A 118,260-nucleotide genomic window follows, 5' to 3' on the forward strand; every position below is an offset into this window, starting at 1 on the left:
AACTGTTAACTCTTCTCAAAAGCTTTACAATGTGTAGCCTTCCATGCTGCTAGGTGAGAAGGGATGAGGTCTGTAACTGAGAAATGGTCTAGTTCATAAGTTGCAGAGTGGTAACCCTGTGTAGTGGTCAGCGGATAATTGCAGTATCTTTAAGAAGCCAGTGGCAAAGCAAAGAAATATATTAAGATATCGTTAGGGGGTCCAGATGATTGGTATGGTTTGTGTGGAGATGATATGTGCTTAAGAGTATTCAAAGAGATTTAACCCCAGCAGAAATGAAAGTTCATTACCTCCCCTTTGCCAAGGATCTTTACTAATAACATAATGGATTCAAGTGATTCAGTGCGGCAAATGGAAGCACTTTACTAGAACGGAGTTAAAAGAACAAAAGTGTGCTCGCTTAACATTCACGAAACTATACAAATGGGAGAATTCATGAGAGATGCAGGGTTGTCAAAATGAGCCGGCAACCGGTTCTATCACTGGCTACTTTAAGGTTTTTGCCACCTGTAAATTATTAAAAAGAAGCGAAAAAAAGTTGTAAAATAGAAAAAGGAAAAGAAATTGTTTTCACCATGATCTACATGTTCTTTTTTGTGAAGCACCTTATCTACCTGGGAAACACATATCCCTAGTGATATGTGTTCCCCCACCTAGGAAACATGTATCCCTAGTGATATGTGTTTCCCTACTCGTGAAACCAATTTCCCTAGTGATATGCGTTCCTCTAACTGGGAAACACACATCCCTAGTAATATGTGTTCCCCTACCTGGGAAACACATATCCCTAGTGATATGTGTTCCCCTACCTGGGAAACAGATATCCCTAATGATATCTGTTTCCCCACCTGGCAAACACATATCCCTAGTGATAATGTGTTCCCCTACTCGGGAAACACATATCACTAGTGATATGTGTTCCCCCACCTGGGAAACACATATCCCTAGTGATATGTGTTTCCCTACTCGTGAAACCCATTTCCCTAGTGGTATGCATTCCTCTCCCAGGGAAACACATATCCTTAGTGTGATATGTGTTCCCCTACCTGGGAAACACATATCCCCGGTGATATGTGTTCCTCTACCTGGGAAATACGTATTCCTAGTGATATATGTTCCCCTACCTGGAAAACACGTTTCCCTAGTGATATATGTTCCCCTACCTGAGAAACACATATCCCTAGTGATATGTGTTCCCCCACCTTGAAACACATATCCCTAGTGATTTTGTTCCCCCACCTGGGAAACAGAGGATGCTATCAACTGTGCCATGCATTTTTCTGAAGCCACGTTGTTCAGCTTTCAAAATTCCTTTTTGAACCATGTAGTTGTACAGTCGATTGATGAAAAGATCTTGCCTAGCGCAGAGAGTAAAGTGATACCTTGGTAATTTTCGACTTTGGATCAATCATCCTTCTTATGAATAGGTACAATGAGGCCAAAACTCCAAAGAGCAGGGTATTTGCCGGTAAGATTCAATTAAATAAATTTACTAAATGCCCTTTAACGGCTTCCTTTCTGATTCTTATTACTTCCTTTAATATATTATCGATACCTGGAGATTTGTTTGCCTTCAGTTTGTTAATTGCAGCTTCGAACTCTTCATCAGTTACTGGATAATCAATTGGGCCTTCCACTCTTTTGTTACTGTGGCTTTCCATATTCGTCTCCAGTTCTAGGATATTATTGAGAGGGGTTGCATTCTGTTGCTAAGAGTATTTATAAAACTGTTCCGTACTCACTACTTCAGCTCCATGTGTTTTTCTTTTTCCTAAGTTAAAGATTTTTCCTACATGTATTTGTCGCCACGTCTCTTTGGAATTCTGCATATCGATATTAGACATGCCTTTGCGGATAGACTCCCATTTCTTCCGTCTACAAGTTTGTTTGAACCTCTTCTTTTTGTCTCACAGTAGTTGTCTCAGTTCTGAATTATTAATGTTATGAGAAATTTTCTCCCAAAGGGATTGCAAGTTTTCTTTTTCTGTTCCGCATTCCTGATCGAACCATTTTATTTGTGATTTGCATTTAATTTTGCTGCCTCTCGCTTTCCATCCAGCTTCTTTGCATACTTCCATCAAAGTTTCACTTACTAATTCAGACGCAGTATCGATGCTATCATGTTTGACAGCTGCTGCTTACCTGGATTGAACTGTTTATATCAATAGTGATATGTCTTCCCCTACCGGCCCCGCCGGGAAACACATGCCGGCTACTTTCTGTCATTCTCCTGCTACCTAAAATCTTTTTGACAACCCTGTGTAAGAGAAATAAAATGTGCAAGCTGGGAAGCTAAAATAATAAACTTTTAGGTTTTCTAGTTAGCTTTCAATTCCAAGTAGAGTATGTATGTAAACAGTTGAAAATAAGGAAAAGGAATAGATAAATGAATTAATTAATTAAATTAATAAAGGATACACTGAATGAAAATATGGGAAACTCTTGTTTGGCCTGGGTCTAGGTGCGCAAAAGGGCAAATAAAATGTTCAAATACTTGCACCCTTGGTCCCTTCCAGAACCTTTTTCCTTTTTCTTACTTTCTCAGTTTGCAACTGTTCCTCTGTCAGGTTTTTCAGTGTATTTTGATCAAAGGACTGTTCTTGTTGCTTTCTTCTGGTGCTTACATGTACATTGTTTCATAGGCCAGGCTTGTAGGATTAACAGGCGATTGTTAATGTTGTATTTCATTCTCTCTCGTCATTAATTGTATATTTAAATGCAGCTAGCGCTGTTTCCAGGTGCTAAGTCTAAAAGACCTTAACCCATTCGCCCCTGAACCGCCCGTGCAGATCCAGGTCCTTTCTACCCATTGTGACGTCATCAGTTTTAACCATCAAAGACAACTTTCTTCACTAACTTGTGCAGAGTGAAGAGATCTTTCAAACCATACCAGAATGAGCACAATTCAGTCAAGGACACCGGAGAAACAAGCAAAAAACCACTTGACATTGACCTGAAAATCTCCATGAAAATCTTGTTCCATTACCCACCTACCTTTCCTTTCGCCTAATCCTAAGATCCTAAAAGCTTCCCTAAAAACTCTTCCCACCAAAATCAAGCCTACTAAATGCCCAGCAAGAGCAAAAAAAAAAGAGGCAAGAAAAGCAAAAAAAAAAGGGAGGAGAGAAAGCGAAAAGTAAAAGTCAAGACTGCTGTGTCACTTTTAAACTCAAAAACTATGTCGAAATTTTGCTTTCTGCGCATGCCCGAACTTCGCAAGTTGATATTTTGCATCTGGATCAGAAGGCCGCGAAGTGTTCGACCTGTAAACCAGTTTGTGGTAAGTTTTAGCTCTTTATAGCACGACAGTGACCAGAAAACCACTCGACTAGCTTCAAAACGCGTTTTTCAGCAAAATCTCCAGGAGCGAATGGGTTAAAGTCGACAGCACATGCTCCCGTTCCTGAGAATGTCCACCTTTACCTTTCCTTGAATAAGTAAGAGACCAAGCAAACATCATGGAACAGCACTATCTCTTGCCAAAATTCTTTCATTCAAATACTTTTGTGAGTTGTATCTTCTTAAGTAAGTGAAGCGAGCACACTTGCATTTTCACTGTAAATTGCTTTCTATTACCACGCCAAATCACATGAATCCTTAACTTTCTTTGTGAAAAGATTTCGGGAAAGTAAAGGTAGTTCCAGCTAGAGTAAAATCTCCTTTTTGGTGGCGCTCAGGCACGCAACAACTCAAAGTAAACCATATCGATCGACTCAATTGCTAAGATGAGCAGTCAAAACAAAACTCTTGAGGCCTCACTATCCTCCCTTTCGCACAACTAGAGTAGACCTGAGACGGCCGAGAGGTCTGCCATATAATTTGCATTCGGTGTATTGAGTAACTGAATAACAGAAAACAAAAACAAAGAGCACACAAACCCACCCATCCCCACCCACCCCTCAGCCAAATCCACTCATCCCCACCCACCCCTCAGCAGAAAAGGAAAAAGGTCAAGTTTTTACCAGAGATTACCACAAATGAAGTGGAATTACCTGTAATGTGACTATCCAGAGATAAGCAAGATGGAATTGCACAGGACATGTGTGTGATTTAGTAGTATCATTCTACAACATTCTCAGATCGATGGCTAACTTTCCAGATCTGGTTCTTTGTCTTACATAATCTACCAGGCAATTCTAAAACTGCCCATCCTCCCTCCCTCGGCATTTGACTGGAGTTTTGCTCCACACAATGGATAATTTGACCCAAAATAAGAAATGCCCAGTCAGGCATTTGACTTTTATGTCAAAATTCTGGTCAGCGTTGCAAGCAAAAAGATTTTGTAATTCTATCTGCATTCAGCATGTGCAGCGCATTGCTGCAATATTCAATGTTTGTTGGAGCATTTGAGAGCCTTTTAAAAAGCCTGTTAAATGTGGGATTTCTGGAAATGAAAAATTTTAATGAACAAACCACTGTAAGACAGCTTTCTGAGACTTTAGATATTTCGGCTGTGTTTAGTAGGATGTTTACATTTGAATAAGCAGTTTGACGCATGGGAAAATTATTGAATGGTCGCTTGGTGGAGGATTTGACGCTTTCTGATGCACTAGCCGGTGAGGCATTTGACCAAGTACCTTGCCAACATACTGGGGAATTTAACTAAAAAAAAATTTAAAATGTATTGAAAATGCCCAGGGGTTGATGGGAAGTTTTGGAATTGACTGGTACATAATATAACCGAAACTCGTTTTACATCACTGATGAAGTTTGTGCGATTCGAACGAAAAAAAAATTGTTTCAAACTGTTTTCCCCTGAATTTTGAAATCATTTGTTAAATGTCTTTTCCTATTTAACTGTGTTTAAGCAAGGCACATTTATAATGTAAAATCTGAATTTCTGAAAACGTATGTTCTGTCACTGCTTGCCTTGATGGTTAACAGTTCCTGTATTTGACAAGGTAGTAGATTCATCTTTTTTTGAACACATAAGAATATAGATATTTCCTTACGACTCCTGTTGGCAAGAAAACGGAACTCATCTAGCATGGGGTGACCCTATTTGGTGGAATGGCGGACTGATGGAATGACGGAACAGAATGACGGAATACAATAATGTAAAATCTGAATTTCTGAAAACGTATGTTCTGTCACTGCTTGCCTTGATGGTTAACAGTTCCTGTATTTGACAAGGTAGTAGATTCATCTTTTTTTGAACACATAAGAATATAGATATTTCCTTACGTCTCCTGTTGGCAAGAAAACGGAACTCGTCTAGCATGGGGTGACCCTATTCAGTGGAATAGCGGACTGACGGAATGACGGGACAAAATGACGGAATACACAGAATATTCTAAAACACGGAATATACGGAATACTATTAAACACAGAATTTACAGGACATTCTGTATTTGATTTGAACTGGACTGACAAAAAAGCAGAGGCAAAGAATACACAGTTGTTGTAAAATCATGTTAAAAATTCAATTTTCGCACTGTCGTATACTACAGACCTTTAATATGACGGTTTCAAAAGCCACCTGGACGGGAAAAGGTTCTTGTATGGGAATCTAATGTCAGATGATTTTCATAAAACGGCTGTTCTGAAAACAAAAAAAGATTTGTAAACTTAAGCTTCACAGAAAAGGATTGTACTAACAATAAATGGGGACCGAACTTGTGCCTAAATTTGTGTGGTCACTTGTTTTAGATTTGCCAGACATTTGTCTGCAATTTTTCATGGGAAATTTAAGTCGAAATTTACTTGATGAGCTTACTTAAACGTGGGTTGTAAAATGCGCAACACCCTTTTCAACTCGTTAAAAGGTCTATTCTCTTTTTTGTAGTAAAAAAAGTGATTGATCACTATTTTCAGTCTTATTTTGACCGAAAACAAATAAAGAAAAAAAATCACATTTTTTGACCAAAAGCATGGGTTGACCCCTTTGGAAAAATACGATTTTTGGGACTGTGAAAGTCTGAATTTTCTATGGCCATAAAAGGTTTCTTTGTTACGTAAAACATTATTAAACATTATTTCTAGTCTTATTTTGACCGAAAACAAATAAAGAAAAAAAATACCTTTTTTTGACCAAAAGCGTGGGTTGACCCCTTTGGAAGAATGCAATTTTGGAGACTTTAAAAGATTGAATTTTGTAGGGCCTATAAAAGTTTCTTTTCTTTCATAGAACATTACTAAACATTATTTGTAGTCTTATTTTGACCGAAACAAAACGAAGAAAAAAATTGTATTTTTTGACCAAAATCACAGGTTAACCCTTTAGAAAAATTTAATTTTTAGGACTTTGACAAATTTTTTATAGCAAAAAAACGGGGTAATTTTTATTATCTAAAAATTCCTTAAACATTATTTCTTGTCTCATTTTAAAATTGTGGGTTAACCCCTTTAGAAATATGCGATTTTTGGCACGCTGAAGAATTATCTTTTTTACAGTGTAAAAAGGTTTCTTCATTATCTAGAATGTCATTAAACATTATTTCTAGTCTAGTTTTAAACCAAAACAATTAAAGAAAAAAATTATATTTTTGACCAAAATCGTGGGTTAACCCCTTTGGAAGAACGCAAGTTTTGGGACTTACAAAAATTGACTTTGCTATAGTCAAAGAAGGTTTCTTTTTTGTCTAGATAATCATTCAACATTTTTTCCAGTCTTACTTTGACCAAAGACAACAAAAAAAAATTTCGCATTTTTGGACTAAAATTATTGGAGAAAATGCGATTTTGGGGAATTTGAATTATTGGCAAAAAAGGTTTTTTTTTCTATCTAGAACATTACAATGTATTAAACAGGGCTTGAAATTAACAAAATTCTCAGGTCGCCTTTTCGCGACAACCTGGAGAAATATAGTCACCAGATGCAAATTTTTAGTCACCAGTTTGTATAGTGTAAATGATGCAGCTCAGGGCTTGTGATATTTCACACAGTCGCAAAGCTGTGACATTCAAGTAAATCTGCGAAATTCACAAACACATGCAAAATACTGCGAAATACGCCGATTCAGGAAAAAACCGGAAGTTGCATGGAAGCCAGGCCTAAGGGCCCTCATACTCAAAATGGCGACATAACAACAAGATTCTTGTAACCAAAATAAGACAAGTGCTGCACCCACATAAAATAATCGAAGGAAAATCGGCCGGACCTCACCTTTATACCAAAAAAGTTTCATCAGATCCTAAATCAAGTAGAAGATGGGAAAAAGGAATATTGTTGTTCAGAGCATTTTGTACCAAACAATTACAGAATTAGTCTTGCTGGACATAGAAAGGCCGACTTAAAAACAGGAGGCATCCCTTACTGTTTCTCCTTGGTCTTCAGGCTAATCAAATGTTAAAGAATAACGGGGACATAAGGAAAAGTATCCCATGAGAAAAAAAAAGGTCAGAAGAATCGTCATTGAGCAATAAAGTACAAGTTGTTAATTTATGGGTCTTCGAGCGATCGAACAATATTTGCTGAAGTAAAACGTTTAGAAGTAGAAATCCTTAAAAAATAACTTCCTAAAGCAATGAAGAAGGAGTAACTTTTCACATTTAGTCTGGAACGTGTTTTGTAAAACCCAGATGATATTCACTTAGTCTGCACTGGGTTTCAAGATCATGAAACTTTACTTTACTTATAGTGTTTTGGAAGTATTATAGAACCAAGCGTTTCCCATCTAACTTATTATATAGCAGTGTGAGAGATGCTACTCGAGTGAATACTGACGAAGTTTTCCATTCATAAATACACCCACCTTTTGCAAAAAATCCACTTTTCAGCATAAAACAACCAAATCTGTCTATTTCATGTAAAATCAGGTGAAAAAGATGGTAAAAGGCCATATTTAGGTTTTTTGATTAACCCATTCGCCCCTGAACCGCCCGTGCAGATCAAGGTCCTTTCTACTCTTCGTGACGTCATCAGTTTTAACCATCAAGGACAACTTTCTTCGCTAACTTGTGCAGAGTGAAGAGATCTTTCAAACCATACCAGAATGAGCACAATTCAGTCAAGGACACCGGAGAAAGAAGCAAAAAAACCACGAGACATTGACCCGAAAATCTCCATGAAAATCTTGTTTCATTACCCACCTACCTTTCCTTTCACCTATTCCTAAGATCCTAAAAGCTTTCCTAAAAACTCTTCCCACCAAATTGAAGCCTACTAAATGCCCAGCAAGAGAAAAAAAAAATGAGGCAAGAAAAGCGAAAAAAGAAGGGAGGAGAGAAAGCGAAAAGTAAAAGTCAAGACTGCTGTGTCACTTTTAACCCCAAAAACTATGTCGAAATTTTGCTTTCTGCGCATGCCCGAACTTCGCAAGCTGATATTTTGCGTCTGGATCAGAAGGCTGCGAAGTGTACGACCTGTAAACCGGTTTGTGGTAAGTCTTAGCCCTTTATAGCACGACAGTGACCAGAAAACCACTCGACTAGCTTCAAAACTAGCCTGAAATTCATCCGATTGCTTCGAGTCGTTTTCTCCTCTCAACAACGTCTGAATCGACCGGCCGTTAATGCCGTCCAGTGACGTCACTCACTACCCGAAAACCGGGTAGTGATTTTGATTGGTTGATTGTCTAAACATTCGCATAATTATGTATAATTATGAAAAATTTTAGCGGGATTGTCGCTTGACATTCAGCGGATCGCATCCCTGGCATTCTTTCGTTTAGTTCAAACATTTCGATAAGCTTTATCTTTACCTTAAACAGCAAAATTGCCCTTGTCTTCGAAACTGAAATGCTAAATTGAACTGCGAATGAAGAATCATTGCGGAGAGTCGATAGGTTTTTCATAGAGCCGCTTTGTGGTTTCGGCGGCCGGTGATTTTGTTTACGCGAAGTTTTCTGAGATCAATGTTATAATTCGACCTTCTTGCTATTTTTACCGTCAAGTGTAATGATTCTGTTAGCTTTTCTTTCTTGTCTCCTTGTTTTTTCCTTCGTTAAGGACCAAATAGCTTCTTTTCAATTAAAGCAAATCATTGTGTTTTTGAACTATAAAGTGTTCCGTGTGTGTGTTTATTTCATTGCGTGATTGCGACCGAGTTTGATTATAGAATTTAGTACAACCGGTTCAGAGTTGTACTGCATGCAGTTGATAGTTTGAACGTTAAACATGAATTACAATCGAAAAAAATAAAGCAGTACTGTATCATGCAGACATTTCCAAACGATATTTCTCGGTTTGCCACTTGAAAATCGTGTTTCACTTTTTGCATGAATTAAAGCAAAGGTCAAGGAGTAGTGACGTCACTGGACGGCATTAACGGCCGGTCGATTCAGACGTTACTGAGGGAGTAATAACGACTCGAAGAAATCGGATGAAATTCAGGCTACTTCAAAACGCGTTTTTCGGCAAAATCTCCAGGAGCGAATGGGTTAAGAAACATGTGACTTTATCAACAGGAAAACATTAAGGGTTCTGGTAAGTTTCTTCTCGTGAAAGTTCACTTTATCCTGTGGAAACGTTCAATGTAACGATTCAATCCTTACTTGTAATCGATCTTTTTGGTGTACAGCTGGTGAAGGCAAGGTAACGCGAGTTCCTTAATTTACGTCATATGATGTCATATGCGAGCCTGCTAGTTTACGTGATCAGCGGGGTGGATGTACCACAAAAATGTAGACATCAAAAATTTGCAAAAAAATCGCGTTTGAGTTTTGTTTAAATCGCAAAATATTTTCACAGAGATTACTCTAATAAGGTATAGTTTCAGAAAAGAAAAGAAAAAAATTTAGGTGATGGACACTTAAACAGTCTTGGGACTGTTCTGTTATTGCCACTTTGTGATCAGGCAAGTTTGGACCTCACCGATCAAAAATTCCTGGATCCGCCCCTGATATTTCCTTACATCTTCTTTTGGCAAGAAAAGATAACTCTCCCAGCATGGAGACTGAACAAAAGGTAAAAACTATTCCAAAGATAGATAGTCTTACACGTGTATCCGAGGCTCTGTAGTGGCAGCATTATTTTTATCAAGGAAAGCATAACAAGGGCCATGGTCGTGGCGAAATGCTAAGATTTAACTGACCTCTGATAAGTTAACTTCGGCCGCCAACTTTCACGCGTGGTGTTGTATTTCCCGCCACCGTCCAATATCTGTTCAAAACAAATTACATTATCGCATTATTTGAAACTCACAACATCAAACAAAATACTTTCAACAAGTTCAGCAATAAATTCCGTGTATAGTTCTTACCTTTTACAGTTGTACAAAAGCCGAGCATCAGTAAACGATACGTTACAAAACCTCGAAAATAAAGTGAATCACATGCTCGGCTGCTCAGCGCTTTAGCTGGGGTGCACATGACCACATGAGATCGAGGCAAATAAGATCCTAGTCCTTAGGCCCTCTTAGCTCCTGCAATGGCTGGTAGCAGTAGTCTGGGCCGGACCAAGGCCGGACCTCCTTGGTAGCAACAGCCAACTTGAGTTGAGTGCCGATTCTGCAGATTGCTGTCGTCTCCCCGAACAGGAAATTTGCGCTAGACAAAGTAAGAAGCAATTGATTTGAAAATGATTTTTCTTAACTCATTTCAACCTCAACTTCAACTTCAACTTTGTTCAATAAAAACATTTTCTCGCCTCATGTAAGGGAATGCTGGAAATTTTTTCTTGTGGAATCTGGAATCTTGGGCTTTGGAATCCGGAATACAGCTCAAAGGATCAGGAATCCCACTAACGATTGGAATCCAGAATTCACGTTCCACTCACAAAGGCTGGAATCCAGTACCTGGAATCCGTAATCCGTGGTTTGGAATCCGGAATCCAACACTGTCTTATATACCCTTACATGTGGCGACATTTTCACTGTGAAGAGAATTGCACTTAGCCTCGTTTTGAAAGTGAGACCTTACCGAAATTGACGTCAGCGGACTAATCAATAGAAAATGTTTTAAAAAAGAGAGACAAGCTATGAGTTGCTCGCACAATTTATTTTGCATTGAAACAAGTCACTTTTATTTAAGCAATAGACCACACTTTCTATGAGTTTACCGGCGTGATAACCCACGCGGGATGTTGGGAGAACACGAGAAAACCTTGAAAGTCACGAACCGTCTGTACCCTTCCCATGGTCCCTTGCGGTTCATCACCAGTCACTCGCGTTTCGCGCTCGCCTCTGCCATGCCAAAAAACGAAGTGCCTGAGGAGGAGGCTGCAACAAATGGGTATTTTCCTAAGGGGTTAACCCATGGTTTTGGTAAAAAAATCCAACATTTTTTCATTTTTTCTTTTTGAGTAAAACAGGCCTAGAAATAAAAAAAAAATGTGTTTTACGATATTCTAGAACGAAAAAACGCCTTTCTAGGCTATAAAAACAACAAGTTCAAAAAGTCGAAAAATTGAGATTTTTCCAAAGAGGTTAACCCATGGTTTTGGTCCAAAAATGGCCATTTTTCCAACGTTTTTCTTAGGCAATATAAGCCAGGAAAATGTGTTTTACGATATAGGCTATAAGCTATGGTTTAGAAAGAAAAGAAGGTTTTTATGATGATAAAAATGTCAAGTTTGTAAAGTCCAAAACATGGGGATTTTTCAAAGGGCTTAACCCTAGCTTTCGGTCAAAAAATCCAAAATTTTTTCTCGTTTATTTTTTTGAAAAAAACAGACTTAGAAATAATGTTGACCTATCGTCTGAAGAGAAACGAAGCCTTTCAGAACAGTAAAAATGTCAATTTTGTAAGGTCCAAAAAATGTGTATTTTCCAAAGGGGTTAACCCATGGTTCTGGCCAAAATTTCGAAAATTTTTTCTCGTTTGTTTTTGAGTAAAAAAGGCTTAGAAATAATCTTAAGCTATAGTCTATAAAGAAAAAGAGCTTTTCATGACGATAAAAGTGCGAATTTACTAAAGTCCAAAAAATGGGTATTTTCCTAAGGAGTTAACCAATGTTTTTGGTAAAAAAAATAAAAATTTTTTTTAGTTTCTTTTTGTGTAAAAAAGGCCTAGAACTAAAAAGGAAAATGTGTTTTACGATATTCTAGAACGAAAAAACGCCTTTCTAGGCTATAAAAACAAGAAGTTCAAAAAGTCGAAAAATTAAGATTTTTCCAAAGAGGTTAACCCATGGTTTTGGTCCAAAAATGGCCATTTTTACAACCTATTTTTTTAGGCAGTATAGGCCAGGAAAATGTGTTTTACCATACTCTAGAACGAAAAAACGCCTTTCTAGGCTATAAAAACAAGAAGTTCAAAAAGTCGAAAAATTAAGATTTTTCCAAAGAGGTTAACCCATGGTTTTGGTCCAAAAATGGCCATTTTTACAACTTTTTTTTAGGCAGTATAGGCCAGGAAAATGTGTTTTACGATATAGGCTATAAGCTATGGTTTAGAAAGAAAAGAAGGTTTTTATGATGATAAAAATGTCAAGTTTGTAAAGTCCAAAAAATGGGTATTTTTCAAAGGGGTTAACCCAAGGTTTCGGTCAAAAAATCCAAAATTTTTTCTCGTTTGTTTTTGAGTAAAATGGGCTTGGAAATAATGTTAAGCTATGGGCTAGAAATAAAAATGCTTTTCATGACGATAAAAGTGTGAATTTCTTTAAGTCCAAAAAATGCGTGTTTTCCAAAGGGGTTAACCCATGGTTTTTTTGCAAAAAAAATCCAAAATTTTTTCTTGTCTCTTTTTCAGTAAAATAGGCTTAGAAATAATGTTAAATTCTAGTCTAGAGAGAAACTAAGCCTTTTAGAACAGTAAAAATGTTAAATTTGGAAAGTCCAAAAAATGGGTATTTTCCATAGGGTTTAACCCATGGTTTCGGCCAAAAACTCCAAAATTTTTTCCAGGTTATTTTTCCGTAAAATTGTTCTAAAAATAATGTTAAGCTATGTTTTACAAAGAAAAGAAGCTTTTTATGATGATAAAAATGTAAACTTTGTAAAGTCCGAAAAAAATGGGTATTTTCCAAAGGAAAAGTATTTTCCGTCAAAAAATCCAAAATTTTTGCTATTGTCTTTTTTTTTAAAAGTAGACTTAGAAATAATGTTAAGCTTTGGTCTAAAGAGAAACAAAGCCTTACAGAACAGTAAAAATTTCAATTTTGTAAAGTCCAAAAAATGGTTTTTTTTTAAAGGGGTTAACGCATCGTTTCGGTCAAAAAATCCAAAATTTTTGCTAGCTTGTTTTTTAGTACAATAAGCCTAGAAATAATGTTAAGCTCTAGTCTGGAAAGAAAAGAAGCTTTTCATGATGATAAAAATGTCAATTTTGCTAAGTCCAAAAAATGGTTATTTTACAAAGGGTTAACCCATAGTTTCGGTCAAAAAGTCCAAAAATTTTTTCTAGTTTGCTTTTGAGTAAAATTGGCCTTGAAATTATGTTAAGCTATGGTCTTGAAAGAAAAGAAGCTTTTTAGGACGATAAAAATGTCAATTTTGTAATGTCCAAAAATGGGTATTTTCCAAAGGGGTTTACCCATCCATGGTTTCGGTCAAAAAGTCCAAACATTTTTCTAGTTTGTTTTTTAGTAAAATAGTTCTAGAGCTAATGTTAAGCTATGGTCTAGAAAGAAAAGAAGCTTTTCAAGACGATAAAAATGTCTTTCGTAAAGGCCAAAATTGGGTATTTTCCAATGAGGTCAAACCATAGTTTCCGGCAAAAAAAAACAAGATTTTTTTCTAGTTTGATTCTGAGTAAAGCAGGCGTTGAAGTATTGTCTAGTGATGTTCTAGCTAGGAAACAAGCTTTTCAGATGTGTTAACATATGGTTAACATTTAACATTCATTTTGAACGTGAACATAGATCAGTGACTGATGACTTTTGAATTGGTAAATTTTAATTAGAGTGTTTGGTAGAAAAAATTTATCGCAATAAATGACTATTTCATATCTCTGAATTATTGTTTGGAAATGGTTGGTACATATCCTGTTGTATATACAAAGGCCTATATATCTACATACTGCTTTTACATCTGATTTGAGAATTTAAAACACAGTGAGCAAAGCGCACTGGTTAAGTGGGGCTTCTGGGTACTAGAATAACTTAAGAATTTTATGGACAAATCCTGCACAAACCTGCAAAAGTGCTGTGCAGTCTTCACACCAAGTCTATGCCTCCTCAACTACTTATGCAACAAATATTGTGGAACTGTTTCATTTTTCATAGAGCGAAGCTTTCCATAACTCTTTAATATGTGTTTTTAAAGGTATTTAATTCGAAGTCAAAATTCCATTTCATTTTAAATGCTGTAAGGAAATTTGACTTGAAAGTGGTACTTTAAGGGGTTACTTTGAACTGTCGCATCACAGGATTTGAGTTTAGATGTAAAGTTTTCCAGGCCAGTACCGAGGCTTAAAAGAGAGTTTTCTGGATTGGTTTCAGTGCACATGTCAGAGTTTTGAAGGAGATGCAATCATCCTCGCGGTCTCCTCTTCATTCTCCGCGCAGCTTTTCTACCAAGCCTTTGTGCTCGTAAATGCTTCCACCGGTCACGAAGGCTTCTGAAAAGCTCACGCGTGAGATACGTAAAAGTATGGCATAAATGAGTGGCCTGCAAAACACGATTATACAAAATAAACTATCCACAGTCAATTTTTAACTGGCCAGCAGTCAGCGTATCATGACACACCCATCAAGGGCACGTTAAATGATATTCGAGTGACGTCACTGTCATCGTCATCTTGTATCCCCAGTTCTCCTCTTCTTCCGGTCTTTCGTAGCAAGTGAGAGTATCCCTGTGGTTGCTCACGTGATTGGGTGCGGCGGTTGTCCTTAGGGAACTGGTGTCTCAGATGAACATTTTCCACGTGAAAGTTTTCTGGTAGCAATTGTTTTGGTTTTGGGGTCACGTGACGTAAGTAGCCGCGTTTCTCAGCAGGAAGTTTGTAGTCTGGTGGGGGGATGTAAGGCTGAAAAAGAATCATAGAATCATAAAAAGTGTTGAAGTATATTGAGTTTTACTCTTCATCAGTAGAAATATAACACCATGAAACTGGAACTAAGACGGTTGAATTAAACATTTGTTACTTTCACTATCATACTACGGTGTTGGAAGTAACCAAACATCTTTATCTTGACGAGTGAACCAATATAAATGACCTTCTTATTTCAGTCAACAGATCAAATGAACCATTACCCCATCCTAACGAAAGTTCAATCATAAGATGAAGACACTAGTGAAATTACTGCCACTCCATTCTCTTCTGCTTTCAAGGTACTCAGATACTTACCAACTGCGACGAAGGATCTAATTTAACAGGTATCGTCGCTTTTTCAGGTTTAACTGGCCCGTCATCCTTTTGAGCAGCCAAAGCCAGTTTAACCAGATCAGCCTGGTTTTGAGGTTCCCTTTGTTTGGATGGAACTGGTTTTGGAGATAAAATGGTTGCTGCTGGAGGCTTGTGTGGGATTTCCTCTGTTACTATTTTTGGTTTCCACTCGCTGCTGTTTTTCTTTTTTAACACAGGCTTTGGTTGTTGTGGTTTTTCTTGATTCTCAAAAAAATTCCTACGAGCAATGGAACATTATTGTATTAATAGATCTTCAGTGCAGTTTTATGACCATTAATTTATACATATCTTTGTTTTTTTTGTACCTGGCCTTTGCTACTGAAGGTGTTGCTTTTTCCTCGCCTCCTTCAGAATTTCTCACTTCATCTGTATTTCCTTCAACAATAGATAACATTTCTCGAATACGGCGTTCTTGATCTAAAAAAGGCAATGCAGCAGCAAAAGATTTCTTCAGTGAAAAAAAATTGGTGGTCATCGATCCATCGATCGGCTTTTCCATATATTTAACAATTATGAAATCAACGGGTGTCTCAATGACATGTTTCTGTTGGTAAAGAGGTCGAGCCCTATTAGGCACCATTCAAGTAGTTTTGGACAACTTTCTTCAGATGTAGCCTATGAAAAGCAAGAACGCGTCCGTTTTTAAACAAAACTAGAAAGGTTTGACCACGGAAACGTTTTTTTTTGTCTTTTTTTGAGGTTCTAAATAGATCAAGCCGTATAAAACTGAAAAGTAGCCTCCCCGCAGACGTCCTTTGGGGTTCGTGGGGGAGAAATGAATGCGTGACAAACGAACCCCAAAGGACGTCTGCGGGGAGGCTAACTGAAAAGGTGTCCGTTTAAAATGCTGACTGAGAGACTGCTTATCTGAAGTTATATTTCAGGTAATTAGATTCTAATATCAACACTTTACCTTTCGATTCTTTTTTCAGTCTGTCAGCGTCCTACAAATGTAAACAACAGTGTCAGAATATGTTAAAATGTTCAGAGTTGTACTGTTTTTACTGTTACTGTTTTTACTGTGTAGGAGTGATGCGTGACATGGGAAGATACATTGAGGAACATGGGAAGAGTGTTGTGTGACGCGCCATATACTGGCCGCTGCGAAAGATCATCCTTTGGTTGCGGAGAATTCTTTATGTTCTTAGCAAAATGAGGATAAAGCTTACTGTGAAATGTTTTAAGTACGTTTCGTCGCCGGCGGACCAGATTTCCTTCCTGTGAAATAAAATTATAGATCAGTGTTAAAAGAGAGCCAAACAATAAAACACTACATCGACCATTCAGAGCTCCTAACCAGATTCCGGACAAATTTTACGTCATCAATAAGGAATTGCTGTCGCTGAGGCGCAGACATCCCTCCTGACGAAACGTCCCAAATGGCGAGGAGCGACGACAGACGGCTGTTTTGCAAGCTAATACAGTCTATGGTGATATTTTTTTTTTCTGAAAGGAGGACAGGATACATGACAACTGCCCCTGACCTCGGATTCGAGTCGTTATAATTTAAATCACTGATTGGAACCCGCGCAAACATGAAAAGCAGATCTGAAGAGACCTTGTTTTAAGGACAAGAAAAGAGGCCCTGGAAAGTGAGAGAAAAAATAATATATCTACAGACCTGTAGCTGCGGTCTTTGCGAGGTGAAACTCTACTGTGTATCTCAGCTAAAACAATCTCTCCTAAAGAAGGGTAACAATGTGTTAGCGAGCTAGAGACCCCGGTGTCTGACATTTAAACAAAAAACCTTAAATTTGCAGTACTTTTGCATGGCACCATTTATTTTTCAATATCTTACAAAATTAAATTGGGGATTCTTGAAAACTGATGGGGCACACTTTTGAGAGAAAAGACTTAAAAGATGGAGGGCGGGGACAGGAGAAGAGGGGACGGGACTTGAGAGTTTCTGAGTTAGCGGCCGTGCTGAGCTCTTATGTGAATATCTCCAGATATTACGTTTATTCAGTTCAAGAAATCGTCCATGTTTCGAGATCGTGTGATCGCAGGTTTCGTGCACTTCGCGTTAGTATTCTCGATGATATTCTATATATTAGCCTCAATTGCAAGCTAGTCTTAGTTCACAATCGATCACCCGAACTTGGTTTTTTACGTTACTACTCGTTGTTTCTACAGGGTGAACCCCCTAGGTCAACCTCATTCATAGCGTGCCCCCTTCCCTACCCCTATGGAATGGAAATCTTTCCTTTACGGAGCAAAAATCCCCCCTCCACCAGAAAATCGCATGTAGTAAAGATACTAGAGAACTATAGAAAAGCGTTTCTGAGCAATGCACGTCCACCAGAAGTGAGGTCATTTTAAAAAACCTTGAGGCTACCTAATTTGTATTGGTAACGTCAAGGTTTTGTATTGCTTAGAGTCTTCACTCTGATATAGAGACGATTTGCCCAACAATTTGGGAAAAACCACCGCGCAGAAAAAATCCACTTCCGGTTGACGCCTTTGCATGATGAGGTCATTATTAAGCTGATTTAGCAACAAAACGGGAACGTCAGTTCACGACGGCGTGCGCAAATCAAACAACTGGCCAATGGCAGAGCGGCAAATTTAGCAACGGAAGTCGTGTTTAGTCCTTTCCGCGCGCTTTCCCGTCGAAAACTGACGTTCTCGTCCTGTTGAAAAATCTGCCTATTAACTTACTGGGACGAACTTCAAAGCTGCTCACAGCAGCGGGAACTTCATTAGCAGGTTGTGTGTCCTTTTGTAGTTGTCCTTTCTGAAGGGAAGTAGGAAGTACTTGTACTCTGGTTGATTGATTCTGTTTTAACCAGAAGGGCAGGTTACAAGAATACAGTGAAAAAGCGTTGCACCTCTTTAGCTAGAACCTCGTTTGAAAACCGACTTAACTCGGCTCCATTCTACCCGTGTGTGTATTGTCAGTTGGCAGTAATAAACGCTCGTTTTCTGATTGATGGCTATGAATTGCTGAAAGTCTCTATGTCATTGAATTTATGACCTTGTACTTGCCTACCGTTATAGACACTGACAACGTCAATATCGAGAAAGAAAAAGTGTGAGGAAGATGAAGGAACTTAAAATTTGGCCATTTTTATAATATCAAGAATCAAAAGTGCATCCCTTACCTGAGTTGGTTCATCAGACGTCTGATACTGATGTGACTTGGTGTGTTCTAACAACTCATGCCATGACGAGTTCACCTAAGAACAACAAAACCACGGTCAACCAATATAAGCCAAATGCTGACAATTATTGAGCACATGAACATCATCCTTAACAGACATGTACCAACCTCCCAGAGACAAACATGTTTTAATCTAACGCAGATGGGTGTGACCCCAAACTGTAAATCATTTAGGATTTCTTGAGAACTCAATTAAACGTGTCCGTGTGTACCAGATAGAATTTGAAAGTGGACATGTTGGAGTTGTGGGGAGTGGGAAATCGGAGTACCCAGAATACACGCCAGGATTTGAACCCGGGCTACACTGGTGAGAGGTGAGTGCTGTCATCACTGCGCCATCCTTATTACCCTCGACGCATAGTCCTCGTTGATCATGTTAATGACAAGTTTAAATGATAAACAATAGATATACATTACAGGGTTGTAAAAATACACCGGCAACCGGCACTATCACCGGCTACTTTAAGAATTTTTGCCGCCTGTAAATTCTTGGAAAGAAGCCGAAAAAGTGGACCATTGAAACAGTTGTACAAAAAAAACAAAAATAAATTGTTTTAATCATGATCTATATATTCTTTTTTGTGAAGCACCTTATCTCTCTGGGAAACACATATTCATAAGGATACGTGTTCCCCCACATGAGAAACACGTATCCCTAGTGATATGTGTTCCCCCACCTGAGAAACACGTATCCCTAGTGATATGTGTTCCCCCACCTGGAAAACACGTATCCCTAGTGATATGTGTTCCCCTACCTGGGAAACACATATCCCTAGTGATATGTGTTCCCCCACCTGGAAAACACATATCCCTAGTGATATGTGTTCCCCCACCTGGGAAACAAATATCCCTAGTGATCTGTGTTCCCCTAGCTGGGAAACACATATCCCTAGTGATATGTGTTCCGCACCTGGCAAACACGTCACCCTAGTGATATGCATTCCCCCACCTGGGAAACACGTATCCCTAGTGATATGTGTTTCCCCACCTTGGAAACACATATCCCTAGTGATATGTGTTCCCCTACCTGGGAAACACGTATCCCTAGTGATATGTGTTCCTCCACCTGGAAAACACATATCCCTAGTGATATGTGTTCCCCTATCTGGGAAACACATATCCCTAGTGATATGTGTTCCCCCACCTGGGAAACACGTATCCCTAGTGATATGTGTTCAACTACCTGGGAAACACGTATCCCTAGTGATATGTGTTCCCCCACCTGGGAAACACATATCCCTAGTGATATGTGTTCCCCTACCTGGGAAACATGTATCCCTAGTTATCTGTGTTCCCCCACCTGGGAAACACATATCCCTAGTGATATGTGTTCCCCTAGCTGGGAAACACGTCTCCCCAGTGATATGTGTTCCCCTACCGGGGAAACACATATCCCTAGTGATATGTGTTCGCCCACATGGGATGCACGTATCCCTAGTGATATGTGTTTCCCCACCTGGGAAACACGTATCCCTAGTGATATGTGTTCCTCCACTTGGGAAACACATATCCCTAGTAATATGTGTTCCCCTACCTGGGAAACACGTATCTCTAGTGATATGTGTTCCCCAAACTGGGAAACACGTATCCATAGTGATATGTGTTTCCCCACCTGGGGAACACATATCCCTAGTGATATGTGTTCCCCTACCTGGGAAACACATATCCCTAGTGATATGTGTTCCCCTACCTGGGAAACACATATCCCTAGTGATATGTGTTCCCCTACCGGGGAAACACATATCCCTAGTGATATGTGTTCCCCCACCTAGGAAGCACGTATCCCTAGTGATATGTGTTTCCCCACCTGGGAAACACGTATCCCTAGTGATATGTGTTCCTCCACTTGGGAAACACATATCCCTAGTAATATGTGTTCCCCTACCTGGGAAACACATATCCCTAGTGATATGTGTTCCCCCAACTGGGAAACACGTATCCCTAGTGATATCTGTTCCCCCACCTGGGAAACACATATCCCTAGTGATATGTGTTCCCCAACCTGGGAAACACATATCACTAGTGATATGTGTTTCCCTAGCTGGGAAACACGTATCCCCAGTGATATGTGTTCCCCTACCGGGGAAACACATATCCCTAGTGATATGTGTTCCCCCACCTGGGAAACACGTATCCCTAGTGATATGTGTTCCTCCACTTGGGAAACACATATCCCTAGTGATATGTGTTCCCCCACCTGGGAAACACATATCCCTAGTGATATGTGTTCCCCCACCTAGGAAACACGTATCCCTAGTGATATGTGTTCCCCTACTTGGGAAACACATATCCCTAGTGATATGTGTTCCCCTACCTGGGAAACACATATCCCTAGTGATATGTGTTCCCCAACCTGGGAAACACATATCCCTAGTGATATGTGTTCCCCTACCTGGCAAACACATATCCCTAGTGATATGTGTTCCCCCACCTGGGAAACATATATCCCTAGTAATATGTGTTCCCCCACCTGGGAAACACGTATCCCTAGTGATATGTGTTCCCCCACCTGGAAAACACGTATCCCTAGTGATATGTGTTCCCCTACCTGGGAAACACATATCCCTAGTGATATGTGTTCCCCCACCTGGAAAACACATATCCCTAGTGATATGTGTTCCCCCACCTGGGAAACAAATATCCCTAGTGATCTGTGTTCCCCTAGCTGGGAAACACATATCCCTAGTGATATGTGTCCCGCACCTGGCAAACACGTCACCCTAGTGATATGCATTCCCCCACCTGGGAAACACGTATCCCTAGTGATATGTGTTCCTCCACTTGGGAAACACATATCCCTAGTAATATGTGTTCCCCTACCTGGGAAACACATATCCCTAGTGATATGTGTTCCCCCAACTGGGAAACACGTATCCCTAGTGATATCTGTTCCCCCACCTGGGAAACACATATCCCTAGTGATATGTGTTCCCCAACCTGGGAAACACATATCCCTAGTGATATGTGTTTCCCTAGCTGGGAAACACGTATCCCCAGTGATATGTGTTCCCCTACCGGGGAAACACATATCCCTAGTGATATGTGTTCCCCCACCTGGGAAACACGTATCCCTAGTGATATGTGTTCCTCCACTTGGGAAACACATATCCCTAGTGATATGTGTTCCCCTACCTGGGAAACACGTATCCCTAGTGATATGTGTTCCCCCACCTGGGAAACTCATATCCCTAGTGATATGTGTTCCCCCACCTAGGAAACACGTATCCCTAGTGATATGTGTTCCCCTACCTGGGAAACACATATCCCTAGTGATATGTGTTCCCCAACCTGGGAAACACATATCCCTAGTGATATGTGTTTCCCCACCTGGGAAACATATATCCCTAGTAATATGTGTTCCCCACCTGGGAAACACGTATCCCTAGTGATATGTGTTCCCCCACCTGGCAAACACATACTCCTAGTGATATGTGATCCCCTACCTGGGAAACACGTATCCCTAGTGATATCTGTTCCCCCACCTGGGAAACACGTATCCATAGTGATATGTGTTCCCCCACCTGGGAAACACATACTCCTAGTGATATGTGTTCCCCTACCTGGGAAACACATATCCCTACTGATATGTGTTCCCCCACCTGGGAAACATATATCCCTAGTGATATGTGTTCCCCCACCTGGGAAACAGATACTCCTAGTGATATGTGTTCCCCTACCTGGGAAACACGTAACCCTAGTGATATCTGTTCCCCCACCTGGGAAACACGTATCCCTAGTGATATGTGTTCCCCCACCTGGGAAACACATATCCCTAGTGATGTGTGTTCCCCTACCGGGGAAAGACATATCCCTACTGATATGTGTTCCCCTACCTGGGAAACACGTATCCCTAGTGATATCTGTTCCCCCACCTGGCAAACACGTATCCATAGTGATATGTGTTCCCCCACCTGGGAAACACATACTCCTAGTGATATGTGTTTCCCCACCTGGGAAACACATATCCCTAGTGATGTGTGTTCCCCTACCGGGGAAACTCATATCCCTACTGATATGTGTTCCCCTACCTGGGAAACACGTATCCCTAGTGATATGTGTTCCCCCACCTGGGAAACACGTATCCCTAGTGATATGTGTTCCCCCACCTGGGAAACAGATACTCCTAGTGATATGTGTTCCCCTACATGGGAAACACGTATCCCTAGTGATATGTGTTCCCCCACCTGGGAAACATATATCCCTAGTGATATGTGTTCCCCCACCTGGGAAACACGTATCCATAGTGATATGTGTTCCCCCACCTGGGAAACACATACTCCTAGTGATATGTGTTCCCCCACCTGGGAAACACATATCCCTAGTGATGTGTGTTCCCCTACCGGGGAAAGACATATCCCTACTGATATGTGTTCCCCTACCTGGGAAACACGTATCCCTAGTGATATCTGTTCCCCCACCTGGCAAACACGTATCCATAGTGATATGTGTTCCCCCACCTGGGAAACACATACTCCTAGTGATATGTGTTCCCCCACCTGGGAAACACATATCCCTAGTGATGTGTGTTCCCTTACCTGGGAAACACATATCCCTAGTGATATGTGTTCCCCAACCTGGGAAACACATATCCCTAGTGATATGTGTTCCCCTACCTGGGAAACACGTATCCCTAGTGATATGTGTTCCCCACCTGGGAAACACATATCCCTAGTGATATATGTTCCCCCACCTGGCAAACACGTATCCCTAGTAATATGTGTTCCCCCACCTGGCAAACACATACTCCTAGTGATATGTGTTCCCCTACCTGGGAAACACGTATCCCTAGTGATATGTGTTCCCCCACCTGGGAAACACATACTCCTAGTGATATGTGTTCCCCTACCTGGGAAACACGTATCCCTAGTGATATGTGTTCCCCTACCGGGGAAACACATATCCCTAGTGATGTGTGTTCCCCTACCGGGGAAACACATATCCCTAGTGATATGTGTTCCCCTACCTGGCAAACACGTATCCCTAGTGATATGTGTTCCCCCACCTGGGAAACACGTATCCCTAGTGATATGTGTTACCCCACCTGGGAAACACATACTCCTAGTGATATGTGTTCCCCTACCTGGGAAACACGTATCCATAGTGATATGTGTTCCCCCACCTGGGAAACAGATACTCCTAGTGATATGTGTTCCCCTACCTGGGAAACACGTATCCCTAGTGATATGTGTTCCCCCACCTGGGAAACATATATCCCTAGTGATATGTGTTCCCCCACCTGGGAAACACGTATCCATAGTGATATGTGTTCCCCCACCTGGGAAACACATACTCCTAGTGATATGTGTTCCCCCACCTGGGAAACACATATCCCTAGTGATATGTGTTCCCCTACCTGGGAAACACGTATCCCTAGTGATATGTGTTCCCCCACCTGGGAAACACGTATCCCTAGTGATATGTGTTCCCCCACCTGGGAAACAGATACTCCTAGTGATATGTGTTCCCCTACCTGGGAAACACGTATCCCTAGTGATATGTGTTCCCCCACCTGGGAAACATATATCCCTAGTGATATGTGTTCCCCCACCTGGGAAACACGTATCCATAGTGATATGTGTTCCCCCACCTGGGAAACACATACTCCTAGTGATATGTGTTCCCCCACCTGGGAAACACATATCCCTAGTGATGTGTGTTCCCCTACCGGGGAAACACATATCCCTACTGATCTGTGTTCCCCTACCTGGGAAACACGTATCCCTAGTGATATGTGTTCCCCTACCTGGGAAACACATATCCCTAGTGATATGTGTTCCCCAACCTGGGAAACACATATCCCTAGTGATATGTGTTCCCCTACCTGGGAAACACGTATCCCTAGTGATAGGTGTTCCCCACCTGGGAAACACATATCCCTAGTGATATGTGTTCCCCCACCTGGGAAACACATACTCCTAGTGATATGTGTTCCCCCACCTGGGAAACACATATCCCTAGTGATGTGTGTTCCCCTACCGGGGAAACACATATCCCTAGTGATATGTGTTCCCCTACCTGGGAAACACATATCCCTAGTGATATGTGTTCCCCAACCTGGGAAACACATATCCCTAGTGATATGTGTTCCCCTACCTGGGAAACACGTATCCCTAGTGATAGGTGTTCCCCACCTGGGAAACACATATCCCTAGTGATATGTGTTCCCCCACCTGGCAAACACGTATCCCTAGTAATTTGTGTTCCCCCACCTGGCAAACACATACTCCTAGTGATATGTGTTCCCCTACCTAGGAAACACGTATCCCTAGTGATATGTGTTCCCCCACCTGGGAAACACATACTCCTAGTGATATGTGTTCCCCTACCTGGGAAACACGTATCCCTAGTGATATGTGTTCCCCTACCGGGGAAACACATATCCCTAGTGATGTGTGTTCCCCTACCTGGGAAACACGTATCCCTAGTGATATGTGTTCCCCCACCTGGGAAACACATATCCCTAGTAATATGTGTTCCCCTACCTGGCAAACACGTATCCGTAGTGATACGTGTTCCCCCACCTGGGAAACACGTATCCCTAGTGATATGTGTTCCCCCACCTGGGAAACACATATCCCTAGTCATATGTGTTCCCCCACCTGGGAAACACGTATCCATAGTGATATGTGTTCCCCTACCTGGGAAACACATATCCCTAGTAATATGTGTTCCCCCAACCTGGGAAAGACATATCCCTAGTGATATGTGTTCCCCTACCTGGGAAACACGTATCCCTAGTGATATGTGTTCCCCCACCTGGGAAACACATATCCCTAGTCATATGTGTTCCCCCACCTGGGAAACACGTATCCATAGTGATATGTGTTCCCCTACCTGGGAAACACATATCCCTAGTAATATGTGTTCCTCCAACCTGGGAAACACATATCCCTAGTGATATGTGTTCCCCTACCTGGGAAACACGTATCCCTAGTGATATGTGTTCCTACACCTAGGAAACACATATCCCTAGTGATAGGGAGGTAGGGTTAGGGGTAGAGTTGGAGGGGGTCGGATCGGTGCTGCCCACCTGTTGAATGAAGTAAATCATTTGTGTTTCTTGTTGTGAAGCAAGTGCTTCCTCTTCTTGTCTTGTTAAAATGTTTTGTTTGGCTGCTGGCCAGAAATCTTCCCGTTGGTACCGTCTCCCTTCTACAAAAGAGAAAACATAACTTAGAATGAACTTTAAGAGAAAAGGCAGCAACGAAAATACAAAGTAAACAAACCTCTGATAACGATACGATTCATTTTGAGATCCACCTGTAAAATGTAAAGAGATAGAATAGTGACGGTTATAAATCAAAACTCTTGGAATACTATTCTATAATAAGAGTCATGTACCTTAAAGGCTCCTGCAAACGGATGCAACATTGTTGGCCAACAACTCTAAACATGTAGCGTCCGTTTGCAACCATGTTGTTGGGAGTTTTTGTAAGATAACAGCACAAACTCGTTACTTTTGGACAAAGATAAAACAAAACTACACAGCTAATTCAAAAAACACAACTCGTACATTTTTGTGTCCTTTTTGTGCTCTCAGCATTGAATCTGATGATTCTTCGACCTTAAAACAAGAAAAAGAATACGTCAATTGTGTTTATACAACCTTTCATCGTTCTTGACAAAAAATAAGTTAACAACAACAACAATAAACTTTATTAATAATCAGATAATACAACAGAAGCACTGCCCGAAGCTGACAAGGCTATTCGAGGCGAGACAGTGAAATTAATAAGATAGGTCGAGAATAATGAAAATTTTTAAGGTAGAATAATAATTAATAAGGTAGGCGGAGAAACGTTTCTTGCCTGCTGTAAAAAGTAAATCATTTTTGTTTCCATTTTCTCTGCCTTTAGCTTCAGCTTTGCAATATCCTGGCGTTCTTTGTAACCGCGATAAGCTGTAAAATTTTACAGGAACAAATATGACTTGTAAATAACATATTCTGTGCTAATTTCAGTGCTCAGTACAGCATTTGGGGACACAGAAACGGATTTAGGAAAGATGAGTGACAGTCATAAAACAAAGTGACAATGAAAATTGTGACATGTTCATGAACTCTCTGACTGACTCACAGGTCATGGAAGTTTATGACGTTAAATTACTTACTCGTCTGAAAGATCAGATCATATGTCTGAGAGAAAGATAAATTTAACGATTGACTGACAGACAGACATACTGACTGACCAACTGACAGCCAAGCTAACTGAAGATTGGCTAACTGGTCAACTTATTAATCACCACTATGGAGTCATAAAAAGTTAATTCTCTTACCAGACTGAATCATAAGAGCTGCTCCTTCTTTGGCTTCTGTTAAGAACAAAAAAAATGCAATAATTCAAAATACAACCGAGGAACTGACAGAAAGCAACGACGTCAAAAAAATGTAGTAAAAAAAAAATCGCGTGACACTAATTGTTATTTCCTTAGCTTCCTTATATCTTACTCTTTCTCTCCACTGACATTTTCTGTTCAGACAAATTTCGTCTGACGTTGTGTCCACGATAAGCTAAAAAATAAAAAGACAAAACGTGACTTCAACGAGCACGTCTGACTGAACAGATTCCCTTGTACAATGGTAGAACTATGTAACCATAACAAAACAACAAACTAACAAAAAGAAACGGAAAGTTATTTTCTATCTCTCACAGGATAAAATTACCTAAACAAGTTCGTGTTCTCATGTAGGTGACGGAAAATCTTTAACTTCAAACAAATTATTTCAGCCTGCTACCTTGTTTTCTCTCTACTTTGCTTTTTCTGATAACCTCACCTTATGAATGTAAATATAAAACTGCGAGGTATCTAGATCGTTCTGTTGTGACAAGGTATTTTTTCTTCCGCTATGCTCAAAGCCTTTCCGGAGTTACAGCTCATTTTAGACTTAGTAAAGTTCTTGTTTCCATAGCATTGTCCTTTTACTGGACTGCAGAAAGGTTTTCGCACACCGTTTGGATAGTGAAAGTCTGATATAGTTTGTCAGAGAATGACTGACTGTTTTGCCCTTGGTTCAGCCTCAATGCACTTGCCACTACGAATAATCCTTGACCAAAGAAGTAACATATATCAAGAAATTTTCTCATCAGTATCGGGTTTTCTCGCAACTGAATGCACTTCGTAAAAAAAATACCCATTAGGTCTACTGGGTAGGTCAGCATACCCAGTTAGCCCTCTTGACAAGCGAGACTCATTCGGAAGGGACGTGTTTCACGGACGAATTAACAAAAACAGTCTTTTCTTTTTAACTCTCAAAACTAGCAGCATAAAAGAAAAAGACCAAGAGGTACCATGTACATCTGCCGTTGGCCTTTCTCGTAGTTTTAAAGTTTCCACCAGATATAAATCTTCGATTATATTGTTCAAAACAAGCGAGTTTCGGATTACAAACTTGAGTCCGTAAAAAAGTCTTACGGTGTTTTTCTCCGACGATAAAATTTCTAGAAAACTCTGTATAAACAAAAAACTAGGGTAGTAAGATGTAGAAAACCTTATGTACTATGAGCAACATGAATGTTTCGTGCAACCTTGCCTAGCGGCAGAATGACGTCTGCTAGAATTTCATCTTTTTCTTTTTGACATTTAAACCACAACGTGTATATCACTGTATCTTAAGATACAACCTTTCGCGTGGCTATTCACTGTAAACTTCCTAAATGATCATTTTGACTGCTACTGTTTGGTTCAAGATACCTCTGAAAATTCAGCCTGGTTCGCGTTATTTTTGGTTTTTTGATTGATGTTTTTTTTTTTTTTGACTGACAAAAACCGCTTGTGATATATTCTTTCTGACCTATTCCCTTGCAAACAGCCACATTTATCTGTAATAACGTAGTATGCATTTACCTGCTTGAATGATTGCAGCACTCTTGTTCCTAAGATGACGCTGGCGTAAGTAACGTTTCCTTACAAGATATCCACGCACCACTGCAAAACAGACAGTTACCCACCGAGTCACCCGCAAATCAAATACATAATAGAGGTTTTCCTACTTAAACCTCAATGCACTGCATCTTAAATGATGATGATCGCGGAACTTCCACTTCGGGCGGATTATAGAGCTGCAGAAATTAGACGAGCCAATGAAAATACGAATAAAACTAGGTACGAAATACCCCGGGCAACCAATTATTTAAAATGTTCCACTCAATTACACGATAGAGCCGAATAAATTAAACGAGAGACTGCAATTTTTTTAAAAAAGGAAACACTAACCAACAAACAAATGGAAAAAGAACGAAAGTTCTTACCAGCCTGTATTTTGATAACACTCCTCGACTTTCTTTTCTGTTGAATGTGGAACCATTTTACCCACCACATGTACTTTCTTCGTTGAACAAGTCGGCGGTAAGCTGCCAAACATAAAATTGGCTTAAACTAAAAATATGGTAACAGGGCCCTGTAAATTAGGGCGCATTTTTTGTTACCTTCTTGTAGCACATGATAAGATTAAAGACTACTTAACTTAACTAACCATTCTTTAAAAAATATATTTTCCCGCCTCCTAGAAAAGATAAAAGTTACTGGTGATTTGACTCAAGGCTGGTTTCTCCGCAAGCGCTTAGCACTTACTTCATTCATGCTTTAACTCATTTGCCAGGTTGATTGTCCCAACTTTTCACTATCGCTTACCTCTTTGAATAACCAAGGCGGCTGATGTTCTCTCTTTCAATTCCAGCAGATACTGTTTTCGGGCGAGGTAACCGCGGGCGTCTGCAAAAAAACAACGCCACAAAATGTTTTATTGCTGACAAACATTCACACTCTGCCTGGGAATTTCATCCTGCATTCAAAATGCTACCACATGTACTTGGTCCATACTCTTATTACTGAGCAGTACAAAATGAGATATTCATTTGAACACCACCTGTGAGTGAAATCCTAAAGTTACACCAATAAATCGGAAAACAGAAAACGCATTTCGCTCATAACCTTCCGGGGCAACTTTGACGACAAAATTAAGTGAAAATTAGCTGCCCTAGGCCTCTTAGAGGAGGCGTGCAATACGAACTTTCCTCCGTTTATAGTCTGAGTGGTTAGAAATGTTCACTGGAAAAATTACACTTACATTTCTGAATAACAGTTGAAGCATAACGTCTTTTCATCTTTAATTTTTCAAACCTTCTTCGTACTATCCAGGCTCTGATGACTAAAGAAAAACAAATCTATCGTTAGACTGCACAGAGAGTAAAACTAGCAGCTGATTGTGTGTATGATATTTATTTTTATTAGTTCTTTATAAAGGGGAAGCAATCGGAAATTGTCCGAACTTTTAGTGGTCACCAGACTAGGTTTACAAAGGTACACTTGTTGATGCAAAGTTCCCATGTACAAGCTAGGGAAAGAAAATCTAAGATCTGTCAATACCCCTTATCTGCTTGAAGTTGAAGGCAATATGCACCGCCACTTCTTTTGCTATCCCTTGGATCAAGTAAACTAATGTGATCACTGGTGTGGTGACTTAATTAGGCTATGTTCATACTTACTGCAGCGCATCGGCACAAACTGGTCTAATATGTAACTATGGATACATAAATAATGTGTTCACATTATTGCCTGGTGAGCATCCTACTCTTGAAGTGTGAGCAATTGAGTGTGAACATACGTCGAAGCTAAATTAATTGATCAAACGGTTTATAACACATACCCTTCTGCAGAATGACGATCTTCCTTCGATACATTTCAAGACGATGAGCGAGTTCTTCTACGTGATAATACTTGAGAAAAACCTTGGTTCTTCCTATCAGCCAGTTCTTTAGCTTGCAGTGTTTTAAAATTACACGACAGGACGTAGCATCACTGTGGATTTTCTTGTAAAGAGGGTATACAAGCACTTGGTATCTGCGAGAAATAAAGATAAAAAACGATTAAGACATGTGTGACTTTGTCTATTGAGGGTGCAGGAATAGGCCGGTTCAAAGTTGCCTCAAGCCTCTGTTTCAAAGCGAGGCTAAGTGCGCAGCCATAGATATAAAAATGATTGTTTATTCTCATGCAGATAAAACTCATTTCCACAAGAAAAGGTTAGCTCTTAGCCTCGTTTTAAAGGTGACAGTTTCTAAAACTCGGAAATGGCCAATTTAGTTTGCCATAATGATATCAGAAACATACAATAGCCTGTTTCAAGCGTTTAGATTGTCGGGACAGCGCGCGCAAGGAGTCGGACTTCGCGCCACACTTCTATATCTCTTACGTGGAGCTGAACGCTTGGAACAGATTAACATGATAAGAATTAACTACCGCGTATCCTCAGTTAGTGGCTCATTGAAACTTTCCCCACCTTCCCCCTTTACATTCAGAAATAAACAAACCTTTTAACAAACTCCGCAAACGTTATTCTCTCCGAGTATCCCTGAAAACAAGTTAAAAAGATAACAATATTTAGACTGAGCAAGCTCAAAATCACTACGTAAATCTTGCGACTGACCAGCGGATGAAGCTCATGAAGGTCATCGCGTGTTAGAGAAGGCCTGCAGGTTGTACTAGTTAGCAACTACCAACTATGGTCCAGCCGGGGTCAATAGACACTCTATGCCGCATGCGTGTTATGAGAAACAAGCCCACATTTTGCGACACCACCACTGGTTTCCCCGCGAAATGACGTCTAGCAACGAGCGCAGAAATTCCATACTGATGACGCATCACTACTTAGATCTGGGTAGTGCTATAATTGGTTGTGCAGCGAGAGGAATTTTGCTTCAACCAATAGGAAGCACTACCCAGATCTGGGTAGTGACGCGTCATTAGTATGGAATTTCTGAAGCTGTTTCTCAGACGTCATTTCTCAGGGAAACCAGTGGTAGCGTCGTGAAAAGTCGGTTGTTTTCTAAGGCTAAAAACTCACGCTAAGTTGTGATGTATCTCACTGACCTGCCTACGGATTCTTGTCGTTTCCAGCACTCCTGTATATTTAAGCTGAGTCTGAACTTTTTCCTGGTCAAATTTACCAGGAATCATCTGCTCATTTGGTCGAATGCACCTTTAAAAAATAATTCGATTTTAAATGTGTCAAGGAGGTACACTGAGCGATCACACTTTTACGGCAGGGATTCACACAACTTACCTCACAAAATGAGATTCTGTCGAGAGTAACTTAGCCAAAAGATCTCGTAAAGAACACTACAGCCAGCAAAGGAGAAAAAAGACAGTTAAAGGAGGAACAAAGACCATTCAGAGAGAACCTTAAATCTTACACCAGTTCCTATAAGCTCACATCTCTTCTTAAAACGTCCTCTTGTTAACAACTTGTTCGTCCTCAAACGACTTTCTCGCTCAAACGCCGCGTGCGTGGTGTCATGGGATAGGTGCACTACACCCTTCCATGACATGCGCTCTCTACTTTCTGACAGAAAGTACTAAGCGCCTAGGAAAGAAGTAGCTGATAAGTAATTGGTTTCATTTCTGCGAGCTTATGCAAGACAACCTTACATTCATACTTACCCTGAAGTGAACAGAAACGGTTTGCTGCCATCTGGACGTTGAAGCAGAGGAGAAGGGAAGCTTGGTCTCTGGCAAACTCAACAGGCCATTGATTTTCTATAGGAAAAAAAGAAGTACTGTACTGTTTTCAGTTGTTAAACTGCTAACGTGGTAAAGACACAACATAAGATGCTCAATGATATCAGAATTTCACAAATCTAATGTACTCAATAGTAAAAACTGTACGACCGCTACATCAGTTATGGGTGGAAGCAACGGTACGTTCTTACACCACTTTCTAGTCAGTCAGAATAAAGCCAATACCGATGATAACGTGCTCGTAAGAGTAGTACTAAAATGCTAAGTTTTACCATCCAATGATTGACTGAATCGTTACCTACTGTAGAACAAATAACACGCATAACTCTAATCTACCTCTAATAACTCTGTACCTTGTCTTTCTCGATATTCGTCGCTGGAGGCTGAGAACTGTTCTTCTTCGTTGTCACCCCTGTACAGCAAACACATCACGATTAAATGCTACTTTTAACAAAGCTTGAACCATCAGAGAGATCAGAGATGATGTCATCATGGGGGATAGCAACATTTCTGGGAATACTTACAACAGTCAAAATTTTGAACAGCCCCGATCCCTAAACTCATCTTTCGAGTCATTAAAAATGCAAAACATACTGAAGCTTTGATAAATGAACAGTAAAATCAGTTTTGACGACTTTAAGCAAGATGTTTTGATAAGTATAAGACATTTTTGATGTGAAATCTCCGCGATATATAGTTACTAAAGGCAGTGGTTAAAAGTGTGATGTCAGATCCGAACTCGCCTAGGACGGCGGAGAAGGAGGCAAGTTAAAACTAGTTTTAGCCTCCGTTACTTTAGTTTCGCATACAAGACAATAAGTGACTCATAATCTGAGTGAGTAGCAGACAATCCGATTTATGTTTGCTATAAAGGCGAGCAGAGATTACAAGCGTGCTCGTTTGATTCTTACAACAGGGAAACAAGGCAAACTAGAAGAAGTGTTGTTAGTTCCACTGCAGATTTTCAACCAAGAACTCTGCTTATTGCTACTTTTCTGTTTCCATGCCGTCTTACCAAGACTCTTGCTCTTCCTAAGCACACCCCTAAGCCAGCTCTCCTTAGCTTTGTAGTCTGTTACGGCTTTGGTGGCTTCTGGGAAGGGCTTGTTCACCCTCCACCAATTGGGATTCAGTGTATGAGTGACATCATCATTTACGTGATGAGTAAGATCTGAGCCAGAGGGTGACAGAGAGAGAACACAATAACAGACTAAAGAAACAACTAGAACACAGATAAAAGAGTAGTGAAGAATAGTGAAGTGAAGCTTACTGCACAAGAACTCTGTTCAGAACGTCGAGGAAACAGCAAAAGTGAAATGCCAAGAAAAGGAGCTTAAGTGTCTCATGGGACTAAATCAGGGGAGCACAGTTAGGAGTGTCACGTGAGAAAAGGCTCAGAAGATTAGCAATCCTTTTAAGCAATATGGGTCATTTCCGAGTTCCAAAAGGAGGTTAAGAGAAAAAACCTTTCTTGTGAAAATGATTTTTTTGTGCATGAAAATAAAAAAAAATTTTCGTATCAATAGCTTTGCACATAACTTCGCTTTGAAACAGAGGCTTGAGGCAATTGAAACTAAGTTATTGGAGTTTGACTCGGCATTGTACCAATATACCACAGGCAAGCGTGAAAGAAAACTTTGCAAACGTTTGCATTTTACAAAACAACTGACCTGTTCTCGACAATGGATGCTGCATAAGAGTTCTTACAAGACGATTATCTGTTGACGAAAGCATAAACTATGAATGTACAGTTGTTTTTACACATGCAACGCGTTTGAGCCACCTGTGTAAGCAGGTTGCTGTCGAGGTCCCACACACGCTAACTGCTACGACATTAAATACACTATAGATGAAATGCAAAATACCCCTTAAGAAATGGTGAATCCGATTCTGTTAACTAGCGCGTTACGATTTATGCAGCTGACCCCTTATCAATCTGATTGTTTAAATCTGAAAAGGTACTTCATAGTACTTAAGTCAATGAAGCTATTGAAGTGAAAAGATACCAACCAGCGCTGCTTTTGGTGTTAGTTAATACTTTAGATACCTAAGTATTGTCCTTACCACTAGATCGAAGTACATGTATGATGTCGGTGGACAAAGTGTCGCGGTTCTTTGCTAGGAAGTTGGTTGCATTATATTTTACCTGGGAAGTGGGCAAACATGAATGATATGCAATGGTTAATAGGCCTGCACAGACCACAGTTCAGTGAACAATCGACTGAGAGAAGACAGGATAGAGATGGAAAAGAATACAACTTAATGGCTTGAGTGGTGTCACAGGAGGTTTGCACTGTATTCCTACCCATGATGCCGTGCACTCTCTTGTCTCCTTAATAACAGTGGAGCTTGGAGACGAGGTTGTACTCGGCCCTCACTTGGCACAGTGTTACCATTCCCATAACACCACACTCGCCATGTAAGATAAAAGCCAAGGTACATGTTACCCTGGAAACAAGGGGAGTGAATACAGTCGAAGAGCAATAGAAGAGGAAACAAAAGAAGCAATTAAAAGTAGCAAAGCCAGTACATACCCGTCCAGCATAGTGTACAATGACAAATGATGGATGCATGTCATTCTCTTTAGATCGCTCATAATGTGGACCCTCAATATTCTTGTGAAATTTCTCTGCAGATTATTGGATTAAGTGTGAATGTAACAACACTGGAAAAGACATAGTAATAAGGAAAGTGACAACGTAAAGAGGACTCGAATGATGAATTGAAACATTAATAACGTACCCACAAGAGTGAAGTCAGTTGCTTTGGGGAAGCGGCTTTCCTCATCTAGTAAAGCAAGTAGGCCGATGGGTTTCTAGCATGTTAACAAAACAACAGTTTAGAGTTAAGAACTGTAAAGCAAAAGAAAAGGCAATACTCGAACGCAGAAACGTTTTTAATTGCTTCGAAGACCCCTTTTCTCTCGAAATTTTACGAGTGTTTTAAAACAAGAAAAAAATCAATAATAATATTTACTTCTTGAGCTCAGCCTTACCATTTTGTTTTCCCTTCCCCCTCAGCATAAGAGCAAACTAAGAATTGTATTACATGAAAATAAGTCTGCTGTACCTGAAGAAACATATCCAGAACAGGTCTATTGTCGGTAAATACAACTTGCTCAATAGAAATTCCCTCAGAACGATACTCTTCCTAAATAAAACAAAAAACAACAGAATGGGTATTTTAATGGTGACAGCAGACACACTGTATGTACACCCCATTCGCCACTCAACTTTAGAAACAAGGAGGCAACTGGAGCCAAAATGGATCCCATAATTGTTTCTTGGATCATTGGGGACTGGGGATGCACAGATCAGCTATTAGCCACTTTTTCCCGCCCTACTAACAGTCCCAGAAGTCTTTGTGCAAGTGATGTTGCACTTTACAAATAAACAAAAGTACCGACTAGAATAATTTTCATTTACTTATAGTAGAATTTACGGCACAATAAGTAATAGGGCATCGTGGTAAAAACGGCACTTTAACCCAAGACTGCTGGACTTCAATTCCAGTGCCTTTATCATCAGAAATTATGAAGATTAAAAGGATCTAGCTAGAAACTAACATTTGGTCCAAGCACTCACCATTTCCCAAGAGAAGATTTGCTGGTTGAAGTAGTACTGGATCTGTTCATTTGCGATGTTTATACAAAGCTGTTCAAATGAATTGCGCTTGAAATTTTCAAAGCCAAAAATATCCAGAATCCCAATTCTGTAGTCATTCTCCCTGAAAGAAACTTTTTGTCTTAAACAACGCATAACACAGTTCACAAACACAAAGTTTTATCTGGTCATTCCTTACTCATCTCAACTGAAACACTTGCCATTAAAAACTGTTAAGAATTCCTAAAACTGTTCTCCTCTTTTCTTTGGCCAGAATTTGATATAGCTGGCCACACCCGCACTATAACATTTGAATACTTTCCAACACCTTTGGGGAAAATAGAAAATTTTGCTCTATGACTCGATTGCAAACTAGGTCTGTAATCAAGGCTAATGGGGGTAGACTTCCTTGTATTGTCCGTTTGTCTGAACTTAAGATGGTACTTGCAGTCATTACAGTTAATGAAAATATTACACTTGAAGAGTGTCTTCTACAGGACAGTATCTTCACTTCCGAATGTACGATCAGGTAAGGGAGAAGTTTTTTGATTAAACATACGATGTCAAACGTCTTTGGTCGATCCGCAGCAAAGCATTAATCCGGTGAACAATCCAGCTGAAGAGATTTCCATAGAGTGCCTAAAAAAAAAAGAACAGTTGAAAATCTGATGAATTTGGATTCAATTTGGGTGGAAAGATGCTTCAGCAAAATTTTACACAAAGAACCACAAGGAACACCCACCCAGTTAAATGCAAGATTAAGTTGAGGAAAATAACAAATAGCACATGATATACCTTGGCCATTCCATCACGGTAATCAACAGCTTGATCGACAGAATTGTTTCTCACTATAGTCTCACCTGAAATAACAAAGTCTAAACATTCACTTTCTAGGCTAGGACATGTACACTTCCTACCCAGCTGAGTGAATGAAGGCCAACATGCCTATGTCTGACACATCTCATTCTTCAAGCAGTACATAGCAAAAGATATATCAACTAGAGTACATAAATCCTTGATTAAGGGTGTGGAATACTCAATCAGTTATCTACTCTAGTCAGACATTCCATATCATTAACTACTGTAGTGGACAAGTTAACCAAAGAGGTAGGCGAATACACACATAGACTTATTCACTGGTTACTGGCTTGGCAGCTGGCTACTGAAATGAATGACGAGCTGCAGAAAAACCAATGAATACCTTACTGGTTTGCGAAACTGAAGTTTTGCTTTTTATTCTGTTGTGTTGTCTGTTCAGCTGCAGAACCACTACGCAGATACCTTCTTTTTTATGGGCTATAATGGACTAACGTGACTGTAAATTAGAGTAAATTTCTTCTGCTCATGTAACACTTTCATTCACAAGTAAACTTTTCCAGAAAATTAACGGTCAAACCTGAATTATAAAAAGGTGAAATAAAGGGTAGAAAATTCCAGGCGACTCTTGCTTGTTTTTTTTTTCCCTTACCTCTAGTTACGTTGCTGTTTGTGGTAAGTGCATCCCTTAGTTCTACTGCGTTAATGCTCAAAAGTGATGAAACTGAGAGAAAGTAATACAAATAAAAATCCTCCACCAAGGATAGTTTTATTTTCAAATTCAACATTTAGGCGAAGAATGAATAAGTAAGAATAACACATTAACATACTTTGCTTTTCAGTCAGTCGACGTTGAGAACAAAGAAGACCTTGACAATGCAGACACGCAAGCTGGTCATGTGAGAACTGAATTTTTTCTTTTTCTACCTAACATCTTACAAATCGACGATTCCCTTACAGTGGCATTTGACATGTCCAGTTACAAGGCCAGTTGGGGGAGGGTAATGATAAGGAGCTCTCCCCCGCCTCCATCTTCACTCATGGAGTCTTCAGCTTACTTGTATTTGCATAATTTTGATGTTGCCCCATGTAAGGGAATCCGGATTCCAGAATAAGGAAATGTTTTGCTTGTGGAATCGGGAATACAGCTCAAGGACACTGGACTCCCACTAACAATTGGAATCTGACAAAGACTGGAATCCAGTACCTAGATCCGAAATCCACAACATGGAATCCAGAATTTAAGACTGTCTTGGATTACCCTTACATACATGGGGCAAGATGTGGGCAGAGGTGAAGACTGATTCAAGAAAAAAATACATCTTTAAAGAATAGAAAATCTGGGTCCGGGGGTTTTTCAATAGCAAGGGTGAAGGAAAAATTTGAGTTATACAAACCTATACGCAGAGCTTGTGGATTGGTGACCATGCTTTTGTCACTAAGATGTGAAACTGACTCATCCTCAGTGAAATGAATATCTCCCAGGTGAATGATAGCAGCCAGAATGGAAAACAGCTGTGAAACTTCCTATAAAACAACACCCAAACTAAGTTGCCATGTATCAGATGTATTTCATTGATTTTCACTTTGACGCTGTTAGCTTAATTTGCATGAAAGAGGATTTCATGCAAATTGCCTATTTCATTTCTTTTTAATTTCCCAAGCCAAACTGTTTTGAATTTTGAATCATGATTTGCCAGCTGTCAATTTTTGCACACATGTTAACATCAATTTAATTTTTAAATGAGGATGGAAGATCCCTTTAATGTCTATGTTACAGGTCAAAATTATATCCAGGTTAAAATTTTGAACCTAGGTTGACTCTCAATTTGCTTTGTTTCCTAGCCCTAATTATTCATGAATTATTCAGGGTAGGAGACAAAGGAAATTGAGAAACAACTAACGTTCAAACACTTTAACCTGAATTTAATTTTGACCTGTAACATCTACAAAACATCCAGTGACAAGGAGTGATGAGTGGCAGCCATATTCCCAGGCTCTCATCCACTCTAAAACTCATTTTGTTTATTACATCGAACTCTGAAGGGAAAAAACAGTTTAAGTTAGTGGGAAATTCAGGTAATCGGGGTAAATTTCGGTGAAAATATTGTGATCAAGGGAAAGGAAATTTAGTTCAAGTTAGCGGGGATTTCGCGTTATCCAGGTTCGAGTTATTGAGGTTCTACTGCACAGTTAAGATCATAGTGTGTGTTAACATTGTTACACTTAACATAGTTTCAGTTACCTCATGACTGAAACCAATAACATCAAGACATCTTTGAACTTCCTCAAACTTACGTCTGTTACCCAGAGTACAAACCATATCCTGTAGAGTCTTGCCTCCTGACTGAAGGTAACTAAAGGTAACAGGTAATGAGATAGAAAAATGAGTGAAACTGCTTTACAACGTATGCTGGAAAACAGATCAAACAATTAATTTTAAGCACACACTTTCTGCAAAAGAAACTTGTTTCATCGCTTATAACATTAGTGTTTGTTGTAACCAGACCACAGAAGTATGTGTAGTAACGTTCTTGAGCATGAAGCATTCTTACAATGAAGAAAGAATAAACAGTGTGTATAAAAACCTTTGGCTTTACTGATTTTGTCATACACAAATGTAATCATACTTACTTGTGCTGTGCATAGAGCTTGAATGAATACTTCTCCAGTTTCTTGTTGTAAGCCAGTCCAGCAATCATGTAATAAAATATATGGAAATTCCTTTCACCCCTACAGATACAAAAACCAGGCAGAAACACTATAATTATCACTTCTTTATTTAGCTATTTATTTAACTTAGAAATGACAAGCTTTAAAAACAATCTTTAAAATTGTCAAACAAGTGACCGTGCACAAACAAATTGTAATAGCCATAATGGTAACCAAAAAAATATCTTCTTACTCACCAGTATCTATACATGCAGGTATCATAGAGATGACATGTGAGATGAGTTTTTTAACTCTAACTTATCATAACATTATTTACTGTTTATTCAATAAGTGACACTAACACAAAATATAAACTTACTGCGCTTGTGAAACAACTCTGGATTTCTCCAACAAATATTCTGAAAGCATCCCTTAAAAACACCAGACTAAGATTAGCTGAAAAGTGCATTTCAAATGTAACAGCATACTGACAGTTAATAGCTTCACTTGCGATATCTTGACCATCCTTTGTTAATGAATGACTTTACATGTAAGATTGACTAAGTATGGAACCTAAGGCCACAAAAATTGGGACAAAAACATTGATTATGTAACAAGATTCTCTCCTTACCTCCAGTGAGGGCACCATTTGGTGTAAAATGGAGTTCCAAGTATTTACCAAATCTGCTGGAGTTCTCATTGATTATAGTCTGTGCATTTCCCAAAGCTTCCATTAAGGGGTTCACCTGTCAATCAAAGAGTCCCAAAACACAGTTCCTTTCAGAGTAACAGAACTTTCCTATGACACTCTGAATTGTACTCCAAACTTTAGCTTGGGAAGCTAGGGGGAAGAGACCTTTTACATGATATCTGAATGGACAGAACAGAGTCAAATAGGCCAGAAAAAAATGCAATAAAAAAACATATCACTTGCTATATCTTTTTGCCCACCTGTAATATTTTTTCCTCCAATGTTCTGTTTCCAGCCTGTTATAAAAGAAAATATGATGGCAATTTATTATATGTCAGAGTAAAAGTTGAATGTGTAATTAATGTTGTCAAACCAAAGAGCTAATAAACACCAATATGAACACAAAAAATTGTTTAGAGTGACACTAACTCTACATAAAGATCTGAATACCAAACTGTCATGCTTTGATGACAAAAGAAAATTATTTGTTACACAAGCATGCATCAGTACACTGTACCTTTCCTAGTTCAGCCAAATGCCGCACTAGGTAGTCTGCAGATACTGTTTTTCCAGCTCCACTCTCTCCACTAATGAGACAGCACTGAAAAGGAACAACTTAATGTTGTCTCTATTTTCTCAGGCAAAACAGTTCAAATCTTTTAAAAAATTCCAAAGAAAAAGGAATGAAAATATGCTAATTTTGAAAGCCAATGCAAATAACACTACACTGGATAAAATGGTTCAAATATAAACTTTTATTTAAGCTACCTTTATATTTACATACGCAACAGCAACTTCATTCATATCAATCTATGAAATATTACAATGTTTTGAGCCCCAATAGTGTACATGCAGGTGTGAGCTGAGGCAGACACAAGAAGACAAGTTACATATAATGTTACAACTCAGTGACAGACAGAGCCTCTCCCAAAGATGACGTTTGGCTTACTCTTAATCTCATGCTTTTTATCGAACCTATACTCCAAAAAGAAAGTGTGTTCACAGTCTGCCACAACTCAAAATCTTTAAAATGCCACGTTTCCTCCTAATTTCTTACATGTACATGTGTTTCCTTACCTGTGGGTTTTTGTTGTGTACCATCGCCTGATGTGTCATGTCTGCTATCATGTAAATGTGAGGTGGTAAAGAACTCTTTTGAGAATTTTTGTATCTGTTTGCATGCTTTAGAAAGGAGAAAAAAAAGACCTGGGTGATGATGAGACAGAAACCATAACTATCTATTTTAATATTATTTTTGGTATAAGTAGAATATAACTCTGTTTGGAAGCCCAATGCTTAGATTAATGTACTTGGTCCACAAAAGTGTAACTGAAGATATTGTTCACGTCGAAAATTTAGGGACTTTTGGGGCCTACAACGTTTCTGTCCTTTCTTAGGCTTGAAACCCCTAAGTTCACAAGTTTGTCATAAAAATTATAAAAGTCACTATGACCTTTGCACTGACAAGCCTCAGCAATAGCATTGAACAAGGAGAACTCAGACTCACATTACATCTCTAACATACATGTAAGTAATACAAGGAAGAAATTCTGTGTATCAATTTGTGGCAGCATTTGGTAACATTTTGCATCTTGATAACTGCATGCAAACTCACCTCTGGGCCATACAAGTTCAATGTTTTCAGTGGATTAACAGCAATTAAAATGTCACCAATGTAGGTGTAGATTTGGTTAGCAAGATATCTTTCCAGGAGATGACTCAGTATAATATCCTGTGCCATAGAAAAGACAATCATCACTGAATGGTTATCAACCGCACCACGTTAAAGTTTTGTATGCGCTGCTCAATTCAAACCCAAAGGAAATAGTTTCATAAGATTTGCAGGGTGGAAGCATTTTGGAAGATTCATGCTACAAAATTCTGGGACATTTCAAGACCCAGTGCACCTTATATTCTAAGTAAAATTTCTCCCAAATATGGATTAATTTCAATCAAACAAGGTACCATTTACCAACATACCTCTGTAAGGCTTCCAAGCTCTGCTAAGTTGTCTACATGATGCATTTGATCGTTGCGCAGTGGATTTTTGTTTGGCACATGCAAAGGACTACAAAAAAATGAAAGATAGTTAACATTATCTTAATATTTTGATCCACATACACAAACACAAAATCTCAGCAATGATTTTTGTACCTAAATTAACATTGTCATGCAAAATATTTCAGTGAGTAACCTTGTTATTACTTTGGCCGAATCTACTACAAAAAGCACATACAAAGAGGAAATGCTCGGCAATAAAAGATAAAAATCAGTAAGATGATTTAGTTAATTTTCACATTAAGAGTTTTGGGAATTCTGTGTTTCTGTGTTCTTTCTTTATTTATTTTATTTAGGAAAAAAGCCTCTTTCACCCAAAATAATGAAAAAGCAAACTTTGTATATAATACATGTAAAGTTATACATTATGTATGCTAAAAATAGAACTTGCTTCAGCATAGAGTTTGGATTTTAAAGCATTTGATTGCAGTTATTTATTCTATTTTTACAAAAAAAATGATTTTCAAGAATTTGCTATCCATAAAAATAATTTAACCACCAACAATGATAAAGAGTACTATATATATATATATATATATATATAAATTATGTCACTGGTCATGGTTATGACACTTTCAATCAAACTTTCATTCACACAATATTATTATTCTTATACATCATGATAGTCAAGTGTGAGTAAACATCTGAGACTATATAAACAGCTCAACGAAAATCATAGAAAATATAATTACAAATTGTCAAAGGTGAAAAACAAATAAATTCAAGCTTTAAGCACTCATCTTAAAAAGTGTTTTAGAAGGGTAGTCATTTATTGTTAATAATTAATAAGTTTAACAGCATTATTTATGTTACACGAACCTCAGGATTTTGTCGTCCTTCTCCCTACTGGCTTCATCCATGATACCGTCTCTTCCTTCATACTGAAGTTCCATTAATGTCATCAACTTTCGGCGAAGCTGCAACATTTTTTGTCAATTAATTTACATTACACGTCATGCAACCTTTACTCAAGGTAGAATGTGTGTTTTATAAATCATTTCTTTGCATGACCATTATTACAATCTTCCACAGATATTGATTATGGATAAAGTGTTGCCAGCCACTACAAACATGATTCACCAACAAAAACAATCCACAACATAGGTGGCAATAGTTGCAAGTGGTTTTGCTTTCTTCTTGCCACCCCATTCTGTAGTTTGTAACACCTTCAAAGTAGTGTCTATATACATTAAATTATTCTCCTATGCTTGCAAATATTTTGTTAGAGATTCAATAACAATGATTTTCTATTTTCACTAAGACAATGATGTTTCATTCAAAATTGATGAAAAATACCACTCATATTTTTGACATAAGGCATTCACAAAGAACCTGGATTTGGTCAGAGATTAATCATGTCCATGATACTTATCTCTAAACAGAGAAGACCACTCAATCTGTTAACATTTTATGAAAAACTTGGGAGACCTTCTTTTGACCCCATCTCAGATGATAGTGACATGAGAGTGTTATTAGTGAGAGGTAAACTATTTATTTGTTAGTCATGGACAGTGTAGTAACTGAAAATACCATAAGGGATCACAATCATGATCCTCATCACTGTCATTATATTATTATTAATAATAATTTTTATCTATAACATAATTATCTTTTTATCATTATAATTATTATAACTACAGTTTTCTAGGAAGTGTTACTGGCTGATAGTTTTTTATAAGTACAATTCAAATAACAAAAACAAAAATAATAAAAAAAGCATTGACTTACAGTTTCTCTTTTTGATGCCATCCAACATACAAACATGTGCTTTAACATTTCACTTGCATGTGGTCGTGTCTCAAAATCTTTGACCAGGCACCTAAAAAAAAAAACAAGTATATTCCAAAACATACTTAAGTCTATCTTAAGAGCAGAAAAAGAAAACTTTGTTTGCATTCCCATAAAGGGGCTTCTAAAATTGTGCAATGCCATTATTGGGATGTATCGTTTGAAGATAAAAAGGAAATACAATATTATTACTCACTTAGCAATAAAATCTCTGTATTCATGAGACCACCTTTCTGGATTCTTCATGGAGGGAGGCTTGCTCCTGAAATTAAATTTGCATGTTCTTGTTAGATATTCTTTTAATTCTTTGGTACTTTTATCATTAGAATCCTACTCCACTGCTTGGTAGTTTGATCTCTCTTAAATTGTCTCATTGCAATTAAATGTGTAATGAAATACCGTAAGATATGAACTTGTGACCAGATGGATGGATGAAAAGATGGATGGACAGATGGATGAATGAATAAACTTGTAGAGAACTAACATTAAGCGGTATTTAAACTATGAGATAACTATGTAATAACAATGTAAAAGAAAATAAAATTTAGTGTGACACTGGACCTGCTTGATGGGAACTAAATAGGCCAGCAAGACTGATGAAACATATCTTTGTCCAAAATACATAGGAATGAAGTCTGACCTGGGAATTTTAAACAGAGCTCTCATTGGATGTTGATCTGAAAGCGGTGTGGCACCATCAGCAAGTTCAATTGCAGTTATACCCAGGGACCAAATGTCGCAACGAATATCATAACTGTAGTCTAGCTGCTGTTCACAGGCAATGACTTCTGGAGCCATCCAAAATGGTGTTCCCACTGATGAGTTACGTCGCATTAAGATGTTTGATAACTCTGCTGAAACACCTAATATCAAAGAAAAGATTAAGAAATTGTTTAACAAATAAGGATTGTTTAAACTTGTTACTTAAATCTATAAATATAAAACTGTATTTATTTGGTCATTTCTTTATGGCTTTAGTATTTTTTTAGGTTCTTTTAAAGACTAAACAAATGTTGGAGAGACTGCCTGAATAATTGACAACTGGCTAACTGACAGATAAAGAATGAACGTAATGGACTGGCTAACAATGCCTACCTAAATGTTCACTAAATATACCTTACATTTTGTACCTTAATCAAATTAATAACAATGTTATAACCAAACAGAATTCAGCACAAAGATTTGCAACATTTGAAAGATTCTGCACTATGCTTTTAGAGCAAAATTGATTATGGTAATATTAATATTTTTAACAACTGTACAATAAAAAATAATAATATGTAACATAACTGATTATACAAAAGTATCATATTAAAAAACACAGTTTACCTTTCTTGGTAAATTAATGTGCTTCAAATTGTCCTAATGAGTTTGAAAAATGAACACTGTTTGAACAAGATACCTCTACCTGTTTGAAGTCTTTGACGACATGACGACTTACCAAAATCAATTAATCTGATTTCTGCTGTGTTTGTTAGCATGACATTTGGACCTTTAATGTCTCTGTGCATAACATTGTGCCTGTGAAGATGTTCAATTCCCTACCGTACATGAAACAAAATAAACATGATGTATGCTGGTTCCATGGTTCAAAGATTATTTTTCTTTGTTTTTGGGTATATTGATTTATGTCTATGACAATGATATGGAACAAACAGAAATAAAATTTCAAACAAGGATAAAATTATTGGGCTTTGACATGGTTATGATTATAAAAGTAAAACTGACACTGCTGTCCCGAATGGTGTAGATTTCTCTAGAACATAATAGTTTTTCTTTCGCATGTTCAACTACCCGCATGTAAGGAGAACACATTTTGAAGCTCACAGAAATACCATTTAAATGGAACTAAAAAAATTTAAACAATAAACATTTTGTGTCTTTCTTTTTCATCAAAATCATAGCCAGTGCTGGGGTCAAAGACTGAAAAACTGAAACCTTTTGCAGTATTTACCTTTAGTGTTTCATAAAGGATGTAGGCAATAAGGTCTTCATCAAGGTATTTTCCTCTCTTTCTCAAGCTCTTCACAAGATTGGTTACTGATCCACCACAACAAAGCTTAAGCAAAACAGTTAATAAGAAAAAAAGACAGCTTTACAAATGTTGGTATTCCTGTGCTACAGTACATTTCTGCAGCTATTAAAAGGCTCCTCTGTTTATTACAAACAGAAGCTCTCATAAAAGGATGAGGGCTAGGGGGAGAAATAAACATTTTTCATTTTTTTATGAATATGTATTTTTTAATTGGAGAAGGGAGTGAGGTTATTTTCCCTGACATTATCTACTTGTCAACATTTTCTATTACCCTTGAATGTCACTTACCCTGTGTTACATTCAACGCCTATGCCCACGACCTATAAAACTTAACCCACCCCATCCTCATTAGTCAATATTTGTGCATTCCAATACCACCTGTTCGTTACTGCAGGAATATTTATCCCACCAGTATATTATAGATTTTCACTAATAAAATTTGTCATAAAAGTGCAAAATTATCACAGATTTTGTTGTCTTAATTTAACATGTTTCACGCATAAATATGACAAATATCTCCAACAAAAAAAGACTGTTTGCAAAATAAGGCAGTTCTGTTTTTAAATGCAAATAGGAATCACGTTTAATGTGTGATTTGTCAACTGGAGCATTATGTAAGTTTTCAATAATTTGCTGGAACTTTCCCAACAAAGAATGATATGAGATTTGTTACGTCAAATTTTACTTTCAGGTCGGCAAGGAAATGTTAAGTAAACTTAAAAAATGTATCACTTTTGAGGCAATTGCAATCAAAGTTAAGTAATTCACACACACTGACGATTCTCGGCAATTAAGAGCTTATTTTTACTCTACACTAATTGTAACAGTTGGGTTCGGGACATTTGTTTTGTCATTAGCGGGTTTATTTCATACCCAAAGAAGCTAAAATCGCTATTAAATGGCTAAAAAAATCATCGCAAGCGTAAGGGACAGACGTAAGCGACTATCAGTTTTAATATCTCACCTCCATAACGAGCCAGAGCTGATTATGTTTAGTGTCCACATTGATGAAAGCTCCATGAAAACCAGCTAAATTTGGATGCGTAGAATATCTTTTCAGAATCTCCAGCTCGGGTAGAACTTCTTCGATTTTCTCGTGGATAGAATCGATGACCTTCGCTGCAGCGATTTCTCCAGTAACCTTGTTCCTTGCCTTGTATACTTCACCATACGTTCCTTCGCCGATGCTTTCAACTAACTCCCAATCATCTGGCGTACTGAGCTCCTTTAGGCTGTCAGCCTTTTTTCCCATCATTGCTAGAAAAATTAAGACCATTGAAACTTGAAAACCGGCTTTGAGTTAGCCCTACACCATCGCTAAAATGTAATCTTACCATACAACTGTTCTTGCCGGCTGAACGAGAAACCAACCATGACTTTAGATTTAACAGCTAATAAAGAACACGATAGTTTCGTCTTTTCTTATTGTAGAAGACTGCATCTTCGAGATATCTTATCTCTTCTGAGCTATGCATGTGTGAATATGAACGCAGTTAGTTCTCTATTCTCCCGGGTCTGCATCATGCTTCACTAGCATGCAACACTACGCTTTCCTTGAGGCTATTTTTAAACAATAAAGAGGTGCAGTAGACCATGATATCTTCCATATTACGAATCGATTAATCTTAATCCATAATAAAACACCGTAATATCGAAGTAGTTGAACAACATTCACTGTAAAAATTCTCCGTTTCGCGGCACCTGGTTTGTAATTGACATTGGGACCCAGTCCCCTTGCCTGTCGGAAACACCGGACTCATTGCCAATTTTTTCTTTCGGCCTTTCAAAGTTCTCACTCTCTAATACTGTACACTTTTTCTTCATTCATTATATGGCCTGCGGTCAGACAAAAGGACTGGAACGTCATATAAACAGTCACTTACTAATACTGTACTATTAAACTGCAGCACACTTTGTATTAGCCTGCATGCAGACGATAACTAAACTCTGATTAGTTTAATGTCGTATCTACAATCAGTTATATTTCGGTATGTTTTATTGTTTGTACAGAAGAAATATTTCTGTAAACTTTTCAGTAAAGTCTCCAAAAATCCCTGTAGTCACAAGTCTTTTTAAATCTTCTAAGGCGCGTTTAAATGGAATTAGACTGGAATTTATTGACTCTAAAAATAACGCAATACAGGTAGAATCTGCCCGGGGGGAGGCCACTCCAACCAATATAAACTGTACTTAAAGTTCCGAAAGTAATGGGCCCCAGAAAAAAGCATTGAAAAAGGATGCCTTGAAGGGGTAACTAAATCTTTATTGGGGTTATTTTATCATGTTGTCTAGGTTAATATTATTGTGATATTATTCAGAAACTCGCTGATCTTAATCGGCTGTCAGTAGCCTGCGTAGCAGGCGTCGAAAGGGGTAGGGGATAGGGAAAAAGGGAAAAAGGCAAGCTTTTCTCCCTCCCCCTCTCCCTCCCCTTTTTGCGCCTGCCACGCAGGCTAGCTGTCAGTACGTAAGGCTCGCAGCATGGACTATATATGAACTCATTATCGGCGAATTTTGGAATAATTAAGGTACCAAAAAGCCAAATCACTTTTCGAAGAGTAAAAAAGTGAAAAAAGTCTTCAAGAATGTCAAGTCCATATACAAGTCACAGGAAAGATATCGTATATCCTTAACAGCAATTAAAACAGAAAATGCCGAAAAATCTCCTTACCATCAGCCAAGTTAAACGTCATATCCGTCCAATACTCCATTCTCAGCATGTAACGAGTGTTATCATTTGGTTTTTAAAAACCCATATCACTTCTTCTAACTCTTTTTCTTTACTTAAATTCACTTTTGGGGGCCACAACCGGCCACGACTAAAGTGAAAGCTCTCAAACACGCTAAAAACAGTCGAGTAACCTTGGCTGCCTTGATAAAGATGAAGCTTTGTTAATATTTTATGGAATTGCCGGTTATGTATATGACATGTTGGTGTATATTTCATTGACGTAAATAGCGTAAATAGCAAAAAAGGTGGGCAGTTTTAATCCCGTCTGTATGTTTTAATTGTCATCATTTTTATGTCTATCACTCAGTTTCTTTTGAAATACTGTGAGCAAAAAAACTTGAAATCAACTGACAAAACGAAATTCATTTTTTCCAAATTCATTACGGATGTTTCAACATGCACAATTTTTAACTCAGATGTGTTCTATAATGACAGCAAAGCTGTCAAATAAATGATACATGTCAAAGATGTCTCCACAAGTTGAAAGCGAAGTATCACTTACAGTTTCCTGGCTCTGCGGACTCGTAGCTAAACTTGGCTTTCTTTTGAGAAGAACGTTTCTTGCTTCCACGTTTAGGCATGATCACAATTGATGAAACAAAAAACAACTTTAAAAGAGCATCATTCAGCAATAACTTTGGGACAAGTGTGAGGATATTGGGATGGTTCTTCGTTTGAAGAAATTACAGCTTTGTTTAAAAGGAAAAAATGTACCGATTTGAACCTTACTGATCAGCATTTCATCACGATTTGTTTCATTCGATGAAGACTTTGATCGACTTTGAGACCGCGGTCACCACAGGGAATTAATTTTGGAAAGCTTTTCTGGAGAAAACAGTTATTCTAAATTATATTCCTCGGCCAATCATCGACTTCATTTTTCCAAACATAATTAATTATTTACTACGTTTAAGTGAGAAGATGGTTAAATTTAATAGTGTATTTAGTACACCTTCTGTTACCATAGAATTTCAAGTAAGCAGAGTCTATTGAATTAACAACGGAAGCACGTACTAAAGAAAAGTGACAATATGAACCTCTTGTAAACCTGGGAAAAAACTGAAGGAATTACACTTAAGTTTAAGAGCCAGATATCATAAGAAAATCATTAAACTTATATTTGAATAGACAAGAGAGCTAAAAAGATTTACTCCCCATCTAGAGATGAGATCAGTAAGCATTATAAATTATATTTAACTAAAATTTAAGCCATAAAAAAACTTATAAAAATTAATGTACGAGTAAAATTATCAAAAATATCACCTGTGGTCATATCCAGTCGGCAGAATAAGTGATAAATATAAACTAACGTCCTTAACTTTAAACCAAAACAACAATAAAAGGCAGTCATATGTGGCTACTGCTTTACTTTTTAAAGAAAATTGTGGTAAAAAAAGCAAATCTTAACAAAGAACATTTCAAAGAACAAAGAGATGAAATGAAAAAGGAATCCGACTTACTCGATCATTGAAGAGAGTTATATGTATGTAGATCCCTCAGAGCTGGCACAAGAAGTTGAAAATTTATATACTAGGACTAGACACGTCTTATTGGCAAGATATACTTACTTGAACAAGGTGCATTAAAACACAATATTTTTACAGGCACATGATATTGAACTGATACAACATCGTACTGGCACAAGATACTGAAAATTGACTCCCATGTGTCAATGCTCAGTCATGTTTGTCTTAAGTCAACCAAAAAGTGGTCGGATAAGGAAAACACAATTGACTAGATGCAAATGTGCCTGAGTATGAGTCAACAGGACCGTTATACCTATCAGATCAAGACACACAAAATGTTCATCTGCTTTACATTGTCATTTATTGTTGTATTGAGTTTGTTACAGACATTAGTAAATATATAACCTGTGTTACAGGGCAGGAGTACTGTTTTCGGCCTCTACTCAAGGTTTGCAAATGCGTTTGTGCCCGGAGGCGTATTTGGAGCCAATTATTTCTCAGGTTCGTTCTCCAGTTCCTTTTTCCAGGGTGTCCTACATATACATCATTTGGCCCATTGGGGTAATCCTCTGACCAGTACAAGAATTGCGCCCACACATGCATTTTGGCGAACCTCGTTAGCTGAAAATAAGAACCATGGTATTAAAAAGGAATTCGGTGAACCATGCTAAATCGTCTCCAATTGCGCTACTTTCTTGCCCTAACAACTGTATGATCTTACAGATTTATCAGACGACCAAAATTTGCATAATGAGCTTCGGGTAAATCAACGATGTTGGCCTTATGGCTTATCCCTTCCCACAATTCAGCTTGAACTTTTCAATTTCGGAGCGGACAGATCTAAGCCACTTCCTGTAGAACCAATTAAGTTACGCGAGTATATTTTTAACCTTTCGATACCAGGAAAGGCGATTCTACACTGGAAAAACAAGAGCATCACAAAATGAAGTAAATTAACTGCTTGTCAATAGCTTGTATTTCAATTCAAAAGCATCGGCCATCGCTGGCTTACTGGTAAGAACCATGACACATGCGAGAATAGCTGTTATTTAGAGGGAAACCAATAAAGTCAATAGGCCGGAATTATGAATATCCCAAACTACGCTTAACCATTTACATGGACTGTATAGACAACGGGAAATTGCTGTACAATCATGCACCAATATTCGGTAGATTGAATGCCAAACGAATCCTTGGTTTAAACCTTTAAATCTGTGGTACCGATGAGGAGAAATTGCTTGACAATTATAATGTTCAACATATTCTCCTTACCGTTTCCCACACATTTCCTATGGTACTGACGAGGAGAATTCGTTTTTTAATCAATACCTTTACTCTTGCTGATCATTTCTTTTCTTCTTACAATCCATATGTTTGACTGGGCAGAAATACCATAAAGAGACACAGAATGTTGGTCGCGCTTTGTGCTTGAAAAGTTAAAAACGTACCTCAACGTACACCACGTCCGCAAAAACACTGATCCAGATTGAATCGGTTGACTTCCTCTTGGGTGACAGCAAACGTCAAACTGTGCTCAGTCTCTAACTGCTCTTTCACGTAGTTCATATGAACAACGCGCCCGAGGACGCGATAGTTATCTGGAATTAAAGGTATTTGTTGAAAATCAGTGAAGGGCTCTCTCTCTTTATTGAAGAACGGTTCATGTCACGGCTCATTTTCACACGTATTTTAGATTTCTGTAATAGTTGAATTTTTGGAAACAAAGTTTCTTTTGACCTTCGGTTTTCAACTGACTTTTTACTGTTTTGAGGAAATGATGAACGCTGATGAAAGACTCTTCTTTGCTCTTGTTAAAAGACATTATATAAAAATACTCACTTTTGTCTATGTGAACCACAGAAGGAGTTTGAGTCCATTTCTTTTCAGGAATTGTTGGACTACCACTGTATTAAGCCTGGCCCAGTTGTACATTAGCACATCCTCCGGATACGGTAACAGCGGCTTTGGTTAGTCAGAGAGTCCGTCAGGGTTAGGTGAAAATAACAACACTTAAATAGAGTTTTAAAGGAAACCATATTTACTCCGGTGACTGTAACTCGTGATAACTAAGTACTAATGCTTAATTTTTAGAGCCAGGTAAACTTCTGCTTTGATATGAAAATATCATCATATTGTGGTGAAAAAGAAACCTATCCGGAACAGGAAAGGTTTTGTGCTTGGACTTAATTTAAGAGTAGTGCTTTTTTTCTCATACCTTTCACAGTGATTTGCAGTGCTGTCATAACGATGAAGATACCAGTACAAAACGCAGCCATATTCTTCTTGCAGGCCGTCTTTAGACAAAGCTTTCTGAAGCAAGAAGATGAAGTGGATCCGAAGAAACTTATATATCATACATAAAAAACGCGTTGGAAAAGTTTAAATGGTTGAGTTCGAGAGATTTTTAATCAGTGCTGAACGAAAACAAGCAAAACTACCGTAGACACCTGACAAGAAAAATAAGAGAAACATATCGTAGGTGACAAAAAAAGGCGATTAAAACGTTGCCTCGCCTCTGTAGTGATACCTTGAGATGAATGACTTCTTCCTTCTTTTCGCCCTTCAATTATTTCAATTTACCCCTGTTGATCGATAAGCTACCTCTGTTTTCATTTTAAACATTTACCATGAAAAGGGAAAACCCATCGCTTGTTACCGGTAGGGTCTAGAGAAAATTCTTAAAATCGCAGAATTTGGTCGCAGACGGTCCCGTTCTTGTTAATTACAGGGGAATCAGCATTATCTTACAAGGGTATTAGCACGATCTCCAAATTTTTGTGGCCGAAAACTTTACAGGTTAAAATTCATACTTCTGATTTGGCGATTACTGCAAAATGAACGGGAGACCTTTAACACGATACCTAACAAGTAGACCGTTTCTAGAACTCATCATTTATGTCCTTTTAGCAGACACTTAAAGCTCGCCATAAATGTTTTATGGTGCGTACTAAAAGGCTGTCTATGGAAAAAACAATAACCTTTGGCAGGTAAAGTTTTTGTGGCATTTTACAAAGAAGATTAGCCTGCTTGTATTCCTTGGGGAGTTTTGGTTTGATTTTTTAATATGTTGAAACAGAGTAATTGTCACATATAGTAGAAAAATGCGATTGTATTAACGGAGAAACAAAGCTCAATAATTATAAAAATCAAATTATAGGGGATATTTAAGCAATAGAACCCACGCGGGATGTTGGGAGATACAGGAGAAAAGCTTGTAAATCACGATCCGAAGGCGGGTGTTTTACAAGCTTTTCGAGTGTTCTCCCAACATCCCAAGTGGGTTATCCCGCCCGTAAACCCATAGAAGGTGTGGTCTATTGCTTTTATAAAATAACTTGAAGTTTTCTATGAGTTTTCCGGCACAATAAAACATAGGTTTTTAACCAATCAGAACGCGCGTACCATCTTAGTTATTTTATAAAGTTTGATAGTTCAAAATATATGAAATCTGCATGTTGACATTGAAAACATACCACACTCCTATACAAAATCACTGGTCAAAGATATATTAGCCGTGAAGAATGTCTACGTTTTTGCAATGGGAGCCTCGAACTGGCTAATTATATATATGAGGTTCGGTCAAAAAAGCCTTCAAAACTTCAAATTAACCACCAAGTACAATAAATTCTTGAACACTTAAAAAGGGTATTCACCTTGAGGCCTGTAATCTTTGCCAGAGCCTGTTGACTGTTTTGCCATCGACAGTAAAACAAACGTGACCCAACGCAGAGATTTGCTTAATATATCAAAACCAGACAATAAGCAAAGCGGAATATCTAGAATCTCATCCGGTGGCCCTTGTCTTTTTTGCCACGTCTGAAACTTGTGAAAAATATTTCATGGTGTTCGAACTGTCGTGTGTTCAATCGACATGAGAAAGTTTTGGTAAATTTTTAAAATGCTCGTATTCGTAGCAAAATTTCCATTTCCCGTTTATCTTTTAAATTAACAGAACATTGGGAGGGAAATTACAGCAAATGAAAGTACTTAACAAGAACTAGGCTGCAGCGGTTATTAAACCTTCAATGCTTAAATTTGTAAAAACAAAAGTGGTTTTAACTAATGTCCTTTTTCGCGGCAAGTCTCTATTAAGTGATTCTATTTAAGTTAATGGTATACTTAATGAAGGATATAGCTGGAGACCACAGCAAAAGAAGTAGTACATTGAAGGTGGCTGATGTTACAATATTAATCGTTTACAGAAGACTAACTCTTAATTTTTGTATACAGCAATGAAAAGAGTCATCTTTTGCTGATAAAGAAATGAATTCGCCTTGGACCAAACGCAATTTTCACTTCAGTGCGAATGGGCTTGCTTTCATCCAGTTTCAATGAAAAGTTCCTGAGAATCAACGCAGTCACAGCTTTCATTTCTACCACAGCAAATGGCTGCCCAGCACATCGTCTGCTTCCACCCCCAAAAGGAAGAAATGAAAAGGTGTGTACAGCCATCTTGTCCTCCCAGCGGGTAGGATCAAACACTTCCGGTTTATGCCACAAATTATCCAAATGGTGCAGGACATAGGTATCCAGAAACAAAACAGACCCTTTGGGGATGTGATATCCTTTTCAAAAATAACCAACAGAAAAAATAAACCATTATATTAATCTCTCAAATATTACACAATCATATCTCAGTCTTAGGAGTTGTCAAAAGATGACATGCAGTGTAAAATTTCAGTTGACAGCTTTCATCATCCTATTTGATTTATTTCCAAAGGTTAAAATAAACCTAGAATAACTAGTGCCTGAGAAAAATTCTTTTGCTTCCTTTTTCTGATTTGGAGGTAACATTATCAGACCTTACATAGCTGCTAAGCGCATGATCATTTTACAGGCTCAAGAAGCGGCCTAAAAATAATTTCCATAAAAAAATATACCCAGATGAGGTAAAAATAAGCATAACCTTTTTCTGAAAACACAGAAGCTTACCTCCCAACTCAGTATCTCCGACAGCTCCTCTACTAAAACCCGTTATAACAGGAATGAGCCTCTGCGATTCCTTTATGCAGTTTGTCACATATTTGAGATCTTTCTCCATCTCTGAGGTAATCAAATCAGAATCCCCAAGGACTCTGTCTACTTCTTCTTGAGCAATAGCCTGAACTTCAGGGTGCTTGGCTGGAAAGGAAACATGTAAAAAAGGGCAGGACTTTACAATGCAGTACAGATGCCAGTCTTAACATAATAAGCAATGAAATCAAAAAGTTACATCGCCAGTTAAGCTAGGATAGGCTTAAATTTAACTGGGAGTGTGGTTTTATAAGAGCTAAGATTTACTCATGCAGAATTAAAGCAGGTATTGCATACATACCATCAATGGGCTTTTTAAAGTCAAAATCAAGGAGACATAGTGATTATTAGTGATTGATATGGGTGAGTGATCCTATTTGAATCTTAGTATAAATGGTAGTTTGGGTTTTTTCAGTTTAGGTTGGTATAAATAAGTATTTGTCAGAAAAGCATCAGGTGAAGAAACTTAGGGGAGGGGGGCTAATAGATTATGTTGTTGGTAATTTTTTATCTCAGGTATTTTATATTTTTATTTGTTTCAACTTCATTTGACATTAGCACACATTAACATACCCAAAAACAACAAAAAAAAACCAAAAATTACCTGAGATAGAAAATAAAACTACAAAGAGCCCAAACATTAACTGCTCTATGATAGAAATGAATTTTCCATATTTAAACACAGTTTACAAATGAATAAAAAGCTTAAAAAACTAATTAAAATTTAGAAAAAGATCTAACCTTTTTATAGATATATTTTTCTCAAATAGGTTAGATCTTTTTCTAAATTTTACTTATTAGTTTTTAAGCTTTTTCATTCATTTGTATACGGTGTTTAACTTTTAGATACAGGACCACATCAACTCCTCTGTAATTTTATCGTGTTTAAATAAATGTTGTTGGTGTTGTTGTTGTTGTTTGACGTGAAGCATAATAGCTCATTTTACAGTTACAGATGAAAACGAGGATGAAGTAGACTTTACTTTGATACAACCACTCATGCTTTCTTATGTAAATCATATTGTTCTTTAGTTAACAAGTATTTTAAAGCATAATTTCTGTAAGCAAACCAAGGAGGTTTCTATCAAAACATGGTCAACCTCAGCCTCACACTCATTAGAAAGCTAGTGTACTAAACCCACAACTGTAAAATGGTCTATTGAGAGGTTAGCAGTACTCACCTAGATGGTATAAAACCCAACATAGCTGTGATGTAGTAGTTTCAAACCCAGCAAACAAAAATGCCAGGATCTCATCATGTACTTCCTGATCTGTCAGCCTATACTTTGACTCGGGGTCTCGTGCTCTCAATAACAAAGTCAACAAGTCCTTTTTATTATCACCATCCTCCTCGCACTGACGCTGTTTAATGATTTGCTTGACAAGGTTATCAAGGACTCTTTGGTGCTGATGGACATGAAATGCTTTAAAAGGATGCCTCCAGGACCAAAGTTTTGGAAATACTAAAAAAGCTATATCCCCAGCATGCCTCAGGAATGAATTCACAGCCTACAATGATAGAAAACGAAATTATATACAACACAGTTACACTGAAACATTTTCAGTCTCAGAGGATAATATTTACATATTGGATTTTTGCAGGACATTCCTCTGAATATTTTTCTAACAACTTACCTTATATATTAATTGTCAATAAACAGAAAAGAGAGACCTTAGGGTTTAAATTAGTCAGAACATGTATTTTTCAAATAACCCAGTGTGCAAAGAAAGTCAGTTTTACAGCCTGCCATTCGGGCAAGCTGTAGCTAGCTTGTACTAGCCCACAAGTCATTTCAACTAGCCCCAAAACCCTTTTTGATCAGCAATTCTGCTGTAATTTGAATTTCCTCAAAAAACAGCACAACAGCAACCCGTCGGGCAAGTTAAGAACAAGAATCACTAGCCCGATAGCAAAATCCACTAGCCCTGGGCTATCGGACACGACTTTCTTTACACGCTGTAAACCCCCCCCACCCGCTTCCCACTAGCAGTGCATTTCAAGCTCCACCCACCCCCACCACTCCAAATACTCTGTGGATTTGTTTCCAAGTATCCACAGCCATGCTTGTATTTAGTCCTGTGTGCCACCATCCTTCTTTATGCTGTAGATGTTGCTAAGAGTTAAAAATTAAGTAAAAAAGAGCTAACCTTGACAAGTTTGTCATCAGGTTGTTCTTGTACTTTCAGGTCAAAACCAAATGCTGCTTTGCTGATGATATCAAGTCCAAGGCTCTTTATACACGCAAAAGCTTCCACAGATGAATCAACAGAGACCTTCTTCCACCTATCTATAACAATTTTAGTTTTTTCGCTAATGACTTCCAAAGCATAGCTCAGAAAACCAGAATGAAACAATGGCAAAATAAGTCGTCGGTGTTTCTTCCATATTTCACCTTCCAAGCCATTAAGACCATATTTCCCAAGAAGTGTTTGAAAACGAGCTTGCGTTAGTTTTGAAATTGCGTAGCTCTTGGATTTCAGAACCTCTTCACATAATGCTGGATCAGCAATAGAGAAGATATCTCTTCCATACAATGGGGGTCTCCCCATTTGAATCCTCACTATCTTGCCATACTTTTTGTGCAGTTCAAGGAGTCGCACATGCCGCTCTTCTACATTGGACTGAAATATGGCTGTGTTACCAGAAAGCCAGTGACCTGGTGGACCAGGGGCCATGGGCCTGAGGATAAATAACTTCATGGTCGTTAATAGTTAACCTAAAAAATAATCACTTAGGCAAGCATGTCTGGAAAGGTTATAATGAGAGAAAAGCGTACATCACGGTTACACAAGAAATTGCGTTTAGTGTAGGGGCAGTTAGCCTTTCACGTAAGAAAAAGACATGCTTATTCAATGGTTATTAAGCCCCAACAGGCAACACAATGCAACAGGCACACAGTGTCATATATCATTTATACGTGGGTAATCAAGCCACGTTTGTTTGAGAGCGCTAAGCACTCCATCGCAGCCACGTAGACTACGTTCTACTTGATTTTTTTCTTTCTCAGTTTTCTACTTATTATCATTCATTACCATATACAAAAACAAAGGAAAAAAATTAAGCTTAAGCCGTTTGTAACCAGAACATTAACTTTCAGCTCCGAGACGTTTATGCAATTATTCGGTTAAATTTTATCATTTCTTACCGTTTATGTGATATCTTTTTTGTTAGAACATTTAAAATGTACCATGCAATAATAACAACTGTACAAGACAGCAACAAATTCTCCGGAAAGACAAAAACACCGTCGGCCATGTTTGCAGCAAAGGGGGTTTGCACAGGTCATGTGGCATGCGCGCGAGTATCCAGGTGTATGCAATCAAGCACTTGAGCTAATTTTAACGAACTTTTTAACGGTATTTAATCTTGTACCCTGAAGAAGGCAGCATCGTCGAGACGTCGGTTCAGACTGTTAAAATAACAGCGTCGATTTTTCAATTTTCAAATTAACATTAAGCAACTACACAAGTTTTTTGCACAGGTTACCCAAGTGCAATATACAGGTAACATCAACGAAAAACACAGGCTGCCATCCTTTTGGTCAGCAGATGAAAATTCCTAGAAAGACGAAAAACGCCACGAAGCGACATATTTTCACTTTACTGATGACGTTGCCCCGTCTTAGTCCTTTATTTTCCATGCAAACTGCTACCGACCTCATCTTACGCTTGGGTAACCTGTGGGGAGTTGTGGCAGGGGCCCTTTCAGTTCAGGGCAAGACAGGCATAAATTTGCGAACATTTCGAAAGCTTATCCTTTGGTGAAAGTGAAATAAAACTCTGTACCTGTGTTGTTTCGAAAAGCGGGAAATACGTCCGATTTGGGAGATTTCACGAGGAACTTTGTCCAAGAAATAGCGGATAGGGGCACATGTTAATTTTTGGATCTTCTAAATGAGTTATTTATCAGAAAAAGAATTCTCAAGGAAAGTTTGCCTTGAAGGAAAGATCTATTAATTCTGTTATTTGCCCTTAGGAATCATACTGACCATACTGTTTGAATTTCTTTTTCTCAAGTTCTATAATATGATATAGGCACACAGAACTGCATAGAACTACAAATTTTATCACTTAAACCGAGAAAATTCTTTAACGAGCTTTTTCTTGGTTGTTGAAGCGGTCAAAAATTATTAATAATAAATCTATTCGTCATGGTGATACACCTTACCGTAGAAGCAATAATAGAATCGTGCCTTTTTACACCTTTGGTAAAAAGTCAGTCGGTTTAAGATTACTTCATTGACTTTAAATTTAACATTTTGTTGTGGGGCTGAAACAAAATGTTATCAAAGGGTTTTTCTAACCTGGCGTGTGGTGTATTTGCGTGTTTACATCACAGGGAGGGGTGTAAGTTGGATTGTTCAGTATGCCTGTCACGGCGATTGTCTATATTCTAGTCACGTTCCGCTCATGACCGATTAACATTTTCGGTTACAGTAGACTCTCGCTCTACAACAAACGACGTCAAATAACGCGTTAATTTGCGTTATATCAAGAGTTGTCCAGTTTCTAACTCTTATTCGTCATTAGAAAGTAAGTTTTGTCGGCTAAGCTTCAATAAACAGCTTTATTTAATGAGGCTGAACTGACAGAACAGGTGACAAAACGTGTTGCCCACCACGAAAATTAATCGAGGATATAACATACAAAACTACACACTCGCAGTAAAGTTGTGTCATAAAACTGATGTGTTTGCATTATTTTGTCTGTTTGCTCCAACTCTAATCAGGGCGGTATGTTTCAGTGAAAACTAATAAGAGGAAGTCATTAACAACCATTTCAAGTATCCACGGGATTCTAAGAGACTTACCTTAATCGGTGATGAATAATTTTACTGGCTTCGAAAAAGTTAAATCGAATCAAGGTGCAGTTTTATTAAGTTTTCCTCACTATAGCAATCAAAGTATATGTAAAGCTTGAAAATGCTTTCATGTTATGGGTCGTGTTGCCACCACCTAATAATCTACGAGCCTTAAAACACTTTTAAGAGACTAGGAATCAGATTTGACAAGGATTACAATGCCAATGGTTACTTTTTAATCTTGCTGTCAAAAACCTGTTAAACTGACGTTTCGTGCTTTAGCCCTTCGTCAGGGCGAATCGAATGTGTTAAACTCCCCCGCTGTGAACATTTTGTTTTGAAACTAATCCCTTAATTCTTTTCTGTTACTGAGACCTAACAACACCGGCCTTGGAAGGATTTGGTGAATCGCAGTAGGGTGCCTACAAAAGAAATTAATGTAGCGTTATAGCCTTTTTCACATTTTTACATTTTTTTCCTCTTTAACACACAACAAATTTTCTATTTATTACATCTACTACACTTCTCAAAACACCACTGAGCGCTAAAAGGACGTTATTTGTGAAGTCCCTAGAATCGACAGAATCAGCTAGAATCAGTTTTTCCGGGGGGAGTGAGGCACGTAGAAATCAAAAGAGGGAAAATTAAACACGGTCAATTTTGTAACATTTAAAAAACTCACGATTCACGAAAGAAATATGTATATCGCGCGATTTAACCAACAATTTAAGGAGTATCTTCCCCACCTGATATAGTGGAAGTAATAAAAAATTTTTGAGCGCATTAATTGTGATTCGACCTCAAGACTTTGGAAGCTTTATTAAGGACATGCTAACTCGGTTTTTCAATTCAGTATCCTCGCTTTTATCTCAAAAATCGCCATCTGGGGAAGTGGTATAGCAAAGCAAGGTTATCAAGATTTCCGATCACACCAATACTGTTATAAAGGTTTGTTAAATCAATTCATAATATTTGTAATTCTTCTTGTCACGTTACCAGTAGTGATTTTATCGTTTAATATAAGTTCTGTTTACTTTTCCTTCTTTTCATTAGTGATGAGTATTGCTGTGACCCAACAGACTTTATAAATCTAACAACACCCTAAGTATTGCGGCTTTTCCAAAAGGGTTTTTCTCGATCCGCGGACAGCTTTAGGCCTAGAAGATGAAACGTTCTAGAACCCAGCAAGTCCTTAGGGCTTCTAGAGGTTTTGTTTTTTGTCTCAAGCAATTCGTCTGCCTCTAGGGGTTCAACTACATGTGTATGGTGTTAATGATTAATTGCCATCTTTATTCATTGTACCAAACGTAATTTATTCTACTTTTGAAACAAACGCCGCTAGCGATGGAAGCGGGAGGTGGCATTAAGAAATGAACCACTGATTGTTAAACTGTCGGAAAAAATTCATCATTATGTTATGGTTTCTTCCGACGTTGAGGAGCTGCTTTGTTACATTATAAAGCACTTACTTCAACAGTCTAAGTAGACATCCACACCATTCTTTTGCTAGAGTGAATATCAAGCACCTTTGATTAGCTTACAAGCTCAGTATGGAAAATATCACTACCATCAGTTTAGACTCAGGATTTTTAAGAGAAAACTTATCAATCAGAGCAGTGAAGCTTATACTGTATGGTCTCATTTTTATTACCGGTATAACAGGGAATATGTTGGTTTGTTTGGTCGTTTGTCGACAGCGGAAGCTTCGCACATCAACAAACTTCTATATTGTGAACTTGGCGGTGGCAGATCTTGCCGTACTAATATTGTGCATACCATTCGATGTTACGGTTCAAGAAAACAGCTATGTTTGGCCATTCGGAAAGTTTCTTTGTCACATCATTTATCCTATAATGACAATGTGCACGTTCGCCTCGGTGGGAACTCTCACTGCGATCGCCTATAACCGATACACGGCCATTTCACGTCCAATGCGTGTGCAAGCGGGAAGAAAACGCGCCAAAATTACTATCGCGATCATCTGGGCAGCATCGTTAACGTTTGTTATTCCATACACTTCAGTTTTAAGAGTTCGTAACTCTCGCTGCGAAGAGACATGGCCGAAGCTTTACAGCCGTACTTACACGATTTTTATATTCTTATTTCAGTACATTGTTCCTCTATCATTTATTTCCCTAGCCTACATGAAAATAGCGTTGCTACTACGCAGGAATCGAAATCATCTTACTGCCGCGCACAGGGTGCAAGATCGGGACGTTGCCAAAGTCGTACGGATGATGGCAATTGTAGTTTTATTATTCGCTGTTTGTATGCTTCCAAATCACATTCTCTGGCTGTTAAGAGAATTTACCAAAGATTTCCCAGAGTCCGGACGGAAGGTTCTCGGATGGGGTGAGATACTTATTTACGCCAACAGCTGTACAAATCCGATTGTTTATAGCATCTGTATTGAGGAATTTCGTCTGGCGTTCAAAGCGTATATCACAAAATGTTGCCGGGTAACCGAAGAAGACATCAGACCTGTTCGAAGAGTTTTTGAACGCATTTCCATCAGAGAAAGAAGTGCTTCAGCAAATGAGAGAATTTTTGCAAGACATTTGAATCGCCGTCTTAGGGGTTCACTCCAACGAAATCAATCGCTGCAAAGTCGTGATAGTGTTACGAAAATTTTCACTAGATCAAACACTAGTCGCACACTTTTAACTGCGGAAGAATCTCGCCCAAGTCAAGACAGAATTCTTACACTTTTGCCAAAAACAGAGTCAGGGAGAAATACACCTAAACATGCAGTTATGAACGGTAATTCCTTCACAACAACTGCAGTTTAAAACTGAGCCTGAGGATGAATATTAAACATGCTTTATTCGCAAGTCACGGAATGCGGTTTCTCTTGAGTCTATCAGTGTTCCTTGAAGGAAAGCTTAAACTTTAACTGATTTATTTGAACTTACAGACTCTACATTCTGTTTTGTCAAAATTGAATCTGTGAATAGGTTTTTTTAAGTGCAGTCATTCAGAAATAAAAAAAATTATCGTAGTTCTTTTCCAACCTCCCTGTGATTTAAACTATTTTTTCAAGAAATGTTCTTGCAATTTATGGCAATAATCGAAGAAACGTTGACGATTTGTTGTAATTTAACGCGGAACTGCTTTGCTTCGGTAAAAACTCAAGTGGCTAACTCAACTGATAATTACCAAAAAAAGAACGTTTTCATACCTATTCCTGTCTTTATTTTAAGTGAAATGACGGGAATATCACTGTAGCATTGTCAAACCCTATTCTTACTTGATGCCCCTTTATAATAGTTCTTTTGACGGAAACTCAGTGGACAGTTTAGCGATGCCACGTTTCTTGCTTATATGTTTAGGTTATCTCTGTTGGTGTCAACGAGTTCATAGGGTTTGGCATTGTTCTTTTCAAGTCCGATACAGTTTATAGTATCAGGTGATATATTATAGCAAGCAACAGTTTTCAAGAACTTAAGGCGGTAACAACCAAGTCAGTACAAGAGCATGTTTTGGTAAAGAAAGGCTAGAAAGCCTTTGTAACTTTGTAATACTGTTTCTGACCAAGAAACTCCAACACGATTATTTCAATGAAGCAAAACAAAACTTAGCTTATCAAGCGTATCGCGTTTACCAAGGTCGCCAGTAAATATTACAGAGAAATTTAATAAAGGTGAATTTCTGTGAAAGTTGTGAAATTACACTAAGTTTCTACGGCTGCTTATGTTTCACTGTAGAGAAGCGTTTCCTAAAAGCCATTTGGAATACCAAACTTAAAAAATAAACAGTGATACGCTCAACAATTATGCCGGTAGAGGAGGATCGAATATCTGCCGAAGGCGGAGGCGGTCATGTACTCTCCGAAATCTGGGTATTCTTTCACATCTTGCAAAAGTCGAAATATATTATTGCTTTTACATTCACTTAAAATATTTCCAGACTTAAAACATCCTTTCCCTGAATAAAATTTTTTGCTTTTTTCGATATTCTTATAGGCTGCTTATGGATCCTTTTTTCGATCTCCTTAACAAATCAGTCATCATCTTTTGAGTGGGTTTCAGTGTATTTTTGCCGTCTGTTTTAATCAGTGTTTTGGCTATTTTGTATTTTTTAAGCAATTGAAATCTTCCAGTCAATTCCTCAAGCTCCAATTCATTGTTGTCTTTCGTCCTACGAGTATTCTTTTATTGGATTATTGACGTTAAATCGCCAAATTTGGTCAGTGTTTGCGCCTTTTAAAAATTTAGCCGGGGGATTTAAACCCATCAAAGAATTTGAATGACCCATTCAGGCAACAGCTGTTAACTCATAAAATGTGCGCTTTTCAGCAAATCTGTGAATTTCACCACAAGGCGGTACCTTTTCACTTTATCAATTCAATTTTTGGTTTCGTACATGGTTTTGTATCCAATATTTTATTTATGATCCTTGAAACTTAAAATCATCCATCTATAAAGCTTTATATTGATAGTTTCTCAATAAAGAAATGAATGAATAAGTATTGGGTAATTCTATGAAGTCCACATTTAATGACTAGTGTAAATGCATAAAATCTATCTTTTTTTGTCATCGAATTTCTGCGAAGAAATGTATTAATAAAGATAACTTCTTCTACCCACAAAGGAGATGAATCTTAAGGTCATAGGTTATAAAACAAAACAGTTTCTGGTTTCTAAACTTTTGGTGGAAAATTTGGAGGTTGCAAAACCATGCATGAATCGTTTAAAGCTCACTGCAAATAAATATAATTTCGTGATAAAAATATCTCTAAATCTTATTTATCAGTACAGAGAAGATATTAGTGTTCATTTTCAGCACATTTTTAGATAACCCTACTATATAGTTGATATGTTATCATCAATGCTAACGAAATCTTTAGAGATGATATTTGTTGTGCGTTGCATGTATAGCTGGTTTTCACGTGACGCAATCAAACTAAAGAAATATCAATTCTTCTGAGTTTTTACTGACATGACGTTTTAGAGCAGTCAAAAACTTATGTTTTCGCAACTTTTCAGTTTGAGAGGTTTCTTCGTTTTGACATAAAGTACCCTTGAATTTTTTATTTTTTCAAGACGCTGTATTTAAATGGCGGCCGCGAGAGCTGTCATAAACGTTTAAAGGGTGGTTTTTTTTTTTAGATTTTGCTTCCTGAAGAGTTCTTGTATTAAAACGTGTATTAGTTGAGTTCCTAGAGTGATGAATACAAACTTTCCTAGCATAACTTCTCAGTGTTGGTTTCCCGTGGCCGCCATGTTGGTTTTCTCCCGGGGGACACCATCATGGCGTCTCCATGCAAAGGTCGATAAATTTGGACAAAACATAGTGGCTCACATATGAAAATTAGATAAGACATGAATCTTGGTGACGCAGTTTGCTTATTCATCTTCTTTCATATGCCAGATTCTGGGCATTTATCTTGTATACTTTCCATTCTTATTTTTGATAGCGTGACCCAAAATAATAATCTATAGTCAAACATGTGGGAGGAAATTGATAGCCTACACAACAGGTGTTATCTTTTCGCGTTTTCAGGTGAGCGAAGGCAAGCGCGAAGCGATCGAGGGAAGTCTGAAATGTCAGTCGTCTCTTTCCGCTAACCTGTGGGGTTCAGACTACGATCGAGGAGCGCCTGCCTGTGTCTAGCGTTTCTCGCTTGCCTCGCGCTTGACTTCGCTCCCATAAAAAACGCGAAAAAAAGCCTGTTGATCAAAATTGATCACATCAAAACAACCTTTCCTTCAAGAACTTGCCGTTTGCCGACAAGGCAAAAGAAAAGTTTCTGCTGTATACTAACTAGTATCAAAGTTTATAGATTTACAGAATGCGTTCCATTGATTTCTCTCTCTCCTTTAGTAATCACTCCATGACTTTGGGATTTCTGGATTTCGGATATGCCATAAAAAGCAAAATCCAAAAGACCGAATTAAACGCCCGAGAAATCCTGGCATTTGATTAACTGATTCTCTCCCTTTTCTGTTCTCAACAAGAACAGCAGCAGTCTGGGACGCGCGGACATGATTTAATTTAGCAGAAAAAAAAACGACCAGTGTTCACGAAAACAGTTTTGCAAATTCTTTTTCGGATTTCCCATAAAAACGTTCAAGAAGGAAATCCACGAAGTCCGTTACTGTTTTATTGCGAAATCCAAAATGTAAATATAAATTTTCCAATCGAACGCACCCTAAATCTCTTACTCGCACTCGTTGTTGATGCTTAAACTTTCTACTGCACCCTTATCACGAGGGCTAACTTGTCCCAAAGCGTGTATTACAGACTTTCCCTGCATACAACATGACCTCTGGCTTTGTCCATTTAAATTTAAAGGAGCCTCTGGGGGTCTTTTTTTAGTTGAAAACTGTCGAAAACGTTTATTGAAAGCATAAAAAAAGACCAAGCTCATTTGCAGTTTTTTATCTTCTAAGTGTAAAAAATAGAGAAAACAAAATATATTTGTAAGAGAGTGTCATGTTATACATGTTATGGACTCCAGGGGAAATTATTTTAATTATTATTTTTTTTTTTGTTTTAAATTATTTTAATTATTTCAACTCTTCTTGATATTTCTTTCATAGAACCAGGCTTTTATTTCAAATTTAAAACGTCAAAAACATTAAGTAGACATATTTTATTAGAAACGAAAGACGGGAGTGTCATCAGGCGGATTCAGCAGGGTCACTTAATGCACGGTCAGACTGATGCACTATTTTAGCTTCATTACATTATTTCATTAATTTATCATGATATCTGCTGGTCATTTATCCCTAAATTATGGTGCGCAGTAATGTCCCAGATATCATCAACTACCCATAATATTAGTTATCTCTTTGAACGATATTGAGTTGTTCAAGCTTAAACACATATTACATTCTAGATGTCAATCTGGGTGTCTTCCTTTTTAAACTAGTCGACGGCGTTACAATTTGCACATCTTCCCTGCGCAGGAAAAAGCTGTTTAACCGTTATTGGAGGGGGGCGCGTTGGGACAGACATGTTTAACGGGTAGGACTCGCCCAGGCCTTTTTAATAGAAAATTTAACATCTTAAATAAATCATCTTTTTATCATTAACTGAGCCTGAAACTAGACACAGGTTTGCTCAAAGTTTGCGACCCTCGAATTTCAAAACTTACAACCTCAATACTTTGTGTAAGCTTAAATCAGATAAGTGAGGCCGTCTTTTTAAACCCTTTGAACGTATAAAATGATTTGAAAATAAAATAAATTACTTATATAGCGCGTTATAGGTCGTCGTTTTATTTTACAGTAAATGTGCTTAAGAGAACTATATCAGACGCCAGTTTATGAAGGCCAGCTAATTATTTTTATTAAATATTTTCCAATTCACTTCACCAATTAGGCACTAGTTCAGAAGCCCTCCTGGGGCCCGTTTCTTAATGAACTGGTTTGTTTGCTAGGACCTGCCCTTTTGATTCGGATATTCGATTTTGGGCGGGAAAAGTTACTGGGACTTTTGTGAAACGGGCATCAGGAGTGGATGTCATCAGCATCCATTGTATTTCGCGTTTTGTATCGATCTATTCTTTTTAGCTATCTATCTAAATACCCGACTCTTTTATGATGTCTAGCATTTGCAATTGCTTCCTCTTAAATTTTATGCATTCTTCAAAGCGCTACTGGTGTTATGGGCCACTCATAAGGCCTTTACCAAGCAGCGAACTCCAGTTAACAAAATAACTTAGATAGGCGTGTTCAGATTGGTCAAAAAACCTATCGCTTATTATATTATAATATACCAGTAAACTCATAGAAAACTTTGCCCGAAAAAGGAAATTGTTTTTTAAATAAAAGTTGTTTCATAAAAGCAATCGATATCGAAATTCTTTAGCGTACCCTTGTAAGAAACTCACTTGGCATATTTCAAAAGAGAACAGTGGAACTTCTTTGCCTCGCTGCACTCAAGCCTTCATGTGTTCATCGGGGTCAGGGTAAACCAACACAATTTTGATCTATTGTTTAGACAGCAAATTCTGCCTTAACTCTAAAAGGTCAGCCTGTATTCAAATTGGTACATTTCTATGGTTATTCATGCTTCTTTTAAACAGTTTCCGGATTTCGTCTTTAAAACCAAATTGTCTCCAATACTCAGCATTGAATTAAAATCCTTCCAAAATTGTCCTTCCTTATAACGTTGTCATGGCAACTGTGTTTGGCGCTGATTCCGCACAGCGTTGAATGTGTTTTTCCTGTTGAGTCCCAACTGTAAATTGATGATTTTTCGGTTTTTTTTTTTATGTCGCTGTCTGTTTGTGAAATGTTCGTTTGACCACATTATACAAAATACGGTTTTTCTTTTCCACGTGTTCTCGGCAAGTATTACGGAGGTCCTTTCTACAAAAAAGACAGACAAGAAAAAAAACAAAACAAAACGGAAATGAAAAGAAGAATTAAGTAATACAAATAAGTTATTTTTTTACCTTAGTTAGTGACTGTTGTTAGAATGCTTAGAGGCCCCATAACCGCTTCGTGGGCAAAACTAAATCTAGGGTACCTGCATCACAAGTTTGGCTTGGTTGAAGGAAAACCTAAAATTCAACGTCACGAGCATCGTTGACAATTTAGCAATTGTCAAGTTACCACATCCTGCTGCATAAGGCAATTGAACTTTGTAATAGTTGATAAGGAGAGACCTTCGAGAATTTATCTTTGGATTATAGTATAGTCGGACTAACAACTGTCCGAGGGCAGTTATCTGGGATAGGCTCAGCTCCAATGTAAAGGATGCTATGAGACACTTCTATCGGGAAAACGTCCCTTTTACTTAATTTTATAAAAACACTTCCTTTGATTTTTGAATACTTTTCATGATAAGAAGGATATAAACAAGCACGAATGTTTAAGAAGAAACGGCCGTGCAAAACACTGAATGGCATAAAGGGTACATTCAACCTTTTTGTCGGAAGATAGCGCTCAAATATGGAAACAATATACCTATTGCACGGGTATCCTTCGTTATATATTTAGTCCCATTCCGGTGGTTTGTAAGTAACTTTGACTCCCATGGGTTTTCTCTGCTTTTTTGGACCGCCCGCCGAACCTCCAGCTGATCCTCTTGTTGGTTTGTGAGGGACATCAGTGATCTGCGTTGACGGATCTATGAACGTATCAATGTTTTCTAAATCTTCCCCACCTGCATCGCCATTGTGTTTGTTGTTGGGAGGACTAGGATAGGTTTTATCTGGAACAAACTCACCCTTCCTTTGTCTAAGTAAAGAAAAAAATGTCGATAGGTTTGTATCAGACACATATCTGTTGGAATAAAAAAGATAAAGGCGCACTTCGAGCCATCGGGCTCACGCGCCGCAGCTTTTCCCTGTTTCTCTTTCATAAAGCAGCAAGGGATATTGTCAATTTCCCATGAAACATATCGTGAACGGGACGTTAGTCCATTTAGTGGTTTCCTTCAAAAGTAGTAAGGGAAGGCAAAAATAAAGATAAAAGCCCGGACACCACAAATTCATTGTGCGGTGTGATTGTCTAATCGTCTTTGTACACAATTTAGAGGATTACTAGTCATGAAACTACTACTAATGAATTTTAGTTGGTCAACAATTGGGCCATTTATACGAGGAAAAATAAGACGCGTCTTACATAAGACACGTCTTAAATAAGACGCGAACTTTCCGTATAAACGGCACATTTCGTCTAAAATAAGACGCGGCTTAGCTAAGACGCGTCTTATTAGATAAGACATGCTCGTATAAATGCTCTCTTTACGTCTCTCTTTACTAGTGTACGTCTAAAGAAATGTATCGCGCTCACTACCTCATGTAATACATGACAGTTATGTTCTTCGAGAAGCAAATAGCTATGTGTTTTATTAACTATTACTCTTAGGTCTGAAGAAACGGCATTTTAAAAGGAGTAGTACCCTGCGTAATCCGTCCCCTCTCTTTTTCGCCTCACTCCCTCCTCCTTCCCTTCCACGCCTGCAGGCACGCTTAATGAGACGATCTGTGCCATAGTTTTGACACATGAGTGATGCAATGACGAAAGAATCAGTGTACAAATGAATAAATTTCTCCTACACAGGACTATAACTTAATTTCATTCCCACCTGTAGAAACGCGTAAACACACAAGCCATTACAATGCTAATTAGAATCAATCCACCAATTCCCGCGCATATTATGAGGATGAGTAATTCCTGAGATAGTCCTTTACCGTCCTCATCCTCCAATTTGCCGCGTACAGGAGGAGCAGTCGTTGCTGTAAGAGAGAAAAAAAATACATAATATACAACATAAGAAAGATTAGTCAAGCAAACTATATGGCTATCAAGTACTACATGCTTAAAATGTGAAAGAATGAAGTTGTTGCATATTAAAATTTATCTTCATTTCCAATACTAAAGAGGTTATTACTAAGGCAACAGTGCAACAACGAGTACCTTGAATGTTGTCTAGAAAGGCACGATGGAAAGAATTTTAAATTTTAAACTTATAATTTATGATGAACTGCGACAACTCTTCTTGAATTAAGGAAATGCAAAATTTGCCAAATGTATGATGTACTTCGTATTATTATCCGTCGGTACCTCACACAGTTGTTCCAAAACTTGGAAATTTAGAAATGTGAGTTTTTCCTGTTTCCCCTTAATCTTCTGGAGCCTGGAGCTTGTTCAGAGTATTCGAGATTTTTTTATAAAGCACGGCCGTACAAATTGTATTAAATTTCGTCGCTGCGTGCATTTCTGGGCGCACGTACTCTCTAAGACATAGCTTACTGGATCGGTAGGACAAATACTCATTACCCGAAGTTACTAAAACGGCGAACGGGGAGAAAGGAACGAGCATAGGAAATGGGAAAATAAAAAAACGGAACAAAATAGAGAATTGGAAATGAAGTTACTAATAGGGGCGGCTAGGGTTGAAATAGGGTTTTGTTCCCATTAATCGTTTTCCCATTCCCGTACTTGTTCTCCGCTCCCCACTCCCCGTTTTAGCAACATCCCATTATCTATGAGTGGGAGTCAGATACTGAACCCTACTCAACTGATTTTCTAATTGTTTGATTAATCAATAACATTAGTGACTGATTCCTGTGTTAATAGGAAATATAAATAAAAGAAGACGAAGAAATCAGGAATTGTGGCGAATAACGTCAGTAAAAAGTCACATTCAAAAATGGGCTTAACATGCGCGAGAGAGGTGGAGGCCAGGCATGAACAAAAATGAGAATATGAGGCAAAAGATCAGTAGTGACAACTGAGTTTATACAGTAGACTCCCACTATCTGGAACACTCAAGAATGGAAGGAGAAAATTGTTCAAGAAGGCGGGAGTCTTTTGTATCTGAGGTAAGAAGTTTACAACAGTGTAAAGACTTGCAGTTAGGAAAAAAAAACATTTTCAAAAAGGCAATACTAAGCTTCTTTACTGCAGTGTCGTCGATAGGATCTGAAGAAAGTGCCGGGTAGCAAAATTCACTGGAGTATTCTAATGCAGATATGCAAAGGTAGCCGGAGTCTACTGTATAGGTACTTAGTGCGTCTGTTTACAAATGCCTACCTTCATCGGTAAACAAGGTCGTCATCTGTATATTCTGGCTTCCCTGAGACGAATTAGGCGATAAAGTAGCGGGAAGTGAACTTGTGGTAGCAAGCTTAGATGACTGATGCGTCGCTGTAAATGATTCAATTGATATATTTAATTTACTTTCAAGAGTGTGGGTCTCATTGGTGAGAATCTTCAACAGCCTTTTGCCATCCAACAATATAGTTTGATTGGTTCCATTACTATATAACTTCATTATCACGTAAAAAGCCGTTTGCACCCCAGCCGAAGTACCGACCTGGAGGGAAAGACTGTAAAATATTGCCTCAACGCTGAAAATATTCGGCGAAGAAGGGCTAACAGTAGGCTGAAGTGCTTCCCTTTTGGTTCTTATTCTATCTGATGTTGGTTTGCTTTGAATGTTTTGTTCACGTAGTGAACGCCTCCTACGAACACTTCCAGCACCAGGTGAGGATTCCCCCGTAAGGCAAAGACTAACATTTGTGCGACAAGAATTCCAAACAATATCTGCTATAACGCTAGAAACAGCCGTGATTATATGATAAAACTCCTGAACACTAATATTTTTGACCGTCATTTTTATTCCCTGCTGGGTAATTTTATTCTCAATGAGATCCATGCAACATATCTTTGCACTTTTAGGCGCTTCGTCACAGTTAAAGCAAAGACACATCGTGTTGTTTACTCTGCAAGTTAAAGACGTTTCCTCGTGCGTAGGAACCACAGACGACAATAACGGCTGTACGGAAGCGGTGTGGATTAAATAGCTTGAGGTAATTGCTTTGGTGAGGTGAAGATATGTTTTTGACCAGGCTGATTTTACGCTGGATTTAAGATTCAAACTACTTGAGAATGATTGTGTTGTCGGTGTTCTAGATATGATGGAGCTTGGTTGCAATGGTGAAATCCGATTGGTGGCTAGACTGATAAAAGATGATGTGACTTGATTAATGGCAGAACTTGTAACAATTGATGAGACATGGGTAGTGCGCTGACTGGTGGACACTTGTCGTGCTTGCGCGGATGAAACACCTGAAGAATAATGCGACAATAAGGATGATGATTTACTGCTCTCAGCCCCTGGCGATAGATTATGAGTACTTAGTAAATTATTTGATAAAAGCAATGAGGACCCAGTAAATTTTTCATGAGAAGACAAAACTGAAAAATGGCGCGTTCTTGTAGCACTCGCGTATCTTTTGGGTACCATGGATGAAGGCGACAAAGTGATAAAGCTGTTCGTCGTTGACATGGCCATGTTAGGTTGGACCAAAGAACCCGCGGAAAACCTGTAATTTTGAAACCTTTCCCGAGTGCTCATCGATCCGGTTCGAGGGAATGTACTAAGAAATTCTTGCGCTGTTATTGTGTCGAGTTGTACAGAGCCTGTTTTAATCATTTTGTTTGGTATAGGTCTCGTCAATCCACTTCTATTTGTACTTTCAGCTCCGCGGTTTTCATTTTGAAGTGTCTTCCCAACAGAGTGCCGACTTCTTTGTGTTTCGTGGGCGATTTGAGCTTCCACTTTACGGCTTGAGGAGACTAACAAATCTGTTTTGCTTACGGGCGTCTGTTCCTTTCCTGTATATACACCAAATTTAGAAAGAAATTCATCGTTAACGGAATTGGGGGTCGTTTCCAATGAAAAGTTCTGTAAAAACTGCTCATGTGAAGGACGAAGATTTTGTCCGTAAGTTGCGCCACTGAGATGTGGCGTGTACGTCAGTAATGTAGCCCGGAGTGGTGAAATAACAGAGGAAGAATTACTTGAAGAATATAAGCTAAAAGATTCACAAATCGAGATATTCAACACAGCGAGAAAATAGAGAGAACACAGATGATACATTCGTGCAATTTCTCACGCTTAAAAGTCGGAGTGAAATTCAATTTTCGAGAGTAGCATACTTGAAAAATACGCCGACCGATTTTGAGAATCAGTCAAAGCTATTGTTTATGACAAATTTGTCCCAAGTCACTTTTCATACTCCACGGTGCCATATAACTTGCACTTTTTCCTGGCGATGATGACAACAATGCGTTCGTCCCAGCGCAAGAAAACTACCAATAAAATATCCGCTGGTAGCTTGTTCACACAGACTCAAAAGTAAACATTTTCTGATTGACACAGTTTCTTTGAACAGGTGGCAATGAACGCAAGCCCAATGAAGTGGCGTCGTACAGCGACATTGCATTTCCTTGATTGCAATTCGGTTTTAAATTCGCTGTAACTTTATATTTTGACTGGTGGCTTTGTGAATTACAATTCCACTTCTTTTTTTACCTCCAATAACAACCTTAATGGCGATAGCTACAAAGATAAAAGAATTATTCTGCCAAACAAGAAAACCGCTCATATTGAATATAGTGCAAATATACAGGCGAATATTTAATGTTCAAAAAGTAATGATTACTCGTTTTATTAAATATTCAGGTTTTTTTCTTTACTTTGTTTTTCGCATTTTCTGTCGAAGTGGAAAGAGTGGCTTGTTATCTTAAATGTGCGGACCAGTTTCATGCACTGCAGGAATAAAAGGTATTTTGAAAAGTAACAAATACGAAAATTCTAATAGGAAATTCGTTTTCAAGATAACACGGGGGAAAGTCAATTTTGTTTGATTCTCTCCTCATTTAAATCCTTTTAAAAATACATCTTCATAGTTTTGTCGCTTTTCGCCCTAATTAAAACCAATTTCTTCAATATCAGCACGTTTTTTTCCGTCTCAAGCCATTGTCGGCGTATTGGTAGATGTAAACGACGCACATGTCTATTGAATATTAAAAGGAAACTAACTGCATGAAACCAATTTTTCCCTCCAGCGCGCAGTGCAAATTAAGAAATCAAGAGAACTAACTGTGAATACATTTACACGACGAATTATTCAATGCTTTCAATTTTCCTTCTTAAAACATCTTTCATTTTTCTGTTTTATAATTATTTGCAAGATAAACTAAGAATATCAGAAATTCTCCTTTTTTTTTACACAGCAAGAATCAGAATATTATGCGAAGGTCGCGAAATTTACATGCGTCACTAATATTCCAAGTAAATGTAGCAATTATATTAATGTAAGTTATTGATAATCGATTTATTCTGGTGTTTATTATGATGTGAATGAAGGTTCTTTCTTCACGGGTTGCTAAAGTGTGACCACCGCGATTGCTGTTGAGGGGTTCTTTTTTCTATCATCGGTTGTATAGAAAGTTATTCAGCCATGTTTAGCCTTGTTTGGATGTGTGGGTGAAATCCTTAACTGCGACAAGTTAAATTAATGGCACCCAAATATCTTTCCTGCCTACTATTAATCATATTGTCCCGTGTTTTTACGACTCAGTTTGTGCCTACGCTCTTTAGTTTAGTCATTTAGGGAAGTGCTTCTTATCTGGTTAACATTATCCAACATTTTCCAAAAAATTCATCGAAGCACCAGGGCTGAAAGAAAATTATGCAGTTGGTTATTCCTCTGCTATAAAATACATGGTTTGAAAATAACTTTTTTTTTTTAGGGAAACGAGAAGTGAACAACAGAACAACGGATGGCAGGCTGGAACTAAGTAGGAAGATACAGATACAAACGTTGCTCTGTTTTCCCTTTACCTTCTTTGCGTCAAAAGCAACGTTTGCATATTGTCGGAAATTCATTAAAATAAGAAATAAGTATTATAATAGCATTAAACAACCTTGATACGAACGGTCGCAACTGTTTAGAAGAGTGACTTCAGCAGTAAACAAACTGCCACAGTGAATCTTTAAACTTATTTTAAAATCTTAAATGGAATAACAACTGACTGTATGGGTTTTCGATATCACACTTGAAAACTTAAACATTCTGCAAAGAATAATAGACAGTAAGGCGGCAACAGTGGCGATGTATTAAATTTTTGATTTAGTCATAACAAAATTCCACGTTCGAAGGAAAAAAGAAAAAAAAAAGAGTTAAGAGAAAACATAACAATCAACTTTTTAAAAGCAAAACAAAAAACGATTAACGAAAACCAGTAAATTGTAGAATACCAATATTTAAGTAGATTTTTTTCACTAATTTTGTTTAATTTTAAAATTAAATCTGTTAAGGCTTTGAGGAAATTAAGTCTTTTTATAGATTTCAATATTCACAAATTAATGTTAAAAAATCTTCAGAGTAGGAGAATGCTAGTGTCAAATTAAGAAAAGAAGAAAATTATTTCATGCAAAGTAAAATAACTCAAAATACGAGAACGCCTTGTCAAAAGCACTGTCGCTTTTTGAAACCCTCTTCAATTAAGTCAATGCAAAATTTAAGCGTAATAGGAAAATCCAATTGACTCGTTTTATCAGCGTTAATTTAATGTGGCTTGACTCTAATAGAAAAGACTACACGATTAGAACAGTAAAATATATTTGTCATAAATCGATAATAACTGGAGGTTAATAAGTCAAGAAGGACTCTTGATGTGTAATTGAATTTCAGTGTAGCTAATTTTTTTCTTATCTAAAAGAAAGTTGATTTCGACAAATTGAAACACTGTTCGTTAGCTTTCCTGAGAATTTTACGGCAACCTCTTGCTGACAAAGTAAAGTTTCTACACCTTCGGACTATCATCATTTATAACAAGCAACTTTTAAATTCACTATTATATCTATCACAATCTACTTAGCGTATGAAGAACTTACTAGATATAACAAAAACGCGAGTTAGTAATGACGTCAGTGATTTCTCCAAGTGGAAATAAAACTCCAAGATGGCCAAAGGCTATTTTCAACTTTTGCTCGATTTTTCAGCGACTGAAAAGGATCAGTAGTAGAATTGAAAAAAAAAAACTCAGTTAAACTTATCAATCGATCATCCCCGAGATTTTTGTTCTCGCTCAGAAGTGTCTCAACATGATCCTTCCATCTTTTCTCTTCACTTACACTATGCCGAACGGAAAATGCCGAGTTCAGTATTGGCAAACTGTGTCGCCGTCGATACTAAAGAGATATTGGAAAACTGCTGATTGCTGAGAGAACAAGTTGCGAAGAATTTGGATAAACTTGAAAACAAGAGCACAAAGTTGGAAGATGAAAGCGATGTCAGAAGTCAAAAAGCAACCAGACGAGCAAGCAGACGAAAATGACCACACACATAAAGTGCTGATCACGTTCATTCTGTAGTGTACCCGAAATAAATCAGTAACGACCGTAAGGGCAGCTTACTGATAAAGGGGAAAAGCGCAATGAGAATAAAAAATAAGGAAGAAGGAAGCTGAGAAAAGCTGAGTTCCAGGTGCACATGAGGATATTGGAAATAAACACAGGCCAAAGTACGCAGGCGCGCAGTGGTGAAGATTCAAAACGCAGTCACAAAGAAGGTACGTAACTAAGGGCTACAGACTCATCATAAAAGACGGAAATGTGAATGGATTATTTTAAAATCATCAAATCACTACTAAAGCGTTTTTAAGCCAAAAAGATCAGGCAGGACAAACAAAAACTGAAGCAACAGAGCTTACAAATGTAGTGACGAACGGCATAAGTGCAAACAAATGTAAAACATAGGATAAAACAAAGCAAAAAATCATGACTAAAATTGTTTAAGAAAAATAGAAAAAAAGAGGAATGTATGCCGACGTATGAGCGTGATGTATGTAAACAGATTATATTTGTGACAAAACGATTGTAGGGGAGTGAGGTGAGTAACGCCGTCCCTGGCTTGATATGGAGGCGATAATGAAGGCACGCAATTGCGTAAAACGAAACAAACAGTACGTAGCCATTATGAAAAAGAAAAAAAAGAAATAAAAACTTTCAAACGCTTCATTGCGTTGGTATCTTATTTTACCACTTTCTAAATGAAATGGAAATGAAATGCGTTGGAGCATGTTCAGAGGGAAAAGCTTATTAGTATTCTGAAAGCTGATACGAATATGAAATACTGACCTGAGAAAACAAATAGAAGTTATAGCCCACAGTCCTCGGATTGAGAATATGTTACCCATGAGCAATTGTTCACTTCACTGACACATATTACAACCGTAATTAGTGTCTCTACTCGTGCTGATATTCTCAGCTGTTTCGTATATGTCTCTCCTTTGAACTTAAGGAAAGCACTTCACCTTTGATAAATCCCTATATTGCGGTGCAGACGGCTTTTACGGTAGATATTTATTTGTTACTTTTTCAAACGTTTCCCTATCAAGCCAGAGAGAACGTTTCTCAAAATTTTCAATAATGTTTACCTGGTTTTCTAATTAGAATCTAGTTAGGTTTGCGTCGTTGCTTGCCTTGCAATGAAAACCAAGAGTTTTTTTCACAATAAGCAATTCAACATCATATTTACCATGAGACATGCGACTCGAGGAGTAGGAGTAGGAGTAGGAGCAGGAGTAGGAGTAGGAGTAGGACTAGGAGTAGGAGTAGTAGTAGTAGCAAAGAAGCAGAAATATAGTAGAGGTAAGAAAAGTAAGAGAAGGTATTAGTGTTATCCTCACAGAGGTACCTCGGCAGTGCTTATAAATTAGCTGGAATATTAAGTATACCACTTACCGCAAAGTTTGCAGGCCTTTGGGCAAATTTTTTTCATACGCCTCCAGCGGTAATCACAAAAACCTTCTTGACTCGCTAACTTCTCACACTGATCCGACTTGTCTTCACAATGCTCAGCAAACTTTTCCTCTATAATCAAACCAAGTTCAGGAGCACTAAGTTAGGTAACAATCAAAATATTGTGCTTGAACTTTCACCTTTATTGCAGATACAAGTCTTTTTTATATAATCAACAAAGATCTTTCTTTCCAAAAGCACCAGTTAAATACAAAAATGACAAAATTTATTTGTCATCAAAAATGCTCTCACAACAGGCTTATACATTGACAGAATAGGACAGGGAGGAGTGAATTCTTCAATTCTGCGATTCTGATAATAGATACTATTATACTGCTAATCGATTTTCATTAGATGGAAAGACCATATACCCAGGAAGAAAAGGTATAAATCAAAGATTCTTTCTAATGTCAGTATTTGTTTAGAGAGATATTTATCATATGTATGTTATTTTTCTGTGGTAACGGTTATGAATTCTTAGCCATCCTAATTATGTAAACGTCAGAGATTGTCCCCGTAAACATTGTTCAGGTATTGTTACATAAGCTAATGTATGATGCTACACGTAAGAACATTTTAGGCTTACCTCCGGAACAGCGTCCCACGTTATGGTCGACTGTGTCTGGGCAGATGCATTGGTATTTGTCTCCCGTGTCCATCCGCTGACACGTGGCACCGTCATGACACGGATTACGGACGCACGGGTCCTCTGAATAAAAGGGCAATTGAATGACGACGTCATTTACTTGTAATTTCTTATAGCTTAGTATTATCTATTTAAATTATGTAGTTATATCGTGTATTTTAGAGTGATTTTACTTGACCCGTGTAATAGGTAGTACAATATTACGCACTATTACGCACTAATTCCATTATCTTCTTTTGTTTTATACCTCTGGCTATTTTTCACTATTTGTTAGCATCTGTCTCGCGGTTCAAGTAAAATCACTCTATACAGTTTAGTATTATCTATTAATTAATTTCTTTAGTATTTTAGAAGGCCACAAGTTTATTAGCTATAGCCATTAAGTGTTACACCCTCTTTAAATGAGGTCTTTATCTTCTATTGGCCTATAACAAATCAGCCCTTTGCCGTAGTGCCAGTAACCTCCCACGCAGGAGTTTATAGGGGAGCTCACGGTTTTCCATCCCTCCCCACAAAAACGAGCTCCCCTAAAAACGCCTGCATGGGAGGCTATAGTGCCAGCCCTGCATTCAGTTTTATTTTCTTTATCTTACCTTATCTTACCTAATTACCAAAATCCTTCATTTTGTTGTTTTCTCGCTTAGGGCTTTTGTTTGGGCTTTAGGGCTTTTGTTTTTTTAAACCTCGGTTGTATTGACAAATTTAAGTGAGAAAGCAAACACGAAGTGAATTCTGGTAGTACGATGACTTAATAAAACTGGCTTACCTTACTTATGCTTGAGATTATAACTGAAATTGGCAAACGGGAAGAAAGATTCTAAATATTTTATTTTACGCTTTACTCAGCGTCCAAGCCTAGCAGTTTTACTCATTTGCCAATCTGCAACAACATCGTTATCTTTGCTTTCGACGAAAGAGGACTTCTGTATCTCTTTCTCACAGAGAAGAAATCGAGAATATAGACTGCCATTTTCCCCCTTGCACGTCCTTTCAAGGTCAGTTTTCGCCTAAGACAAGAAACTGATCATTAAAGTAATAACCGCGTTGCATTTTGCCGACCATAATGTATAATTGGAACTAATTATTATTATCATCACCTCTTAATTGTTGGCAGCAGACCACCGACTTGATTCCTGTTGTTAGGACAGATAAGAATGCGATCTCCATATCATATTTTGACACTTCGTGAGTCCAAATAACCAGATGTCCCAAGCTGAACTTGCCACGACTGTTTTTTCTTGACATAGCCTTTAGTGAATTCGGAAGACCAATAGTGATCATTTTGGCAATGTTTGTGTCAGTAGCAACCATAAACCTTTCGGGGTTTTTCTTTCCCAGGACAAACTTGCCGTTTTTGTAGTATTTGAGCCCTTGGTTTGGGCTCCACGTGAACGCAAAATGAAACCACCAACGCGGTATAGTGTCGAGATGAATTCGCCACTTTTTCGTCGTTGTTGAGAGCTCTAGAAGAAAGATTCCTGAGTTGTGCGTTTCTGGGACACCACTGTTCCTGCTGCAGTTTGAACAGATAAACCTGAAACCAGGGCCGTCATCAGCTATATCCGTGTACCTACCAGCAGAAATAATGAACTTGCCTAACAAAAAGAATAAATGAACTGTTAGTAAGATCAGAGCTCTAGTTTGTTTGTTCCCCTGGGAAACAAGAACTGACCCAAGAAAGTGGCGGAAATCCAGTCTGTAGCCTGAGTATCAGGCCTTCCTAAGGGGCTAGGGGAGAGGAGATTTTAGATGGGGAAGGGGGGAGGGGGAGGGGGAGAAGAGAAAGGGAAAGTTTCTCTCCTTCAGCTCTCTCCCTTTTTCGCTTCCATCTTTCCCCTTTTCCCCAGAAACGCCTGATACTCAGGCTATCCAGTCTGCGGTTTGTTTTCGAAGCTGGGTAGACTGCGAGCAGTCTCTTATTTTTCTTTGCAAAGTTACTGCACGCGAAACCTAAGCACGCGAGCGGCGAGACCGCTTGTCGCAGGAAACGAGGGCGTAAAAACGTCTCGTCTCAATCCCTAAATAATAACATCGTGGTTTGCAATCGCGCTGGATAAGATAAGAACTGGACGGATTTTAAGAGACTAAAAGGCGGACTGCAAGTTTGAACGTCTTAGTCCAATTCTGAAGGGGAGAGTTAAATCAACCATTTCATTCCACTCTAGATGTAAGGGCTGAAGAGCTAGGATGTGTCAAAAGGTGGCCCTGGAAACCATCACTTACTTATAACAACGCCGGATATTTTTTTCTGGAGAAGATCTTTAGCAAGGACGGATAAAGTCACGCAATCACTACACCCACGATAATATTCTTTTCGAGGATGCGCTCTCGCACCGGCGAAACTTCTCTCCTGTTGATCGGTACAAGAGTGGTCAAATGCTAGGACCCGACATTGCTATAGTATCTTTAACACTTCTACTTACCTTCAGTATATTTTATCCAGAATGCCACTGACAATCCCTCTGTACATTTGCTTGGATTAGTAATGCATTCATCTTTCAGGTTATTCAATTCAATATAGCTATCTATTCCGTTAAGTCTCAATACTTGTCCTATTTGTTCAGCGGTCGATGCATTGATCGTATTGAAGACCATTCCGGTTGCGTTGCCCCGCATGTCAACTAATTTTGTCTTATCCTCTCTAGTAAAGTTGAAGGGGAGATAGTGGGTGGCTTTACTGAACAGCACACCTAAGAATGAAACAAGTCAATTGTAAGTTAAAAGGAGTGTTTCTTGGTATTGTGGAAACCATTGTTGGTTCACTTTTGTGATGTGGTGGGTGGGGTGGGGGGAGGAGGTGCGATGGGTATTGTTCAGCGACCTCGCAATGTCCTTTCACTCTTATGTATTACGTCAACTGGTGATTGCACCTGTCCGCAACACCAGGAAAATACCGTTAGAAGACAGTCTGACTGAATCTTCACAGCGGTCAAACGACTGAAATTTGCAAAAGTTAAGCGAAATACTTCAAAGTTAAGGTTGCTACTTTCACTATGGAAAGTTTAAGGTATTACCAACATCCTGTTAGTTTACTAAACTTTTTTAAAGTTTACTAAAAAAGTTCTAAGTGATTGAAAACCGATGCTGACGTTATTATCGGCACCATTTTCAAACATGATTCTCTTTTAGCGCGAGGCGTTTTCAGCGAAAAAAGCTCAAAATTTTGAGAAAAATGGAAAGATAGTTATGTTGACTAACTGATTTATACATCTTTGCCCATTTTTCTCTAACTGGTTAATGAAATCCCAGCAATAAAAAACAAAAAAAACGATTTAGACGTTTGACCGCGGTGGTGACTGAATCAATGTGCACTTTGATTTGAAACCAACATTTTATAAACATGTTACTTCACCTTACACTAAGAAATCGCTTTTGTTTCGGTGTGGTTACAAGTTACGCGTCGATCATATGTGACGTCATACAAAGCTTATCTGAGGGCTCGCTGCATATTGATCAGTCATAAGCTCAGTTCGAAGGGCAAGTCCGTTACTCAGCCCTCCCTCCCATGTCATTCACTACTCAGTGTAAATTGTTGTCGAATCTGACTCAATAAACTTGTTGCCCAACACATGAGAACGCGTGATTGACGATTAAGGTTACTGCGGCCCTTTCGTGATTGAGAGGGGTAATGTACCCGAAGCATTTTCATTCCGGCGCCTATGTGTGAGTGGTCCCCGCGTTAATGTCTAATACGTCTCAGGCCGCTTTGCTTTTGGAAGGGGGGCTTTGACCCTGGGAAGTGAGATTTGGAAAATATTTGGACTGGGAAATGCTATTAGCACCTCACTATCCTTTCGGGAACTAAACAGTCCCAACTACGGAAAGATACAATCAGTCACAATACTCTGCTAACATTCACAAAAAACCTGTTGAGAGGATGTTGAGACCATGCCGACAGGGTCATTCTCAACACTTGAGAATAAACAATCATATTAGTCCATACCAGAATGATATTGACAGCTAGAGGTGGTAATCAACACAACTTCAGTTCCAATCAGATGTCGCGACAATATTGAGACAATGCCGTGGGTATTTGAGCACAGCATCTGGTAAAAACGATCACCAAAAACGCATCTTTTCAAAAACGCACTCCAGAGTGGAGACTTTTTAAAACCGGCAGCTTTTCGTTTACGAATGGACAGACGAAAACGGAGGTTACGCATGCTCTGTTAAGGATCCTATAGTATTTCCATCGTTTCAGCGTTTTCGTGTGGACTGGCCTAAACGACTGCGAATACTCTACGTGTGGACTCGCACTTCTGCGGAAACGGAGGGAAAAATGTCCGTTTTCAAAAAAATTCCAGATACGTGTGGAAGGGGCCTAATCGGGCAATAAATTTCAATTAAGCGTAATAATTTCTTGTTGGGACAAAATTTATTTTCCACGCGGAAACATTTCACACAAAAAAAGAGATGTCAGGATTAAAAAAAAAAAAAAGTTATATCACAGGCTGCATGTGTTTGATCTAAGAAATCTATTTCGGTTTTAAATTAAGAAAAATTTAATAAAAAATCTTTGGTGAAGAAGTTATCAAATATTAGATTAAAACCTTTCCATGAAGAGAGGCCGACAGTGGAATCGTAAAAACATAGTTTCCGATTTCTTTTCATTTCAGTATTTTTACACCTCCTGTATTCTTAAAGTATATTTATATTGGTTTAATTGTAGATTATTGTGTTTCGACGCTCCTCACATGAAATATGAATCATGATACGAGAAAACATTAATTAGAGCAGACGTTAAGCTCAGTAAGCTCTATTTCAGCTGTTATTTCAGTTTTTGTATAACTGGCAAAAAAAGCCACGTTTCTTTGTTTTTGATTGACACTGAGACCTATAGAATTTGTCGCGGAGTTAATTTAAGCTGGAACGCGCCTACAAAGGCAATAATACGACCAAACGAAAACTAGAGTTCTTGGAGACTTGTTGAGTTATTTGTTTCATTGAAGTTATATTTTATGAAGTAAACAAGGCCAGATAGTTACAAAGAAGGACAATGTCAACATTCACAGCATGAACAAATTTACCACATGTGAATCCTTTTTGAAACGAAATAATGAGCCAAGCTTCTTTACTGAATAAAAGAGTTACTTTCCGTCGGAAAAAGAAAAGAAATTTCAGGTGTTGCTTGTCAGATAACTGAAAAGAGGCTTGTCGTAAAGACAAAACATATCTTGAACGATTATGGCTGAAAATGTCAGACATTTGGACCCAAGCAATAACAAAACAGTTTTTCTGTTAATGTATTCTAATCATTAAGACGAAATTGTCTTTTGGCGGCTCGCCGATTGCGAGTTAAATCTAATTTAAAATTCGAGATATTTTAGACAGGATGAAAGATCGAAATAGTCAAAATAAGACGCAACTGTATTGCAAAAACAGTAGACGTTTTTATCGTCGTCGTCGCAGTTTCTCAGTTTTAGATCATCATCAAGTTTGATTGCGCAAGTAAGAATATTGTCCTTGGGTTTTCGTGCCCGTACTGAGAGTCTCCACTTTTACAAGTGTGAACTGGTGCTGGATATGAAAAATGGTTTAGCATATCATAGGACTCTCCATGCAAAGTAGTTTGAGAGCGAAGAAGAAATTTCACATATTATAGTTCTTACTTGCCAAAAGAAATATTTTCTCACCTTGGAATCTGTTAAAGGCTTGTCTCCTGTGTTTTCGTTTCAGGCGGTTTGTTCGTACTCTTGAAATACAAGTAGAAGAAAACAGAAGGATGCCCAGCAGTAGCAAGCACAGAGTTAAGTTCATTTGTCGATAAATTGAGCCAACGGGGATGAACACCGCAAACTAATTACACTTATGCTGGCCGCGAATATTTCATCTTTGGTGTCGATTTAGTTTAGCACGTTGCGATCTCATTTCCTTTTTTTCCTCATAACAACAAATAGTGAACGCGCGCCGGTCTCGTTTGCTCGAGAATGAAGAATGGCTTAATGTCATACTGAGCTGCAGCAGTCTGTATTTGACGCTTTCATCAATAAAAATTCAAACTCATAATTTATTCATTTCTGATCAGCTACGATTGCTGTTCAAAATGCTAATTAACAAACTTCGGAAACTCAAGAAGAGATTATTGAAAGGCCATAAAAAAAATCACTTTCGTGTTTCGCTGTAAATTTGGATTAACTTTCGTGAATTTTTTCCATGCATCGCCTTTGTTCCTATCAGATTACGAATCAAACTTTCTGACTGACTCGTTCTCGAGTAAAAAGGCTGAAAGAGGAAGTAATTTTTCTGAGCTGTCTTTTATTTTGCCAAATGATACCACACAGAAACATTTTTCGTCACAGCAATCTGGAAAGATCCAACCTCCCAAAATCTGCGCAAATAGTCTCTAATTGCAATCGCTTTAAGCACGGGGAGTACTATCACAGCCATCTAAAGAAACAAACAATTTTCGTCATGAATTTGTGTCTACAATTTTACCATATTAAAATATTTATAACGTTCTGTTCACTAGTGAAAGTTATCAGTGTAATTATCTCGTGAAAGCAGTTTTCAATTCGATCCTCCCACCCGGTTTAAATCTTTGCTACAAACTCCGCTTTTTGCTAGATGCTGACGTTATGGTGTTGTTTTACTTTTACTACAATTGTGCATTACAGTGAGGCAACGAAGCAGCTTGAAACAAAGAGCATTCTGAAATACAACAGGCAAACTACAATCTTTTTATCCACTTACATGTTAATGAAGCAGATTACAAACACATTTAGCTGAGCAGGGCTAAAAGGATATAAATTTAACTTGAGACAACCGCAACATCGCTTATAGATTTATCTCTTGGTTGAGCTCGACCAATAAATAAACTTTCAGAAATGGGAACAGTTTTGCAACTCATGTTTTGTTACTTTTTCGCTAATGAAAGGTTTCTGCACTTTTACCTCGGGAGTAAGTAGTTCTTCTTATAATAATTGAAAAGCAGGCTAGAGTCTTCCCCCCTCCCTTTACTAAAACTCTCATACATTTTCTCTTCTTTTTTCAGAAGAAAATTATCCTTGCCCACTCATTTTCAGACCACAGTTTTGCAAACTCTATACACACCTGGTCTCTGCAGGATATTACACTGACTAGTACCCTAAATTTCATCAAATATTTGAAAATCTAAGTTCATCTTTATGTTATTACCAAAAATAATGTAAATAGATGGGTTTTTAACGGGTTGCCAGTACTGGCTGAGAGACGTTAAAATAATGTGGCAACGAATGGGATCTTTGACAGTAATAAAAGGTATTTGAGCTATTCTAATCTACAATAAAGAAAGTCACTGCATTTTTATTAGCATAACTGAACTAAAATATAAAGTGCGCAAATAAAAAACACGAATGTATGATTCGGCTAAAATCCAAAACGTATTATTTTGATTTTAGTGAAAAAATATTCACGTAAACTGCAGTCTCCAAGATTTCCTACTGTGTTTTTAAGTGAAACAATAACAAAACATAATAAGAACACTGGTGTGTTGAGACACTTTTTTCTTTTTATAGGAACAAGTGCTAGCGGCGTGTTCTTAAATGAAATAATTGTTTGTATGTAAACACAAAGAATAGTGCATGTTTAATGAAAACCTAATTACGACAGCGCGTGCAAGAATAATTGCAGTTAAGAACACGAAAATGGACGATATGAATTTTCTTATGGATTTGACTACATTTTATTTTGAAAGTGATTTCCAATGACTGAATCCTTCATCTTATTCCCTTTGACTTCTTACGACTTACTCTGTTGTTGATATGAAAAAAAGTTTATTTGAAAAGGAATAATAATAAATCAAGATCACTTTGTCCAAACCTGATACAAAATTTATGAACCTAACAGTGTTAAAAATAAGTACTAGCCTAGATATTTTGGATTACATTAAACATGGTCGACTCAGCCTGTTAACTATAATGACCGAAACCTAGTATGAAAGCCCAAAGGGTCTGAATCCGAGTCACTTTAGATCAGTTCAACCTTAAGTTCCTTTTTGAGCTACAAAGTTAACTACTGCTATACAGTGGCTCTGAGAAAAAAATTTACGTCGGAAACGTTTTTGTTTGTGTTCGTTTTGCTTTGTTTCATGATTCAAAACATATTTTTCTAGAAAGATGATCCGTGTAAACACTGGGAAAAAAGCCCGTTTCCTCACAAGAGATGACACTTGCGTGGAGTTTAATAATTTACATTTCTACGAGACTTAGAAGAAGAGTTCATGCGTTAAATAATTCTGACCTCAACACAAGGAGAATCATTTTAAACGGGTATGCCATTTTATATTAAGTTAAGAACATCTTCATCTTGTCACCGAACTAACAACTAAATATGTTTTTTGCAATTTAATTTCCTCTTACTTGGAATTAAAAATTAGCGATTTAGTAACTGATTTGGTCGTATGATGTTGTTAATTTTGTTCTACATAAACCGTCAGTCTGTACAACTCTCCTTTCTAATGTCCATTGTTACTTTGTTGTTTTTTTGGGGGGGAGGGGGGGGGAAGTAAGTAGAAGAAACAGAGGACAACTAAAGAGTTGCCTTCAGATGAGGGTGTGGCTCATGTTGTTTCTCTTTGCAATGGATTGTTTGTTGATATGAGTAGAGAGACTGAACAGGATCAACCTGGGATCGACTGAGATCTGTTGATTAAGACAACAGGTGCAAAAGTATTATCGAGACCAGTGGCGGATCCAGGAGAGGGCCCAGGGGGCCCGGGCCACCCCCTTATCTTTAGACCAAAATGAGGCCCGAAGGGCCGAAAAAGTTTTTTTTTTGAGGCCGGGCTCCCCCCCCCCCCCCTATCTCGGGATCTGGATGACCGGCCCCCGCCTTATCTGAAGGTCTGGATCTATCACTGGAGACTAACACAGAAATATTGTCACTTCGCTATTGCCTAACGCTAATCCTTGGCCAGGGCTAATGGCGCACCACTAGCATAAGAATGAGTTAACTTAATGGAGGCTCTCCAAGCTTAAAGTTCCATTTTACCGCGACAGTGACGACAATTATGATCACTTACTGCACATTTCGCCCTTTGATTTAATCTTGATCGATTTCCCCAGTCGACAAGCTTCCATTTTTAAGACACAATGGTTAAGATACGTTTTATCGTCGGTTCCGCAGATGAGATTCCTTTCCTCCTTTTCACATGAGAATTGACATCTACATTCCGCACCTTTCCTACTTGTTTGGAAGCATTTTGCGTAGGGAGGGCATTTTAGGTCCTTGCATGACTGACCTGTCAGAGGAAAAACTACTATTAATTTTAAAGGTACAGTAGTTTGAGTTTGATGGCTGCTCTGATTAGTTAAGCATGCACTGCCTGCAGTCCATCACGGATAAAAACCAAGTTTAATTTGCGGATCTTTAATATAAAGTAGGTCTATGTAAGCTTCGTTTTAGTGTGCCCTTTTACTCTAAAAGGAGGTCCGTCATATAATGAAAACCTTAAGTTGGCAATCAAATCATGCTTACCTCGAGGTAATCTCCGCTTTGAAGGTGTCGTTGGGCTATTTGTTTTGCTTTGAGAAGGCGAATTGGATGGAGCAGGCGTGGCTGGATCTCTAGATCCTCTGGCAATCCGGGACATCAATGTAGAACCGGTACTTAAGGTTGGTTTTAGAGTTGTAGAAGGACGTGAAGCTCCTGGGTAATAGGGACAGATAATAAATATAAATCGTAAAGCTCAGACACTTCTTGTTTGTGCAGTAGGTGAAATATGATCACCCAGGTAAATGGAGTCTTTTTTCTTACAGCGAGTGACGTTTTGATAACCGAGCTGCGCATGCGTCATCTTCACATTCAATTTCAGCTGTCGGATCATTCTCGTCCCCAGAGCCCGTCGTTTCTTGGTCACGTGGTTGGTTACAAATTAAGCCGAGTGGCTCTGGGGACGAGAATGCTGTCAGATTTGAGAAAACAAAAATGGAAGGCTAGGATACAGCTAATGAATCTCATTAAATTTGCCAGATTTACTTATTCACGATGTTTAGACCGAACCGTAAAAAACCTTGACCCTCGATCTTCAATGCACCTTTTTTCATTTACTGTTAATAATGAGCGTTTTGATTAGTAGTGGTAGCCTTTTCACGGAACATAACCCTTGGAAATTCTTCGCGCACACTTTACTTTACGCTGTATACCGACAACCCTTCTTGAATCCGATGTTTCAAGTTACTGACACCTTGTAGGTAGAGCTCTCTTGTTTTTTGTTGTTGTTGTTTTTTTAATTAAATAAAAGTTTGAGTTGAGAACGACAGAAATGTTTTTGAACTTCAGGGTTAATAGCCCCAAAATGAAGAGAAAGACAGCGGTCTGATTATTTGTACACACAACACATCACGAAACTGATTGTAGAAAATGTTAAGCGTTTCGCGAACACTAAACTTTGTCAACTCATTGTTACTGTCAAACACACTAATACTCACCACAGTAGGAGCAAGACCTTGGGCATATTTCACGCATTTTTCTGTGTTTGCAGTAATAAGACTGCTCAGCAAAACCCCTGCAGCCTGTACTTTTGTCTTCGCAAACACCAGTTATGTTCTCTGTAAAAATCAATAAGTCTAATTGTATTATAACGGGTATCACAATCATCATTAGCCGTGAGAAGCAGCATTATCAACATTGACACAATCACCCTACCCATAGCACTCTGCTCTATTGTCATCGTTGCAATGGTTAGTATCATGAGGGTATTATGACGTAAGTACGGTCAGAAAGAAAAGACGTCATGGTTATTACTATCATTATTATACCATTCTCCAGAGCATCTATCAATTTCTTTTTATGAACTGAGTCACTTTCAATAAAAATCCAGCAAATCAATAGAAAGATTTAGAATTACATCACACGACCAAGTTAGTCTCTAAGCAAACTGTGGTGTTGCGTCAGTGGGAGAGTGAGATATAAAAATTTTGTTTCGGTGAGGGTCATGCATATTTGAGGCCAGTTTGTAATTTTGTAGATGCTGCATGGTGCATGGAATATTGCAGCTATTTACCTGTGCATGTTTTCATTTTTAAGTTGACGTTTGGACAGATGCACTCCTTTTCACTGGATTTACTTAGTTTTCCGCACGCATCACCACCATGGCATGGATTTGTGAGACAAGGGTTCACTGAAAGTAAGGAAAATTCATCATTTAATCTAGGAACGAATGTTTATGGAAAATGTCTGTCTAGCTATAATAGCAATGTTTTATCTTAAAACGGCGGTGTTTTGGCACAATTTGCAGCAGACTGCTGAACCGAGGAATAAATTCACTTGTAAAGGGACCTTAACTTATTTACTAATGCGTTCGTTTCAAGGGACTTCATAGATGCTATACTGATTAATCTTGGACTGAGCAGAGCAATGCTCTAGAATATGCCCTGAAGCAAAGAGTTGGAATAGATGATGGTGTTTATCACTCGAACTAAGGTACTTCAAGTAGTAAGCTATATAGGTACATTCCGCGGGCTGAATTATAGTTTATAGTTTAGCATTACACTACAGAGATATTCTCCTCTTATACTGTAGTACCTCCCTTGAAGTAACAGCAAAGAATGGTGTCCTGAAAGAATATCACTCCATTGGAGTACACTCCTGCGATATCGTCTGCCGACAGGTCTTTGAGCCAAATCGCTAACTGCGAAATTTCAAATTTTCCAAACTCTTTGAACCTCCTCAGGGTGCTCGGTCGAGCTAATGTGATAACTGGCGTATAATTTTGTAGGCGTAGCGGAGACAGTAACACTGGTCGGTCGGTAAACGTGCTGAGGTTACCATCTTCGTAGTACTTCAGTCCGTTCTGGTTGTGCCACGTGAACGCCATGTGTGTCCAATAACCAACATCCTGATGGATTAACAACGTCCATCTTTTATTTCGTGTTTCAAGTAAAAATTGGAAACGTTTCAGGCTTTGGTGGTAATAAAGCTGGAATCCAGGGCCGTTCCTGTGGTTTGTGAATGATCCCGAAGATATAATGAACCCTGTGCTGTATACCTTCAGCCAGAAAGCCAAAGTAAAACCCTCTTGGCAAGTCGAGGGATCCGTCACGCAATCCGCATTAAAACCACCTTCAAATATGATAAAAAGAAGTTAAGAAAACCATAAAGACGGGTGTCTGTACAGGGGTGGGGAGTGGGGAACGAATAATTTGCCAAACAAAACGTAACAGCGTTGAAGAGTTCAGACAGCGGAGCACTGCATTGTGATTACAGTGAGATTTGAATAACAAAAAATAAATTGGTTTCTTGAATCGCACTTGTTTAAGTGGACTATTTTTCATCAATCTCAATATCTGAAAGTCAAAACAAAGCGGCAGAAAGTAGCTGATATACTGGGCCTTGAACCTACAATATCAACATGCATATTCTCCACACTATTCTCCGCTATTCACTATCCTCTGGTACTGATGCTATTGTAGGAAGAATTTGTTTAAAGATCAGGTTATTATATATGTTGTGATAGTATTCATTATTCTCTTTGTCTTTAGACTTATTACCAGGCATTATCATATAAGGAGAAATAAGATTCTTTGCCACTGAAGAATCTAAAAGTAAACATCACTAGCTGTCAGCTTTGCCAAGTCTCTCTAGTTTAAAGTCAGACAAATCAAACGCAAATCAAAGACAAATAGAAAACTTGAAAATAAAATGATTTTTACTAAATACATGACCTACAGGCGATGGAAAAGTACTCAAAAGAGTTAGATCCTGGTGAGGTTAAAATAATCAAAGTGTGGGGAAAAAGAAGTTTGACAAAAAGGTGCTTGTGATGAAGGAACACTGTCATCATGTGTAAGGTTGGGCTGCCGTTAACCTGGCTAACCCTAATTTCCTTAATCTTCATCTCCTTCTCCCTCCCCCCCCCCCCTCCCTCCAGGAAGACCCAAAATAGCCCTGTCAGATAGATCAATTAAAAAAATCACGTTTTAAAGTGACTTTCCTGGGAACTACTTTCATCTGCAAACAAATATAGACTTGACGAAAATCAGGGCTAGCGCTTCTTCTCTTAGTTAGCAAACTAAGCCTTACACTGAACCTGCTCTTACCTGCTTTTAAAGGATTTTCGTTTCTTCAATCAAATAAAGAACATGAGAAAATTTACTCCAGTTTGTACTTAAGGGAAGAAAGAAAAATTAAAACAGATTCATCGAAGATCAGGAATCAGGAATCAGGAATCAGATCAGGAATCAGGATCCCCCCACCCCCCCCCCCCCCCCAGAAATTTACATAACCATCGTTTCCAACTCCAGGGTATTACAGTCGTCCTAAGGGACCGGTCATTATTTATCGCCGAAAGCGGGGGGGGGGGGGGGGGGGGCGGAGGATTTGGGGCTAGACAGGGTGAAATTTAGCTGATCCCCCCTTTGAATGTTATTTCACTGAAGTGATCCCCCCCCCGCCAATGTCTTCATTTTCCAAGCGAATTTAAGTGCCCCCCCTCTGAATCCTAAGAGTTTGGAGAATGTTCGCCATGTTCGCCATTTTTGCCCAAATCGCCTCTCTAAAATGGAACTCTTTGCCAAGTCATAGCTACATACGCCAAAGTTTGGCGAGAGTTAAACATTTTCGCCGTTTTCGTCAAAATCGCCACTTTCAAAGGGCCCCTTTACCTTCTCACTTGAATTTTTCCTAAGAATTTGACGAACGTTCGCCAAATTCGTCAAATATAACATTTCACTTTATTTTAATTTAATTTTTTTGAATATGACATTTTAGCTTTAAAATTCACCATTTAAAATTTCCTCAACCCTCTGGTATAAAGTTCGAAAAGTTAAAGTTTCGAAATCGCCAAAGAATAGATGACAGTGTCCCTAACGTGAGTTGTGGAGAGGTGGTGTTGGAAGAGAGACCGTACTTACAACCAAACTTGTCGGCGGGGACCGAACTGCAGTGCCGACTCCTCCCTAGAGGAGAGTTGTCAATTGTCAACAAAATATATCTTTATACTACTCCATAAAAAAAAATTAATATATAACACGACATTTATCAGCAATATCCCCTTTTCTTTTGTCTAGGATAACATGTTGTTATGATTTCTGTCAATATGTGCAAAATGTATAAGGGCAAACAAATTTTGGGCGACTGAACTCGAAATCAGGTGAGTTTGATGCTGATGAAAAGTTCACTTTTCTGCAAACTTTAAAAGGAAATTGATCTCGCCGTAGCTGGATTAGTGAAATAGGGTTGTCGCGCATTTGAGAAGGACTATGATGTTTATACTTGCTTGACAATAATTTCGTGAAAGCATAGCTCATAAAATCCTGGAAAAAACTACTATAGTGGTTTTGGCTACAACTAAGTGCTCAAGTTTTCTATACTGAATAAATTAGAAACTTAGGAAATGAAAAACATGTGAAGCCTGGTTAAGGCGGTAAAAGCCTACTTTTCTAAGCTCAAATGGCAGAAGACAGCAAGACACTTAATGTGTTCACCTGTATCCACCCAGTCGTCTTTTCCATCAAAAACCAGCGCATATCCTAACTGAGGCACTTCAATAGTTTTCCCACCATTGTAGACAACAGTGTGCGCGGCACCTTCTACATCTTCCAAGAAACCATCGGTGATGTTATACATGGGCCAGTAGTGATCCGCGCTTTGATATGGAGATCCCCAAACAGGATACGGATAAAGAGGAACTAACGGATAAAGAATGAACAAGTATTTGTGATCACTTATTTTCTCTAATGGTTTTTGGATAGGAGCCAAGTAGACCAGAGCCTTGAGAGATCTAATCCAAGAGATGGATACCCGAATTTCACTGTCTTAGAAAGAATAAAAACCTAGAAACTTGAAAAACAAAAATTCAACCTAAATGGACAATGATATCCGTGTATCCGTTTGCGTCAAAGCTTAGCTCAAAGACAGAAGAGACACATGGCGAAAATCGGGTATACCTTTTAGCCTTTCTATTGTGAATACCGTGCACAAATAACCAACATATCATAAATAGTACTTTTTTTGCTAACAAATTAACATAAATGTGTACTTAGGTCTATTTATTAAGAGCTCTTGCTACGATCTGGCAGCTTACGTGAGGATTCGTGTTCAAGTTAGTGTGTTCTTGTATCACTTACAGGAAAAACGTGGCAGAACTAAAACACAATCCAGGTGTGAAGAATTTTCAGTGAAAGTCCAGCGTCGGAAAATAAAACGCAGTAAAACAACCAGTTAGGAGGCAACAAGTAAATCTTTGTAGTGCAGTCTTGTACAGTTTTTTGAAAATAATAACAGCTAAAATCCTTTTGCGTTTGTGTGCAAGTACACCCAACACTGAGCTATATTTAAAAGGTCTTGGGGGAGGAATTTGTTGAATTTTTAGTTTCACTGTCATCATCTTTTACATAGAAGAAAACTCGGAATATCTATGACCATCTACATAACGAAATGACTAATAACGAAAAATCTATACTAGCACAGACTAGTGGAAGTATTAACTGTAGCCTAACGAGGTTTCTCTATTGAATCCGTGCCAGTTAGCGTGGCCGATTCTGATCTTCGAGTTAGTAGCCCACAAAATAAGAGAGAGGCCTTGCGGCGAAAATAATTTTTCTTGGCTTAAAAATGGTATAAACTAATAATAAACTCTATTGCTGGCGGCTTCCTCTATTCGTACATGTATCATGGCTTATAACAGAAATATTTTCTATCCGGCTGAGCGAAGCGATAGAGAATAGAATTGACGTTTTTATCGTTTATCGTTGAAATTTCTTTGCCCGAAAATGATACTCAATTTTAGACTGGTAAACTGAACTTTATGGTTGTTATGATGAATTACATTTTCCGGAAAAATGTAACTAGCAAAGACACTTATATGCTTAAGTGTTTCTTACAACGTTTAAAATTTCTTGAAAGTAAACCGATATGTATTTGTTTGTTAATAAATGCACAAGATATTTAATTCAAGGTGCGTGTAAATAGCAACGGTTATTCATCATCGTTTCCATCATCCGATTCTGAATATCCACTTTTTTGTGGAGAATTGCTCAGCTAAAGTTTTATAGAAAACGTTTTCGGAATTGAATGGCATATGTTGAAAACTAGAACGTGAATTGATTTTCCGTTTTAAACGTAGTTTAACCTCCTCTAAAACAATGATGGTGACGGTCAAAATATTTTTACGAAAACTACTGAATTACATCATTTACTAGTTGAAATTAAATGTTTTGTCTAAAACACTGACCACAAAAAAACTTTAGCAAGATAATGTGTATACAGAATGAAACGTTGCGGTTGTTATTTCGTCAACAAGGAAGAAATTTTTGATCTCCACAAAAAAGCCGTGTAATTTCATTATCTGTATCATGATTAGGTTCAAAAATCCTCTTTTTAAGCAAAACATGGCCGCTTACCCTGGGCCACTTACATACTGAACCAAGGCCTTAAAAACTTTTTACGTTAAATTTTCCATATTTCGTGCCTAGGGGTTTGGTATAGTGTGAAGAAAATACAAAGAACTTATCACCAAGGAATGAATGATTTATCATTTATGGGTAAGTACTAAGGATATTTCGAAATAGTTTGTCAATTAACGGGGTATGAATATTAATAAATACCTAAGTTCAGTTATGTTCAGCACAATAGGATCAGCAGGTCAAGGTAGTAACAAAATCACACCACTAACAATTCGATCGAATTGATGGCTTGGTGGATTTCCTTTTTGTTTCTCAACAAATGAAGCAATCTTTTTTGAACATTCTAAGTGGAATTGATTGTAAACTTCTTTGCCTGATCCGCCTTCCAAATGCGTCATCTATTTTAATTGAATGATATGACAAATCAACCCTTATTAGCAACAAGATAAAAATTAAGAGCAAAAACTTACCGAGGACAACGAACCAAAATAAAACGCATTTTAAGATCGAGAGATCTTCGATAATTCGAGCCATATTTAAACATTTCCGGTGCATGCGGATGCGTTTGTTGACTATTGATTGATTTAGTTGAGGGGTACTCGCGACAAGATTCCTGATCTCATGTGGCCGCAACCTTAGTACTTCAGCGCCATCTCTCACTTGGCCACCTCCTGAGAAAATCCCTGCAAGGTTAAATTGGACAGTAATTTAAATTTTGATCCAAATTTCGTACTTGCACAGCAAATCATAAGACATAAATATTTTTTTCTGGCTCAAAAAAATGTTACAAGATACAAGGCTTACTTAATTAAAGTTCGGTTATCCTGGGAAGACCGTCTACATACAGTATATCAAGTTTTTTTGTTGTCCTCAAGTGGTGAAACTGCAGGGTAAATGTGCACTCGTTGTGGTACAGCCCTATACAGCACGAAAAAGCACAGAAGCCTCTTTATTCCCTCTGACTAATTTGTACTGTGATCCGGTTTGCAAAACGCCACCCCATTTAAAAGCAATTTTGCATAAAGAAACAAGAATTTGTCTTATGAATAATTTACATTAAAAGACCATAACAATGCTTTCGTACCTCCAATAAGTGGAAAAATTTTCATTTATTGTTTCCTAAGAATGAAAGTGTCGTAACGTTATGCTTCATTATCAAGGGATAAATCTGATTTTGAAAATTAAAATCACTTAATAACAAAACCAAAATGCTTCAAATATTAAACAGCCTTATCTTTACTGATGATGAACTAAAGTAAAAAAAGCCAGTCGAGTTGGAATGAAATAACCAGAAAACAAATTTAAAAAACCCGGCCAGGAATGATGCAAATTATTTTAGGTTCTAAGGGGATCAACACCAGCAGAACACCTTGGTTACTTACTTCTTTTGAGCGCAGGTCCGTAGTTTTCCACCATCAATTAAATTGTAATTCAGCGTATAAGAAGATTTTTTGAACATCCTGCCTTATCACGATATTTATGACTCGAATGTTTTTGCAGTTTGTTGAAGGTTTTAGATTCAAACCGAAAACTAATTTCATCTTATCGAATTACAAGTTGTCACCTGTATATTTGAGCTCTAAAGGTGTTTTTTAGGGGCAATAAATAGAGATTAATACAGATATTTGCTTCAGTATGAAAATAATTCTAGCTACGTGCGACACCACTGGTTTAGAACAAATCACTCACTTCCAGTACAGAAAAGTTATTCGAATAAATACACTTTCCATTTTGTCGTTATAGGTGATAAAATATACACAAAAGACATTATTGTAAAACAAAAACTCTCTTAAAAAATGAAGTCTACTGGAATTAATTAAATACAATATCCAGCCTTAAAAAAGTGACCAATAGTATACGAAACCATTATGTTAAAACAGTTCAACACGAGCTTTATTGTCCGGCATATTCTTGTACAGTTATGTGTTTTAAATATGTCACCTCTAAAACCGCTATTTCCATTCTAAAAACTACTCGAATCCCGAACAAAAAGCAACTGAGATATGTGACGAAAATTCTCCGTCTCTGCAATCATTTCAACAATCAACGATTTATGTAAAAGTGTGTTTTGGCAGATAAAAATTTGTTCGTGACTCAAATCGGCTGTTTTGATGTTTTATATCAAGATGACATTATCCTTATGGATATAATCAATTTAGTTCAAAAGGCACGCCGGATATGGCCTGGAAAAGAAATGGCCATGGGAAAACGACTTTAACTCGAAGAACAAAGCATCTGTCACTCAGACTGAATCATATTTAAGAGACTGACGGATATGCAAATTGCGACTTGCGCTGATCATAGAATATTCTATACGACCGCTGCCACTAGCCTCAGTAAACCTTTCACAAATTTGTCCAAGGAATGACAAACCCTAATAAAGAGTCGATAATAGAACCCCGAAACTGTTGCTTATCTCATATGCGAAATGAAAAATCGGACCAAAACATCCCGGTCACCACTGCACCATTTTGCGTCAACTCTTCTCGATGCTTGTAACCACAATCCTGTATTGCACTCTACAATACATGTTTGATGGCTTTTTGGCAACAGAAGCCGAAGCCAACAATGGTGGGACAGAACAAAAGAAAGTTTGAATAAATTCATGCTTTACATTGCTTACTTAAAATACTTGAAACCGGGAAAAAAGTAAACTTTCTCTAATTTCAAAAGTGTATCATTGATTTTCAAAAGTACACTGTAATCAAATTTTATTATAGAAAAAAATAGAAGTATATGATAAAGGCTGAAATTCCTTGTATAAAATCATAGGAATTAACTCATAACTAAGACGATTCGTGGAAAAACCTTAGTAGCTCTCATTGATGTATGCATGCTTTTAGTAAACATGGGTTTCTTCTACTTGAGCCCTCTAAGAATCTGGATTAACCTTCATTAGAGATAGAAATACGTTTTCTTTTGACGACGGTCTAGAAGTCGCTGGGTAGTGTAAAGATAATTCTAATGTTCCGTACACCGATAGACTCAGTATATCAAATATTGAGCTTAGGTATGACTTTAAGATTAAAAAGCAAGTTTATCTCTTCCCAACAGTATCTCTCTATTCTGTGAAAACCTTCGTCATTAACAGAACACACTTGTTGAAGGTCAGACACCTGGGCTTAACTGATTTCATGTCTCCTTAGAAGATCGCCCCCATGAATTTGGCTTTCATCTCCCCTGCACTCAGTTTCCGTGCCGGGTTATCTATGCCGCGGGGGTGCTGATCAGTTGATTGTTTTGTTCAATTTTTCAAGTAATTATGATTATTTTGTGATTACAGTAAGCGATGTTTAAGCTAATTTGTTTTATCGGCGTCCCTTCAAAGAAGCGAATAACAGCGAAATTTAGATTCTAGAAGAAACACTTTTTTTTGCCTTCCGTGTTCCCAAGAAAAACGTTTTTACTGTAAGTGTAGAACCGGTCAAGTCCAAGCTTTGCATAGCTTCTTGGTTATATTAACAATTTTTTACTCAAATTAAACGTAGCACCCTCTGCAACTACCCGTTGCGTGATGCCTCATGATTAATGACCCTCACTGAATCATTGACATATAATGCTTATCGCCAGACAAGTTATTTACAGTTTCCAGGTAGTACAGTACACTGCAGTATACTAAACCTTTTCTTCAATTATACGTACTTTAACATGGCTATTCCGTTCCCATCATTAACACTAAAATCTACTCGAACTACCAGTTCTTCAAAAAAGAATTACTTAACTCTTTTCATATTTTGCCGACAATGATATATATATTTTTTGATATTTTTATATCTATTGTATCTGTAATTTTCAGTGGCGAACAGTACAAAATAAGATCTTCACTGCGAAAACCGAAGCTAACTTTGCACCACTTTTTCTTCTACTAACAGGGGTAAACTAGTCCAGTGAACCAGTGCAGCAAGTAATTTTTATGCTGCTGATTAACCATTTTTCAACTGTGTTCTGCAACAAGGGCGGACACGAATAGGCCCGGCAATACCCAAGAATGGAGAACCAAACTGGGCAGCTCCTATTTCGCAGCGAGCCCAAAACAGTACTGAAACTTAGTTCAGGTTTTTACTCCAATCAACCTCTCACAAGTCACTGTTTTACCTGCTGAACACAGTTAAAGACCCTTTCTGTACATTGCTGAAAAAACTGAAAACTCAAAGACAACAAAGTTCTGTGATACAATTTTTCTTACAGTGTTATTTTACTAATTAATTAATCTTGTTTTTCACAAGTTGATACAATTGAAAATAAAATCTCCTGTGGTCTGAATTATCTAAAAAATAGAGCACACGGTCTTCATTTTTGGTGGTCATTTGAAGCACATTTCGAAGTATTTAGTAAAATAAGCATTTGTGGTTGTGCGAATGAATTCTGGATAAGGCGTTGGTTTCTTTGTTCTTTTACCTTGCATTCGGATAGAAACGAAAATTTCAATCCGAAAATCACAGATCTCAGTCCGTTCAATTATTCCGTTTTTAACTAGCCCGCGATAAAGCCCCGTTTATTTCAATTCTGCTAAAAACAAGAATCTTGTGAGATATGCAACTAGACACAGTCATGTTTAAGATACTTTTCTTAGTGCATCTGTATATACTTTCCATTGAAAATCAGATTTGTCTTCCTCTCTTCAATGAGCAACGAGATACGACCTAAAACTGTTTTTTTACTTAATGAAATGATGAACTACAAACCACTCTCTCCTCATACAATAACAGCATTGATAACAGACAGCATTTGAAGTTTTAATTATCTCAGTGTAAATTATTGTTTTAGTCATTACAAATATTATGACTTAAAGTTTTAATCGAAAATAACAGGCGCCAGTGGTTTGAAAATAAAACGATTATCCTCTACAGTTTCCTGACACGGTTAGGACTTGTATCAATTCCAAAATTATTTACATGGTGAATTTTCCACGCGCATTTTTTAATCGTTTGCAAAACACAGAAAGGAAAACATATGGTAAACGTACTATGGCTATACATAAGTGCCCTACTGAGCGAAGAAAAACTACAGAATTTGATTAGAATTTCGTAACCAATGTAAAGCTTCCAAGTTAATAGAAAAGCTTTATCAACAAGACTGTGGATTCAATCAAACAACATTGAAGTATCGCTATTAGATTTTGGCCGGTAATTAAATGGACTAACAGCTTTCCTTGCAGTTTTCGTGTCTTTGCTGACGTGAATTGTTCTTGATCGCGCAGGGATGCCATTGTAACGAAAAACTTAGTTTTTTTAATTTCTTTACTCAGAGGCGATCAAAACACACGACTTTTCTGAGTAAGAACAGGGAAAGCTGTAAAATCCTAGACCTTACCTTTTTTGTTTTGTGTCTTAATCAGTATTAATATTTTAAGCTTCTTCAGTGCTTTGGTGAATCTTTCTCTACTACATGGTTTTATTTTCAGCCGTAACCGACCTTCTTTTAGGATTCATTTAGGACCTGGAAAGAAATATATTTACCCCTCAACTATGCATCAAAATTAAACAAGAAACTTTCAAGAAACTTAAACTGAGCTCGTTAAGGAAAATTTGCATGATGATGAACGTCTATAAACTTACATTGTAATGTACAATTTCCTTGTAGGAATTTCCTGGTATACTAGTGTTTCTTCCCTTTTTCTGCGTGAAATATATTTAGTCTTGCATTTCACCGCGTTCTTGCGATTTGGTATTCTAACGGCTGTCAGCCCAACACTAATGGAATTAAAAATTCTCTAAAAGAGATCAACTTTCCAGGTTAGAGCCGTTTTGGTTGTCGATCCTTCAGGGAATAGATGAAAAGAAATCAAAACAGTGTATAGTTGTTAAACATTTATAGGCCTTATTGACTACTAGGACGACGCAGCAAGACAATGAAAAATCTGGTGATAAGCCTTTCTATAAACAGCCAATAGCTATCTATGATTCTTTATTTAGTTTCACCCCCCATAGATGGTTAAACTGCTCTAATTTAATGCTAGGCAAAGGCAAAACCTCTCACCCAACGACCACGAGTTGAAGGTCACGATTAATAAAGTGGCTTCACGGTTTACAAAACTCATGTAAGTCAGCTGCTTTCGGCTAATTTTACACCACAAAAATCCTACACTTTGTAACCGGATATAGCAGAAGAAAAAACAATCAATAATATTTCGTCCAGATTTTATGATTGTTAATGATAAGTTATAATAATTTTGGAGAGCAGATGCCAAGGCCGTCTGAACTATAGATTAGACTCACACTAAAACAGAATCAGATGCAACATCCCCTTCTAATTAAACTTTACGTTATGGTCAAGGCTTTTATGTTTACGTGCCGTGATCTTGGGTGATCACCTACATTTCAGCTTTTTCAATATTTACTTATAGGAAGTATCTTGTTCTCTGTGTGAAGATGAAGCTTAATTCTCCAAAGTACATGACTTTTTACTCTTTTTTAAATTGAGTGAAATGTATTTTCGACGGCTGAGGTCAAAATATCCAGTTAGCAACATTCGCCGTAATTTTTTTGATCGTTTATAGTCCTTTTTGTAATTCGCAACCGGCAAACAACACAGCACCAATAACTGTTTCAACGAAAGATAAGTTTTTAAGCCATATATATATGATTTTTAAGTTGAATTAGATTTATTCACATCAGGTTCCGTTCTGTTTACGTCAAAGGTCCTACTTTGACTTTTCACGGACTTCAGTCGCGCCATTCTCTAGGTTGTTATAAATCACAGTTCCCAACGTCTGAATGAGTATTCCAAACAATCCCCCTTTCGGAAAGGATTCTAGATTGCATATTTCTGGTCGCTGTCTTTCATCGTTATAACTGTAACCTTGGACCAGGCTCTGTAGCGGGGAAAATGAAAAAAAAAAAAAAACAGGGTAAAACAGCAACAAAAATCGGAGCGGTGGAATAGGAAGGGGGAAAGGGGCTTGACGTTTTTCACTTTTTCTCCGCCTTTTTTCGCTTTATATTTACCCCACTGCGGAGCCCGGTCCCAGGCTACATAATTGCCGAGGATTGGTCGTCGTGCAAGAACAGCATTTTTCGTAAGTATTTTATGATAATAGATATTTACTTGAGCTTACGTAAAAAAGTACAGTATGACGACGAATGAGATCCGTAGACAGAAAACATGAGGAAGTCGATACTGAACTAAGAAAAGAGTTCATTCAAGTTGTTGAGGTCCACCTTATTACAGCGACCAAACTCAAACAAATCATTTGAAAGGCAAACTTTCATTTCTGCAAACTCCTTGCCATCTTATTAAACTGTGACAAATGTTTCATTCAGCTTTTTCATGTCATACACCGCACATGTTCCACGTCTCCACTGTGACCTTCAGGCAACGATAAACAACGAGAATAACTAACTTTCTTTGTCTTTCTGTCACCTTTTTCAGTTGAGTACCTGCTGAGGCTTTTTTTGTTGTTTTTAGCCTATTTATAACAATGTATCCCCTGAAATGTAGAGTACCTTAAAATGGTAAACACACAGAACACATTATTGCTCAATATCGAAACTGGCTCAATATCAGTTTTCCAAGTGAGTAAAAGGAATTGTGTTGAAAAATACTCACATATTTCCCAGTTCGTGTTGTTTGCTTACGTGAAAAGTCCCTCCTTCATACACGTTATATTACGCTTGGAAAAATTTTGCCGGCAGAAGCTTAAGCAGAGTTTTGAGGCGAACATTTTGCTAGCAGACCGCACAAACGGGAAACGTTACAAAAAGGCGCGAAAAATGGTCATGTGACGTCGCCAATCATCTCTTGACGCAAAGCAAGGGAAACAAAGAAATCAACACAAAAGGTGTTGAAACAAAGAAAAAGTTCACAGGTTCTTACATCGAGGTAAACCCAACAGAAGTGGGTATATGTGCGGCAACAAAACCCTAACAAAAGTTTAAAATTTTTTAAAAGTTATGTATGGCAATTGTAAAACGAATTATAATTGGTTATTCGTTCTCCACCAATCAAAAGAGCAGTAATATTGTGCAAATTTTGAAATTGTCCATGTCGCATGCGCATAACAGACCACTCATAAGTTGCCGTGTCAGTAAGCGAACCGGGAAACATGGGTTATTTCTAGGTCTTTGAGCCACATTATTTTACGGCTTCTTTTGTTTAAACATGTTGCATTCTTCACAGATGTGGCTTGTTTGCCTTTTATTGGTACGTAGTATTTTTCAAGTGTTTTTTCGTCGTTGTTTTGGTGAATCGCTTCATCGATTGCCCCTACGACATATGGTTACTAATAATGCAAAGCCACGTCGAAGTATATTCATATAGATGCCTCAAGGTTTCTAGAGAAACTAAGTTGATATGTACCTTTGCAGGCTATTTTTACCTTTCCCTTCTCTCTCTGTGGCCATGTGGTGCAGCTGACAACCCAAAACTTCGATCAGATCTTAGGTAAGACCAAAGAGTATTAAAGCACATTTAGATGTCTTTCCAGCAGCTGTACTGTACATTTATTTTATTGAAATAAAGCGTTTTCAATGACCAACTCTGTTGTTTTGCAGCAACAAGTCATTTTTTCTCGAATTAGAGTTAGGATCCAAACGTTAATTGCATGTTTCTTTTATTTCAGCTGAAAATAAAGTAGTACTCGTCAATTTTTATGCTGACTGGTAAGACTCACAAGAAGCGTTGATTTGCTAAGGCGCTTCAGCTTGAGCTTAGATGTTTTTCTTATTCAATACGTCAGAGGAAGCCCTTGTTATTTGTTTGATCTGTAGAATTAAATAGCTTTTTCTATGATATCTTACAGAGTAGGATTTGTTTTCAACGAACTGGATTTCGTACTATTATTATTTTGCATACTGAAAGCTTTTAGCAGATCTTTAGCTCATTTAATATTTTAAAGAGTTGGGCAACTTTAATTGATCAGCTGACTTGTCTGAATATCAAAAGAACGTCTATTCCATTGTATCAGAACACAGAAAATCACAGGGAGATACTGAAAAGATTTATGGGAAAAAAAATGCATGTGTTTTTGCTTAGGACCATATCAATAATACTGTCATATTGATGCTGTAGTTAAAAGATGGATTTAGACTAAATAGGCTTTTTAACCATCATTAAAGATGCCAGGAATTACTCTATTTAGCTGATTAGTTTGTCACCTTGTTCCCTTATTGGTTTTTCTATAACAAACAAAAAAGAAAACTGAATTAGCTTGTGTTTTTTCAGGTGTCGATTTAGTCAAATGCTGGCTCCTGTGTTTGAACAAGCATCAGACATTGTCAAGGAAGAATATCCAGTAAGGCTGTAGTGGATAGAACCCTAGCTACATTTACAGTCCTGGGCCCGGTTCCTTGAAAAATGATTAAGTTTAAGCCAAATTTTAAGTGAGGTTTTCGTGTCTAAGAACGTGCAGCTTAAGCTTACAAAATTTTGCTGAGCCTTTACCTTGAGAAACAGTAATGATAACACCATACGTTTGTTACTCTAAGCACCACACAGGAAGGTAAAATACAAAAACAGAATGAAATTTTAATCCTGGATTAGTGCTAATCAGCCTTCCAGGCCCTGGTCCTAGTTAAAAAGTGGAGAGCATTATTTACTGAATAAATTACTATTTGGAAATAATGTGATTGCTTATGTCAATATTTATTCATTTCATAGGGGTATGTTTTGGTGGATATTTTTTTCTTCCCCTTCATTTACCGGATCTTGTCAAAAAACAAACACGTGACAATTTATAGCCTGAGAAAACAGCCAGCCCTTAAAAGGCTGAGCCAAGCAAGCCTTGCAAAGTGAGCCAGCCCGGCTAAGTGGGCTGGCTTAACTCATATAAATAGGCTGCCTCAAGTCTGGTTCTGTGGTAGAAATGAGCAATTACAGACGGATATCAAGTGTGCCCTGTCTATACAGGCAATCTATGGGCCTCTGCTATTTCTGAAAAATACACTTCAGTGATGTAAATCCCTTTGTTACTCTGATATTATCACTTCTACAGATCACTGAATGGTCAGCTGAGTGACCCCATTATAACAAGGAATAGTACACAACTTGAAAACCCTTGAATTTTTAGAGTCTCCTTTTTCAAGTCCTTGGAATTCTCTCTCATTCATTTGTTCCTTGAAAGTCCTTGAATTTTAATTGAGGAACATTTACAAACGACTAAAAAACTTTGGCAAAATATATACCAGTTTGAAGTGAACAGAATACAATTGGCATTGAGGACGATACTGATTGCACATGATTAAATCATTCATGTCTTTGCTGACTCTTTTGCCATGCTTTCCGGTCAATGATCATTACAGAAGTTAATTCTTTGATTAATTACTTTTAAACGAATTTGAAATGTCCTTTAATTTTATATCGGAAGAAGTTTAGGAACCCTGTGTAACTCAGACCTGCAAAATCTCATGCTTTGAGTTATGAACTCACGGTCTCATGATTCAGGGTTAAGTGAAACATAGTGCACTTAAGTCTGTGGAAGGCTTAATCTTTGACTCAAAGTGGCTACTCATTGAATACTTTAGAAAGCGCTTATAATGTACATGTAGAGAATACCACAAGACGAATAATATGCCATTTTTAGTTCATTTCACATGTTGTCTTTACTTTGCAGACTGGTGTTGTGATGGGTAGAGTAGACTGTGAAGCGGAGCAAGAAATTGCACAGCGATTTCACATCACCAAATACCCAACACTTAAACTGTGGAGAAATGCTCAGGTAGATTAGTTTGAATTAATTCCATTGCTCTGGAAATAGGTGGACTGCAGTTTTTCGCGCAGAGCAGGGCTCCAAATTAAAAAAATCGTTAGGGCGTCTTTTGGCAACCAACTGGAGAAATATAGTTACCAGATGCAGATTTTTAGTTGCCCGTTTGTATAAAGTATATGATGCAGCTCATAGTATGGCATGATCCATCAGATTTGATTGTTTGAAAATATTTCAGAGAGGAGTCGGTATGAATTTGGAGGTAAACTGGCTTTGTTTCTGTGATTTGGCCATTTTTTATGACGAAAGCAAAGCAAGATAAGATGAATGTTTGTTTTAACTTTACTCTTTTAATTTAAATCTATATCATAGAGAAATCTGGTCACCAAAGTGGCCACTAAACCAGAATTTTTAGTCGCCAAGGAGAAAATGTTTGTCACATTGGTGACGGTATCAGTTGCAGTTTTGAGCCCTGCGGAGAATATATGCCTTCTGTGCAGTATTTTGACTTGAAAAAATTCAACTTGACATGTACAGTTTCCAGCATGATGCTTTGAATCTTACATGTGCTCTGTATATTTTTGTTATTTCAGGTGACAAGAAAAGAGTACAGGGGCCAGCGGTCCATTGATGCTTTTTCAAACTATATCAGAAATCAAATGCAAAGCAGAATCCAGGAATTTCATGCTCTAAGTGATTTAAATGTTGATGTGAGTTCTCCAAGGTGTTGATTTTCGTAGTAATGCACTTTGTTTGAGGTGGACAGAGTTACACCTTTTTTATACCAAGATAAGTAAGTTATTATCACCTTCTAATTGTCATTGCTTTTACTTTGTTTTTGATTAGTCTTCAAAACGAACTGTTATTGCATACCTGGAAAGTAAAGACAGTGACAGTTACAGGAACTTTGAAAAGGTATTGTTTCACTAACAATATATTATAATTATGGTATTTCCCAAAGAACACATCAAGGGGTTTGCAATAACTTTATTTCAGGCTGACTTCCTTAAATGTTCTCTTTTTGGTTTAAGATTGCTGATGAGTTCAGGGAAGACTGTAATTTTCATGTAGGAGTTGGGTAAATTTTCTTTATTTTTTATATACTTTTATATATCAACTTTCAATATCTATTTCTTGACATCTACAAAAGTCAAGTAACATCCTTCACACTGTATATCTACAGAAAGAGGTGTAAGTAAAATTAAAACAAAAATAAAATAAATCTGGATTGTAACTACTTCACTGTGTGGTACCTGTTATGGAGACATGCTCACAGAAGCTAACTTTTGAACTGGGTAATGAAAGCCTATCTGTAGTGAATAAAAAATACAAGGACCACACCAATAATGGTTAGGATTATTTGTGATTAAATGTTATGAATTAGTTTTAAAAGTGAAGAGATTTTTGAAAGGGCATTTTTTCTTATGCAGGGATGCCTCAGTTAAAGAAAGACAAACAGGAGAAAACATTGTTTACAGGCCACAGAATGTAAGTGGAAAATGTGTGTATGAAACATCATGCTCATTGTATTTTGGCTACATAATTATAAGTACTAGAGACTAAGCCCTATCAAAGTATGTATTTGACTATGATTTCTGGTCTGTTTGTAGAGAGGTTCAGAGGCAGAGATGATATACATGGGTGATCTCACAAATTTTAACCTTCTCAAAATTTGGGTGTCAGATAAGTGTATCCCCCTTGTCAGAGAAATCACCTTTGAAAATGCAGAGGAGCTGACAGAGGAAGGTCTTCCTTTTCTCCTTCTCTTCCATCATCCTGATGATCAAGCCAGCGTTGAGCTTTTCAAATCAGAAGTTAGCAAACAGCTTATAATGGAGAGGGGTAAGTAATGCCGGCACAGATAACAGTACCAGAGGACACATAAAGTGAGACTTTCACCCCCTACCCTCCCCCTAGAGGTGATCAACATTTTTAGTTACCATTCATACATGCATTCATTTATGTATATTCAGGTGTGAAATAGGTAGTGGCTTATTACATGCATAAGGTTACACTTATTTTGCAAATGTCTGAAATAGACATTTGGCTTTTTAATTTTGTTTATTTGTTTACACAGGCTGTGAAAGTGCATTTCTTTACAATAAAATTATTAGGTCTACATCATGCGTGATGTGAACCATTTAATTTTTTTCCAGGAAATGTCAACTTTTTAATTGCTGATGGACTTAAGTTTTCTCACCCTTTGCATCATTTGGGTAAAGGACCAGAGGTAACTACAGTAGCATCATCATAAAATAGCATTATTAGAAATTTATTGTGCCAGGCAATTTGACATTATTGAGGTAACTACAGTAGCATCATCATAAAATAGCATTATTAGAAATAAATTGTGCCAGTCAATTTGACATTATTCCCAAACAATGTACGTCTTGTAATGGAGGGTAATAACAGGGTGGCATAACCATGGCAGGATTAGCTCATTCGGTAGAGTCCTTGACTGCAGAGGAGGTTGCGAATTCGATTCCCGGGACTGGACCAATACTCAGGCTCTTAAAATAACTGAGAAATGAAGGTACTCGTTTTGCAGTGCAAGCAGGTAGACCTTCACGAGGCTTGGATGACCACATAAAATGGGGTTCCTGTCTCTAGTCACAGACTTAAACAGTTTTATAGTGTGCCTCTTCCTGGTCAAAATTAAATTCAGGTTAAAATTTTTTAACCTAGGTTGATTCTCAATTTCCTGTCTCCTAGCTCTGGTTCATGAATAATTAGGGCTAGACGACAAAGGAGATCGAGAATCAACCTACTTGTAGGTTAAAAAAATTTAACCTGAATTTAATTTTGACTTATAACATCCCCAATTAGTGCTTTCATGCTAAATACATTGACACTCAAATAAAGTGCATAATTTAAAAAAAAATTACTGGTGTTTTATTGCATATGATTTTGTATGTAAGCGTATAAATGTGGTTCCTTTTATCAGGATCTTCCTCTCATTGCTATTGACAGCTTTAAACACATGTACCTCTTCCCAAAGTTTGATGATATCAGGTAAGTAATTTATGACTCTAGACATTTGCCATGCCTGGTTTCAACTGGTCACTGTATGTTACAGAACTTCTTAAAGGATAGTATGTCAGCACCCTTCATCTTTCCTCCTTCCCTTTGGTGTAACACATACTACTCATCTTTTTATGGGAGTGAAAATGGAGTTGTGGTCATAAGACTATTAAATGTCCCGCTTGTTCATCAAAGTAGTTATTATTGTCATTAAATTTCTGTCTATATAACATTGTTTTAAGTTCTCATTTTTAAGTTTGTAATATGAGTTTTTATTAGAACACCACAACCCCAACCCTTATTCCTATTCCTTTTTTACTTTAAGATAAATTTTACTATCTAATTACCCCTTTCAACAGAACCCCTGGAAAGCTGCCAAAATTTGTGGCTGATTTGCATTCAGGAAAGCTTCACAGAGAGTTCCATCATGGCCCAGATCCAGAAGAGCAAACTGTAAGAGCAGTTTATTTTGTTTCATCCCAATTTCCCTGAAGACTGTGAACCCTAACCCTAATCTAAAATCTGTATTGCACAAAATGCAAGTGTGATATGTGAGTTGTGAAGCTATGAGCTGCACGTTGTGCTGGTGTCACTAGAAGTGCAGGCTCTTGTAATTTAAACTTTTAACTCTGAAAAAAGCTTCTTGAAGAGATTCTTAACAATTGGCATTATAAATCTTAGGCTTTTGGCAATTTTAAAATTAAAATCATTCATCAGCCTGTATAATAGAAATTAGGTTATGAATATTTTAGTTCTAATGTCATTTAGATTTGATTTTAAGATCGTTATGTAATATGTTTGTATGTACTTCTGAAAAGCCCTGATAATGGGTGGAGTATAATAAAGTATGTATTTATGTATGTAGGTATGTATGTATGTGTGATGTTATCAACAAAATGCTTGCCCTTGGATAACTCTCTTAAATTATTTCACTTAGTTCAAAAGATCGATTTATACTTAATATTAAAACCTCATTTTTAGGAGGAGCCACAAACACCTGATACAGGTACAACTGGAACAGAAAACCAAGGTGATGGTACAGAGACACAAACTGAAACAGATTCAGGACGAGCAACCAGTGGGTCAGGCAAGAAGGAACAGACATCACCACCAGAGACTGTGTTTAAAAAGCTTGCACCCAGTTACAATAGATACACTCTATTAAGGGATGAATTGTAATTGTCACATATTTTAGTATTTTGATAAGAATTTCTGCATATTTTTGGGAAGAATAGAATGGGTTGGACATCAACCATATGGTGGGGGAGAGAGGTGAAAAAGTGTAGTATCAGTTGACTTGATATGGTAGTACATCAGTCAAGGTTTTATTTCTCAGTGAACAAAGTTTTTCCCCTAAAGATTTTATCAACTTACTATACATGTAACGAGAAGTTGTCAGTGGAACCTATGCAGCATTTCTCCATGTGCAAAACTAAACTGTCATTTTTCAGTGACAGTTTTCAGACAAACAGAGATTATGCTAGCTCTCAGAGTTGATAAGGTAGTGAACATCTGTGTGATTTGTCACCTTAAAAAGTGCTGTTTGAGCCATTAATTTTATTTGTTTTTGATTAAATAGTTTTGTTTGTTGATGTAGCAGTATTTTAAAAATAATCCTCAATTTTAACTTATGTTACAACTGAGAGGCAGTCATGCTGGTGTACAATACAATAAGAAAGGTTTCTGTAGAATTTGCATCAAGATAGAGTTAAGTTTGCAGTGGAGGATCTATTTTTCTTGAACACCACTTAGCTGTCATGCTGTTACGTACAAACCACAGTGACAGAGAGAAGCAAACAATAAATTATGTTACTCTTGGATTTCAAGAAATTATGACAAAAAAATAATTAAAAATCTCAAATGCTACAAACCAGCATCCATTCTATCCAGTGATGTACTGTTTCATCTATGGAGTAACTCAATGTTTTCAATTGTAGCTAATTACCAAACATTGTGAGATCTGACATTTGCTGTCATAGTGCCAATGTGGCAAGTGGCAGGGTATGAGTTGTATTTGGGAACATCATGACAATAAGCTTAATATCAGTAAAAGTGACATTAATAATTATTATATGACAAAAACTAATACAGTGGAACCTCGACATAACAAACCACTGTACAATGAAGTCCTTGGTGCAACGAAACGTTTTCTTTACTCCAGTAATAGTATGGAAAAGAACCTTGATATAATGAATCCTCAGTATAGCGAACAAATTTTGCCAGTCCCTTGGCCCTTTGTTATATGGAGGTTCCACTGTATTGTGTGGTGTGGTAATTAAACCGTGGTTAAATCTTGCATCTTCTTATATTTATTTTATGTTAAAACCTAGAATACTCTTACAAAACTGTAAAAAGGACAGTAGGATGATAACAAGGACATTTTGGGAAAATACCTCTGTCACTAGTTTTGTATTCAAGCATAGCCTTTGATGTCAACATAGACTGTGAGTTAAAATTGTTGGTAAAAGATCTGAAACTACTAATGCTATAGTTAACAAGTACAAGAACATTGAACCCGTTACTCTCGACAGTCATTTCCTCCCATTTTTCTGTAAATATCTCTCAGTAAAACAGTGGACAAAATTTTACATTGAATAAAAGACATCATACTATAACAACTGCCAGAAACTTTCAGTTTTTCATTTCTAATTGAAAATAAAATATTGTCTGGATCAAGTGCCCTTGGCTCAGGGATGGAGGGTGCACAGAAAGAATTTTTCCTAACCCTCACTCCCAATAAATGAAAATGTCACTTATACCACACAGAAAAGAAAAACAAAATGGTTTTGTTATGTAATGTTTAAATAGTAGATCAAAGTTCTTTCAAGACCTAAACGAATTTTAGTTGGGTCATTTTACCATTAGTTACTTTGTTTCTGGAGGCCTTTAAAAATTGAGTGTAAATTAATTTTATTATTACTCAAAACAATCAAGAGAAAAGCAAACATTATAACTTCCGCTTAAACACTGAATGATATTATTAAATTTGGACCTGTTACCTTTATTACTGCATATGGTTTCAATTCTGTGATTGTTTTGTTATAATGTTGGTGAGTCACGTCTATTTATAAACAATGTAATGTTAAGTACTTAAACAGCTGTGTTTTCTAATAAAGTAGCCTTCAGAGTAGGCTATTGTTGTGACAGAGTAAATTGCATGAATAACTTTGTACTGTATACATGGTGCTTGTTGGAAAGGCCATGTTCTCCTCTTGATTCTCCAAAAATGAATGTAAGGGATGTGTTTGGACTCCTACAGTACTCTAGGGAACTAGTTCCCATTTCAGAAGCTATATTTTACATTCAGAGAAACAAGCTGCTATAGAAGAAAAAGGACCAGTTTTTAATACCTCAATTGAGATATTTATTTTGCTTTTGAATTAGGAAGCTCTTTAATGCATTTGAAGATATCCCATGCTAAGAAATTTCAAGACTGGTATATGGATGTATACCCCATGGAGTCTAAAATCAATTCACCCATGACCTTGGTGAGAGTCACTTATCCAACAGTTTGACAGATGGTATACAGTTGGCTCTGACAACCATTAGCATCTTTCTGCTACTCAGGCACAATTATTCTTTAAATTAAAACCCGAGTTTTGATCTTGACATAAGGACCTCCAACTAACAGTTCACTGTGGCCTAATACCCAGGCCTCAACAACTGAACAGGTGTGCCTGGGTTGAATTAGACTCCTTTTCCACCATCACTCAAGTCCGGTCTTTGATCTTGTGGGCTCATTTTTTTCCAAACAGACGCTGGAAATGGAACCGAGGCTTAAAATGTGATAATAAGCATTACGACTGGGAATGGCACTAGTTAGCACTCTACCATAGATTTGTTATAGCAGGCCTGACACAGAAGTCATTGCATTTATCGCTGGTGCTCTTCTTCCTACTACATTAATTTGCTTTAAATTATGATGGTTAACTGTCCTCTGCACCGTCAATGCTCTTTATTCGCTTCTTTCCTTGAACTCAAGTTTTCCAACTGTATGTCAGTAGATTCATCTTGCTTCTTTTTCATATAGTTTCCACCAACAAATCCCAGTACACCTCCACCTACAGCAATAGCTGCTCCTGCTTTGAGTCCCACAGCCAAACCTACAGGCCCACCAACCAATCCTCCAACTGCTGCACCAACAATGGGATATGCTGCAGCTTTTAACTTACTGGCCTAAAAAGCATTCACATGATTATAGTAAAAAGTAATCATCACACAAGTACTTAAAACACATCCAGGCCCTAGTTGTTAAAAGCTGGATAGTGCTATCCAGGATAATTATCACTATCCACCGGATAAGTACTGGGGAAACCAGTATATTGTGCTTTCCAGTGGATAGTGATTTATCCATTGGAAACATCGACCATTTGAACAACTAGAGCCAGGTTGCAATGGAGGTGTGAAAAAATATTGGCTTCAAAACAGTTGGGCTAGGGTGATTGACTTCCCCCAAAAGTGAAACAATAATTTATTTATTTGCTTCATTGTTCATCTTGAGAAACTACCAATTTTTAAGGAAAAAAAACAAATACATAAGCACAAAGACAAATTTATGAAAATGCTTGGTTCAAGAAAACACGCACACCCACCCCATGGAGGGACAGTGGAATTTCCAGAGGGGTGGGAGGTCCAAACCAAACAATCCTCTTTGGGGGAGGGGACTGAGCTCATTATCATAACACCTCTGGCTATAAGGTCAACCTTTTTGGAAGGGGAGGGAGAGGAGCTGAGATAGAGTAGCTCTCTGTTTTGCATAAAATATATTACCTTTCCCAAAAGAGTCACCCCTTCTTCAACATTTACTTGGGCACTCTCAAGGTTGTTCTCAATGGAGTCTATTGTTTCTTGTTGCTCCTGAAGTATGTAAAAAAATTTAAAAGAAATAACCATCTAGAAAACAACATCATTCAGAATTAAGAGAAGAATTGCAACAAAGGTTTACTTGAGTGAGAATCACAAAATTTAACACTTACATGTACTAATGTTGAGAAATCATGAATCAGTTCATTTAATTCCACTAAACCCTATCAAAAGATAATGCATAGAAAAGTTGTGAGTTCAACAAAAAACATTGTGAAGCAGGATATTTGTTATACTTTCACCATAAAAAACTATATATCACCATATTTTAATATTACTAGGTATACCTATCGATAGAGTGCCAACGAGCAAATCATGCTTATTTTGCTTAGGAATAAAATTCCTTTTTTTCCCATTTGACCATTTCTTGGTCCCTTCCTGTTGCAAGGATTATTTTCTTGAAAAGTTCTCAGATTCAGTATGGTGGCTTTACAAACCTGCTATGTAAAATTGTGAAGTGCCTTGAAAGAATAAAGTCAGCTTTGCAGAGGAAGCGATCGGGAATATTATTCAGTCCAGCTACAAATCTACTGTCGGTTCGGTTTCACATTGTTGATAAATATTTGCACAGTTTAATCATTTACACCTCCTTTCAAATTTCCTGAGTCTTTTTGTTATCGGATTGAAACTTGAAATGATTCGCTGGGCCATCTGAAATGTTTCCAAGGACAAGTGATGTACGGCACGTCGGTATTTAATTTTAATTCATTATTTTTATACTGAACTCGGCCACTTTTTGAAAAAAAATGGCGTTGTTTTCTTTTCCTTTGTCGTTTGCTTTAGGCTTGTAATTCGTTTTTGTTCTCATTGTTTTTGTTTGCTGGTTAGATTTTTTCCCCAACACCAGATTTTCCAACAGAAGCGACTGCATTCTTCGTGTCAAGCTTTCCTTATCTCCTCGTGTAATCTGATCCTTTTTAGTGGTGAGAATATTGCTTGCTGCAAATAGTACACTTTTGCTGTTTTACAAACTTCTCTTCGTTAAAATTTAACATTATGGCTCCTAAAATTAATAGAATATATCAAGTGCTCATGTCTCTTGACTGCGGTGGCCGGGTTTAATGAAAAAATTTAGGTAAAGAAACACAGGAAGTCGCGACGGCGGGAAGTGTGTGAAATTTTGTTTGTTATTCAACTTGAGCCCGTGCGCCAGGTACTGCCTTTTGATTGGTTCACAACTGACCACTTGGTCTCAGGGGAATCTACATTACATTGGGTTACACTTTTTTCAGCTCGATTGAGAATTTTTCTGCCTATTGCCCAGTCTTGCGCGGCTCTATTCTGCTGCCGCCTCGCCATCCGAGCGTCTTCGCTCGGATGGCTCGTTGGCAATTAATATTAGTAATTTAATATTAAGCTTAATTAAACTGTATACAAATGAGGCATCATCAGTAGCAGATTTCCTACTTCCTTGAAGGCTTTTTTCTACAAAAGCTTCCTTTGGTTTAGTTCTCAGTATATTTTAGTACTGGACCTTCCATTCATCACAGTGAATTTGTGGCCGAGATGAAAGTGAGTTGGTTTCGCAAATCAATGGGTTTCTACAACTGAAAGATAAGTTTACCTGATTCAAAGAATCCCAGGATACTAATGCATCCTCCTCAACAACAAGCTGTGACTGAAGCTGCAGTTGTTGGGTACTGTTTGACACTTCTGCAACATCCAGCCCTAAAACAAACATGCAAAATTATCACCATAGGTTATTGTTATTTTTTTTGATGATTATCCACTCCAAAATACCCAAACTAAGATTTACCAGAGATTGAATAGAATACCCCCATTTAGCCCCAGATTAAACCCCCCTGAAAGAAAAAAAGCTAATTATTATTCATACCAGGACTTGTTTTTTTGGCAAAAGGCATTCTTTTTGGCTCTTTGCCCTTTTTCTGTTGTGTATACATCTGCTGAACTTCTCTAAATGAGTCAACCCCAGCTCGCACTTCATCTTGTATTGGCTTGATTCGCTCATCAAATAGTGCTAAGTCTGAGGATTGTATTTGATTTCTTGTGCTCTCTATCTCTTTCATATGAGATTTCAGTTGCTGTTAAGAAAAAAATATGTAGACACAAATTAATAATTAAATCTCCAAATAACATTAAATGCCTGAAAACTATTACCTGGACTGTTCTTGCAGCATTAATCTGTTCCTTATTAAGTTCAAACCAAGCTTCTGATCGATAATACTATAAAGGGAAATAAAAAAAATCTGTATAAAATAATCAGTCAATTACCAAACAATTAGCACAGTTGAAAACTATAAAACACTGCAAGAAACTTTTTAGGAAAACACCAACCACTCAACAGAATCTAGCAGACAAAATGTATTGTAATGTTTGTCAATAACTTATCTTATGTTATGTTACTTAAAAAAAGAGGAAAACATCTCGCGGGTTAATTTAGTATTCTGCAACTGCCAGTAAAGTAATGTGAGCTGTGTGAAGGACTTTGCTTGGACTGAACAAGCAAGAAAAACACTAGTAAGAGGGGCCCAAGCAAGAACATTAATTTAAAGAAAAAAATAATAATAATAAACAAAGATAGTCAGTGAGGGAACCTAATTTACATTTATACTTTAATTCTTAGTATAACTGCAGATTCAACAGACTTGCCTTTTCCATGTTGAGTTTGTGCAGTTGCAGTCTTGCAAGATCTGCTGGAAGGGCAACTTGAAATTTACGCAGAGCTGGTTCAAACCTTCTCAATGGGTGTTTTGGTAGGTTTGCCATGGACCCAACTTTGAATAATAATTAGACAAAAAATGCAATGTCATAAGAGTTCACTTTGAACAAGGAAACAAAAAGCTTTACACAGTTCATGGCTGTCGATCTACTCACACTGTAGGATACATAATTAGGCAAACCCAAAAGCAGAGCTCTTGGTAAAATATGCTGGGTTTATCTAACGTTTCTGCAACTTTTTAAAGAGAAATCACCAGAGAGAAAAGCAGAAAAAAGTGATGGGAATAGCAACTTTATTGGTAGAGGTAGCCGTAGTCTATTGGGTGGGAAAGCAAGAATCTCTGTAACATCCACATGGTTGTCGTCTGTTGTTTTACAAAAATTTTGAATTCGTCCTTCCCTTTTCTTTGAACTTAAAACAATGTTTTTAGTTTTCCCCTTCCCAGAGGAAGAGAATCCAATCCATCCCCTAATATTCCCAGTCATATTGGGGTTCTCCTTGTTGATGACATGTAGGAACACACGACTTGAAATATGCCCGAAGGGGGGGGGGGGGGGTGGGGGGAGGGGGGACAGACTGTGGCTAGGAACACCTGGAAGAGGACTTATGCATGTTTAGACAAGCAAATTACACCACCAAGCCTTTTTGAGAAATTGTAAGGTTGTGAAGTTTTGCATACAGTACATGAATTTCCAGGGCAGTAAGTACAGTTGAAAAGAATACCCACACACAATGAGTGCAAATGCGAAGAATTTTGCATACAAAGCAAGGCCTATTGGCGGTGAAATTTGCTCGTCCGACATAATTATGCTTAAGGCCATTGACTGGGCCAATGATGTTGACATTTACTGACAGTGAGCCATTGTTTTCGCGGGGTTTTCTTGTAAATATATGCAAGTAACAAAAACTCCTTTGCAGCTGAGCTGGCAAAGGATCACCTAAATCCGGCCTTCAACAAAAGCTATAAATTCTTCCATTCTAAGCTTATTAGCTTAACAGTCAGAGTAAGACAGCGACGTGCAATGATCTAAACTTAAATTTAATACTCGCTAATCAGATTTTTGTTACAGACTATGATGTATAAATAGTATTCTTGTTTGAAGTTTTAATACCTACCATTTGAATCTGGAGAATCAAAACTTGCCATTACTGACTCAAAATGATAGTCCCTGTTGTAATTGGACGCAGAAGTCCGTGCACAATCGTGTACAAAATAAATGCAAACCGAATGCGGAAATTCAGAACTTGTTTACATCATCATAGTTTTCTCTCCGCATCACAGGCTTTCGCCACGAGGTCCACGAAGACTTTATACATCCTATAATTTACAACATGAGGTGCTTATATCGAACAGGAAACCTTTTCGACAACGCTATAATCGTAAAACTAGCTTTAATCTGGATTTTACTGTTGTTGCACTGCCGAGAAGCTTCTGACATACTGCAGGCGCGAGATAGAAATTGTCGATTCCAAATCGTGTCCGAACGCGTACGACGATGGCCGACGATAGTTATTAAGTGTATGTCTGATTCCGAATATAGTTTCCTGCAAATCAGGAATCAGTTGCCTTCAATTTTTAGTCTCTTGATTCCTAAATTTCAGAGGAAGGGTTGGTCGCAAAGCTTTCTGATTCTTATCAAGCAAATCAAGCAAAGATGACATCATTTTTTCTCGCAACTTCTGCATATTTTAAGTAACCTCAGATCACGCCTATAATACGTTTAAGAAGAGATAAGAAAGCCTGATACAAATCTACGAATCGTCTGATGAACTAGCCAAAAATCAGCAAAATTAACAGTTTTAACAGTCAATTAGCTGCTGGAGCCAGATTTTTTCCCTTTAACATAGGTGTTTGTTCACCGAAAGACAATTTTTATTGCGACATTCTCCATCTATATAATATTGCAATGCCATTTACATGTAAAAAAACCCCTGTAAACCTGAAGAGGGTTGGTCTTGCCAGCCGAGTATTGTTTGAAAAGTCTGAAAAAAAATACGCATTGTTTTAGCTTTTCTGTCTTCTTAGACATCCAACCTCGTCCACAAGGTCTTCTCACTGGGGAGGAGGTTGAGACATCTCGTCGTTTTTTTAAAAATTCCTTGAAGCTTTCTTTACAGCGGGGACCCATCGGAAACAATTTATGAGAGCTGCTAAAGTTTGGCCTGATCTCAGTCCCGGGGGTGGCACTCCCTTATTTGGCCTATGCGGGTATACGCTGCTGAACAGGGTTTGGGAAAGGTCTTGAGTCTTAAACAGGGTGTATAATTTCACCATTAAGTGTCTTGAAGAGGGTGTCTTTTTGGACTGGAAGCATTTCAAAGAGTGTGAAGACTTGCGATGAGCGATCTACATTTGCAATACCAATAATTTTTTTTCCCGAAAGATCCATTTCCACGATTTTAGTTGGAAAAATTACTTAAACCGGTATGCAAAACAAAACAAGTCAGGGTCAGAAAGTAGTGTCTCCTGTCTTAAACAGAGCATCGAAATGAGCATTTTTTGTCTTTAACAGGGTTTGAAGCCCGGG

At 37.9% G+C, this 118,260-nt stretch overlaps 6 protein-coding genes across 6 annotated transcripts; 2 read left to right on the forward strand and 4 right to left on the reverse strand.

Annotated features, from left to right (window-relative positions):
- Positions 1-13,695: 13,695 nt before the first annotated feature.
- Positions 13,696-49,091, reverse strand: LOC140924066 (myosin-IIIb-like). The gene is made up of 51 exons (XM_073374064.1): positions 48,721-49,091; positions 46,452-46,744; positions 45,407-45,511; positions 44,894-44,993; positions 44,093-44,315; positions 43,649-43,714; positions 43,393-43,483; positions 42,484-42,581; positions 41,587-41,674; positions 41,222-41,338; positions 40,684-40,788; positions 40,124-40,207; positions 39,867-39,902; positions 39,547-39,661; positions 39,295-39,346; positions 38,898-38,996; positions 38,509-38,620; positions 37,661-37,790; positions 36,916-36,987; positions 36,243-36,307; positions 36,007-36,086; positions 35,430-35,571; positions 34,915-34,995; positions 34,588-34,660; positions 34,380-34,474; positions 33,910-33,991; positions 33,516-33,563; positions 32,199-32,257; positions 31,768-31,863; positions 31,391-31,446; positions 31,198-31,306; positions 30,639-30,679; positions 29,975-30,168; positions 29,396-29,476; positions 28,960-29,040; positions 28,578-28,679; positions 28,174-28,254; positions 26,777-26,839; positions 26,605-26,640; positions 26,139-26,230; positions 25,844-25,894; positions 25,557-25,626; positions 25,361-25,482; positions 18,272-18,346; positions 17,829-17,946; positions 16,792-16,852; positions 16,340-16,388; positions 16,084-16,114; positions 15,476-15,587; positions 15,111-15,387; positions 13,696-14,789 (listed from the first exon to the last, which is right to left on the reverse strand). Exons 1-51 carry the CDS (start codon positions 48,797-48,799, stop codon positions 14,499-14,501), a joined length of 5,079 nt encoding a protein of 1,692 aa, XP_073230165.1. The 5' UTR covers positions 48,800-49,091; the 3' UTR covers positions 13,696-14,498.
- A 3,663-nt stretch (positions 49,092-52,754) lies between these two features.
- LOC140924215 (cytochrome P450 4X1-like) lies at positions 52,755-58,140 on the reverse strand. Its single transcript, XM_073374252.1, has 5 exons — positions 57,844-58,140; positions 56,846-57,377; positions 55,879-56,206; positions 54,617-54,805; positions 52,755-54,249 (listed from the first exon to the last, which is right to left on the reverse strand). Exons 1-5 carry the CDS (start codon positions 57,951-57,953, stop codon positions 53,927-53,929), a joined length of 1,482 nt encoding a protein of 493 aa, XP_073230353.1. The 5' UTR covers positions 57,954-58,140; the 3' UTR covers positions 52,755-53,926.
- A 2,540-nt stretch (positions 58,141-60,680) lies between these two features.
- Positions 60,681-62,800, forward strand: LOC140924601 (galanin receptor type 1-like). Its single transcript, XM_073374622.1, has one exon. The coding sequence runs from the start codon at positions 61,049-61,051 to the stop codon at positions 62,285-62,287; it is 1,239 nt and encodes a 412-aa protein (XP_073230723.1). The 5' UTR covers positions 60,681-61,048; the 3' UTR covers positions 62,288-62,800.
- Positions 62,801-66,019: 3,219 nt separating this feature from the next.
- LOC140924067 (uncharacterized) lies at positions 66,020-95,468 on the reverse strand. Its single transcript, XM_073374065.1, has 17 exons — positions 95,331-95,468; positions 94,997-95,209; positions 92,607-92,810; positions 89,707-90,243; positions 89,186-89,302; positions 88,611-88,730; positions 87,658-87,828; positions 87,203-87,421; positions 80,628-80,894; positions 79,302-79,799; positions 78,145-78,267; positions 77,502-77,630; positions 73,281-73,307; positions 70,994-72,856; positions 69,543-69,693; positions 68,417-68,689; positions 66,020-67,816 (listed from the first exon to the last, which is right to left on the reverse strand). Exons 2-16 carry the CDS (start codon positions 95,079-95,081, stop codon positions 68,446-68,448), a joined length of 4,755 nt encoding a protein of 1,584 aa, XP_073230166.1. The 5' UTR covers positions 95,082-95,209; positions 95,331-95,468; the 3' UTR covers positions 66,020-67,816; positions 68,417-68,445.
- A 7,061-nt stretch (positions 95,469-102,529) lies between these two features.
- On the forward strand, positions 102,530-111,342 carry LOC140925229 (endoplasmic reticulum resident protein 44-like). The gene is made up of 14 exons (XM_073375219.1): positions 102,530-102,668; positions 102,833-102,908; positions 103,087-103,126; positions 103,689-103,758; positions 105,076-105,180; positions 105,762-105,878; positions 106,015-106,083; positions 106,200-106,246; positions 106,599-106,656; positions 106,779-107,010; positions 107,325-107,398; positions 108,113-108,180; positions 108,549-108,642; positions 109,171-111,342. The coding sequence occupies exons 1-14, from the start codon at positions 102,627-102,629 to the stop codon at positions 109,366-109,368; spliced, it is 1,290 nt and encodes a 429-aa protein (XP_073231320.1). The 5' UTR covers positions 102,530-102,626; the 3' UTR covers positions 109,369-111,342.
- A 169-nt stretch (positions 111,343-111,511) lies between these two features.
- On the reverse strand, positions 111,512-117,345 carry LOC140925230 (syntaxin-17-like). The gene is made up of 8 exons (XM_073375220.1): positions 116,849-117,345; positions 115,663-115,787; positions 115,171-115,236; positions 114,887-115,094; positions 114,617-114,720; positions 113,166-113,216; positions 112,960-113,046; positions 111,512-112,365 (listed from the first exon to the last, which is right to left on the reverse strand). Exons 1-8 carry the CDS (start codon positions 116,877-116,879, stop codon positions 112,135-112,137), a joined length of 903 nt encoding a protein of 300 aa, XP_073231321.1. The 5' UTR covers positions 116,880-117,345; the 3' UTR covers positions 111,512-112,134.
- Between the last annotated feature and the right edge of the window lie 915 nt (positions 117,346-118,260).

Source organism: Porites lutea, chromosome 14, assembly GCF_958299795.1.
Source record: "Porites lutea chromosome 14, jaPorLute2.1, whole genome shotgun sequence".
NCBI lineage: Eukaryota > Metazoa > Cnidaria > Anthozoa > Scleractinia > Poritidae > Porites > Porites lutea.

Excerpts from the sequence above, each read along its gene's own strand:
- LOC140925229 (XM_073375219.1), top strand. The coding sequence starts at position 102,627 with ATGTTGCATTCTTCACAGATGTGGCTTGTTTGCCTTTTATTG. Across the intron at positions 105,879-106,014 it reads TAAGTGATTTAAATGTTGAT|TCTTCAAAACGAACTGTTAT; the intron begins GTGAGTTCTCCA and ends GTTTTTGATTAG. Across the intron at positions 107,399-108,112 it reads ATTTGGGTAAAGGACCAGAG|GATCTTCCTCTCATTGCTAT; the intron begins GTAACTACAGTA and ends TCCTTTTATCAG.
- LOC140924067 (XM_073374065.1), bottom strand. The coding sequence starts at position 95,081 with ATGCACCGGAAATGTTTAAATATGGCTCGAATTATCGAAGATCTCTCG. Across the intron at positions 92,811-94,996 it reads ATTTTGGTTCGTTGTCCTCG|TTCCTCTTTATCCGTATCCT; the intron begins GTAAGTTTTTGC and ends TTTATCCGTTAG. Across the intron at positions 89,303-89,706 it reads TTGCTGTTACTTCAAGGGAG|TGAACCCTTGTCTCACAAAT; the intron begins GTACTACAGTAT and ends CCTTACTTTCAG.
- LOC140924601 (XM_073374622.1), top strand. The coding sequence starts at position 61,049 with ATGGAAAATATCACTACCATCAGTTTAGACTCAGGATTTTTAAGAGAA.
- LOC140925230 (XM_073375220.1), bottom strand. The coding sequence starts at position 116,879 with ATGGCAAGTTTTGATTCTCCAGATTCAAATG. Across the intron at positions 115,788-116,848 it reads TGATTCTCCAGATTCAAATG|TTGGGTCCATGGCAAACCTA; the intron begins GTAGGTATTAAA and ends TATTATTCAAAG. Across the intron at positions 115,237-115,662 it reads ACAAACTCAACATGGAAAAG|TATTATCGATCAGAAGCTTG; the intron begins GCAAGTCTGTTG and ends TTCCCTTTATAG.
- LOC140924215 (XM_073374252.1), bottom strand. The coding sequence starts at position 57,953 with ATGGCCGACGGTGTTTTTGTCTTTCCGGAGAATTTGTTGCTGTCTTGT. Across the intron at positions 54,806-55,878 it reads TTGGGTTTTATACCATCTAG|CCAAGCACCCTGAAGTTCAG; the intron begins GTGAGTACTGCT and ends TTTCCTTTCCAG. Across the intron at positions 54,250-54,616 it reads CGGAGATACTGAGTTGGGAG|GATATCACATCCCCAAAGGG; the intron begins GTAAGCTTCTGT and ends ATTTTTGAAAAG.
- LOC140924066 (XM_073374064.1), bottom strand. The coding sequence starts at position 48,799 with ATGCCTAAACGTGGAAGCAAGAAACGTTCTTCTCAAAAGAAAGCCAAG. Across the intron at positions 41,339-41,586 it reads AGCTTGGAAGCCTTACAGAG|GATATTATACTGAGTCATCT; the intron begins GTATGTTGGTAA and ends TCTATGGCACAG. Across the intron at positions 31,447-31,767 it reads CCGTTTCTGTTCACTTCAGG|TGTTCTTTACGAGATCTTTT; the intron begins GTAAGTATGAAT and ends TGCTGGCTGTAG.